The 121896-nt window shown below is 40.9% G+C and overlaps 1 protein-coding gene and 3 long non-coding RNA genes across 7 annotated transcripts; 1 reads left to right on the forward strand and 3 right to left on the reverse strand.

The window, feature by feature from the left end:
• Positions 1-8177: 8177 nt before the first annotated feature.
• Gm39748 lies at positions 8178-22969 on the reverse strand. Of its 2 annotated transcripts, XR_865915.1 has the most exons (4): positions 22938-22969; positions 13527-13646; positions 10769-10812; positions 8178-8550 (listed from the first exon to the last, which is right to left on the reverse strand). It is a non-coding gene; the product is annotated as a predicted gene, 39748 (long non-coding RNA). The 2 variants fall into 2 exon arrangements; XR_865916.1 differs by lacking the exon at positions 10769-10812.
• A 37583-nt stretch (positions 22970-60552) lies between these two features.
• Positions 60553-83024, forward strand: Cd34 (CD34 antigen). Of its 2 annotated transcripts, none has more exons than NM_001111059.1 (8): positions 60553-60776; positions 69571-69738; positions 71037-71296; positions 72671-72751; positions 80149-80305; positions 80542-80594; positions 80798-80962; positions 81512-83024. In NM_001111059.1, exons 1-8 carry the CDS (start codon positions 60698-60700, stop codon positions 81524-81526), a joined length of 978 nt encoding a protein of 325 aa, NP_001104529.1. In that variant the 5' UTR covers positions 60553-60697; the 3' UTR covers positions 81527-83024. The 2 variants fall into 2 exon arrangements, with proteins under 2 accessions (NP_001104529.1, NP_598415.1); NM_133654.3 differs by having other exon boundaries at positions 81668-83024.
• Positions 77491-98691, reverse strand: Gm16897 (predicted gene, 16897). The gene is made up of 5 exons (NR_033564.1): positions 97836-98691; positions 96586-96750; positions 81110-81230; positions 80617-80945; positions 77491-78510 (listed from the first exon to the last, which is right to left on the reverse strand). It is a non-coding gene; the product is annotated as a predicted gene, 16897 (long non-coding RNA).
• Positions 98692-110796: 12105 nt separating this feature from the next.
• Gm32250 lies at positions 110797-119647 on the reverse strand. Of its 2 annotated transcripts, none has more exons than XR_003948596.1 (2): positions 115120-119647; positions 110797-111053 (listed from the first exon to the last, which is right to left on the reverse strand). It is a non-coding gene; the product is annotated as a predicted gene, 32250 (long non-coding RNA). The 2 variants fall into 2 exon arrangements; XR_001779702.2 differs by having other exon boundaries at positions 117016-119643.
• Positions 119648-121896: the final 2249 nt, after the last annotated feature.

A 121896-nucleotide genomic window follows, 5' to 3' on the forward strand; every position in this document is an offset into this window, starting at 1 on the left:
ACATTTCAGCTCTGTCACAGTCCTCAGGACCACTGCTATCTGTGAGTTCATCAGTGGTTGAAGCTTCACTGTGGAATATGTAACTGTGCATGTGTTGCCTTAAGCCTAGTACATAGTGAGACTGCTATTAATGATCCCTAAGTAAACATATACAACAAGGAAACATCTTCCAAGTCTCAAAGTCTCCAAAACACAATAGAAGAACAAATGCAGTGGATATCAGGAAACCTGGGATCTAATTCCAACCTTATTATAAACTTGCTGAGTGATCAGTTAGTGCCTTCTATCTGGATCTCAATGTATCCCTTTGTGCAACAAGGGCACTGTGCCAACTTGCCAATGAGGTCATCTTCTTGGATATTTCCTGAAGAACACGAGACAGTGTGTCATCATAGTGAGGGCATGCCATGAGCCTTACTCACCCACAGTGCCTGTGATGCTGTTATATAGTAAAAACCCAGGCACCTGTGGTCACTGCCAGTATCGGAGAAAAGGGGGTATCTTTGAATAGAATGCATGATTTCTACAAAAGTGATAAAAACACTTTTGAAGTTGTTTTTTATTCTCCAATTTACTCAAACAGGTCCTCCTGGAGAACTGGATGATGACCATCAAAGGGATCCAGTCTGGGCTGGAGAAAGTGTGAAAAGGGGGAACGCTTTAGAGAGGCCATTTCTCAACTGAATGCACTCAAAATTTCAGATGGAAAAAAATTGGAATACTCAACATGTTCTTAAAAGGGACAGAAGGTGAGTGATAATGTTGATGACTAATTGTCAAGTCCTAGGCTGGAGGAAACACATTTCAAAGTGACTGCTCCAAACAGAATACAATGGGACTCAAGAAGATCAAGCAAGAATAACTTAGAGTCTGGAGACAGGAGCCCTCAAAAGTTAAGAAAAGTGAACATGTGTGTGTTCCTAATTAACAGGACTTGCAATTCTCATTTTGTGGGTTCACATTTCCTAACTGAGCCTTACACGTGGTTGGGGAGACCTTTCTGCTAAGCATAGGCAGGTCCTGGGTCATGCCTCAACTTCAACAAGTTTTGCAGAACTCTAGCCTCTCTGGGCAGTGTCTCTCCTCACATTATTTACGCCTTTACTGCGAGTGAGCAGAGGTAACATGTACTCTGTATACTGGCCAGGAAGAATGCGCGGGCCAGCTCTAGTCTTCATCTGGACATATTGTCTCTTGTAGCCTCCAAAATGAGCAGCTATTGGGCCCAGTGCCCTCTCAAGGCCAGAGATGGTCCAGGCCAGGAGGGGCGAGCAGCGTTTCCCGTCACTGCTCTCACCTGACTCCAAAACAATGCAGAAAAGGCGGGTTTGCGTGGCACTTCCGTCTAGTTTCCCTGCAACTCGCTCCTCCTGGCTTGCATGGACCTGGAAAATCACTGCGTTTGGCCGGGCGCCTGAAATAAATTTGTGCATTCCCAGCCACCAGCCATTGCTCCAAGCATCCACCAGAGGGTGCACGCGAGCTACAGTGCCCACCAGGCGGTCTAGGAGCTGCAATTTGCGCCTGCGCAAAAGGCCAATACAAGTCTGTGCTGCTAGCAGCTGCTCTAAATGACTCTGGGGTCCCTGGCTGGAACAGTAGGACGATTGTGGGGTTTCTAACCAAGAATCCCTTATCTTGGTTTCTTATTGAGAAACTGAGACGTGAGAATTTGAGAGTAAACCATAGAAGGGCTCTCCTAAACCAATTTGGCCCTCAAAGTTCGTTCTGGCTTTCACTTTCAGTTCCAGTCCAGGCCATCAGCAGTCTACACCTGCCCTGAACTGCCCCATCACCAGCTCTCAACAGCCATCTTGGCCCTCAGATCCCCCCTGGCCCTGGATCCCATCTCAATTCTCACCACTCCTCCCCTGAGGCCCTAAACCTCAGTCTGGAATTTCAGCTCATGGAAACCCAACCCCCATTTTTAGACCCACCTTGGTCTTCTAATCTGCATGAGCAAGTTGCCTCAGTCTTTTGCTCACAGAATCCCACCAACCTAAAGGTTGCAAATATTCCAGCTCATGATTACAGCAAAGAAATAACCTTGGTGATTCACAGTCAATCACTCAGAAGGAGGTAGAGCAAATCAAAGCCCCCTCACCCCCACTCTCACCACCCCACCCCCCACCCCAACCCCCCACCCCCTATTGAACCTTTAGGAACCTGGTTGGCTGTCTTGGCTCCTAGACAAAGTCCACAATTAAATAAGCCTCGAGGTCGGTTGCAACATCTGCCCGTATAACAGGCAATTAGAAGATGCATTTGCTAAAAGTACCTACCTCTTCAACAGGGCCCAGTAGGTGGCTGAAAGCATGATGAAAGCTCAGAATTTCTGTCTTCATTTCACTTTGTCTCCATCTCCTGCTCGATCCAGTTTAGGAGTCCATATACCTAATCTGTCTCACCCTCTTTTTAGGATAAAGATATAAAGGAACTTATTGTCCAAACTACAGTCACTTTGGATTTTTAAGATCAAATCCTTTTAGAATAGACTATTCTATCCCCACCCTAGGATGAGAATGCATCTTGGAGCAGAAATAATCATTTGCAAGACAAACATTGCTCCCCTCAAGTGATGTCAGCCCTAATAATTTCTTCACTTTTCAGAACAAGAACTAAGAAGAATTAAGTGTGGGACAAGCATATGTAATTCTAGCCCTTGGGAGGTGAGGCAGTAGACAATAATAATCAACCGGGTTACATCTTTATGACTGCTTAGTGGTATTTACTCCTGTCCTAATGTCTTCTATTTAACCCTAAAGATCCTGTCAATGTCCTGAAAATGGACTTGGGGTTCACTGGCCCCTTTATCTGTTCCTCTTCCTAATGCTTTAGATAAATCTGTCCTCCTCCTCCTCTTCCTCCTCCTCCTCCTCCTCCTCCTTCTTCTTTTCTTCCTTTTTACTAGTACTCTAATTAGTATATTAGAGTGTACCAGGCTTAACATTTTGCTACTACTGGAGCCAGGGCCTTTCCCCTAAATGCCAGTTATGCCCTGATTACTTTAAGAAAAAAACAAAACTATTTTAGCTCTTCTCCATTTCCTAGTTTTGATCATTCAACTCCAGGATCCTAGCCTACCAAATCTCCACAATGGGCTAACTCTTCTCTGTCTTTTTGATATTGGGCAAAGCACCATTTCTTCTGGGAAACTTTCTAGGTCTGTACCTCTCCTGGAAGCTCTTCCAACACTGTGTTCCAAGGACACTCAGCACTTACTTCTATTTATTTCTCTGGCCCTCTTCTTCCCCCCAAACAACTAATTTATTTGTCCTCAGAATCTAAGGAGTGCACAGCAAGAAACCCCCTCAATACATGAGTGGATGAGATTAACCTTGAGGTAGGGGTACACATTTCAGCTATAGCCTACCAGAGCCTTTTACTCTTGTAGCTAAAATAAACTGATTCATAGCACAGAAAAGCCTCTGCTTTGTGGCAGAGATGGGAAACCAAGTCTCAGAATGGAAGCCTGTTCTGTTCTAGTTCTTGGCAGAACATTATTGTTTATTGCTTTTGCAGCCTGAAGGATAATTTCCAACACATTCTTCTTATTTCTGTAGTGCAGAAAGTAATTTCTAACCTACATTATTCCCCATGTTCCACTCATGGAAGGAACACTAAAACAGACATTTCAAACCATACATAGGGTCTGACAGAGGTTGAGAGACTGCAAATGACACTTCAGCCAGAGCAGCTACATTTAAATTTTTTATCTTGGTATTACTTTTGGAAATGAAAAGAAGCCAAGGACTCTGCTTTCAAAAATGTTTTTGTGGAGGAGGGTGTGGGTGTGGGGCCTGTGTATATGGAAACTCTCTGTACTTTCAGCTCAGTTTTGTTATGAACCTGAAACTGGCCTACAAAATGCAGTTTAATGATTTTTGTAAGTGTTTTGGAGTCTATGGAACCAGAGAAGTGTAGATTAGAGTAGCTGAAGGACTGTGATCAATTGTTAACTACTGGTGTCTCAAGGCTGTAGCCAGACCTCAGTGAGACACACATAGGATTATAACTTCTCAACCTAGAAAGTTCTTTCTTCTTCTGTGGGACCTACATGTGATGTTGCCAATAGCTTCTTCCCCATAGCAGTTAAGTCTGTTTCTATTGGTTATATAAAGGCAGTGAAAATCTTTATAAAGTTACTCTGTGACTTATTTGAAGAAGGAGAGCTCACTATTGTATGTAGATGTTTTCCTTCTTGTTTTGGTTTTAGTTATTATTTGGGCAGGGTCCTCCCTCTTCCTTTTTTTGCCCAGTCTGATCTCAAACAATCTTCTGTCTCTGTGCGCCAATTGCTGGGATTATAAATCTGTGCTTCTTCGTCCAGGAATATTTATTTTTAAATATTTATCTGAAAATCTAGATTTTATTGATGTTGCAAATGTTCTGCCATCTCCATCCCCTAATCCTTTGGCTCAAAGAAGTCCTAGTCCTAGTCTCTGATGTCTGTGATTACATTGTATTATCAGGCTGAAGGACTTTTATACCTGTGATTGCAGTAAAACTCTTAAGATGCACCAAGTCCCTGCTCCTAGCTTAAAACCAACAACTGATAGTTGTTGAGGGAACCAACTGAGAGTCAGTTTTCTTCAGAGAATCAACGTCTAGTACATTGCCTGTCTTTGTGGATGGCCCCACACTCATATACTTATAGGAAGCTGTAATTGGACTCAATCGATTATCAAGAAAAAAGAAAAACTGGGGTTATTAAGTTAAGAGAGTCTGGGAGATTGGAGATGGAGAAACAGGGTGGGCATAATCAAATACATTACACATGTAAAAATCTCAAAGAATATAGAAAATGTAAAAGACTCTTGAGATGGAGGGATTACTGTATGTGGGCCTGATGTAATTAGAAGGTCCCTTAAAAGAAAGGGGTTGCAACTTTAAAGTATGGATAGGAATTTGCTGATGAAAGCAGAGTACAGTAATTCTCTGTGAACAAGACATAGATTCTCTAAAACCCAAGACAGGCCAAGAAGAATTCCCTGGAGCCTCCAGAAGAAACAGTCTTGCAAACACTTTTAGACAAGTGAAACTCATGTTGGACTGTAACACCCAGAACTGTGAAGCACTAAATGTATGCTGTTTTATAGTCCAAAGTTTGGGTATTTTTTTAATAGAAATAAGAGGGAAATGATGCATACCCATGCTTGGGTACCTTAACCCTAAACCCCTCAAAGAAAAAAGTACCTACCACAGACCATCAGGAAAACATGGGGCTAACTGAAGAGACAGATTGACAGTAACTATTGAACAGAGGAGTTCTTCTAGTAATAAAATTTATGCAAAAAACAGATATGTATATTCTTTATTATTTCAAAAGCAGGAAGGTTCACAAAAGGGGTATGTACTGTATAGTACTTGGATGTTTTGTATCTTATACTTTAACTACTCATATACTTATTTTAAAACATATTTTACATTGGCATGATTGCACATTATGAGCATATTGTGATATTTCGTGTTATATATGTAAATAATGTGTGTAATTGATAGCTATGTTTTAGATAGGATCTCATGTATCTAAGGCTGGCCTCCAACTCACTTACTATGTAGTTTGAACTACAAGTTCTAAAGGACTAACTTGAGCTCTTGATCCTCCTGCCTCCTTGTACCTACTGCTGGAATTACCGACACGCACGAGCAGTCTGAGCTCATACTGATGCTTTGAGATGCACAACAAATTACTGTAAATTCACATGACTCTGTGTTACTAGCGTTCCTTCTCATCCACCCTAACAGTGTCTGTTCCCTCCATGCCACCCCTAGCTTTGGATGACACTATGAAACCAGCTTCTTTAAATTCTGCATAATAGTGAAATGGCTTGGCTCTTGTTTTTCTATGCCTGACTTATTTAATAAAATTTTCTCCATTTCCATCCATGTTACTGTAACATTATAGGTTGACATTCTTTTGTGGCTGAATAATAATAATAATAATAATTTCACTGTATATATACACCTTACATTCTTAATTTATTAATTTGTTTATATATCTAGGTTGTCTCCATATCTTAGTTATTATTAATAATAATGTAGTAAATATTGTGTGCAGATGCCTGTCTAATTCACAAAATGTATCTCCTTTGGGCAATAACCCAATAGTACGGTAACTATCCAATGGTAGCTCTATTTCTGACTTTTGAAAGGAAATTCCATGTGTTCTCCATGGTAGGTACACTAATTTATATTCCCACTAGTGGTACCTGAGTGTTCTCCTTTCTCCTGGGTAGCCATGCTTGCTTTGTCTTCCAGTCTGAAAGGTTCCAAAACGGCATTCATTTTTATATTCCCATTTCTTCCAGAACCCTGTACTAATAATATCATCATCTATATTTCCAAAGCACTTTGCATTTCCCAAAGCACATATTTGTCCATCATCTACTTTGAGTATTACCGCTTGTGGTCCAGGCAAGATTAGTTATACTATTAACAGATTTGATTTTATAAGACTAGCACTCAGATTTCACTGACACCCTCTTCTCCACAGTATTTCACATTTTATTTAGGAAGTGAATAAAAACACAAAAGAAAAATTGAGGCACTCTTGGCCTCCTAGGAATGGTCATAAGATTGAGGCCTAGGACCTCAGAATCATCTATGTTCCAGTCCTAAACAAAGGAGAACCTTTTCTGCCTATCTGGTGGGGGCCAGGAACCTACGACAGTGACCTGCATCATTCGAAGACTTATTCCGTGTGTCGTAGAACTGACAGGGAAGAAGTGATCCCGTCACTTCAGCGGCAAAAGGTGAATGAGACTAACTGCTTAGCTGTTTGAACCCTTTCCTCTTGCTCTCTGACCTCCACAAAGAATAGCTATGCTATCTACCCTGCCTTCAGGACCTAGCCAGAAAAAGACAGGACAGAAAAGAATGACACTGTCAGTGTTTCACCTCTTAAACACTGCATAGTATCAGTGTTCTCCCAAAGACAGTACAGTGTCTGCAGGCAGAAACATATTCAAGTCATGTGTCCCCACTTAACAGTGGTATAATCTTGGCAAATCAGATTCCTTGGGTACAATCCTACTTTTCCATCTGCAGAATGTGGGCAATAACACCAAGCCTGCAAAATCGTTGTGGAGATAAAAATAATATATGTGAAGTACATAGAAAATAATTAAGAGTTCGAATGGTAGCTATAGTTAGTTATATTCAAGAAAACACAGAGAGGGGGAGTGGATTTCTAAAGGCTGGACAGCTGGTACACAGCCGGCAGGCGGAACTAAGATTAAAGACTCATCCACAGGCTCCCTGGAGAATCAAGTCTCCTGCCAGAAGAGGGCCTCCAGGCAAGGCCCCTCCATCACTTAAACAGAGAAGAGACCTCTGCACTGCCTCTGTGCTCCTGCCCGAAGCACCAAGTTTATTCTAATGTTTTGGAGTCCATGTGCAACTGCAGGGGTCTAGAGGAAAATTAGGGTCTCCCCTTGTCCATTGCTTTGGCGATTTCTGCTTGGGTGCCGAGGGCAATATTGTGATGGGGAGCTCCGGCTTTGTGGAGGAGCTCTTTGTGTGATTCTTCCAGTGTGGGCGCTGCAAGATAGAGCTTCAAACCTACTGAGTCACCAGTGCAGAGCTGGGCACAAACCCAGAGGCACAGCCCTTGCTTTGCAAGTGGGGAGATAGGGAAGAGGTCTCAAAGCTGCTCTGGCCTGCAGCCCAGAGTTCACTCAGGGCCAAAGCGGCCAGTGCCTGGCCAAGGCTGACACTGGCTATGAACAATGTTTGGAGCTGCCTTGCTTGTAGACCTTGTGTCTTCTGCAGACATCCTGGAGGGACAAGGAACAGTCAGGGCTTCCCAGGACACTGCCCAGGAGCCTGATGCATCTTCTAGTACCTGGAGACACCAACTTCCTTTCATCATTTGTCATCTCTAGGTTTCTCAACCCTTGAAGGGATCTGGTGTTGACTGTGAGAGGAATTAGGAAATCTAATTTGTTCTTTGCAAAAGAAAACCATAGGCACACCTGCATGCTTGGTAGGAGTATATTTCTAATGTTTGCACCTGCTTTCAGAGCATGTGTACTAACAGGGAACACAGGACAGACTCTGGGTCAGTCCCTCCTCCACAAGGCACCTTTACACAGCTCTGTCCACTCCACCCCCACCCACCTCCTCTGTGACTAGGACGCCAGATCTGTGGAGCTTTGCCTTTATTGGTGCTCTCTGCCTGTTTTCCCCCTGTGTAGCCTTCAGAACTGATAACTAGGCTACTTACTTCTGGGTGGAAGAAACAAAGGGAGAGAAAAGGCATGGAGTTCAGTGGCAGTTCATCTAGTTAGACTCTGAGACCACAAACTTGCTCTTTTCTTTCTTCCTAGGAATTTTTGACCCCTACGGTTCTTGGGGAAGAGAGCATCTGTGTCTTTGACCAGCCAGCCCGCTGTGTGGTGGAATGGTTGACAGTGAAGTAGGTTTTATTGAGGGTAAAAGTTGTGCAGCAGCCATCTTAGATGTCTCTCTCCAAATTGGAAGGAATGTTAGATCCTCATATGGGAAAATGATGATCAGTAGTCCTGGACAACAGCAAACTTCTCAAACCTGGAAGAAAGCATCTTTTTAGAGATAGAGACCCATAGTTCCTGTTCAAAGGAGATTCTAGGTGATTTTGTGAGGAACAAGGAAGTTTTGAGAACCTCTATTCTGTAAAGTTCCCTGTGTAGACTGTAGTTAAGTCCTGCATCCACCAGGCTACTGGCATACTGCTTCACAGGCCCAGAAAGGCAAGAAATGGACTAAGAAGCTGGAAGATTCGGAGCCATGTGGTAGAGTCTGTGACAAGTTGAATAAGAATGGTCCCATAGGCTCACATATTTGACTGCTTAGTCACCAGATAGTGGCAATATTTAAGAAGGATTAGAAGGATTAGGAGATGTGGTCTTATTGGAGAAGATGTGGCCTTTCTGGAGTAGATATGGCCGTATTGGAGGAAGTGTATCACTGGAAGTGGGCTTTGAGGTTTCAAAAGCCCATGCCAGGTTCAGGGTTCTCTCTCTCTCTCTCTCTCTCTCTCTCTCTCTCTCTCTCTCTCTCTCTCTCTTCCCTCTCTCTCTCTATCTCTCTCTCTGTCTCTCTCTCAGTCTCTCTCTCTTTCTCTCTCTCTCCTCTATCTCTCTCCTCTCTCCTCCCTTTCTCTTTCTCTCTTTCTCTCTCTCCTCTCTCTCTCCTCTCTCTTTCTCTCTCTCTCCTCTATCTCTCTCCTCTCTCTCCTCTCTTTCTCTTTCTTTTTCTCTCTCTCCTCTCTTTCTCTTTCTCTCTCTCTCCTCTATCTTTCTCTCTCTCTCTCCCCTCTCTCTCCCCTCTCTCTTTCTCTCCTCTCCTCTATCTCTCTCCTCTCTCTCTTTCTCTCTCTCTCCTCTCTCTCTCCTCTCTCTCTTTCTCTCTCTCTCTTTCTCTCTCCTTTCTCTCCTCTCTTTCTCTCTCTCTCCTCTCTCTCTTTCTCTCTCTCTTTCTCTCTCCTTTCTCTCCTCTCTTTCTCTCTCTCCTCTCTCTCTTTCTCTCTCTCTCCTCTCTCTCTTTCTCTCTCTCCTCTATCTCTCTCCTCTCTCTCTTTCTCTCTCTCTCCTCTCTCTCTCTTTCTCTCTCTCCTCTATCTCTCTCCTCTCTCTCTCTTTCTCTCTCTCTTCTCTCTCTCTCCTCTCTTTCTCTTCCTCTCTCTCTCCCCCCCCCTCTCTCTCTTGCCTATGGACCAGGATATAGCTCTCAACTACTGCCCCAATGCTGTGTCCTGCCATGCTCCCTGCCATGATGATAATAGACTCAACTTCTGAAACTGTAAGCAACTCCCCAGTTAAAACCTTTTCTTTATGAGAGTTGCCTTGGTCATAGTGTCTTCACAGCGGTGAAATTGACTAGGGAAGCTCCTTTCTTCAGTTTCTCTTAACTATGAACATAAGTAATGATTTAAGAATCTAGAAAAATATCAGGAAGCAATGAGGACTTTTAGGTTTCCAGGAAATACTGCATTTGCATAACCTCTGATATCACAACCTTATCTGCTTAAAACCTCAGCTTGCTAATGATGACCAGCATGTTATTTGATTCTTTCAAATTGAAAAAGAAACATCTTGAAAGAGAACATTATGTCCAGTGCCATCTCAGTCACTAATCTATTGCTATGAAGAGACATCATGTCCAAGGCAACTCTTAGACAAGAAAGCATTTAATTGGGGCTTGCTTACACTTCAGAGGTTTAGTCAATGGATGCTTGCATGATACTGGAGCAATATTTGAGAGTTAGATCCTGAGAGAGAGAGAGAGAGAGAGAGAGAGAGAGAGAGAGAGAGAGAGAGAGAGAGAGAGAGAGACTGGGACAGGCATGGGCTTTTGAAACACCAAAGCCCACCTTCCACTCGTGACAGACTTCCTCCAGCAAAGCCACACCTGCTCCAACAAATTCATTCCTCCCAATCCTTGTACTCCTTTAAAATAGTTCCACTCCTTAGTGAACAAGCACTCAAATATATGTGTCTATGGGGGCCATTCTCATTCAAACCACCATAAGTATTTAAGGTGGTAATTGGTACAGATATTGCTGCTTGCATTATCTCAGTTAATAGAAGACTTGTGCTTTGTGGGCAGAGTACCTAAGCTTCAGGGAGAGTTAATTTTTCCTCACTGGCTTCATCAAGTGATTGGGAATTAATATAGTGTACTGTGAACATATGCTGTCCAGGAAGCCATGGGAGAAGCATGTTGAGGGATTAGTTGATAGAGAAATTTTCTTCCTGTTTAATAGGGCACAGAAAAGATAAAGTACCTTTGCTGTTTCTCAATGTCTTTGCCTGGAGTTCCTGCCGTCTTCTACAATCATAAAAGATATAGGTCAGAATAACAAACATAATACTGAGGTACTCAGAGAGAAAGTTAGGAAATTCATGGAGACTCTTGACATTATTGCACCACAAGATTCAATGAATGCCTGGGATCTGTCTTGCTATTAAAAAATTAAACATTTTCCATATTTAGATCACTTGTAGTTGGGTTTTCTGCTACCCAAAGCTCATAATATCCTACTAGATACAATTAATGAGACTGGATTCTCAGTGGAATATGCAAGCAGAAAGAGAAGTCTGGTTAAGCAAAGAGGGATCAGGAGATTTGATGTTCCTGCCAACTCTTAACAAACACTGAGTTGTCTTGTCTCCTATAAGGAACTTCCACAACTCAGAAGTCCCTTATTTTGAGCCTTGATGTATGTGTTAATTACTTAGCACTACTCTTATGAAAATAACCTGAGAGAACAAGTTGAAGGAGGTGAAACTTATTTTGCTCATAGTTTCTTATGAGTTAGTCCATCGTTGTCCAGCCCTGTGTGTTTGGTAGGGAAATCATGGCGGTGAAAGCATGCAGTAGAGGAAGCTGTTTTCCTCATGGCATGCAGGAAACAGGGAAGAAGACAATATCTGAGCCAGATATGACCTTTAAATGCACACCTCGAGCTATTCTCCACTTCCTGAAATTTCTGGTACCTTTTCAAATAGCATCATCAGCTTCAGACCAACCATTTAACATAAGAGCCTATGAGGAACATTTTAGATTTAAACCTTAATAGTGCTTCATCACTAAGATTGTCTTACTCTCCTATCAGATGCCCCCTTTGAAGACATGAAGGGGTCATGGAGAGCAGTGGAGACTTGGCACTATGAGAGACTAGGAAAGGCCATTGGTGAAAATGCAGCCTCAGTGTCAGTTGAAGATCCAGGACTGAAGAATCTTCAGAGAAGTTCAGGTTTGGCACTATGAAGAGACTATGAGAGGCTACTAGAGGAAGTACAGCCCAGCAGAAAAACACCATTGTTTTTGAGATGCCAGTATCAAGGGATGAAGATCAAGAACACCAGTCCCAGAATCTGTAAAAATAAAGCCTAGATTGCCTTGAAGTCCCAAGAGATAAAAAGTGATAAAGTCATGGGATATTTCCCCAGGAAAGCCACTAACAGGGAGTAGAACTAGCCCAAGAGAAAGAAGTCTGTTGCAGTCAACAGAGCTGAAAGAAGTTGGAGATCTGAAGAGCATTTTAACATCAGGTATGGACACACAGTTTGGCGTTTGCTCAGCTAATCTTTTGTTCTTGCTTTGGCCTAGTATTTCCTCACTATAGTCCCTTCCCTACATTTTGGAATGGGAATGTATACCCTATGCTATATGTTGGATATATGTGGTTTGCTCTTTGCTTTTGCTTTTATAGGAATTACAGTTAAGAGATTGCATGAATCTCAGAAGAGACTTTGATCTTTGGACTTTTAAACATTGTTGAGACTGATACTCTATGAGAACTTTTGAAGTTAGATTAAATGCATTTTGCATAACTATAAGGCTATGGGGGTCAGGGAGAGGAATGTGGTGATTTGAATAGGTTTGTTTGTTTGAATGCTTGGCCCACAGGGAGTGGCACTATTAGGAGGTATGGCCTTGTTGGAGGGAGTGGGTCACTGGGAATGGGCCCAGAAGTTTCCTATGCCCAAGCTCTGCCAAATGAATAAGCATCAGAGTCTCCTGGGTGCCTACAGAAGACAGTCTCCTTCTGGCTGCCTTCAGATCAAGATGTATAACTCTCAGTTCCCTTTCCAGCACCTTGTCTACCTGTAGGCTGTCATGCTTCCTGCCTTGATGAAATGGACTGAACCTCTGAAACTGTAAGCCAGCCCTCAATTAAATGTTTTCTTTTATAAAAGTTGCCATGATCACAGTGTCTCTCCACAGAGGTAGTTGTCATCATAAATCTCCCTTCTCCTTTCTTCTGAAAGGGGCAGTGTTAGCATTCTCACATGCCAGTTATTTTCTACCTTTGACTCAACCTTAAGACAACTGACCATCTGTAAAAGACAAGAAACAAAATGTTGATATGGTTCATCTGGCCTCTGTCTAATTTGAGAAAGTTCTTCTGTCTTTTTATTCTAAAATCTGTACCCTCACTTCCAGAACACAGAAGTGCTCCTTTCAGAAATGTCAATACACCATCTCCTTCCTTCCCCTATTTGTTCCAATCATTTCAGTCCTCAGGTAGAGAAGGATGTACTACTTCAGGTGAGGGAGCAGATGGCCAGGAGTGTTCATCTTCAAGCAGAACCAACATTTTTACTTTCTGTTTTGCTCCATCTGATTCCTTCTGACCTTTCACTAGAAAAATCTCCTTTTTAGCCTGTAAGATGTTCTCTTGTGTATCATTATCCATCTTATACTTTTTTTTTTTAAAGAAATCTGTCTTAGCCTTTTCTAAATCTTTTAGCTTGCCCCATATCACAATATGGGCCAATGCCCAAGTGATTCGGAATGGCACTGAAATATTTTCTCCTCGCCTATAGGCTTTCACTATATTTTCTTTAATTTGACACCATAGTCCAGGATCTAGAGTGTCATTTCCAGGAAACCAAGGATTTAATATACTCTGTTATTAAATCTCACCCCACTTGTAGCTGAGCTTTAGACATTGCAGCATCTCCCTTTTTAAAGAAATGATATATTAACTGGTGTTGGTTTTTCCTACTTTTAGCCCCATATTAACCCTTGCTTACCTCTCCTGCAGGGAGTCTCGCTTGCTCTCCTAACTTTTCACTCAGGTCCCTGTTCAGGTATCATTAGTTGACTTTTTGATTGACTTGTGAAGATGTCTGCTGGACCTGGGATCTGAGAACCTGAAAGAATAAGGTGGACTACAGTCTAATGCTGTAGACAAACTTAGTTAAATTTTAATGTACTTTTACACATGAATATAACAGAGAAAGCAACAATCCAAGGAAGGTTGTTTGGGTTCAGGGAAACTGATCAGAAAAATATGTAAATAAACACGAATAAGCACATACTAAATATTAACAGAGCAACTCTTTCCCAGAACTTTTCTCAGGTTGGATCAATTTAAACACAATTGTCTGGCATGTGCTATAGATATATTTGGGAAAGCACAAAAGCAAAGCAGAAGGCCATATCCAGATTCAGTGTTTTACCAAATTGGATTCTATAGCTATCTTCTAACATCCAACAAGAAAAAAACATATCTTATAAATTGAGCATAAATGTTTTTCATAGGAGTTATAAAATCACATTCAAGAACAATTCAAAGTAACAAGATGCACTTGAGGTAAAACGCCCTCTGCCTTTTTCCCTGGAGCGTGTCTCACAGTTACCCAAGATATTGTTCAGCAGGAGTTATTCCTTGGACCATGTTATGACAGTGCATATAGTAAATGCTCTAAGAATTGCTTTATTTAGTGTGAAACCCTTTGCATTGTGTCAGATTGTGTAAGTAGAAGCCTCAGAGCTGGAATTGGAGGCAGAATATTGCCAACATCTGCAGCAGAATGTTTCCTAAAACAAAATCTAAGAAAACATGGGAAATCTAGGCATAGTGGCTCAAATCACACATTTGGGAGGTTGGGAAAGGAGGATTAATGGGAGTGCTGTGAAAGATGGATTTAGTCAGGAATCTATTAAACAACTAAGAGCCTCAGTTAGTCTAATGTACACTTGCAGTGATGTTCAGAGAGCAAGTCATAAATTAGTGTTAGAGAGATATGGGTATATTGTAGGTCTTACAATAATGGTACCCAGCCCATAGTGTGATCTAAGACAATAGAGTGTAGTGGAACCTGTGTGTTCACCATTTTCTGGAAAATAGAGTGCTGAGAATTTTCACCTGAATATCATTTGTATGATACATAATTCTCAGAACTCAGTAGGAGTCCTATTATTATCATTATAATATTTAAATGGCATTGTTGGCCATAGGATATGCAAATTAGGGGCTGGGGATATATCTAGCTCAGTCAGTAAAGTACTTACTCCACAAACATGAGGACCTGGGTTTGATCCCCAGTACCCATGTTAAAGCCAGACACAATGGTACCCTGGTAATCCCAGTGCAGAGACATGCTGATCCCTGGGATTTGCTGGCCAGCCAGCCTGACTGTGTCTCAAAATTTAAGGTAAAGAAAAATTAAGGAAGAAACCCAACATTGGCTTCTGCTCTTCTTATATTCTTATATACCTGCGCACACACACACACACACACACACACACACACACACACACACCTTTTTAAAAAGTTAGGAAGATTATTTGCATGACCCTACCCTAATAATTCTCCCTTTAAAAGCAAAGGATTCAATATGTAGCAGAGGATGGCCTAGTTGACCATCAGTGGGAGGAGAGGCCCTTGGTCTTGCGAAGATTCTATGCCCCAGTATAGGGCAATGCCAGGGCCAGGAAGTGGGAGTGGGTGGGTTTGGGAGCAGGGGGAGGGGGGAGAGTATATGAGATTTTCGGAGAGGAAACTAAGAAAGGGGATAGCATTTGAAATGTAAATGAAGAAAACATCTAATTAAAATAAAAAAGCAAATAATTCATTCTGGTCACAGAAAGGGATCTAAGGGGTTTGAACCATGAGGATTTGAGGTCCTATCCCTAAAGATGGAGGAGCACATAGCAAGAGTATAGGATAGTTTAAAGGGCCTGACAGCAGACTTCCAATTATACAAGCAAGAAAATGAAGACTTCAGTCCTCCAAACACAAGAAACTGAACTATACTAACAAGTGTGAGTTAGAAGAAGAATTATCCTACACTTTGAAAGAGGAGTCAAACTGGTCAATATGTAATCTTCAGCTTTAATAAATGCTCTGAGTGAGGAACAAAGGCACACTTTGGCCTGTCTGGGCTACAGAGCTTTGAACAAGAAATAAAATAAAACGATTTTTCTGTTTAGGCTGCCATATCTGTGGTGATTTCTTATACAGCACCAGGAGACAAATGGCACAGTTCAGACATGGGACTGGAAATCCATATATTTTCATCTTATATACACTTTGTTCGCCCCACATATTTGTTTCTTTTTCTTCCCCACTAGTTTATTTACAATTATTTTAAGTCAAAATATGATTACAGAAGCCATAAATAATTTAGCTACACCTTAATATTGATAAAATATTAGAAAAATGGCTGGACATGATGTTGTATATTATAATGTCTGACCTCAGGAGTCTGAGGCAGAAGGGTCATGAAATTCAAAGCAAGCCTGGGCTGCATAAGTTCTTATCTCAACAAGAACAATACAATATACACTCATGTATACATAAGTCTATTCCCTGTGGTTTAGTGTGTTTAACTAGGGAAATCACTTTTTTCCTTTTAGATTTTTATTTTATTTTATTTTTGTATAAATAGATTTATTTTCTTTCTTTTTTTTCACATCCCTTTCTCAGCTTCCCCTCCCTACTCTTATCCCAACCTCTCCCTTCTTTCTCCCCTATAGTTTAGTCTTGTTGTGGAACTCCTAACAGTGGGAGCAGGGCCTGTCTCTGACTCTTTTGATTATTTTAGGACCCTTTCCTTCTACTGGGTTGCCTCATCCAGCCTTAATACAAGAGGAGGTGCCTAGTCTTATTGCAACTTTATAATCCGTGGTTGATATCTATGGGAGGCTTACCCTTATCTGAAGAGAAACAGAGGTAAATAAAATCACTTTTTTATACCTTAGTTCCTCATATACAAATAGAAATGATAATGCCTAGTCACTGCACTTTAAGAAAAACTCATGTCAGACAACAAACTCAGTGTTCTTTCTGACATTCATGCTGGACAAAAATGTAGCTACCCACCACACACATACACACACACACACCCCAAATAACTAGCAGGTCACTTAGGGAAACCAGATAAATCCACAGCAGCGAAATCTAGACTAGGGCATGTAGACTCCTGCAGAGAGGTAATATGCCTCTCTCGTGAAAGCATCTGAGATGAGCTGCTCCGTGCACTTTCAGTCCTTAAGGGAAAAAGGCCGATGAAAAATTATGATAGACCAGTTCTCAATATTGCCAATAACAAAACATAAAAGCCTAAAAAAAAGAACACTAGGTCATTTCAAATGATCAAGTAAATTGCTTAGAACATTGAAGGAAAAAAGAAAGCTACAACACAATGCATGCATAAAAGGAGCATTAAAGGGAATGAATGAATGAATGAATGAATGAATGAAACCAAATACCCATAAAGCAAAGGAGAAGCAGAAGTCCTGGAAATGTTATCCTTGGCTGTAGATAGACTATGCCTGTGCTTAAACAATGGTGTGTGACAGGTCTTAAACAGGAAAGCATATTGGAAAAACAGGCTGCAGGCATGGTGGAGCCCGCATTACGAAATTCAATCTATGAAAAGAAAACAGACAAGAGATGAGTGATAAGCATACCCATGAAGGACAAAAGGAAAGTAGATGAGTTCCTCCAAGTACTAAGAGCCTCCAGGTTAAAGAATGTTCATTATAAAACTCATTATAGTTGCAACACGGAAAGATTTTGGATGACAGTTGGGAAAGGAAAGTCAGCATGATGCTTTATCTGGCCAACAAAAACAAAGCACTTTTTCCTACTTGTTCCACTCTTCACAATGAACATGCATGTTAGAATGTAAACCCAGGTAATGAATATGTGCACATGGTAAAATAGAAAATAAATTTAAAGAATTAATGATGAGCTTTCACAAATCAGTCTTTACTCAATCTATACAAAACTAAGAACTAACTTTAGCAAGTAAAACTACATGGCCACACACCCCTATTAGAGTCTTAAGTAAGAGTCTGCCATTTGTCACTGGTGAGGGCCAGGCATGTTCTCAGTTTCTTCCTCTGTAAAACTAAGATAGTAAACATTTCACATGGTTCTGGAAGAGTTAAATGAAATGTCACATTTAAAAAATGGCTGACATATATGGTCAGTGCTCAAATTGGTAGCTATTTTTTACTTGCTATTGCCTCCTAAGCTAATAAAGAGAGCTAATCTTCCAAGAACCTTTCAGTCTTAAAACATCGTGTTTCCATTCTTCTATAATCTGAGGCTCCCAAAAAACTAAACATAGCTGAGTATGGTAATACATATCAACTGCTTGAGTGACTAGGAAACAGAACTGCTTGAACCTAGGCATTCCAAACCATCCTGAACATAAGAAGACTCATCTGAAACACACACACACACACACACACACACACACACACACACTACACAATCCAGCAATTCCAGCAATTCTGTTAGGTACATACATAAAAGCATTGTACTCAGGACCAGTATTAGATTAATGTTCATTACAGCATTTATAACAGCAAAAAGGTTGAGAGAAAACCCATGTCTATTACTGATGAATGGATAAACAAAATCTATTATATATATGTGTATATATACATATATATATATATGAATCAGTCATATAAAAAGCAAAATTCAGATATATGCTATAAGTGAATCCTGACATTATATTAGGTAGAGTAAATCATATTTTTAAAAAGGAAAAATGATATATTATTTCATTATATAAAATATCTAGATTAGGCAAATTCATAAAGAGAGAAAATAGAGGCAGCCATTGGCTTCAGAAAGAAGTGGAAAATGAGGAGTCATTGCCCAAAGGAATAATGATATTCTGTTTAGGATAATGCAAGAGTTTTGAAAATAGATGATAGTGACAGTTGCATAACAATTAAAATGTTTTAAATGGCATGCTTTAAACTGTTAAGATCATTTCCCCTACAAAACCACCATCTTTCAAACACTAGAGAGGCAACATCCATATAAGAGAGATAAATTCATGTGTGAGACTTTCCAGTCACTTTTCCTGGGTCAAACCTTCACTCTGCCATTCATGTGCTGTCTGGAAGGGATCAGGTTTCTGAGCCTTATTTTCTCTCTCTGTGGAATGGAGATAATCTCAGGGGCAAAGGAATATCATAGGAACCATAAAATACTAAGATAGATCTGCTAGTATTCCTCAGGGAGCAGTGCTAATATAATAGCGGGACAGGGACACTAATAGAACCAGGGACAGAGGTCTGGCTGATTTGTTCTGGAGTAAAGTCTGAACTCCCAAGATTCTCTCAGTTGAAGCATACACCAGATTGTTTACAGACTGAAGACAACAAAGCAGTCATTGAAACTGGGATTCAAGCCCAGTTTATTCTCCTGACCTCAGGGAAAGATCTTTCTAGTCCTTCATGAGACAGAACCACATGGCTCTTAGAGTCAAGTAGAAACTCTTGAATAAAACTCACACAGCACGTCATGATCTAGCCTGCCTGTCTATACTCCTGACTGTCACTGTATCTCCTTACTTACCTCCATGCTAAGATACTCCCAGATCCTCCTGAAAACTTTCCATCATGCTGCTTTTCTGTTTTCTTCCCCAATGTTTCCAGTCAACCCTTGATCATCACATCTTCTAGGAAAGTTTCTTGATCCACCTTGACTGAATTAGCTTTTTCTATGACCTTGTATAATGTTTTTCCCTTTAATTCCTGTTCTTGTGTCTCTCTAATAATGCTGTACCTAACTTGAATTATTCACCACCTTACTCCAAGTTGCCATAGTGCCCGCAGTGCTTGGCTTAGAAACACAGGTTGATTACATAGATGAATGAGCTTGACTAGAGAGAAGAATAGAGAGAAAAGTGGTCTACCACTGGTTACGTATAGAAGTTACTTTTCAAAGGTGGTATCAGATCCTATCATGCTTTTGAAATCTCTCTCAAATCTTTATCATATGGTTAAAGACCCCTTGACATTTGTCAGTATTAATGAGAAATAGTAAGTGGTAGCACAGGTCCCAAACAAACCAGCATGGTGGTGGGGGTGGTTGTGGTGGTGTTGGTGGATGTTGTTGTTGTTGTTGTTGTTGTTGTTGTTGTTGTTGTTCTTCTTCTTCTTCTTCTTCTTCTTCTTCTTCTTCTTCTTCTTCTTCTTCTTCTTCTCCTTCTCCTTCTCCTTCTCCTTCTCCTTCTCCTTCTCCTTCTCCTTCTCCTTCTCCTTCTCCTTCTCCTTCTCCTTCTCCTTCTCCTCCTCCTCCTCCTCTTCCTCTTCCTCCCCTCCCCTCCTCCTCATCTTCTTCCTCCTCCTCCTTTTTTTTCTTTCATCTTTTGTTTTTTTGAGACCAAGTTTCTCTGAATTCTGTGTGTTCTGGAATTCACTCTATAGACCAGGCTGGCTTCGGACTCAGAGATCTGCCTAGCTCTGCCTTCTGAATGCTGAGATTAAAGGTATGTCTCACCACCACTCAGCTACAAGCATGGTTCTTAACTTTCCTGCTGTTGTTGATAATGCCATCGCCCAAATGACTTAAAATTCCTGCATCACTGGCCTCACCAGTACTCCCAAACCACAACAGCTCCTCTGTCTAGGACTTTCCTAGTCCTGTTGTTAGTATTAAGTAGTACTTTGTGGGCTAGGAAGTTGGATTAGTCAATAAAGTGATGGCAAGAAGGAATAAAGACTTAAGTTCAATCCTTAGAACCTTTATACAAAAGCTGGGTGGTAGCACACACCTGTAATCTTAGCACTGGAGATGTGGAGACAGGAGAATCTCTGGTGCTCAAAAAATCCCAAAGTCCTATGTCTCAGTGAAAAACTCTGAATCAGAAAGCAAAGTGTACGACTCTTTAGGAATGCACCCAAAATTCACCTCTAGCTTCTAACTCACATGCACATACACCTACAAAAATATACACATGCAAACACATCCACAAAAGTGCTTTGTATGGAACGCAGCTCTAATAAAGAATCTAAAAAGAATTTTTAAGAAGTTGAACATCAGGAGCAACTCATCAAGTTAGGAAGTGAACAATGAACTGAAAAACACAAATCCAAACAACACTGAAATTTCTTCTCACCTGTCAAAATGACTGTCTCTTAGAAAATGAAAAATATAACAAATACTGATGAGGACATAGGGGAAATAGGAACTGCAGGTGTAATTGTAAATAAGTTACACTAGTCAAGATATGAAGTTGCCCATCAATAAATGACTAGATAAAACGTGGTGTGTGTGTGTGTGTGTGTGTGTGTGTGTGTGTGTGTGTGTATGTATGTGTGTGTGTGTTTGTTTCAGAATATGATTTAGCAGTAAATCTTATAAAAGTTGTGTCTTTTGCAGGAAAATGAATAGAACTAGAAATCATCATCCAAATTACTTTTTCCCCTCATTTTTAGACTCCTTGAAGGTAGGAATGATATCAAAGTAGACTAATAGAAAAGATCAGGAGAGAAGTCAAGGTAAGAGCTAAGTGGTGGTGTGTATGTGAAAATGATCAAATATGATATATGCATGAATAAAATGTCACAATGAATCTTGCCATCTGATATAATTAATATGCACTAATAACAAAATATTTGGTTACCATAAGAATTTATTTTTAGTTGAGTCTTAGCGTGTGAATGTATCTGTTCTTTATAGCATTCAGATTATAAGGCAGTAAAAATTATGTTATATGCTATAAAATTAATTTTTAAACTCATTTTTAAGCCAGGTGGTGGTGGTACATGCCTTTAATCTCAGTACTTAGGAGACAGAGGTAGATGGGTCTCTGTAAGTTTAAGACTAGTCTGATCTACATAGTGAGTACTAGGACAGCCAGGACTTCACAGAAAAAAAAAAAACAGTCTTGAAAAACCAAAAATAAATAAATAATCTAAAATAAAAATTTTAAAGCTTCATGTTTAAAACTAAATACTGTGACAACCTATTAGTGTGTGTGTGTGTGTGTGTGTGTGTGTGTGTGTGTGTGTGTGTTTTAATATGTATAAACTAAAGTCCATACACTTGACTGGAAAAATAAAAGAGAAAATAGGTTTTCCTCCACTATGTAAAATCAACATGAATACCTGCTTAAGTCAACATCATTTAACTCATCAGAGAACTGCCTCTGTTCCCTTAGCAACTAAGAGAGAATAGCCCTGTGATAGCAGCTCCACTCTCCAGGTGTCTAGCAGGACAAAAAGGGAATAAAACTTCTTTTTAACTTATTTGTTTGGTCTGTTTTTGTGACAGGATTTTACTATATTTTCCAGGCTTGCCTCCCACTCTCTAAACTCTTGGCTTTGCCTCCCAAGTGCTGGAGTTACAGATGTGAGCCACCACACCCAACTTCAGCTAGCTACATGGAATCGATCTGCTACTTAAGTTCCTTCTTTTAAATTACTTATTTTGGCATCCAACAAATTTTCTTTTTAAAAAATGACAGGCAATAGCAATTTAGAAGAACTCTTTGGAAGATATACCTAGATGGTCACATGCATTTGAGGAATAGTTTTTTCCAGTAGGTTGGAGCAATTTACAGATTTTTCAAGGATTGTCCTTGAATAATTTTTCAATTATTGTCCTTAGGGAAGAGAAGACTTGGTACTCAAAGCAGTTAGGATCTAATTTCCCTGTGCCCCAGTTTTCTAACCTGAAGAATGGAGATAACAGTGATATTGCCTTCATAGACTTTTAGGTACAGTCCGATTTATTATTCTTTGTTCCACTGGCTCTCCTGGACAGAGGCTCAAATCTCATTGGAAGTTGGAAGATGTCAGTCTGACTGGGCAAGATGACAAGTCCAGGTTTTAAAATTCCAATGACATGCGTATTTTTACCCACCATGCATTAAAAGTATGTAGCTCTCATTTGGACAAACAACAGTTCAGAAAAATTCTGTATTGTTTAGAGACTTTTCTCATTATTTATTGATATTAAACATGTGCCTGATGAATTTTTCAGCATCTGGCATTTGAGAGAATTGAAGCACATGAATTACGAGTTTTTATTCTCCGGGCTCTAATCATGTAATTTCAGGCCTTGGAGTAAGTGTGATGCTTGTCTCTTCAGCCTTATGGAGAGGATTTAACAACTATCAGGTCAAAATGTAAGGGCAGCTGCTCTTATTTAAGAATAATATGACAACCTAGTATCTAAATGACTCTTCTGTGTCTAATGAAGCCAGAGTGAGATATTTTCCATATTATTGTTCAATTTCCATTTTATAACTCTTGTAATAAGTTCCTGTTTGAGCTATCAACAGAGGAATTTTATCCTCTGATTGTCAGGAAATGAAACCTACACAATCCAACATCTTAAACTTTTGTCTGAACTTCCAAAAAGTATGAATTCAGTTTGTCACTATGTATCTGTTCCATACCATTAAGTCTTCATTGCCTTCTCTTGCTGCAGCCTCCCATGTAGATTGAGGAAGTTCACAGTTAATTATCTTATCTCTTATTGTAATTTTTATATAAGCCCTTCTAGAGCAGGAAGCAGGACAACTTTCAAACTGTAAATGAAAAAAAAAACATTATAAACATTATTTGATTTAATTCAACAAAACTAATAAAAAGTATAAGTGTGTCAGTCTTGTGCAATGTATATGAGTAAGATCTCTTTTCCAAGGAGGTACATGAAAGAAAAAAACAAGACATGTTTCGTGTAGACACTTATCACACACATCTATGTGGGGTGAAGTTGGAGGAAAGATGCCTAACCTCATAGCCTAAAAGTTGGCTTGAATACCAATGTCCTTTGACCAATTTTATATCCTGAGCGAGTTTTTTGTCTTCTTTTTGCTTCAGATTCATCATCTCAAAATTATGATTAAAAAAAGGCTTAATTAATACTTTCAAGATTCTTGACATTCTCAGGGGTAGTAAGCTCCCAGTAAATACTGGTTTTTATTCTTTTAGCTCCCCCTTTCTTACTTATCATAGAAAGATCTTGTCATGATTAATAGTCACATACTAGAGTTGAACAGTACACTTATATACAATAAGGCAAGGATGGAAGCAAATTCTAAAAAGGAAAACCTATTTATCTTTCTTTCCATAGAGATTTCTTTACTCAATTTATAGTTATCTAGATCATGACAATCTTTTGTGGTTATTTTGCTAGGTTTTGAGACAAAGTCACTAGGTGGCCCCAGCTACCCTCTAGCTTGTGGTCTTTCTCCCTCTGTCTCTTAAGAACCTCTATACCTGGCTATGTGGTAATCTTTAACAGCTGCGTTTGTCTACAGTAGAGCAGCTGTGATTGTGAAAGTGGCTCAAAGCTTGGTAAACCATGGAGTCAAAGACATAAGGACACACAGCCCTTGTCTCTGATCAAGAAACACAAAGAACTGTCCAAGGAAAGGAAATTTCTCTATCTTCCAGATTAACTACTACATTAGAGTTCCTCTTCAGCCCACTGAGTGAGGCCCTCAATGATATCCAGCATTCCCTGAACATGTGGTTCCAGAGAAGGCAGCAATAACAAGACACCAATCTATAAAGATGACTTGATTTGTGAGCACTCTCCACCCAGATAGCCACAGGATAGAACCATGGCTTTGGAAAGAGACAGATGTAAGAGCCTCTGCCATCTTCAAAGTCTAGCCCCAACTCTCAGACATTGTTCACCCTTGGCACTGCAGCATCTTTAGCAGCAGCAGTTCAAAACAGCACCACCCTCATTTGGCTCAAAATTATTCATAATCCGATGACAAGAAAAAATCAAGCAGGCATGTGGCTTATCAGACTCCAGGCACTGTGCTTAATTAATGATTTATATGCAACTCTTATGTAATATACTATTCAATAAACAAAAACATGAAGTGTATGGAAGACAAATTTCTGAAAGTTAAGATATTTCAATGTTTAGTTTATATTTCACTTTATTGCATCCTTATTTAGAAGAGTCACCATCAATTATAGGTTAAACATATTTTCAAAACATCTATTCATGTGTGTTTAAAGTTATTCATTTAAAATTAGATGGAGAAAATTAGATGTGTAGGCCTCAACCCTACACAAACAAATATAGGCAACTTAGGAAAGCTGGGAATGGGAAAGGAGCTTTCCCTGGGGAAGAGAACACTAATTGGTTGTACAGTGCCAAACTGTCATCCCTGAAAACATACATAGAGTAACATTATATGGACCAAATAGATTATATTTAGGAATATATATATATATATATATATATATATCAATTACTTAAAAAGAAAAAAAGGAAGTCATGAATTTGAAGGAGAGCAAGCAGGGAGGGGTGTGGGGGAATGTTGTAAATTATATCAATAATGCTTTTAAAAGAAAAAGATTTATTTAAGGAACTAAATGCTTTTTAATCCAGGGTTTTGAATGGAACCAGGAGATTATTGGGTCTAACTAACGCACACACCATCAGAGGTTGCATATTATATGGTGCTACCAGCTACATCCTGCTTCAAGGCACTTGAAATGTGGCTAGAACTGTTGTGCCATGTTCCTGCTTTTAACTTTAAAAACTGAAGCAATAACTGAGAGTGATGGTATACAGTGCAATTCCAGCACCTGGAATGCTGAAGGGGGACATTGATGAGGTGAAGACCAGTTCAAGAATGTATAGTGAGCACTTGTCTCAGGGACAACAAGAAAGCTACTAAGCACTGCAGCAATGCAAAATGTTTTTGTAGGGCATGTATGATGCTTAACATTTGTCACATATAGTGGTTTTCCGTGTATTCAGGGTGTGTGTGTTCGGGGGGGGGGGGGACAAAAGGGTACGCTATTTTTAGTGTCACACATACTTCACTGATTTAGTTCGTATCTACATACTAACTGACTTAAATTATTTGATGATTTTCTTAATGTATATCATTATATTTTTAATTAGGTATTTTCTTCATTTACATTTCAAATGCTGTCGCAAAAGTCCCCCATACCCCCCACCCACTCCCCTACCCACACACTCCCACTTCTTGGCCCTGGCATTCCCCTGTACTGAGGCATATAAAGTTTGCAAGACAAAGGGGTCTCTCTTCCAAATGATGGCCGAATAGGCCATCTTCTGCTACATACGCAGCTAGAGACACAAGCTCAGGGGGTACTGGCTAGTTCATATTGTTGTTCCACCTATAGAGTTGCAGACCCATTTAGCTACTTGGGTACTTTCTCTAGCTCCTCCACTGGGGGTCCTGGGTCCATCCAATAGCTGATTGTGTTTGCCAGGCACCGGCATAGCCTCACAAGAGACAGCTATATCAGGGTCCTTTCAGCAAAATCTTGCTGGCATATGCAATGGTGTCAGCGTTTGGAGGCTGATTATGGGATGGATCCCCGGGTGTGGCAGTCTCTAGATGGTCCATCCTTTTGTCTCAGCTCCAAACTCTGTCTCTGTAACTCCTTCCATGGGCGTTTTGTTCCCAATTCTAAGAAGGGGCAAAGTGCCCACACTTTGGTCTTTGTTCTTCTTGAGTTTCATGTGTTTTGCAAATTGTATCTTGTATCTTGGGTATTCTAAGTTTCTGGGCTAATATCCACTTATCAGTGAGTACATATCATGTGAGTTCTTTTGTGATTGGGTTACCTCACTCTTTTATCCATCATATTTTTATCAACTATTACAAGCTACAGTGACATCTATAACTGGTAATCATAAGAATGGGAAAATATTATTCTAATCACAACATAATTATTTTCAAGCTTAAAAGTGAATGTGGACAGTTTTAAGTCTGACGCCAAAGTACATGACTGATGCAGAATTGTATAGCTACAGCTTATAATGTTGTAGAGCTTGATTGGTAACATGCTTGTCTTATGCTTACAGGCATGGAGATCTGAATTTAACCCCCCATCCCTTCTATATTAAAAACAAACAAAGAAAAAGCCAAACAATAGAATACTAAATACTTGTAATTTAAGTTCTGGGGTAGTAGAGACTGGTAGGTCTCTGGGTCCCTGATTAACTCTTACTGTTCCTGGAAAGACCCAGGGCAATGAGACCCTGTCTCACTAAACAAGAAGGGTGGCATCTGTGAAGTAGCAGCCAAGTTCCTTCTCTCCTCCACATTTAACCATTCCATGTTTACAGAAGTAATAATAAAAGAAAGAAAAATGGAAGAAAGAACAGCTTTATGCTGCGAATTCCACAATCGATGACTACTCTAATTTGTTGGAAGAAAAATAAAATAAGACAGATAATTGTTGTGTGTATTTCATTTAACAATAATAATAATGTATATTCTATTAAAAGGGACTTTCAGCAAAGGCACAGTAGATTTGATAAACTCCTCTCAGCATTCAAGGAAGAAATGATGAAATTATTTATGAAAATTGTATATTTAAGGAAAATGTAAAAACTTAATTTTAAAAATATTTTATATGTAGGTTTTGACTGATTAATGCATGTGTACCTTGTTCATGAAGTCAGAAGAAAACATCAGCACACCTGGAACTGTAGTTAAAGATGGTTGTATGCAACCATGTGGATTCTGGGAACGAAATTGGGTCCTCCACAAAAGCTACAAGTGCTGAACTGATAAACTGTCTCTCCATCCCCAAGAACTTTTTTTTGTTGTTAATTTAAAAAGTATGAAGATCTAATACCAATACTCCTCAAACTATTCCACAAAATAGAAACATAAGGTACTCTACCCAATCCATTCTATGGAGCCACAATTACTCTGATACCTAACACACACAAAGACCCAACAAAGAAAGAGATCTTCAGACCAATTTCCCTTATGAATATCGATGCAAAAATACTCAATACAATTCTTGAAAACCGAATCCAAGAACACATCAAAACAATCATCCATTATGATCAATTAGGCTTCATCCCAGGGATGCAGGGATGGTTCAACATATGGAAATCCATCAATGTAATTCATTATATAAACAAACTCAAAGAAAAAAAACATATGATCATCTAATTAGATGCTGAAAAAAACATTTGACAAAATCCAACACCCCTTCATGAAAAAGTCTTGGAAAGATCAGGAATTCAAGGCTCTTAAATAAACATAGTAAAAGCAATATACAACAAACCAGCAGCCAACATCAAACTAAATGGAGAGAAACTTGAAGCAATCTCACTAAAATCAGGGACTAGACAAGGCTGCCCACTCTCTCCCTACCTATACAATATAGTACTTGAAGTCCTAGCCAGAGCAATTAGACAACAAAAGGATATCAAAGGGATACAAATTGAAAAGGACGAAGTCAAAATATCACTATTTGCAGATGATGTGATAGTATATATAAGTGACCACAAAAATTCCACCAGAGTACTCCTAAACCTGATAAAAAAAAAAAAAAAACTTCCGGAAAGTAGTTGGTTATAAAATTAACTTAAACAAATCAGTGGCCTTTCTCTACACAAATGATAAACAGACTGAGAAAGAAATTAGGGAAACAACACCCTTCACAATAGTCACAAATAACATTAAATACCTTGGTGTGTCTCTAAGGAAGTGAAAAATCTGTATAAGAACTTCAAGTCTCTGAAGAAAGAAATTGAAGAAGACTTCAGAAGATAAAAAGATCTCCCATGCTCATGAATTGGCAGGATTAATATAATCAAAATGGCCATCTCACCAAGAGCAATCTACAGATTCAATGCAATTGCCATCAAAATTCCAACTCAATTCTTCACCGAGTTAGAAAGGGCAATTTGCAAGTTCATCTGGAATAACAAAAAAAATCAAGGATAGCAAAAAACTATTTTCAACATTAAAAAAACTTCTGTTGGAATCACTATCCCTAACCTCAAGCTATACTATAGAGCAATTATGCTAAAAAACTGCATGGCACTAGTACAGTGACAGACAGATAGATCAACGGAATAGAATTGAAGACCCAGAAATGAACCACAAACCTATGGTCACTTGATCTTTGACAACAGAGCTAAAACCATTCAGTGAAAAAAAGATAGCATTCTCAATAAATGGTGCTGGCTCAACTGGCAGTTAGCATGTAGAAGAATGCAAATAGATCCATTCTTATCTCCTTATACAAAGCTCAAGTCCAAGTGGATCAAGGACCTCCAAATAAAACCAGAGACACTGAAACTTATAGAGGAGAATGTGGGGAAGAGCATGGAACATATGGGCACAGGGGAAAAAAAAATCCTGAACAGAACAGCAATGGCTTGTGCTATAAGATCAAGAATTGACAACTGGGACCTCCTAAAATTACAAAGATTCTGTAAGGCAAAGGACAATGTCAATAAGACAAAAAGGCAACCAACAGATTGGGAAAAAATCTTTACCAATCCTAAATCTGATAGAGAGCTAATATCCAATATATACATAGTATTCAAGAAGTTGCACTCTAGAGAACCAAATAACCATATTAAAAAATGGGGTACAGAACTGAACAAAGAATTCTCAACTGAGGAATACTGAATGGCTGAGAAGCACCAAAAAAAAATGTTCATCATCCTTAGTCATCAGGGAAATCCACCTCACACCAGTCAGAATGGCTAAGATAAAAAACTCAGGTGACTTCAGATGCTGGCAAGGATGTGGAGAAAGAGGAACACTCCTCCATTGTTGGTGGGATTGTAAGCTGGTACAGCCACTCTGGAAATCAGTCTGAAGGTTCCTCAGAAAATTGGACATAGTACTACCGGAGGATCCCACAATATCTCTCCTGGGCATATATCCAGAAGATGTCCCAACCGGTAAGAAGGACACATGCTCCACTATGTCCATAGCAGCCTTATTTATAATACCTGGAAGCTGAAAAGAACCCAGATGTCCCTCAACAGAGGGATGGATACAGAAAATGTGGTACATTTACACAATGGAGTACTGTGCAACTATTAAAAACAATGAATTCATGAAATTCTTAGGCAAATGGATGGATCTGGAGGATATCATCCTGAGTGAGGTAACCCAATCACAAAAGAACACACATGATATGCACTCACTGAAAGTGGATATTATCCCAGAAGCTCAGAATACCCAAGAAACAATTTGTAAAACACATGAAACTCAAGAAGAAGGAAAACCAAAGTGTGGGTACTTCGATCCTTCTTAGAAGAGGGAACAAAATACCGATGGAAGGAGTTACAGAGACAAAGTTTTGAGCAGAGACTGAAGGAATGACTATCCAGAGACTGCCCCACTTGAGAATCCATCCCATATAAAACCACCAAAACCAGACACTATTGTGGATGCCAACAAGAGCTTGCTGACAGGAGCCTGATATACCTGTCTCCTGAGAGGCTCTGCCAGTGCCTCACAAATACAGAAGTGGATGCTCACATCAATCCATTGGACTGAACACAAGTTCCCCAATGAAGAAGCTAGAGAAAGTACCCAAGGAACTGAAGGGGTTTGCAGCCCCATAGGAGGAACAACAATATCAACTAACCAATATCCCTAGAGCTTCCTGGGACTAAACCACCAAAGAAAACACATGGTGGGACTCATGGCTCTAGCTGCATCTGTAGCAGAGAATGGCATAGTTGATCATCAATGGGAGGAGAGGGCCTTGGTCTTGTGAAGGTTCTATGCCCCAGCATAGGTGAATGCCAGGGCCAGGAAGCAGGAGAGGGTGGGTTGGTGAGCAGAGGGAAGGGGAGAGGATAGGAGGTTTTGGGGAGGGAAAACCAGGAAAGGGGATAACATTTGAAATGTAAATAAAGAAAATATCTAATAAAAAGTTTTTAAAAAAGAAGAGTTTTAACAAGAACCAAGCTTGTATAATTGGCCAGATGTTAAAGTGCTTTGCTTCACACATAGGTATAAGATTCATACACATTCTTAGATAGAAAGATGCTAAAGGAAATTTAAAAATGTAGATATCAGGAATGACTTTCAAGGTCCTCTAGCTTCTACATGTGTGTGCACATATGTGCAGACACATGCATGCAGCCCACACACATCTGTACATCCCTACTCAAGAAAAAGGATGTAAGATCTGTTGGTTCAAATTTTGAAAAACTCTACCTTTCTTTTCCTTTTCCCCCATATGGGCTTTAGTTTTCTGTTTTGTGTTTTTGTTTTAAATTTAGGTAAGTTAGAAGATATAAAATACACTGTCCTGTAAGTATTCTAGATATGTTTCAATCAGAAGAATGTTTAATTTAAAAAAAATGTTCCTTATTCACTATTGAACTCATTCCACAATTATTTTAAGTATTCTACATCTGTCAAAGAAGTAGCTTAGAGAGTAGTACTAGACATTAAACAAGTACTTTTCCAGCTAAGGTAAGTCAGAATCAGATTTATTGCAGTTTTCAAAGGCAGGCTAGTGCTTCCTTTACTTCTTTGTTGCACTCTGTGATACATCTTAAAAATATTTATACTCTTGGTTGAAGCACTCCATGAGGTTTGCTCTGGATAGTGTTGTTAAATCATTCATTGTATATATGCAAAAGCAATGAGTCATTTGAAAGAAGTAGAAGACAATGAATTTAATAGCTTCTTGACTTCTTTGCCAACATTCTTGTATTGAGTCATGAGAGAGCTTTATAAAGATTTACTGACTGTTTACTTAAACACAAAATTTTCATATAAAGAAAAGTTTGTTGAATATTTCAAAATAAGATAAAAACCAAAAAGGCAGTATGATTTATGTTTTATTCGTAATTTCATTTGTAATATGCCTGAAAGAGCCAAATTTAAAACCTTAAGGAATTGAAAGCTTACCTTCAATCTAGCTAATTAAACTTGATATTTTTAGTTGATATGAAGATTTTTCATAGTATAATCGATTAAATCACCTTGCCATTTTTAGTTATTGTTTATATGTACAATTGTAATTGTAGTTGATACCATTATAAAACTTGCATTACAACATAACTGGAAAAAGGTGAAGAGATTGCCAACCAAGAACAAGTGAATTTCCTACAATCAATCAATCAATCAATCAATCAATCAATCAATCCAAGTTTTAAGTTCAATGCTAACTTCATATAAGAGTTAATTAATTTATTTAACTTGGTCAGACATAGTTTTGAAACTAGTAGCTTTTTCTTTCTCGAAGTGATTACTAGTAAAATGACAGAGCCAGGTGTGATGGCACACACTTTCAATCCCAGCTTTCAGGAGGTTGAGGGAGAAAGACTAGGGTTCAAAGCCAAACTCTGCTACATAATAAGCTTGAGTCAGTCTGGTCTACATGAGATCCAGTCTTTCAAAAAATCATGAATTGTAGAGGAAGACAGACCAGATCTGGGAGGAAACATTAAAGAATAATTTCAGTTAAAAGAGAGTTTATAAGTATGTTTGGGAGATTGTGTGTATGTGTGTGTGTGTGTGTGCGCCTGTGCGTGTGTGTGTGTTATTTTTTCACTATAAATTTATAAAATCAAATGATTTAATCCAACCATTTCACATTAGAATTGAGTGTCTGTGCTGGAGAAGTGACTTCAGGTTAAGAATGCTTGTTGCATAATCATGAGGACCCAAGTTCTGATCCCAGCACCTACAGAACAAATGCCTGAAACTCTATCTACACACAAGCTTGTACATAGGAACACACATATGTAATTTTAAAAAGAATATATCGTCATATCTGGTTAAAGTTATATAAAGTATACATAGCATGAAGGGGAAATCTAAAACACTTAAATATTTTTATATTCATCACACATTAGAAGAAATATTTAAGTACATTGGGTTATATAAAATATATGCTTAAACTAATTTGCCTGGTTCTCTTTGCCTTTTTAAAATATAACTAATAGAAATTTTTAAGTTAAGAGAAACATTTACTTCAGTTGTGTAGCCACTGGTAAATTGCTCATGTTCCTGTAAACAACCTCTTATTTATCCTATAAGGATCATAATGAAAGTCAATGGAAAAATAAATTAAGTTAAATTTAACAGTTATGAGGTAGAAGTAGTTTGGAAGAGGGAGGTCAGCGGAAGTAAAGTTGGGACAAAAAAGTTAAGGAGATGCATATGATCAAAATACATTGTATATATGTATGAACGTGTTATAATAAAATCATAACTAATGTTATAATAAAACCAAATAAATGCATAATTAATAATACCAATAAAGATAACATTAAAAAATCAATTACATATATGAATCTAAAATTAATTTCTATCCGGATACTTGTGTTGAAGAAACCGAGGGTTGCTAACTAGAGACACCACTAGATACCCAACTAGAGTGAGAGCTCTTTTTCCTCATAAGTATTTTTAAGTCCTTGTTTGTTGTTTGCCACTGTCTTCCTGGACCTTCCTCTTTTAACTCTAAAAGAAAATCAGAGGAAGGTCACTTCTGGAAGCTTACAGCCAGATTTCCTCTAGACATCTAGCTAGCCAGTTAAAATATTGTCAGAGTCTATTCAGAGAAACCAGATGTGAGATTGAATGGTCTTCCCTACTAAGTAAGAGAAGCCAGGTGTGACACTAAATGACCTTCTCTATTAAGTGTAAGAGAAGCCTGAAGGACTTTGTCCTTAGAGCTACCAGAGTCTCTTAGGAAAGAAGAGAAGAAACTGATTTTCTAGAACTATGAAAATCTAAGACTTTGTGGAATTGAAAATGTCATCTAAAAATGTAAACGATTGTTTTTGTAAAGGAAAAAGGTATAGTTAGATAAAGAAGTGATTAAGGATGAAGGCTCAAGTTACATAAGAGGAAGATTCTTAATTTGCCTTCCTGTGCCTGTATTTCTTCACATAGCAATGTGAGTCAATAAAGACCTAGTAATTTATGTTTATGTTTTTTTTTTAGAGTTACATGGAGGTATCAGCATAAATGATCAGAATGTAAGTTTGTATTGTTGACTATGAACAGTTTAGTTTGGAGAGGTAGAATACTGTGGAGAGCTAACCCATTTATGCAGTTGTAGAATGTGGCACCCAGACATAGAAACTGGGAGGGAGCAAACATTCATGCAGCAACCTTACCAACTAGACTCCATACAAGGACTTCCTCACACTGAGCTCCGTGTCCTGAGGCCAGGCACCATGTAGGCAGCTAGCATCATTTATTGGGAGAATTGTAAAATGAGATCATTTCCATAGACAGAGTTGTTGTCTAACTGGCAAACAGAATGCAAAAAATAAGAAATTAAATAGAAATAATTATTTGCCCTCTTTGAATTTTGTTTCTATACTTTTTTTTTCTTTCAAGTAATGGGTGTATTCACCTAAGTGTTTTATTATATTTCTACTTATTATATTTCTACTTATTTTCCATTATGTCTTTTAAAAATATATTTATTAGGTATTTTCCTCATTTCATTTCCAATGCTATCCCAAAAGTCCCCCATACCCTCCCCACCAATCCCCTACCCACCCACTCGCACTTTTTGGCCCTGGTGTTCCCCTGTACTGGAGCATATAAAGTTTGCAAGTCCAATGGGCCTCTCTTTCCAGTGATGGCCGACTAGGCCATCTTTTGATACACATGCAGCTAGGATCAAGAACTCCGGGGTACTGGTTAGTTCATAATGTTGTTCCACCTATTGGGTTGCAGATCTCTTTAGCTCCTTGGGTACTTTCTCTAGCTCCTCCACCGGGGGTCCTGTGTTCCTTCCAATAGCTGACTGTGAGCATCCACTTCTGTGTTTGCCAGGCACCAGCATAGCCTCACAAGAGACAGCTATATCAGGGTCCTTTCAGCAAAATCTTGCTAGTGTATGCAATGGTGTCAGCGTTTGGAAGCTGATTATGGGATGGATCCCTGGTTATGGCAGTCTCTAGATGGTCCATCCTTTCGTCACAGCTCCAAACTTTCTCTGTAACTCCTTCCATGGGTGTTTTGTTCCCAATTCTAAGAAGGGGCAAAGTGTCCACACTTTGGTCTTCGTTCTTCTTGAATTTCATGCGTTTAGCAAATTGTATCTTATATCTTGGGTATCCTAAGTTTCTGGGCTTATCACTTATATCCACTTATCAGTGAGTCCATATTGTGTGAGTTCCTTTGTGATTGGGTTTCCTCACTCAGGATGATGCCCTCCAGGTCCATCCATTTGCCTAGGAATTTCATAAATTCATTATATTTAATAGTTGAGTAGTACTCCATTGTGTAAATGTACCACATTTTCTATATCCATTCCTCTGTTGAGGGGCATCTGGGTTCTTTCCAGCTTCTGGCTATTATAAATGAGGCTGTTATGAACATAGTGGAGCATGTGTCCTTTTTACCTGTTGGAACATCTTCTGGATATATGCCCAGAAGAGGTATTACGGGATCCTCTGGTAGTATTATGTCCAATTTTCTGAGGAACCGCCAGACTGATTTCCAGAGTGGTTGTACAAGCTTTCAATCCCACCAACAATGGAGGAGTGTTCCCCTTTCTCCACATCCTCGCCAGCATCTGCTGTCACCTGAGTTTTTGATCTTAGCCATTCTGACTGGTGTGAGGTAGAATCTCAGGGTTGTTTTGATTTGCATTTCCCTGATGATTAAGGATGTTGAACATTTTTTCAGGTGCTTCTCTACCATTCGGTATTCCTCAGGTGAGAATTCTTTGTTCAGCTCTGAGCCCCATTTTTTAATGGGGTTATTTGATTTTCTGGAGTCCACATTCTTGAGTTCTTTATATATATTGGATATTAGTCCCCTATCTGATTTAGGATAGGTAAAGATCCTTTCCCAATCTGTTGGTGGTCTTTTTGTCTTATTGATGGTGTCTTTTGCCTTGCAGAAGCTTTGCAACTTTATGAGGTCCCATTTATCAATTCTCGATCTTACAGCACAAGCCATTGCTGTTCTATTCAGGAATTTTCCCCCTGTACACATATCTTTGAGGCTTTTCCCTACTTTCTCCGCTATAAGTTTCAGTGTCTCTGGTTTTATGTGGAGTTCCTTAATCCACTTAGATTTGACCTTAGTACAAGGAGATAGAAATGGATCAATTCGCATTCTTCTACATGATAACTGCCAGTTGTGCCAGCACCATTTGTTGAAAATGCTGTCTTTCTTCCACTGGATGGTTTTAGCTCCCTTGTCGAAGATCAAATGACCATAGGTGTGTGGGTTCATTTCTGGTTCTTCAATTCTATTCCATTGGTCTACTTGTCTGTCACTATACCAGTACCATGCAGTTTTGATCACAATTGCTCTGTAGTACAGCTTTAGGTCAGGCATGCTGATTCCACCAGAGGTTCTTTTATCCTTGAGAAGAGTTTTTGCTATCCTCGGTTTTTTGTTATTCCAGATGAATCTGCCGATTGCCCTTTCTAATTCGTTGAAGAATTGAGTTGGAATTTTGATGGGGATTGCATTGAATCTGTAGATTGCTTTTGGCAAGATAGCCATTTTTACTATATTGATCCTGCCAATCCATGAGCATGGGAGATCTTTCCATCTTCTGAGATCTTCTTTAAATTCTTTCTTCAGAGACTTGAATTTCTTATCATGCAGATCTTTCACTTCCTTAGTTAGAGTCACACCAAGATGTTTTATGTTATTTGTGACTATTGAGTAGGGTGTTATTTCCCTAATTTCTTTCTCAGCCTGTTTATCCTTTGTGTAGAGAAAGGCCATTGATTTGTTTGAGTTAATTTTATATCCAGCTACTTCACTGAAGCTGTTTATCAGGTTTAGGAGTTCTCTGGTGGAATTTTTAGGGTCACTTATGTATACTATCATATCGTCTGCAAAAAGTGATATTTTGACTTCTTCCTTTCCAATTTGTATCCCCTGATCTCCTTTTGTTGTCCAATTGCTCTGGCTAGGACTTCATGTACAATGTTGAATAGGTAGGGAGCAAGTGGGCAGCCTTGTCTAGTCCCTGATTTTAGTGGGATTGCTTCCAGCTTCTCACCATTTACTTTGATGTTGGCTACTGGTTTGCTATAGATTGCTTTTATCGTGGTTAGGTATATGGGCCTTGAATTCCTGATCTTTCCAAGACTTTTATCATGAATGGGTGTTGGGTTTTGTCAAATGCATTCTCTGCATCTAACAAGATGATCATGTGGTTTTTGTTTTTGAGTTTGTTTATGTACTGGATTACATTGATGGATTTCCATATATTGAACCATCCCTACATCCCTGGGATGAAACCTACTTGGTCAGGATGGATGATTGTTTTGATGTGTTCTTGGATTCGGTTAGCGAGAACTTTATTGAGGATTTTTGCATCAATATTCATAAGGGAATTTGGTCTGAAGTTCTCTATCTTTGTTGGGTCTTTTTGTGGTTTAGGTATCAGAGTAATTGTGGCTTCATAGAATGAGTTGGGTAGAGTACCTTCTGTTTCTATTTTGTGGAATAGTTTGTGAAGAACTGGGATTAGATCTTCTTTGAAGGTCTGATAGAACTCTGCACTAAACCCATCTGGTCCTGGGCTTTTTTTGGTTGGGAGACTATTAATGACTTCTTCTATTTCTTTAGGGGATATAGGACTGTTTAGATCATTAACCTGATCTTGATTTAACTTTGGTACCTGGAAACTTGTCCATAGAGAACTTCAGACCAATTTCCCTTATGAATATCGATGCAAAAATCCTCAATAAAGTTCTTGCTAACCGAATCCAATAACACATCAAAACAATCATCCATCCTGACCAAGTAGGTTTCATCCCAGGGATGCAGGGATGGTTTAATATACGGAAATCCATCAATGTAATCCAGTATATAAACAAACTCAAAGACAAAAACCACATGATCATCTCGTTAGATGCTGAGAAAGCATTTGACAAAATCCAACACCCATTCATGATAAAAGTCTTGGAAAGATCAGGAATTCAAGGCCCATACTTAAACATGATAAAAGCAATCTACAGCAAACCAATAGCCAACATCAAAGTAAATGGTGAGAAGCTGGAAGCAATCCCACTAAAATCAGGGACTAGACAAGGCTGTCCACTCTCGCCCTACCTATTCAACATTGTACTTGAAATTCTAGCCAGAGCAATTAGACAACAAAAGGAGATCAAGGGGATACAAACTGGAAAGGAAGAAGTCAAAATATCACTTTTTTGCAGATGATATGATAGTATATATAAGTGACCCTAAAAATTCCACCAGAGAACTCCTAAGCCTGATAAACAGCTTCGGTGAAGTAGCTGGATATAAAATTAACTCAAACAAGTCAATGGCCTTTCTGTACACAAAGGATAAACAGGCTGAGAAAGAAATTAGAGAAACAACACCCTTCTCAATAGTCACAAATAATATAAAATACCTTGGCGTGACTCTAACTAAGGAAGTGAAAGATCTGTATGATAAGAACTTCAAGTCTCTAAAGAAAGAAATTAAAGAAGATCTCAGAAGATGGAAAGATCTCCCATGCTCATGGATTGGCAGGATCAACATTGTAAAATTGGCTATCTTGCCAAAAGCAATCTACAGATTCAATGCAATCCCCATCAAAATTCCAACTCAATTCTTCAACAAATTAGAAAGGGCAATCGGCAGATTCATCTGGAATAACAGAAAACCGAGGATAGCAAAAACTCTTCTCAAGGATAAAAGAACCTCTGGTGGAATCACCATGCGGGACTTAAAACTGTACTACAGAGCAATTGTGATCAAAACTGCATGGTACTGGTATAGTGACAGACAAGTAGACCAATGGAACAGAATTGAAGACCCAGAAATGAACCCACACACCTATGGTCACTTGATCTTCGACAAGGGAGCTAAAACCATCCAGTGGAAGAAAGACAGCATTTTCAACAAATGGTGCTGGCGCAACTGGCGGTTATCATGTAGAAGAATGCGAATTGATCCATTTCTATCTCCTTGTACTAAGGTCAAATCTAAGTGGATTAAGGAACTCCACATAAAACCAGAGACACTGAAACTTATAGCGGAGAAAGTAGGGAAAAGCCTCAAAGATATGGGTACAGGAGAAAATTTCCTGAATAGAACAGCAATGGCTTGTGCTGTAAGATCAAGAATCGATAAATGGGACCTCATAAAATTGCAAAGCTTCTGCAAAGCAAAAGACACCATCAATAAGACAAAAAGACCACCAACAGATTGGAAAAGGATCTTTACCTATCCCAAATCGGATAGGGGACTAATATCCAATATATATAAAGAACTGAAAAAGGTAGACTCCAGAAAATCAAATAACCCCATTAAAAAATGGGGCTCAGAGCTGAACAAAGAATTCTCACCTGAGGAATACCGAATGGTAGAGAAGCACCTGAAAAAATGTTCAACATCCTTAATCATCAGGGAAATGCAAATCAAAACAACACTGAGATTCCACTTCACTCCAGTCAGAATGGCTAAGATCAAAAACTCAGGTGACAGCAGATGCTGGCGAGGATGTGGAGAAAGGGGAACACTCCTCCATTGTTGGTGGGATTGCAAGCTTTTACAACCACTCTGGAAATCAGTCTGGCGGTTCCTCAGAAAATTGGACATAGTACTACTGGAGGATCCCGCAATACCTCTTCTGGGCATATATCCAGAAGATGTCCCAACCGGTAAGAAGAACACATGCTCCACTATGTTCATAGCAGCCTTGTTTATTATAGCCAGAAGCTGGAAAGAACCCAGATGCCCCTCAACAGAGGAATGGATACAGAAAATGTGGTACATTTACACAATGGAATACTACTCAGCTATTTAAAAAATGAATTTATGAAATTCCTAGGCAAATGGATGGACCTGAAGGGTATCATCCTGAGTGAAGTAACCCAATCACAAAGGAACTCGCACAATATGTACTCACTGATAAGTGGATAATAGCCCAGAAACTTAGGATACCCAAGATATAAGATAGAACTTGCCAAACACATGAAATTCAAGAAGAACGAAGACCAAAGTGTGGACACTTTACCCTTTCTTAGAAATGGGAACAAAACACCCATAGAAGGAGTTACAGAGACAAAATTTGGAGCTGTGACGAAAGATGGACCATCTAGTGATTGCCATATGCAGGGATCCATCCCATAATCAGTTTCCAAATGCTGACACCATTGCATACACTAGCAAGATTTCACTGAAAGGACCCAGATATAGCTCTCTCTTGTGAGACTATGCCGGGGCCTAGCAAACACAGAAGTGGATGATCACAGTCATCTATTGGATGGGTCACACGGCCCCCAATGGAGGAGCTAGAGAAATTACCCAAGGGGCTAAAGGGAACTGCAACCCTATAGGTGGAACAACAATATGAACTAACCAGTACCCGGGAGCTCTTGTCTTTAGCTGCATATGTATCAAAAGATGGCCTAGTTGGCCATCACTGGAAAGAGAGGCCCATTGGACTTGCAATCTTTATATGCCCCAGTACAGGGGAACGCCAGGGCCAAAAAGTGGGAGTGGGTTCGTAGGGGATTGGGGGGTTGGTTATGGGGGTCCTTTGGGATAGCATTGAAAATGTAAATGAGGAAAATACCTAATTAAAAAAAACAAACAAACATTTTTAAAAGGGACAAATTATATGCTGGGAGAAAACCTGTCTTAGTTAGGGCTTTACTGCTGTAAACAGACACCACAATCAAGGCAATATTTAATTGGGGCTGGCTTACAGGTTCAGCGGTTCAGTTCATAATCATCAAGGCTGGAGCATGGCAGCATCCAGGCAGGCAGGTGCAGGAGGAGCTGAGAGTTCTATATCTTCATTTGAAGGCTGCTAGCAGAATACTGACTTCCAGACAACTAGGATGAGGATCTTAAAGCCTACACCCACAGTGACACACCTATTCCAACAAGGCCACACCTACTTCAACAGGACCATTCTTCTAATTGTGCCATTCCCTGGGCCAAGAATATAACAAACCATCACAAAATCTTATAATACTGATATATAATATTCTGAAAATAAAACATTTTAAAACCTTAAATTTATACACATAGGATCAATATCTTAAATAAACCAGTTAAGCTACATAGGTTTAAAATAACATGCAAAATAAGAACTAATAGAATCGGTACATAGTAAAACAGAAATGCAGAAATTTCTAAAATGCATTCAAATATTCAATAAAGTCAAAGAGAGAGAAAGAAAAAGTCAATAAACATGGAGCTAAGAAAATTAAAAGGATATACTGAGAAATTCAGAGATTCAAAAGGAAAGAATTGGGTCACAGGAAACATTTGAAGAGATAATAAATGAGCCTTTTCCAGACCTGATGAAGATAAGTGGAATGTTCACAAAGAACATTCATTGCATTAGTGCTTACAACTTTAAAATAGTGAAGATAACAATGGAAAAGAAAATCTATTTAAACTTATAGAACAAAATACCACACACTATTAAAGATTAATAAATAAGAGGTACATATATAAACAAATATCATAAAAACATTAACAAATCAAATCATAAAAAAGAAAAAACTTAGAGCTAGAGAGGCAGAGAAAGGAAGACCCTCCCAAGGCTTAATGAATAGCCAACTTTTACCAAGTTAGTGAACTCCAGTTTTAGTGAGAGACCCTGTCTTAAAAGCTAAGGTAGAGTTCTACTGAAGAAGATACCCAGCATTGACCTCCACATACACACACAGCATGTGCACTCACCTGCACACACCTACATGAACAAATACACAATAAAAATAAAGTTTAAAAAAGAAAGAGGAGAGAAGGAAAGAAACGCGCACACACACACACACACACACACAGAGTGGGTTGTTGGGAGGGCTTGACACAAATAAATAACAAATTCAGAGAGTAACTACATTTGAAAGTAGAGGGACAAGGAGAAGTCATGATCAGAAATGAGAGCAGAGGAATCTCCATTGTATTGATAATGCTGTATATTTGTTAACTTCTGAGTTGTATATTATTTTTTAATTATTTCTTTTATTTTTTATATAAGTACATCATTTTCTCCTTCCCTTTCCTCATTCCAAGCCTTTTCATAAACTCCTTCTTGCTCTTTGTGTCTTGCATTTCTTTTTTTATTATTTTATTTATTTACATCCAAAATATTGTCCCCGTCCTGGTCACCATCTCCCTGAGTTCTTCACCCCATCCCCTCTCCTCTCTGCCTCTGAAAGTGTGCTCACTCCTCCCCCACCCCTTGGATCCCTCTTCTCTGAGGCATCATGTCTAAAGAATTAGGCACATCCTCTCTCACTGAAACTGGACAAGGCAGTCTTCTGCTACATATGTGTCGGGAGCCTTGGACGAGTCATGTATGCTCTTTGGTTGGTGTCTTAGTCTCTGGGAACTCCCAGGGGTCCAGGTTAATTGACACTGTTGATCTTCCTGTGAGATTGCCATCCTCTTCAGCTCCTTCAATCCCTCCCCTAACTCTTCCATAGGGGTCTCAGACCTCAATCCAATGATTGACTGTAAGTATTTGCATCTGTCTCAGTCAGCTGCTGGTAGAGACTTCCAGAGGACAGCCATGTTAGGCTCATGTGTGCAAGCACAATGTCAGGAATAGGGTGAGAGTTTGGTGCCCATTCATGACATGGATCCCAAGTTGGGCCAGTCTCTGGTAGACCTTTCCTTTAGTCTGCTCAATTTTTGTCCCTGCATTTCTTTTAAACAGAAACAATTCTGGGTCAAAAATTTTGAAGGTGGGTTGGTACCCCCATCCCTTCACTGGAACCCTTGTCTAACTACTCGAGATGGTATCTTCAGGTTCTATCTTTACACTATTGGGCAATTTGGCTACAGTCATCTCCCACTGAGTCCTGGGAGTCTCTCTCATCTTAAGTCTCTGGGACTTTCTAGAGATTTCCCTCATACCCCAACCCTGGAAGCCATGTATTTCCATTCATTCTCCTGGTCTTCTGGGCTTCTCTCCTGTCTCCTTCTACCTGACCCTTCCCCCCTTCACCTCCTCTTCCTCCCCTCTCCCACCCAGGTCCCTCCTTCTCTCTGCCTCCTGTGATTATTTTGTTGCCCTTTCTAAGTGAGATTGAAGCATCCTCTTTTGGGCCTTTCTTCTTGTTTAACTTCTTAGGATCTGTGTGGTATATCATGGGTATTCAGTACTTTTTGGCTAATATCCATTTATCAGTGAGTAGATACTATGCATGTCCCTTTGGATCTGGGTTACTTCACTCAGGATGATATTTTTCAGTTCCATCCATCTGCCTGCAAAATTCATGATGTCGCCATTCTTAATAATTGAAGAGTATTCCGTTTTGTAAATGAATCACATTTTCTGTATCCATTCTTCAGTTGAAGGCCATCTGGGTTGTTTTCAGCTTGTGGCTATAATGAATAAGGCTGCTATGAACATAATGGAGCACATGTCCTTATGGTATGATAGAATATCTTTTGGATATATGCCCAGGAGTGATTTAGCTGGGTCTTCAGGTAGAACTATTTCCAATTTTTGGAGGAATGGCCAGATTGATTCTTAGAGTGGTTGTACCAGTTTGCAGTCTCACCAGCTATGGAGGATGTTCCCCTTTCTCCACAGTCTCACCAGCATTTGCTGACACTTGAGGTTTTTGTTCTTAGCCATTCTGAGGGAATAAGGTAAAATCTCAGGGTCATTTTGATTTACATTTTCCTGATGACTAAGGATGTTGAACATTTCTTTAAGTGCTTCTCAGCCATTCAAGATTCCTCTGTTGAGAATGCTCTGTTTAATTTTGTACCCCATTTAAAAAATTGAGTTATTTGGTTTTTTTGAAATCTAACTTCTTGAGTTCTTTAGGGTTAATTAATGAAGATCTTTTCCCAATCTGTAGGTTACCATTTTGTCCTATTGACAGTGTCCTTTGCCTTATAGAAGCTTTTCAGTTTTAAGAGGTTCCATTTCTCAATTGTTGATCTTAGGACCTGAGCCCTTAGTGGTCTGTTTAGGAAATTTTCCCCTGTGCCAATGTGTTCAAGGCTATTTCCCACTTTCTTTTCTATTAGATTCAGTGTATCTGGTTTTATGTTGAGGTCCTTGATCCACTTGGACTTGAGCTTTGTGCAGGGTGATAAATATGAATCTATTTTCATTTTTCTACATACAGACCACTAGCTAGAAAAGCACCATTTGTTGAAGATGCTTTCTTTTTTTCCACTGTATGGTTTTGGCTTTTTTCTCAAAGATCAAGTATCTGTAGGTGTATGGGTTTATTTCTGGGTCTTAAATTCTATTCTATTGATCAACCTGTCTTTCTCTGTTCCAATACCAAGCAGTTTTTATCACTATTGCTCTATAGTACAGATTGAGGTCAGGGATGGTGCTTCCCCCAGGAGTTCTTTTATTGTTCAGAATTGTTTTGACTATCCTGGACTTTTTTGTTTTTTCATATGAAATTGAGAATTGCTCCTTTTGTGTCTGTGAAGAATTGGGTTGGAATTTTGATGGGGATTGCATTGGATCTATAGATTGGTTTTTGTAAGATCGACATTTTCACTGTGTTAATTCTACTGATCCATGAGCATGAGAGATCTTTCCAACTTCTGAGGTCTTCTTTGATTACTTTCTTCAGGGACTTGAAGTTTTTGTCACACAGATCATCTTTTACTTGCTCTTTGTATGTTGCATTTCTTAATCTTAATAGTGTAATCTTGGGTGCCAGATGTGACAGACTGTTGCGGTGGGCAGGGAGCCATGTGAGGCCACCAGACCCCACTTTGGGGAGTGGGGAAAGCACAGTCTGGGGTCCCTCCAGAACTGCCAGAGTTGGGCTCCCACTCTCAGGCACCACAGACCACTGGATACTGCAGAAGAACCAGTTTGGGGTCCTTGGGCCCCTCAGAGGCCAGAGACCACAAGTTCTCTCTCTTGGACATCCCAGATGTTGCTGTATGTCTCAGAAGGGCTGAGAACAGACGCTCCGGTAGACTCTGGCCTGGGGGTTGAAGGGAGAAGGGTAGCTCTGGTAGGTTAACACAGGGATGAGAGAATCTGGCTAGTTCAGGTGACTGGCTCAGGAGGCTGCTTGGTTTGACAGGTGGCCATGGCTGGAGCACAGGGAGGCCTCCTGGCAGGAGGTTAGATGAGTGGCTTTTAGAGAGAAACCTGCTTCATTGCTCCAGCATGGTGGATCCTGATGAGCAGAGATGGTCCATGGTTTTAGAGCTTTATTTTAAAAAAGGAGAGAGAGAGAGAGAGAGAGAGAGAGAGAGAGAGAGAGAGAGAGGAGTAAAGAAGCAGAGAATGGCCTTGGCCATGTGGAGAGACAGGGGGGAAGGGAGGGGAGAGAGGGGGCAAGAGGTGAGAGTAAGAGGCAAGAGAGAGAGCAAAAATACAAAAGTTTAAGAGAGAGAGGAGGGGCCAGGCAGCCCCTTTTATAGTGGGCTGGGCTACCTTGCTGTTGCCAGGTAACAGTGGGGTGGGGCATACCTGGCTGAAGCAGGTAACTGTGGGGATGGAGTCAGAATACCAGGAGCTTGAGGCATTGCCTACGTGACTGATAGCCACAGGATTATGGAGTTGAGGGCTCTTGGTGTCAGGAGCCTAATGTCTGCAAGCGTAGCTCACGGTTCCGTCCATCCCTTGTATAATTTTCTACTGGGTCTCCAGAGTAAGCCTCACTCAACCAGAACACAGACTGCCTTTCACAGTTCAACAGAGTAATATAATAAATTTAAATAAAAATTTAAATATTAAGTATTAGTTTATTGTATTACTCTTTATAGACCCTTTTAAAAATGCCTGAAATACTTCAAAATACATCTTTGAGAAACAAAGGTTACCTTAAATATATAAATGAGAAAATCAGAGAGAGAGGGAGAGAGAAGAAAAAGAAAGAAAGCAGGAAGGAAAGAAAGCGATTTTAGTGAAAATGATATTTTTTTATAGTTTCTGGTATCTAGTGATGTAGATCTCTGGCAAGTGTCTTCTTTTTGCTTCCACCTTCTCTTGACTTATAAATATGCTAAAAGCTCTACTATTCTTAACAGAGAAAGAACTTGTGACCCTCATGAACCTATTGTCATCCTTGCCCAAGCTGAGTATACTCTTTCTAGCTCATCACTACAAACCACAACAGGCTTCTGGTCCACTTTACTAGGGGAAATCATCTAAAGCATCAAAACCCCACTGAAAGTTAATTCAAAGTACTTTAACAGATAAGAATACTTGCTATATTTGGTGCTACTGATTTGATTTCTCCCTTCTTGAAGCAGTGTTGTCCTGTGGTTTTGATAACTCTTCTTGTTCCCTTTACTTCTCTCTGATCCTTATACATTCTTCACAGCTGAGTTGTCCCTTTCATATAAACAAGATGGAATATACATGGCACATTTTAAAGTTCTATTCTATCCCATTCTTTAGTTTATCTCTGCTTGTTCCAAAATTCACTATCTTAATTAATTACTATACCTTAGAATAGATATTGATACTAATATTTTAGCCTTTGAAGTTAAACACAAATTTTAGAACATTGAGTTTTAAGCATTTCCCCATATATATCCAAAAGATTTGGAAAGATTTGAATTCTGAAGTATGAGAATATCTAACCTAGTTATTATTATGCATTTTAAGATTTAACTTAGGAGCATCTCTTTCAAGATCCTTCATGTATATGCACTATAGATTGCTATGGTTTCATTCTTTCATGGATTCATACTCCCAGTGCAATATTTTCCTCAGGAAATCATTCTAAAAATAATGATAACAGCTATTACTCATACACAATAATTAACTATTTAATATAGCTCACAGTCTTTCACTTAATACAACAAAATCTGGGCTGGAGAGATGGCTCAACTGTTAAAGGCTGGACTCACAACCAAGAAATACAACAAAAAATTAAGCTGTAGAAAAAGCAAACCCAATTGCCTGAGAAAACATAGGTAATCAATTTTAAAACTGCAATGGTAAAGATGTGATTGTAAATCTTGACTGTCAACTGGATCAGATTTGGAAACACATAGGGGACATGCTTCTGTGCTTGTTGGTAAGGGCATTTCCAGAGACCTTCAGCTAAAAAGGAAGGACACATACTGAACATGAGCAGCACCATGCCATAGGCTGAGGTCCAGGGTTGAATACAAAGAAGAAAGAAAGCAGATTGTCAGTCTCTCTCTCTCTCTCTCTCTCTCTCTCTCTCTCTCTCTCTCTCTCTCTCTCTCTCTCTCCTTCCCTGCTGTAAAAGCAATGTGATCAGCTCACAGTCTTGCTGCTTAGACTTCCCTGCTTGAAGTCTGGACTGGATCCTTCGACTACACTCGCAAATAAATATTCCCTTTACACCTTTCTTACCTTGCTTTTGCATTGGATTTTGTCAGCAACAGAGAATGAATGTACCAGGTCTGATCCGAAGCCTGAGTTTTTTACTATTCACTCCTCTTCTTCTAATGATACCATACTTAACCACATAGTTTAAATTTAAAGGAAAGATGATGATAAAAGACAAGATGCTTACCTTTAACAACCCAATGGAGGGGGGGGGGGATCCCATAATGAATAACTGACTCTATAGAAAGTAAATAAAGTTTCAAAGTTTAAACATGGTTTTAAAACATTGTGTTTGTATTTCACCAGCCAATAGTTGCTTCTGTTTGGATTATTAATTGCTGAGTAACAAACCACTGTACAGCAGTGGCACAGAGCAAACAGCACTGCAGCCATTCATGATGCAGGGGCCAGGGGTCAAGGCCCAACAGGAAATATGGTTTCTGTTGAAAGTGTCTGGGCTGCCATGGATAACTAGAAGGTGGAATAATGTTCAAGACATTTCATTCAAGGCCTGAGAAATGGGCTATGTGTGAGCTATGCATGTGGCATCTACATGGTACCCTTTCTGTGTGGCATATATATTCTGAAAAAACAAATTAACAATAAGAGCATTTCTGTGTTCTATGACCTTGATGTTCAAAGTGTGATCTCCAGGGCAGCAGCATCAACATTGTCTGAGAAGGCTTTACAAATGCAGAAGTCGAGCTACATACCACATCTATGGAATCAAAATCTGCATTCCTGCATGGTGTCAAATGAGTTGCTCATATATTACATTTATCAGGTCCTGCTTTATGAAGTGGATGCTATTAAGTTCATCTTTTATAGATTAGGAGATCTCAAAGGGTGAGGAAACTTGTTGGACAATAAGCAATTAGTGAGTGAAAAGAATTAAAATTCAAATGCAGGGAATGGATTCTCTGACCTATGATATTCATGAATGTTTGGTAGAGCCACTCAGAAAACTTCACAGTCTTAGGGATATGCTGTAATATAGACAACTACCTTGTCTTTAAAGGTAGGTCCTAAAAGCCTTCATTGCTCTAAAAAAGTGGTTCTGGAACAGTATTCTCCACAAAGCATCTTTTCTCCCTCTTGTCACACATCACTTGGTCCTGTGGCTTCCTGCAAGACTACATTCCTGGAGTGACAGGCCTTGCTTGTTTATATAGCTCCAGAAATAGACTTAACACAGCAGCTGCTCCTTCCTTGCTTCTTGATCCACAGCCACTGACCTGATGACTTAAATAAGTTCTGAAGATTGTGGGTGGGCAACTGAGGGGTGCTAAGATTGTTTTCCATGAAAGGTATATAAAGGGCATGTGTGTGTTTTACCAGCAGCTCAAAATTTCAACAAAAAAAATGAAGGATAGAGGCAGCAGCTATGACCCTGGGGATTAGCTTATCTCTCTATCCAGACTCTCCTACCCAGCAAACAAGGGAACTTCCGGAGAAACTTCCTTTCTTTCCCACTCCTGCAGCAGCTTAATTCCTCTAAATCTATAATTAACTTTCTTCCATTTGATTGATACAGGAGGGCTGTGACCAATGGGAATGCAAGGAAGCTTGACACTAATTTCCAGGATTCTATGGTACCTCAATTTCTGGTACTCTTTTTAATCTCTTCCCTCTTATGTCAGCTTTTTTGAGACATTCATGCAGATAGGAACATGGATGCCCAGCCATGGGGCAGTAACTAGAACAACTGAAAATCTTGTTTTCCCCAGATAGTCCTCATTTGTGTTTGCCATTCTGGCCTATTTATCAGCAAAGTCCTCTTTCACTGCCAACAAACAAACAAACAAACAAAAACGGGTGAGGATCAGATGTGGGGAGAGAGGGAAAGAGAGAGATGGAAGAGATGGGAAAAGAGAGAGAATGGAAATCAGCAGGTGGGGCATCTCTGGAATCAGCCAGAGACCTGGGACAGGGAGGCCCCTGGGAGTCTATGGGGTTACCTTAGCTGAGAGTCCTAGTAGTTGGAGATATGGAGGCTGAAGTGGCCTCCTCCTGTAGCCAGGCAGGACTTCCAGTGAAAAGAGGAAGACACCAACTTACCCAGATGGAGTAGAAAATATGGGAACAGCCAACCAGTAACTGTCCCAAATTGAGACCATGGGAAAGAGCCAACTCCTGATACTACTAATGATACTCTGCTATGCTTGCAAACTGGAGCCTAGCATAACTCTCTCTGAGAAGCTTCACCTAGCAGTTGATGGAAACAGATGCAGAGCTGCACAGAAAAACATCACACAGAGCTTGGAGAGTCTTGTGTAAAAGAGAGGTCCATAGGATTGAGTGAGCCAGAGAGGTCAAGGACACCATGTGAAGACCTACGGTTTCAGCTAACCTGGGCCCATAGGGGATCACAGAAACTAAACCACCAACCAAAGAGCATGCATGGGATGGACCTAGCTCCCCTGTCCCACATTTGTAGCAGATTTGCAGCTTGATCTTCATGTGGGTCCCCTAACAATTGAAGTCAAGGCTGTCTCTGACTCTGTTGCCTGCTATTGAATCCCCTTCTCCTGGCTAGGCTGCCTTGTCTGCCTTCAGTGGGAAAGGATGTGCTTTAATCTTGGTGCAACAATGCCAGAGTGGGTTGGTAACCATGAAGGGGCTTCCTCTTCTCTTAGGAGTAGGGGAGGGGTGATGGGTGTTTGTAAGGGTGGGACTGGGAGGAGAAGAGAGGCGGGACTGCAATTGGGATATAAAGTGAATAAATGAATAAATTAATGAATGAAAAGGAAAGCTCATTTGAGTGATAAGTTACAATAAGTATGGTAAACCATGGTTCTGGGGTCACCTCAGGAGCCAGAATAGTACAAAACCTCATCTAAGGACCAGAATCTATTGATCATTTAGTTGTTTCTCCAAAGGTTGCTTTTAGCTGCTGCTTTGATTAGAAGGGAAAATGGGTTTCTAGGCCTCGTCTTGGCTCCACTCAGGATATAACCTTCCCATGAAGAATCTGCTTTCTGTCCTAGTACATATCCTTCTGGTCCTCAGGTTCAAGGCCTGTAGCTCCCCATCCTTCAGAAGACAGCCCAGATTCTAGCTTGCACACTATAGCACTATTATTGGGAAGCAGCATCACAAAGTAGAACTGAACTCCCTAGCAGCTCTTTGATCCCCAGCGGGGGAGAGAATGACCGGAAGGGACAACCCAGCCTGGGGCTAGACAGTTAGCATGCTTTCCTCTGTGCTCCAGAGGGTTGCAGACCAGCAGGAAAGAGTGCAGCTATTCTTAGATAAGGTGTGGGAGCCTGGCAGGAGCTGCAGGCACTGCCCCAAGGGTCAGAGACCGGAATAGGCCACCCACTCTGGCTGCTTCCCCTCTCTGTTGGCTGCCCCTCACACAAGGAAATGGCTACCCCACTCCCCCAAGCAGAAGCAGTTTGTGGCTGGGGATTGCACCATCCCCCCTGGTCCCTAGTTCCCTCACTAACAGCAGAGCTCTGACTTCATCTTATGCATCAGGAGTGGGTACACTAAGAGCAAGGAGGAGCCTGAAACCATGGGGTTTCTCTGAAGAACCCTGTATGATGTCAATATCAACTCTGAGTCACAAGGAAGGGTCCTGATTTGTCCAGGTATCCAGGTAGTGTGGATGTCCAAAGTTGTACTTAGAGCTCAACCCAGTAGACATTAGGCTGATATTTTAAAATTCCATTCAGGACAAGGGCCACATATAAGCATGTTTCCATAGACCCTGTATTAAATGAAGAAAATTGGTATGATATTTCATTCTTCTTTGGAATGAGATTTTTGATGTTAAAAAAAAAGACTTTGCTTTTATGAAATGGATACAATAATATACCACTGTCTTTGATATTAAAGCTGTAGAGTGGAGAACACTGAAAAGATATGAAAACAGTTCATTCATTTTCTCGGGGGGGGGGCGTTCAGAGGTTTTATCTTTGGTCTACACTGTAACAAGGCACCAAGTATAACTGATGTCTTCTCCACATTCTTACAGTCAAACCGAGAAGACAGGGAATAAAAATGTCGCTGTGTAACTGTAAAAGTGACAAGGATCATGAACTATCTTCTACAAAGGATTAGTGAGGAAGTCAGATGAAGCCAGCAGATGACAATGTGCTAGCGTGCTGTGAAGGAGCAGGAAAGGGGAAACCTGGATAGAGACTTGAGGCTGGAAGAGAACTTACAAAGTGTTGGGAACTATAAGACACTAGCATAGTAAAGACAGGAATAACCAATGGAGAGAGGCAAGTGGGAGTCTAGCTCCTTCAAGTCTTGTAGGCTCTGTTGAAGAATATAGACTTCATATTAAAGGAAAGGAAAGTCAGTGAAGAGTTTTCAGCAAGAAAATGCAATGGTTAATCTTAATTTTAAACACACTGCTCTATTTGATGAGTGTATCAGGAATAGAGAGGATAGTCCTGGAGAAGCCAATGGAGATGGAGAAACGGTGACTCAAGATGACCCTTTCCTAATTCTGGAAGGCAATGCTTCTCTCATGTTTCAGAACACACTTGTGATTTAGAAAGAAAATTAGAACTTTTATGATCTTCCTAGTCCTAATCAATGGTTTGCCATTCAGGTCTTCTGGCAGTCAATCCCCACATCCATACATTTATCCTTAGAAAATGCCCCCTGGTTTGGCCCTGTTGTTCTATCAGTCCTGCCAGCTCTCTCTAGTTTGCATACTCCATCCCTGGAGAAAACACATCTGGGAAACAGCTGCCTGGCAATTATCACAGAATCATCTCCTGATCCACTTGAAGCTGGGGTGGAGAGGAGGCATTGAGGACTAAAGAAAACCATGGATTTTTTTTCCTGGTATAAGATAAGGGTAGAGTGTTGGAGCAGCACTTCATTGTTTTGGAGATAGGTCTCCAGGGTAGCTGATACATTTACAACTGGCCACTGTGTCTTCCTCTAATTCCTAAAAGGCCCGATGTGTCCCACAGCTGCACACCATCTGCCACCTTCTACCACTGGGGAAGCTACAGTTGGAGCTTAGAGACAGAAGGAAGAGGGGTAAGCTCTCTTTGGCTCTGGCAGGGTTACTGTGAGGATCAGCAATCAAGGCTTCCCATAAAGTGGGCATAGAGCCTGGCATTCTGTACAACCACTCCCTTTAAAGTACCCTGGAATTTCTAAACTGCTTCCCTACCAATAGTTCCAATGCTAGCTTCCAAACTTTATCTCTCTATTTGTTCTGCCCGTTGATCTTTTTCTTTACTCCCTACTCCAAATGTACCCTGAGTTCCCAACCTGGGTCATGGTGAGTCTAACTGCAACCAGTCAAGCTGACATCTAATCCTCCCAGAGAAAGAGAACACAGTCCTGTCCAGCAGATGATGTTATCGGCCCCACCCTGGGCTCCAGGCTTGGCTCAGCCCAGACATATGGATCTTTTTAAAGACTTATGCAATTTGGCATCCCCATTTCACACTCTGCAAGCCCTGCTGCTTTGACACTGTATGCTGGGAATGCACCCAGAGAGGGAGGGAATAGATCTGTGCAGTCTCTTTTATTCTCTTTTCCTTGTCATTTCTCCTGGCAACTTCCTGCTCAATTTGGAAAACAAAAAGTTTTCTTCTCCTGGCTCAGACTTTGCCTAAGAACAGGAAAGAACAAAAAAATGGAGAGAGAAAAGAGAAAATGGGGGGGAAAGAAAGAACATAGAACTGCCTTGTGAGTATTCTGGTCAGTTTTTCAAGAGAAAAACTGGGAGCCCCTCAGCCACCAACACAATCTGTTTCTCCTCCTCTTCTTCACCTTCCCTTTATGTGGACAGACATAGATGCAAGTCTCCTCGGATCTTCTGGTTAGTACAGTATATAACCTGAGCACCGTCTGTTACACAACAGCCTCCCCCATCACTGAATCCATTCTGATCTTTTGATGAGTGAATTGAGCCTTGCTCTGTGTTCTCAGAAAGATTCTTCTCCTTCTGTGGAGACAAAAATATGTCTCTGAATTGCAGCCCCTTTCCCCCTGCCCATGCCAGACCCCAATCTAGACACAGGAAGCTTATAAGTCTTGGGATAAGGGAAACTCTTCTGCTACCCCTGGAAGAAAGAATGCCTTTTCTGCTTAGACTACAGCAGCTGCACAGTTAAGGGAGGGGACCTGGCACTCAGCTCTTACTCTTCCAGCATGAATCCCTTGGTGGCCCTAGCTGAGAAGTCTGCAAAACTTGAACCCAAGGGTGGGGACATTTTGGTTGCAAATGCTAATTGGGAGTGTCCAGAACTTTATAGGAATTTGGCAATCTCTGAGCCATCCTCATACTCAGCCTCTAAGGTGACCTCTTTGCAGGCTATAGGCCCAAGTTAGAGAGGAAGAAAAGAAAGCTTCATTGCACCCTTTTCTTCCAAATCTGAGGATGGGCTGGGCACTGTGTTGAAATTTGATAGAGGAGTCCTGTGTGAAGTCAGGAGAACAGTTGGACAGATGTTTGCTTTGTAGCCAAGTTTAAAACAGCCAGCCTAGTGCTTGGGCATTCTTAATGCACTTTACATGAAAGCTCCTCCTTTGAGTTTGCAGACATTGGCTGATTGGTTCCTGCCCTTTTCAGCCTGTTGAGGTGGGGACCAGATGTAGTATAGGGTGTAAGAAGAGTCAGCTGGAGAGGATTCCACTTCTCTTCAATAAACTGAATTGTTGTCCTAATTTACCTTGTGGACATAAAAAAGAATAATGTTTCTATATTCTCTTTTTTCTGGCTAAATGTATGTTTATTAGGTATTTTCTTTATTTACATTTCAAATGTCATCCCCTTTCCTGGTTTCCCCTCCGAAATCATCCTATCCCCTGTCCCCTCCCCCTGCTCACCAACCTACCCACTCCTGCTTCCTGGCCCTGACATTCACCTACACTGGGGGCACTGGGCATCGAGCCTTCTCAGGACCAAGGGCCTCTCCTCCCACTGATGACAGACAAGGGCATCTTCTGCTACATACTCTGCTGGAGCCATGGGTCCCTCCATGTGAACTCTTTGGTTGGTGGTTTATTCCCTGGGAGCTCTGGGGTTACTGGTTGGTTCATATTCTTGCTCCTCCTAGAGGGCCACAAACCCCTTCAGTTCCTTGGGTACTTTCTCTAACTCCTCCATTGGGACCCTGTGCTCTGTTCAATGGTTGCCTGAGAGCATCCACCTCTGTATTTGTTAGGCACTGGCAAAGGCTCTCAGGAGACAGCTATATCAGGATCCTGTCAGCAAGCACTTTTTGTCATCCACAATAATGTCTGGGTTTGGTGACTGTATATGGGATGGATCCCCAGGTGGGGCAGTCTATGGATGGCCTTTCCTTTAGTCTCTGCACCACACTTTTTCTCTGTATCTCTTCCCATGGGTATTTTGTTCCCCCGTCTAAGAAGGATCAAAGTATCTATACTTTGATCTTCCTTCTTGAGCTTAATGTTGTCTGTGAATTAATTGTATCTTGGGTATTCGGAACTTCTGGGCTAATATCCACTCATAAGTGAGTGCATACCATGTGTGTTCTTTTGTGATTGGGTTACCTCACTCAGGATGATATTTTCTAGTTCCATCCATTTGCCTAAGAATTTCATAAATTCATTGTTTTTAATACCTGAGTAGTGCTTCATTGTGTAAATGTACCACATTTTCTGTGTCCATTCCTCTATTGATGGGCATCTGGGTTCTTTCCAGCTTCTGGCTATTATAAATAAGGCTGCTATGAACATAATGGCATATATGTTTTTACTACATGTTGGAGCATCTTCTAGGTATGTGCCCAGGAGTGCTATTGCTGGGTCCTCAGGTAGTAGTACTATGTTCAATTTTCTAAGGAACTGCCAAACTGATTTCCAGAGTGGTTGTGCCAGCTTGCAATCCCATCAGCAATGGAGGAGTGTTCCTCTTTCTCCACATTCTTGCCAGCATCTGCTGTCACCTGAGTTTTTGATCTTAGCCATTTTGAGTGGTGGGAGGTAGAATCTCAGGGCATTTCCCTGATGACTAAAGATGATGAACATTTCTTTAGGTGCTTTTCAGCCATTCAGTATTCCACAGTTGAGAATTCTTTGTTTCTAAACAGAAGGAACACTACCCAATTCCTTCTATGAAGCCACAATTACTCTGATACCTAAAGCACACAAAGACCCAACAAAGAAAGAGAACTTCAGACCAATTTTCCTTATGAATATCAATGCAAAAACACTCAATAAAATTCTCAAAAACCAAATCCAAGAGCACATCAAAATGATCATCCATCATGATCAAGTAGGCTTCATCCCAGGGATGCAGGAATGGTTCAACATACAGAAATCTATCAATGTAATCCACCATATAAACAAACTCAAAGAAAAAGACCACATGGTTATTTCATTAGATGCTGAGAAAACATTTGATAAAATCCAACATCCCTTCATGATAAAAGTCTTGGAAAGATCAGGAATTCAAGGCCCCTACCTAAATATAGTAGAAGCAATATACAGCAAACCAGTAGCCAACATCAAACTAAATGGAGAGAAACTTGAAGCAATCCCACTAAAATCAGAGACTAGTCAAGGCTGCTCACTCTCTCCCTACCTATTCCATATAGTTTCTATATTCTTGAATGAATTTTTTATCTTGCAGTTTTCCTGGCTTGATTATCCCCTAACCTTAGGTACCAGAAATCTCTTCAGAGCCCTTGGCTGTAACAGAGACACACATACTGATTTGTGGCACTTATATTAAGTTAGACCTGCACCATCCCAAAGATTTTCCAGTTTAGAAGAGATTTAGAAAAAGGAGCAGAGGCAATACTAGCACCCCAAAATGCTACATTCATACAAAGCAGAAAGTCTCAAAAGCTACTTCCCAGAACAGAAGAGAACTACCCAGTTTCCTTCATTACTAACATTTGGGCAAGCTATATCCACCCTTCATAAGACTGTTTCCACAATGACCTGACACACTCAAAGAAAACTAGTATAGTAGTATAGCTGCTATTCCTTTGTAAAAGAAAAATACATTCGTTTATTACAATTATTTGCAAAATAGTGAATGCTTATTGTGAAAAATAAATATATTATATGTAAGATGTAGGAATAAGAAAGTGAAAATTTCTTATAACTCCAGCATCTAGAATGTGGTGGTTTCAATGAGAATAGACACATGTGTTTGAATGCTTGATTCCTAGTTGATGGAACTGGAAAGGGTTAGGAGGTGTAGCCTGTTGGAGGAAATGTATCACTGGGGGTGAGCTTTAGTTTTCAAAGGCCCGCAGCATCACTAGTGTGTTCTGTCTCCTGCTTGTGTATCCAGTTGAAAACTCTCCACTCTTCTTTTGTTTAGCCTTCATGGACTGCAACCATCTGAAACTATAAGCCCAATTTTGGGCTTTCTTTTATAAGTTACCTTGGTCATGGTGTTTTGTCACAGCAACAGAAAAGTAAATAAGACACAAAATAATCATATATATCATGTATGGCACATTATCACCATCTACAGTGACTTTTTTTGCCTCCTTTTCAATAAAACATTTTACAATGATATACTTTTATTGCACTCGCACAAGCTCCTAGCAGCTATAGCAAATAGAAACACTGCATATTGTGGGTATGATTCCTGCTCAGAGGCCATCTCTTCTCTTTAATTATAAGTTGGTTGCTTTAGAGGCCAAACTGATAGATGGTCTTGGGCCTCTGATTAGATGAGAGAGGATACATGGGGCCTTGCTTTCATGGCCTTTTTTCTGAACATCAATTAAACATTAGTCCTGCCTTTAATGATATCTCTTCCAATGAACAGCCTCACCCATACAAGTGTAAGAGATGGTATTTTAACAGCATAAAAGACTTTCCAGCTCACTTAAAGTTACTTATATATAAGATATTTATATATAATATATTTATTAGACACATATATAAGATATGTTTGTATAAATTATATATTTATAAGAATTTGAAAACTTTTCTGTTAGACATCTAAAAGACTAAGAAATGATTCAAAAACAAGGAATTCTATTATCAAAATACTTATTATGATTGTGTTTACAATACCCTTGCAACATTCACAAGTTAGTAGTGCTAACTTAGCAGGACGATCTCTGCAAACATTAAGAGACCAAAGAAAGGAACTGAGTGAATGCCTTGCACCACAACCTGGTACATTCAAGGAATGGCCCTGAAGAAACATAAATTAGAATCCCTTAAGGGAAAACCACTAACTTTAGCAAAGACTCAAACAATGATTAGGCATATCTAGTTCATGGAAGTAGACAGATTCAGTTCTGCCTGAATTAATCTATATAATAATTTTAGTCATAATTCAAAGGAGTGGAGCAAACTGTGGTGGTGAAGCTCATGGTCCTGGCACTGAGAAGGCAGAGGCAGGAAAACCTCAAATTTGAAGGCTGCTTAGGCAACATTTTAAAACCCTGCCTCAAAGACAAACAAACAAAAATAACAAAGAGAGGGAAAAAGAGAGGGGAGGAAAATATAAAAATCTAAGAGGACAGTTTGGGAGAGGATCAGATAATCTATTATCAAATATTTATTATGCACTGAATAATAATTATCCAAAGATATTTAGGGAAATTCTGAAGAAAATAAAGGAGGTGACTTGTCTGAAAAAAAATAGGACTTACTGAAAATGAAATTAACTAAGAGGATAATTCAGACAGTGTGAGACATGTGTATTTTAAAGGGCAGATGAACCAGCATATGAATATAGAAGATAACTAAAAAGTCATGTCAGGCCAGGAAAGAGGAGATTACACAGAAAAACAAAAGATTGGGACAGGGTACTCTGTATGAATAATATTTGAGCACAGATAGAATGGGTTGCCTGTCATTGAGACAACCACAACATCAAGATAATTCCCCCCAGAAGACACTGAGCCTGAGAATGAGCAGGCCAAATGTTCCAGAATTTACTGTCAGTACGTGCTAGTCAGATTATAGCTAAAGGAGGCCCTGGAGGGCAGGAAGAGCAAAAAAGGAACTCACTTTTAGAGTGTAGATTCTCACAGCTCCCCTCCAGTACCTGGCATCACCACCATTAAAGATCTTTCTTTTCATACTCGGACAGTCCCTGAGTGCTTTCAACAAATTTAAAAGAATATTTTGCAACATGGGTAGTAGTGGGGGAGCTTTAGTTCCAAAGTATGAAACTGAAAAAATAGAAATGAAAAAATGCTTCATTAATGTCCATAAAAAGTAACAACGTATAAACTGGAATTCAACTCCTTAATAATTTTATATAAAGGCGTTAGGGCTTAGATTATAAAGACAAAATGACAAATACATTTTAAACAACAGATTTATTAAAATCTTCAATTTCTACTGTTCAAATATTTTTTCTAAATTTCATATATTAATCTGAAAATTTAGATCTTAATGGTATTTGAGGGCTCTGCCTTGCTGGGTAAATGAATCTATTTAAAGATTAATGGGCTATCCATGGGAGTGGTCTGGATCCAAACTGAGTGAGCTTTTGACTCATTTGTCTCACCATGTGATTCCCTCTGCTATGATGCAACCCAAAAGGTTCCCAACAGACATAGTTGATACAGGTACTTAAACTACCAACACTCTAGAACCATGAAGCAAAGTAAATTTCTGTTCTTGTTTTTAAGTTTTCTTTTTGTTTATGGGAGGGGGAAGTCCTTTGAAATAGGGTCTTGTATACCTCAGTCTTGACTCAAACTTGCTAATATGGCTGAAAATGACTTCTATTTCCTAGTCGTCCTGCTTCTGGCATTCTCTATTCTTTATAAAGTATCAAGCCTCGGATATTTTGTTAAAGGGAACTAAGATATTTACTGTTTTTCACATCAAAGGCATTGTATTTCACAGTCTATTTTTATCTGATAGGAAGTGTGTTTTGCAGAGGATGGGGAATGTACAGGACACTCAGTGATAAGTGTGGCCATGACCTTTAAGACCTCACAAAGGGTCCCACTGAGCAGCTCTTAATGTGTTTCTTTTACACTCTCTGCCTTGAGTGGTATAGCTATAATAGCTAGTGTCTTCTGGAATCAGCTTAGGAGATGGAGTGTGAAAGCAGGGATGTTGAGGGGCAGACTGGGAGGACTAAAAGAGAAATGATTGCTCAATTCTACCTGGTCTGCGAGTTGTCAGAAGGTTGAGGCAATAAGTGGATTTGTATATGTGCTGAGAGAAGGTGTGTGAGCTGTGAGTGATGTGTCTCAGTGACTGCGTGCTGAGGGCCAGTCTTCCATCATGCTTTATATTCTGGTTGCATTATAGCTCTGCAGAACAGAAAAGTACAGATTTGGTTTCTTCGGGGGATGGATTTCTAAACTCCCCGCCCCCCCCCCAACTAAGATGTCTACATTTACTTTCCTTCCCTGGTGCTGAACACTGCTTTGTCCTTACGCTTGTACTTAGGAGGTATTCTTTTTCTTTCATGACCTCTTGAAAGAAATGACAGACAGCACATATTACAAGTTAAGATTCTTGGCACTCAGCCTTGATTCTGGTTCTATATGGATTTTGCTTTCAGAAACTTTTCCATAGAGTCAATATCTTTCACTCTCCTCCCCCACTTCAAAGCTAGTTAAGAAGTTCAAGTACAAAATATTTCCTATAGTCCCATTTCCCATGGTCCAAAAGACAAAAGATATTTAAAGTAATCAGAAGAGAGCCTAAAACAATGGTACATACCTATGATCCCACCATTCAGGAAGCTAGGATAGGATTTTTTTTTTTTGAGTCCAAGACCAGATGGGACTATAGAGTGAGATCCTGTCTCAAAACACTTTAATTAATTAAACTAACAGAGAAAACATCTGGAAGTAAAGGTAGACTCAAATGAACCAACTCATTTTTACATATAACAATTTACCTACCATAAAAAGTATGAGCAAAATGTAGGTACCAGAAGAAAATCCACTTTTGAAACTGAAGAATTAGGTGTAATATTTCCTTCTTAGTTCATATTCCAAGGACCAGAATTTAATTTTAAAAGTACATTTTGCAATCCTTTCTGACCCTACCTCCAGGTTCTCCATCACAATATGCCAACTGTACTTTGACACAAACTCACTTAATGTCGTTGTATTCAATGAGCCTCTGCCTTTATTATGATGAAAACCTCCGCTTCTTGTTTTAATGGTGTGATATGAAACAGGGTAAGAGTATAGATTTGAGGACTGATACTCTTCTTCTCAACCCCAAGGTATATTAGGCCCAGGGTAGGCAACACAAACAAATGTACTTTCTTCGTGGAGGTAGATCTTCAGAGAAATAAATACAGAAATTTATCCAGGGCGTTTGTCTGATCTTTCTTTCTCCCTTTAGGTTATGTGACCAGACATTATGGGAAAACTAGGGCTAAGTATTTACAGTCATCATCACAGACCCTTCTGTGCCTTATCTCAATTTCTACCTGCTGCTATATGCCTTGTCTTGCTTCTCTCTCCTCCTGCCTTGATCTTCTGACCTGTGACGAGTCAGAATCCTGCAATCCAGCGCATCAACATGCAGCACCATTGCGTGGAGAAGCACAAGGAGTGCTAGAAGGTCTGTTAGGTAGGGCAGGGTAAGAATCTAAGAAATCTTTTGTCTGAAGGGAGGGCAAGAAAAGCTCCCATAGAATCAGGAAACTTAAATCTAGGATTGAAAAGGGAACATTGGAGAAAAACCATGTACTATGGAGTATCTATATTATCTCTATGGTATTGACAATTGCTATGACCCAACTAGCTAAGGAAATATGGATGATCACAGGAAAGTTAATACAAATTCTGTTGATTTTGCTGGAAAATGAGTATAAAAGAGAGATGGTAGGATAGCAGATGGTCTGGACTGTGAAAAGGCTATTAGTGTCCTGTTTGTGTCCTGCTCAATTTTAACATGCAGCACAGATTCCACCGTGACTATCTCTAAAGGTGTCTTGGAATTGTGTTGTTTCCTGCTTAGCTGAAAGATCATACTCCTGTAAACTCAGGCGTACACAGTGGCTTCCTGCCACACTTAAAACTTGAAAATAAAGAAATCAGAAAGGAGAAATTTGACCCTGCCGAGAGGCAGCCAAGATGACACACGGTTAAAAGTGAAGTAGGAACTACGAGAGGGGCTGGCCTCACCAAGACGCAACAGGGAGGGGATAAGCCAGCATCCCCCACCCACTCCGGACAGGGAGCAGGGGAGGAGAGCCAATATCCCCCACCCCTGCGCAGGGCGGAGGAGCGCGTCCCGCGCCGGGCCGCCTCCTGCACCGAGCGCATCTCCGGAGCGGTACAGGAGAATGCAGGTCCACAGGGACACGCGCGCGGGGCTCCTGCTGCCATGGCGCTGGGTAGCTCTCTGCCTGATGAGTCTGCTGCGTGAGTATTAACAGCTGAGGGCCAAGGGACCAGGCTATGGGCCGGGAGGAGGGAAGACGCCGGCCACTAACCTCACCTGGGAATCCTGCGCTCCAGCACGCAGAAGTGAGCTTACTCAGGTAGTGCTGGGGGACGCCAGCTCCTCTGCGTGGCTGGAGGTGCAAAGCTCAAAGTTGAGGCTAGAATGCAGACAGAAGGAAGGAAAAGTTCTGTAACTCTCCTTAATTGAGGAAGCAAGGACCCAGAGTGGTCCAGAGAAGGGTCCAGGCACCCATTGTTCCCAGGACTTGGACATAAAGAATTCATGAGGGTAGCCATTTCCAGTAAGGGCCAGGAGACCTTTAAGGAGGACTGAGGGACATTAGTGGAAGAGTCTGGAATAAAGAACAGGCAGAGAGGAAAAAAAGGACAATTTTAAATTTCAGATTAGAAAGCTAGAGTCGCCCCTGCAGAAACCATGCAGATGCTAGTAGGGAGGTGGTTTGGTGTACACACCAAGTCCTTCTGCTCACCAGTCTTCCCCGTGCACAAACATACATTCATTGCTAGTTGGAATTTTCTTGCTCTGCTTCCCTTCAGATTCTAAAGCTAGTGGACAGGCCAAGACACCTCCTGCTGCCCACGCATACTCTTACTTCTTAAGTTCTTCCCCTCTTAGGTTGGCAAAAAATAGTATTCACTCAGTCTATAGCAAACTTTATTGCACTGGAGGGTGTTGTTCTTCATCCCAACTCATGTCCTTTGAGGTTTTCAGGGTTGTGAATTACTCATTTTGCTTTTAACCCTTGGGGCTCCTAAATCTTCATTGTATATCTTAAAGGACACTCAACATGTAGAGTAGCCTGGATCTACCCACAAGACCTCTTTTCTCCCAGTCTTCTGCTCCATTGCCTTTGGGTCTATCCCAAAGAGAGCTGGCAGAGGAGAAGTTGAATTAGGTTCTGGGTTCTCCTGATTGGCAGCGCTAGACATGTCCATTTTGATGGAGTAAAACTTGCTTGGACAAAAATGCCCAGAATGATGCTACACTGTGCACGGGTAGGTGACCACGGGCTGGAGTCCTCATCAGATGCTCTGTACTTACTCTTTTGGTCACTCAGCTCAGCACTGACCCAAGTCTGGGTGTAGTGCTGTCTTTTCTTATTTCCTCAGCTGGCCAGTATCAGCCTTGTCTTGGGCTGAATGGGGCAGGGTGGAGAGAGCAAAAAAACCTCTGCAAACCTTGGGGAAATATGCTGAAGATATCAGTGTCTCAACTTTAGGGTAAAGGACAGGGCAGGGGCCACCATTCCCAACCCAGCTAGACTTCATAAGCCGGCCAAGGCTCTGTACTTTCTCCAAGAACTTCCTAGGGTTTGTGTTGAGATTCTTCTGTTTGTTAATACTATTATTTTCTGTCCTGGAATAAATTGTAAAATAAATTAAACTGATGAATTATGTAATTTAAAATGTCCCACAGTAGACAACCGTGATGTTATTACTGGGAAAGTTGGTGTAGAATGGAAAGTCACTCTGAAGAGATAGTTCTCTTCTGTCCCATGAGAAGCTAGTGTGAACATCTTCTAGACAGCCACAAGTGTCACTTTTTCAGGGGCAAGAGAGATCAGTGGCCAGAATCTGGGTTGTGACTGGGGACACACGCTCCAGCTGACCTAAAAGTCTTTCAGGAAACTAGGAACCCCTTTGCCTGGGTTTCCTTCCACAAGACCTCTTTTTCCCTTATTCCAACACTACCTCCAGCTTCTACTCACATTCCCTTTCTTCCTTTGGGCTCTTTGAATCTGATGATCTACAACTATATCCTGCCTGGGACTGCATGTAAAAAGGGAAAAAGAAAATAGAAAATACTTTTTATCAGATAGTTTCCCTGCTACATGGTAAGGAGGGAGGTGTAAGAGTTTGGGGACTGCCAAGTAATTCAGTGATTTGAAGGCTCCCCAGTGAAGGACTAGACCAGGCTTCACAACCTTTGTAAATGTACTTCTTCATCTTGGCCAGCACTCCTGCCTGTCTGATGAGCAGGCAAGAGCCTAGGCCTCTCTTGTATCCCTTTGGCTTCATCACCTTGGTCCTGTTTGTTTGAGTTGCCTTTACTGCTTTCCTTTCCTGAGTGATCTTTGTCTCCAAAATCTCAGAGCAAGGAGTGCCAAAATTGTAGCAGATAAAGTTGGGGACAAAATTCTGGAAAAAAAAAAAAAAGCAAAAAGGGAGCAGATTCCACTGTTTCTGATCTTGCCTGGTTTCCTTTGTGTTTTGGACCTGAAGACCTAAGCTTCCTTTCAGAGTTTCCCAGCTCCAGGCTCCAGTACTTGGGTTTCCTTCTCTCATTGACTTTGGTTCATCTGACGAAATGTCCTATAATGTGGCAAATTAAAAATATGAAGGCATGGAAAAAGAACACAAATTCATCTCTAAAAGAAATGTTCATAGTGGCCAGGGCAGAATTTACATATGATGGGTAGGGAGAGACTTTGACATTTCTAATGATAATATTTTCTTCTTATGTTGGTTAAAAAATAAAAACATAGTATCTTTAAATTTGCTATCAAGTTTCCTGGCTGTGCTACAGGGAGAATGATGCATGCATCTTGGGGTGGGGTAGGTAGGGTAGGGATCCAAACAAATTGGAAGGCCTGGCAAGGTACTTTCCTGGACCTACACTTGGGATGGGCAGGGAATGAATCATTTCCCTAATGATGCAAAGGAAAAGGCCTCCTGGCTTAACTGGGAAGTCTGCTGCTTCCTGGAGTGGAAAATAAAAGCAAGCCTCTTAGAAAAGTGGTTATCTCTAGGTAGTTTGCTCCATTGCTTAAGAAAATGTGTAAATGGTTCTTTGGGTAAGAAATCTCAAAATGTTAGACAAGTTCTCAATATTCAAGGGCAGGCAGGAAGCAGGCTGGCTAAATGGGAAGTAGAGTCTTATATTGGAGTGGGTCAAGAGATGAAGGCATAAGGACTGCAGAATCTAAGGTAAAGACAAAAGGGTGACGCTCTTGCAGAGTTGGAAGCTTTAAAGGAGATTTCTTATAGAATAGCTTCATTAGCACAGTATTAACTAACATTTCAAGGTGTGCTACTGTCTCTTCTGGCTACCCTGAAATTTCACTCCATGCTTTCAAATCTCTGGTAAAAATTGCCCACGCATGGGAGGTTTGCCAGAGAAGGACTCAGGGAGACTGAAGAAAATGGTATTTGGGTGGCTGCCCTACGGAAATGATTGTAGTGACCATGGTACTAAGCTGCAAGCCAGGAATGAGTGGCACCAGAAAAATGAAAGAAATGCAAGTAGAAGAAATATAAACCTCCTGAGGATCCACAGAAATGAAGGGATGAAGACAAGCTATTTGAATATAATGGATAATCTCAATGTAGTGTGGGTGTTCAGGCTGGTTTATACTGACAACTCTGCCTTACCTCTGAAATGAAGGAAGTTTCTGTCAAGCCCTTTGTTCTAGTTCAGCAATGGCTCGGGCTTGTGGAGCATAATTTGTGGTACATAGCAGGTGTCAAGTGACTCTAATAGGAGTTTTTTGAATGCTCACTCACCTACTAATGAGCTCATCCCACTAAAAAAAGATCAAACTGCGTTTAGTTCTCTTCCTGTATCACTGCGAAATTAGCCTTTTTCTAACTTCTTATCATTGTCCTATTTTTATTATTTGATTTGCCCCAAGTTTCATGAAAATCCCTAAAGACCTGTCTAGTCATCCCCAGTCCTAAAGAGATTTGTGCAAATCACAGTGATGCTAAAGCCTAAAGAAGTCAAATGATCCCTTATTTTGTGTTTTCTTCAGAATTTTGTAAGATCCTTTGCATGTTTGTGGTGCTTAAGGAAAAAAAATGCACAAATTATGAAAGTGAAATTAGTCTCCAAAAGGGTTGTTTACAAACTTTTCTTATGAAAGGCAAGACAGAAAGCATCCCAGGCTTGGGATCTGGATGTGGCTTCTGGTGCATATGACTTTGTATGACTTTAATGGCACTTGAAAATATAGATGACATGCTTGACAGACTGACCACACACTGTCAACCCCAGCACAGAACTTGTCTTAAGAGTTATAGTTTGCTAACTACTGATATGGATGAGATAAAATCAGGTCTTTTGCAATATGACTTGGATTCTAGACTTTCCCTCATTATATGGAGATAATTGGTTTATCTTTATACTAATGTAAATTAGGACAAGCAAGATGGCTCAGTGGGTAAAAGTGTTTGCCATGCAAATTTGAGGACCTGAGTTTGATCCCCAGAACACAAATGGTAGGAGAAAAATGACTGTGAATTGTCCTATGACCTCTGTGTGTACTGTGGTAGATCCTTGTCTGCACTCATCTCATTTCCTTTCTCCCTCTCTCCCTCCACTCTCTCTTTGTCACACACATTGATAATAATGAATATTTTTAAATAATAATAAAACATAGAGTATCAGAATGAGACTAGAATGCTGTCGATGGTGAGTGTGAGTAGTATTGTTCATCCCTGTTGTCTGTCCTAGCGCTGCAGGGTCTGCCAAGCATTCTGAATAAAACACGTGTATGTTAAAAAAAAATCTTGACATTCAAGAAAATTTATAACTTAAGTGAGGAGAAAGACAGTTAAACCTCTCCTGAGGAAGCGACTTGTGGGACTTTGTGCCAGATGAGTGATAGAGATAAGTTCTGCTCTGCAAAAGCAGAAGGAAGGGCCCTTTCATAACGATGGTCAGAGACCAGACAGTCTGACTACTTTGTATTTCCTTACCTTCTTTGTTCCTCAGAACAACCAGGAGGCAGGGCCTACTTTGATTTCATTTTACTGGAGAAGTTTAAAAGTTGTCAGTTGCCTTGGAGCCTCCAAGCTAGAACTCAGAAAAGAAGCACCTGGAACATCTACCTACAAGACTTGGCCTCTTTGTCTCTGGGAAGGTCTGCCTTCAAATTGGGTAGTGCAGTGGCTCACCTCTCAGGGATGTGACTTCAGCACAGATATAGTCAGAAATGTTGTACTAGTGAGGGGCTGGCTGAGGAGGGGATCAGAAAATAAGAACTAAAACTAGCCTGGTGTGGTGGTGTACCCCAGGAATCTCAGCACTCAGGAGTCCTAGGCAGGGCAAACAGGAGTGCAACACCACCCTTAGCTAAAGTGGCTTGCATAAAATGTCATTTAGCCTGGGCTACATGGCACCTCTCTGAAAGAAAAACAAAACAAAACAACTACAAAAAAAAAACCCAAGCTCTATAAAGATATATGAAAAAATTAGACCAAGAATGTATGGTAAATTGGTAATTTAAATAATAACTTACTGAATCTTTTAGAATATGTAACCTTTTTATCAAAACTGGACAAAACTGGAATATATATTTCATATGTAAATATATATAATAAAAACTGGAATAAAAAATATAAATCTCCAGTTTACTAATATTAAGTAAATTTTTTCAAAATGTATTACACATGCCTTTGTTTCTTCAGAGTACCTACCCAAAGGACTTTAACTTTCATGAAGTGTCTGTTTTTCATTTTGAAATTTCAGTTTCTTAGTTTTCAGCTGTTGCTTCTCCCTATATGTTTCTAATTTTCAACTTTGACTAGAATATCAATATAACCAGGCTTATATTAATGCTGTATTACAATGTGAACACAGTATTAATATTGTATTACCAAAGTAAGTACCTGTAAGGTCAGTGTCTGAATTTCACTACAAAAATTCTTGGTGTTACATCTGTTGGTGTCCTAAAATCCTCATTTAATAACTTGCCCATAGCTTGTTTCCTGTCTTGTTCCAAGTTTGTTAAGTGAAGATTGACAGGAAGAAGTTAGAAAGATGATTTAATTCTGAGTTAATCTATCTTTCCTGAGGCATGAGAGAGGGGCTTTTCCTCATGTCCATGTGGAATAGAGGAAAGGTTTCCTTCTTTGATTTTCAGCATCTGAAAGGCATTCAGAGAGTTTAGGCTTCTCTTCTTCCCCAGAGATTTGGAGAAAGAAGGCCAGTGTTGGATGGTTTAAGGTAGTGGATATAGGCAGAAAGAGAGAACAAAAAGACATTGGTAGCCTTAGTAGAACCTTTTTAAAAATCTATTAGATTTATAATCTTTATAATCTATTAGCTCTGCAAAAGAGCCATAGAGGCTAAGTAAGGCCCAGGGATGCACCATAGAAGACCTATGCTGCAGTTTGTAAGTCAGGTGTGACTCCTGACCTAAGGCGATGGTAGTCCCTCATGGTAAGCTAGTTCTTATATAGCTCTTCATGTAACCTTGCTTTTCTGACCCTCTTCTTTGTTCTGTTCTGGTAGCCTCACAAGTGTTGCTGCTTACTCTAGGCTTGGAGCTATACATCTGTCTTGGGTCCTCTTTTCATTTGCAATCTGGCCAAAGAGTGGGAGAGATGAGGCTGCTACAGCTGGGAGCCCATCCCCAATGGGTCCATAGCTAGCTTGGATCTGGAGTTGATTCACTGTTCTGGAACAGGCACCTCTGTCTTTAGAACTAGCAGCGGGTCTCTCTTCACATCTGGAAAAGTTCAAAATTGTTTGTCTGGGTGAAGGAGGCCCCTTGGGGGAGGGGTTCAAAAGCATGACATCATCTCAGCCAGGCCTGGTTTCCTTTGGGGTTGGGCCAACCTAGACCAGATGGGATTCCCAGGAATTGACGTGTTTGAGTAGAGCAAGGAGGGTGTGGGCAGAAAGAAGGATTTCAAAGGGAAATTCAAGGGATATCTTAGAATGGTAAATTGAAAATATGATTCCTTTAATTCAGTGTCTAAATGCTACCACCACTTTCCCTTATAATAAATTAATGTCTAGGGTCAGATTGGCTTCTGTATCTAGACTAAATAGGAATAGACATATATCCTACTGTCCACAAAGGCTTTGAGATCCTTAACAACTACCTAGTCAGCAAGACCTACACTCTTTGCTGCTTGCCCAAATGATCTATATTCTTCCCCTGACCAAAAACTTGGTGACATAGATTTTTCATTTTTAGAATGAAGATAGTAATATTACTTTTTTCCCTATTTACCTGACATATAATAAAACATGATTTCTGTGGTCAATATTAATACAGCCTGCTTGCTACTTGTTGGGAAGATGGCAAAGATGGGAGAGGGAACCCTGGCTAGCACCTATGGAAAACATTCTTGGCCTTGGGTTGACTAGAAGTTAAAATTCTAACTTCCCTCTAGATGTTGATGGCAATAGCAATCAGTCTACATTGTTGACCTTGGGAAATGGAAAAAATACAGAGTTAGATTTCAATCAGGAAACTTTAGAGATGCACTTCAGGTATCCTTACAAATATTATTACAGTTGTCAGCTATGGAGTCTGAGTTGGTTTCTGAACAATTCACAAAGAGGCCCACATCCTCTTGTATGCTTGAACTCCACATTTGTAGTTGAGGCCAACTTGTAAACTAAGCAGCTCATCCCCATACCGTAACCATACACCTTCTCAGTCATTGAGAAAACTAACTTTGAATCTGGAACTTTAACACTTTTGGATGTCAGTCTTCTGTGATTTGTCAGGACAAGATAGACCTTGGCCCCAGCTTGCGGTCCTTCCCTTCTTCCTGCCCACAACTCTGGCCCCAGTCTACTTCTTTCCTCTTCTTTCTACTAATGAGTCTGGCCCCAGCCCACTTCCCTTACCTTCTTCCTTCACATGACTCAGGCCCTCAGTGTGGAGGATCTTGCATGTACATATAGGACACTAGTATACCCATATGCTAACCCTTCTCCCTTCAAACAGTTACTCCTGGACCTTGGAAGTACACATTTTGGTACTGAAGTTCATTCCTAGAAGGATGAGCCATCACAGGTTAATGCAGGTCTGAATGTGAGCAAAGGGCCATTGGAGCAAAGTGTATGAAGACTTGTAGTCTCCAAAGCGTGATCTAGAAGGGAGGGTCATCTTGGTTTGACCATACAGGAAGTAAAACAGGCTTTGGGACACATAAGATATAAAGTCAAGGTTCTCCTTCCAAGTCTAAAGATATATAGAAGAATGTGCAAGGGCAATCATAAGGCTATTCAGAGAATGCATAGATCAAAAATCATTCTAATTTAGTAGTTTGATTTCCTGACAATTCATGTAAAAATAGACAAACAACCTACATTTAAGGATTAAACTGAGGTGTGCATGCTTGAAAATGTGTGGTTTCTGGCAAAGCTCTCTGTCCTCCCTCTATGAGACAGAATGAGAAACCAGTCCCATCAAGTTAAATTCTAGCTTAGAACCTCCTGAAAGAAATCTCCAGGTTGCTCACTGCAGTTGAGTTCTTCATTTAAAGAAAAGGATAATGGGTTTGAAGGTCCTGAAGTTTCTAAATGAGCAAGACTGAGAATGAAAAATTATGCAAGGGGATTTTCATAGAGAAATTATGAATCTAGATTATTTCTAAAAATTAATTGAACTTGAGCAAAAAAGAAAAGTGTGTAAAATGGAGCTAGGAACTTAGCCTCTCACATTTTCAATCCTTGTTATGTTTACATAGGTAATATTTTGTATCTTGGTATTTTGCTAAACACATTACAAGCAATGACTTATATTTCTGTGTTGCTACAGTTTTTAATTATTTGTGACATTCCTGTGTTTATAAATGCTCAGTATATTTCATTAGGGAAAGCCTAGTAATAGGAAACTAGTTTGATGTCTAGGAATACATTATTAATGTTTCTCCATTATCATGGGCAACAAGGATGTTCCAGTCAGATTCACCTAAAGCCATGAAGTTGAATCAGGTGTTGTTATAAGGTTCCAGGAAGGTTGAGTTCTAACTTGTCCTTATTTCCCTGTAACCTCTTGGTTTACAGATCTAAATAACTTGACTTCTGCTACCACGGAGACTTCTACACAAGGAATATCCCCATCAGTTCCTACCAATGAGTCTGTTGAGGAAAATATCACATCTAGCATCCCTGGAAGTACCAGCCACTACTTGATCTATCAGGACAGCAGTAAGACCACACCAGCCATCTCAGGTAACTAGAAGTAGTCAACTAGTACAGCCTGTTCCCCCACCACAGATGAGGTCATATAAACCAATGATTCAAGAAATGGTATTCTTTTTTTTATTATTAGATGTTTTCTTCATTTACATTTCAAATGCTATCCCCTTTCCTAGTTTCCCCTCCGAATATCCCCTATACCCTGTCCCCTCCCCCTGCTGCCCAACCCACCCACTCCTACTTCCTGGCCCTGGCATTCCCCTATACTGGGGCATAGAATCTTCACAAGACCAAGGGCCTCTCATCCCATTGATGGCCGACTAGGCCATCTTCTGCTACATATGCAGCTAGAGACACATGCTCTGGGGGTACTGGTTAGTTCATATTGTTGTTCCTCCTATAATGCTGCAGACCCCTTCAGTTCCTTGGGTACTTTCTCTAGCTCCTTCACTGGGGACCCTGTGTTCCATCCAATAGATGACTGTGAGCATCCACTTCTGTATTTGCCAGGCACTGGCATAGCCTCACAGGAGACAGCTATATCAGGGTCCTGTCAGCAAAATCTTGTTGGTATATGCAATAGTGTCTGGGTTTGGTGGTTGTTTATGGGATGGATCCCTGGGTGGAGCAGTCCCTGGATGGTCCTTTCTTCCGTCTCAGCTCCAAACTTTGCCTCTGTAACTCCTTCCATGGATATTTTGTTCCCCTATCTGAGAAGGAACGAATTATCCACACTTTGGTCTTCCTTCTTCTTGAGTAAGAAATGGTATTCTAAATAAGTTCTAAATAGCTTTCTCTGTGTTGGAAACATTTGTAGGCCATACATGACAAGTGGGTCCAGAATAGGACTGATTCTCATAGTCATGCTAAGTTCAGCTGGTATAAGTAAGGATCAGTTTGGATTCAATTGATGGATGTCTCTGTTCTCTTCTAAGTGGTGGAAGATGGGTCTGGGTTCAAACCAACTAAAAGTCTTCTGTAGGATAAAATTTTCAGTTTCATAATTAGAGTGCACCTTGGCTACATTCTAGATCTTGCATGGACAATCTGATACCTGCAGGTCTCATACATCTCAGGTTAGCTACAAATAAGGTCCAACATATTTGTAATGATAACATCATGATACAATGTTAATAAAAGGGTGGACACCCCTGCTATATATTATAGCTATGGTTCTAACAGCTGGCTTGAATTGAGTTGGGCCAGGATTAAGATATAAAGTAACTGTAACCTCACCAAATTCCTGTTTCTGTGCAGAAATCTACAAAGTGAGATTGTGTGTTTCTGAGTGCATTGTGAAGATGCATATATACTGTTTTGGTGTATTCCAGAGACTATGGTCAACTTTACAGTTACCTCTGGGATCCCTTCAGGCTCTGGAACTCCACACACTTTTTCACAACCACAGACTTCCCCAACTGGCATACTGCCTACTACTTCAGACAGTATTTCCACTTCAGAGATGACCTGGAAGTCCAGCCTGCCATCTATAAATGTTTCTGATTATTCGCCTAATAATAGCAGCTTTGAGATGACATCACCCACCGAGCCATATGCTTACACATCATCTTCTGCTCCGAGTGCCATTAAGGTGGGTGAGTTGGGCCCCAAACAGCAGATTATGCCTCACTGCTCATAAAAGCATGAGATTTAGGTATCTTGGAGTCAACATGGAATATGTATTTTATATTGCTAGAAAGGCTAGTCAGGAGGAAGATGGGGAGGAGAGGGTGAAGTCCAGTGAGAAGTCTGATCTGTGCTTTAGGTTTTGCACTTTGGGGAGATTCTTAGAGATCCTTCTAGCTCTCTAATTCTTCAGAAACACCATTTCCCTTTGGGAATATTTGTATCTGTCCCCTGTCTACTGGGGTTGCCTTTCTTAAAATATTTAGGGCAAAGTATTTCTCATATATGTAAGGGCTTAGTAGCTGTCCCAGGCCAGAATGGCAGTGAGGATGTCATCTAATGAATTCAGAACTGGACACATAAGGGTGGTGAGTTCAGTCTGACCTTCTTGGCATTTTAGCCTGTGGCAATCACCAGCTTTCAATCTGACAGACAGAAATTAGAGCATGTAGCCTACAGACAGCCATGAGGGACCTAGCTTTTGTTTTTAAAGAGATAGCAGATAAATGGAAAGACTCTTACGGGCCAAGAGAAAAACGGGTGTCAACAACAGCTGCCTGGCTACTCCGTTGTCAGTGTGTAATTGACTGAAGAGAAAAACAAAACAATTTCTTCTTTTGCCCTTTAAGCATCACTAGGGGTTCCCAAGATAAGCAAATGGCCTCTTGCTTATGGTCTAGATTTGTTAACAAAAGGCTTGATTCTCTCATAGGAGTAGTTTATAAGATGGGAACAATGTAACTACACTCCTCCTACCCTTATCTGAAAATCTTTAGTCCAGCCTTTTTATTTTGGAATACATAATTTGATTTTTGAATAAATAATGAGATATCTTGAGGATAAGACCCAAAATCAAAACTTGTCTGTGCTTCTTATATACCATAAGCACATAATTTAAGGGTCATCTTATATCATACTTTTCAATAATTTTATACATTCAAAAATCTGTAGTATATATGCCCCACTTACGTCACCACATTAGGGATCACAAAGATTTAGATTTTCAAACACTTTATATTCTGAATTTTTTGATTAAGGGTGCTCAATTTTTATTTCAAATCTCACTGGGCATGTCAACAACAACTAAAGGCAGGACAATTATGAGTTGAGGCCAGCAGGGGTTACATTGCTACATTGTGAATTCTGGTCTACCCTGATCTATAGAAAAAAAAAAAAAAAAGAAGTAACTAAATAAATCACAGAAATCTCTAGGCCTCTGACAAGCTTTAAATTTCCTTTTTCCTAATCTTTTCAAGAGAATACCATGACAGAAATGAGGTGAGGAAGAAGTGACCAGCAAGGATACTTGCATGTTAACTTTGTTTTTCTTTTACTATAGGGAGAAATCAAATGCTCTGGAATCCGAGAAGTGAGGTTGGCCCAGGGTATCTGCCTGGAACTAAGTGAAGCATCTAGTTGTGTAAGTTGGCCTTGGTCTTCCTCCCACACACCCCAACCCCTCTGAAACCCTGAAGCTACCCTGAATTGGCCTCCTCTGAAAAAGGAATCTGGGACTTAACAGAGTCAGGCTATTTCTGATATTGGGTTTCGGCAGTCAGAGGCCCCATCTAGTGAGCAAGAAGGGCAAAAACAATTTAAATTGTGTTGTTATTTGAAGTCAGATTTAACCTTGCTTTTATGTTGAGAAATTCCTTGTCATTGCCCAGATATGAACCATTCAACTAAACTGTAACTCAAAAGACTTACATGTAACTCTTTAGTGCACACTGAATTTATTTTTGTGTTTATATTAAGTTTGTATATGATCTGGTACTTCAGAGGTATTTTATTTGTCCATTTTAATCTGCTGTGTTTTCATATTACAGTGCTTTTAATATCCAACAAGCCAGATCTTTCCTAATTAGACCACAGAAGGATGATTCACAACTCTTTTTTTAAAAAAATCTTAAAAAGTCACACAAATTTGAATAAGAACTTGTCTGAAATCCTTGAGTTTTTTCTAGTCTTATTTTGTATCTTTTATCATTTTTTTAATTTAAAATGTTTCCCTATTTATTCCCACTCTTCTTCAACATATTTTTTTTCTTTTGGGTAGGAATGGAACCCAAGACCTTGTACATACTAGGCAAATGTTTTGCTGCTGAGGTATATCCCCAACATTGTTTACTATAAGTTTGATGGATTTTAAACAAGGATATCCTAACATATATTTGCTATCATGTAGATATTAGAAAATTATTGGAGTCTAATATTTATCTTTAGTTTCTGTCTTTCTTGAATCTGTTAATTCTAGGAGCTTCTTGGTTGGTTCTTTTTCATTTTTAAAGTGAACTACCAAGGTATCTACTATGATGTGTTATTTTTCTCATTTTTTTTAAAACAATAGTGATTCTTATTTTATTTCCTTGTCAGACTGCATTGGTTAGAATGTACATGGCATGGTGTGAATTTTGTGTGTTACAGTAAATCCTGTTTCCTGACAGTAACTAGGCCCTGGAGAAAGAATGGATGTGAAAGAAAAAGTGCTGTTTTCTTTTACAGTAAAATATTTTCTTACAAATTGGGAATGCAGTGAAGGGAAACTTGTAGCTAACAGCTGGCTGCATGGTTTAGACAGACTTTAGGCTGTAGGGAACATGCCTTATTTATTTTGGCTACTCAAATAACTGGTTTCTTACCTACAGCTATCAGGTGGGTACCTCTGACTTACAAATCTTTTTAAACTACATATTAAAAGGATCCTTTAACTTAAGAGCATTTAAAAGTGACAGAAATCATAGATACAAGTTTTTAGAATAACTCAGTGCAGTTTTCAAAAACATTTAGGGTAAACATAAATAGGCAAAGTACAAGCAACAGTTAATGTGTGCCTGATGCCAATTTTTAACCTTACTGATTAAAGCTAAAGACAAAATAATCCCATCAGTTTTTATTTTGCCTATCTTAATGGAGTATTCTTTCATGTGTGTGTGTGTGTGTGTGTGTGTGTGTGTGTGTGTGTGTGTATGTATGTGTGTGTGTGTTTGTGTGTGTGTGTGTGTGTGTGTGTGTTATTACATAGATCTGTGCCAGAATGCTAGTTCTTTGTGCTCAGTATTTCCTATCCTTCTGCTGTTCTCAGGATCACATATTGTCATCATCTAAGATAAGTGCTTCTCTGGAAAGAACTGTTCTTTCTACCTGTGGTCTATGCAGTCAGTCTGCTCCATTCCTGACCAGAGAAAACTCTGTGTGTTCCTTTGAGATTGGTGGAGGATCTAGGATTAGGGTCTGGATGGAGCAGCCCCATCCAACCTCCACCTGAGCCAATAACAGGACTTCCACACTTCACAAGGTCTACCACTACCGAGCACATGTGAAGCATTGTCATTCTCTGGAGTTCCCATCACTCCAGAGGGATGTTCTCATCCCATTTCTTCCCCAGAGCTCTTCATCCCAAGGCCCAAGCAGACCTCCTGGGGGAATTTTTCTCTGGATCCAGAATTTCTAGCCATGGATCCCAATGTTTCAAGATTCCCTTCTTAGTCCTGCTAGTCTAATAGTCTATTGCAAAGGGTACAGTGCCTCCTAGCTGCCATAGGTAGTGTGTCTGCTTGCTGTCAGGGGGCTTTTAAGTACTGGCTTTCCTAGTGCAGAGGTTCTCAACATGTGGGTCATGACCCCTTTGGGGGTCAAAGGATGCTTTCATGGGGGTTGCCTGAGACCATTGGAAAACACAGATATTTACATTAGGGTTCAGAACAGTAGCAAAATTACAGTTATGAAGTAGTAACAAAATAATTTTATGATTGGGGGTTACCAAAACATGAGGGACTGTGCTAAAGGACCACAGCATTGAGAAGATTAAGAACCACTATACTAGTTGGAGACTCAGGCCCTACCCACACCCCAAATTAGGAACATAAAGGATTTGGTTTTTCCCTATGAACACATCCTGCAGAACTCATTTGATACTGATACCTAACTAGTACAAGTTTCAACATAACTGTGTATGTGGTCCTCAGCCTTCCCAGCCCCCATTTTGCAAGATGCATGATGAGCAACAAGGTGCTAGCTCTCCCTGTGTAGACCATTTAGATCTTTTAGTATAAACATTCAGTTACAGTGACTCCCCACTAACTCTCCTGTTCTGCATCCTTTGCTTCTGAGCATCTTATACATGCTAAGGAATAGAATGTTTTCAAGCATGTTGCCTAATCTCAAAGTCCTTGTTAGTAGAGCATCATGTCTCCCCAGGTCTTATTTCCATTCTTTCCACTTCACTATCTGCTTAATTTAGTGTTTGTGATCAAGATTCTCAAGATCCTTTCTAAAATATAAGATTACTTTATTTTCTTATATCGTAGTCATAGGTACAGGGGAATTCACCAACATTTTTAATTGTAGTAAAATACCCACAACATGAAAAGTACTACCATTACAATTTCTCATTAAAACTGAGTAATTTGAACATCAACACTACATATACCTTGAAGCCAGTCTCTCTGGAACTCTGTGTATCTTCCTATGACATGGTTCCCTACTCCCCAGGCAACTACTGCTCTCCTGTCTATCTCCATGAACTTGGTTATTCTAGGTACTGATATGAGATCATAACACAGATTACTTCTGGATTAAGTCTGAATAATATTCAGTTATGTATGTGTACTTCATTCTGTCCATCTACTCATTCATTAGTAGACACTTGTTTTTTTCCATTTGTTGGCTATTGTGAATAAAGTGGCTATGAATACATATGGACATGTTTTATGGCACCCTAATATAAACTTTGAGGTAAATACCAAGCTGTATAATTTCTAAACGATATGGTAAATCTATTTTAGAGGAACTACTATATTTTTGGTTTTTTTTTTGAATTCTTGGAGATTGAATCCAGGTCTTTGTATATACTAAGCAAGTTCTCTGTACTGTGTACTCTAGTCCATCTTACTGTTTTTTTTAATAGTGGCTGTACTATTTGATATTTCTCCCAACCTTACAGAAGGGCTCTGACTCCTCTGGATCCTTGTTAGCACCTGCTCTCCTCTACTCTCTGTTTTAAACACACAGTCAACCTAATGGATGTGAATAGTTATCTCGTTATGGTTGAGTTTACATTTCCTGGTGCTTAGTGACATTGAAAATCTTTTCCTGTGCTCCTTGGCATTTGTATCTCTGGAGAAATATCAAATCAAGTTCTTTGTTACAAGAATAATTTTTGGAACTACTGTATCTATTTAGTGCCCTGTCTATTATATTTACTATTTGTATCCATACAACTCACAAAGATGAAACTGTTTGGGTAGTTTGATTACTTTTTCAAAGTTCATATCTAGTCAGAACACATTGGCTCACTTATACAGTATACCAACTTCCTCTGAGGTAGGCTATTTCCAACCTCTGATCACACATAGCTTCTGCTTTCCTTGCCCTCTACCAAACACTAAAGGTCAGTTTCTGTACAAAATTCATCTGTTATAGATGGAGGAAGACCATCTGTTGGAAAGAAATATTTGGAGACAATTTAATGTCTCCTGCTTAGTCATTACCCACTTGTTGTCTAACTTATAACAACAACCTCTTAATTATTTCAGTCTCCTCAATGAAGATATGGGTTTTGCCTGCGCTGCCAAATTTAATACAGCAAAATATATAAAATTACTTTGAAATAGGTGGCTGCAGGGTGTCTTAGGTAGGGTTTCTTATTGTCATGATAAACACCATGACCAAAAGCAACTTGAGGAGAAAAGGGTTGAAATTCAAGGCATATGATGCAGAATCCATGGAGGAGTGCTGCTTACTGGTTTGCTTGCTCCTGGCTTGCTTAGCCTGCTTTCTTACACAATCCAGGACCACCACATCCCCCGAAGTGGTACTATCCACAATTGGTTGGGGTATCCATATCAATCACTAGTTAAGAAAATGCACTACAAACTTGGATACAGAAAAATCCTATAGGGTCATCTTTTCAATTGAGGGTCCCTCTTTCCAAATAATTTTTAACTTGTGTCAAGTTGATAACAAACAAACCTAATCAGAACACAATAGGGGACAATTGATCCTAGAAATTTAGCATTGTTAAATATCTCAAAGATCCTTTATAAATATTTATCTCCTCCTCCTCAGTATTTGATGTGCTTCTTTACTGTGGTAAGAGACATTGCAGAATTTGAGAATGCCCCTCTAGAAAGATTAGTAATATTCTTTTTTTTTTTTTTTAGAAAGTAACATGTGTACACAGATGTAGTTAGATACTTTTAACTGTGATTCTCACAAACAAAATGGTGATTCTGTGGCTTCTTCCTGCCCACTCTCTCATGTGTTCGCCCTCAGTGTCTCTTGGGGGAGGATGTTTATCCTAAGCAACCGGAGAAGCATTGTGTTTTGTTCAGGATCCACCTGCTCCTCTCCAGAGCAAACACAATTCATCAGGGCTGGCAGATCCCAGAGTGGGAGGCTGGTCACTGTTATTGCCTTGAATTTAATCCAACAAACTAACCTTACAGTGGAAGGACTCCAGGGAGAGGCCAACCAGTTGGGGTGTTAGGCTCAACAACAAGTTTTTGAGTTCTTCTGTTTATTTTATACAATAAGAAGTATGGTATTGCTTCAAAATGACATAACTTGCACCATCACCCTCAATATATAGGCACTCAGGAGCCTTACAGTTTAGTCAGAGAGAAATGGCAACAGTGAGGCAGAAGATGGTCACAGTTTGCACCCCTAAGCATTACATTGAGAACTATGATTATTAGTAATAATAGTACTTGTTATTGTTTAGTACCAATCAGAATCCTTGTATATTAAATGTTTTATACATTACTGTAGTAGTCACACACAGTTTAGAGATGAGTATCCAGGACAGACTAGTTGCTGATGACTTGAAAAGATTCTAGAAAATGAGAGGGCAGGCATTAATATCTAATTTGCCAAAGAGAGGACTGGCTTCTTGGAGGACAAGGGACTTGAGTTGAGTCTTGCAGGACATGGAGCAAAACAGAGATGGTAGGGTCTTTTCATCTTATTTTAGCTGTAGTGGGGCTAGGCAGACTGTCACACACCAGACTTGCTTCCATGCCCTCCCATATACCCCCCCGGGGGGGGGGGGACAGCTTTACCTAAGCACACTGAATTATTTCTGCTAACACAATTTGGTATGTTTTTGCCCTCTTTTGCAAAGTTCAGTTCTTTCTTATATTTTTCTTAAGGTAACTAGTCTTTATGCCTCAGTTTCTTCATCTGTAAAATAAAAAGAATAAAAGAATTATAGTTCTCACTTTCTTGACTAGTGAGGACTTATAAATAAATAAAGATGTGAAAGGTACCTGAGATTAAGCATTAGACATAGTAACTGACATTTATTTTAACTGCCATATATCTATATATATAGACAAGATCATGTAAAATTCATAGCTTCTCTTACCATCCACCTTATCCTCACATAAAGACAGACAAATACACAACAAACACACAACACACACATATACATTTTCTGACAGTGCATGATAGCAAGCCATTATCGGGGTTTGAGAAATGTTAAAATGGATTTATATTGTCAAAGTACAGCTTCTTAGCACTGGAGAATGGCAGAAGGTTCCATTTTATTTAGATTTTGTTTAGATTCTGTGGGAGACCTGCCCCTTGTCTTATCAGAAAGCAAACATTTAAACCGAAGACTCATAAAGAACCCTGAGTCACTGCCTGAAGTCTTCCTCCTAACCTGAAGAGCATGGTGTTAGGGAAGGTGCTTTGCCCAAGTGGAGAGCTTATAAGGCCAGTCACATCCTCACTCACACCCAGTTATTTTCCTACTGCTCTCTGTGATCCCTGAGGGCCTAAGGCCAATCTTGACTTTGTCAGGTACAGACACAAAGAAGGTTTTCCTTCCTCAGACCTCAACAAAAGGAAAATACCCAGGCTCCCTTCCAACTGTAAAGACCTTTGGACTCTACTATGGACAGCAGACCTGCCTCCAGACAGGAAGCCTTCTCCAGAAGGCTCAGGTCTGATGATGGTTATAACCTCCAGCAGTTTTCCCCTAACAGGAATGCTGTCAGATCTATGAAGCATTTTCTCCTTTGACATCTGCCATCAAAACTGGAGAATGTCTTGGTTTGGGTTGTGTGAGGGAAGCCATTTTGATGACAGGCTCTACAGTAAGTTCTGGGCAATGGGAGAGCCCATTCTGAAGGATATAGTCAGGGTCTCCAACTTTTGAGACTTAGTTGCTAAAAATGCTGGGGGCTTATCTCCTGAGCTCTTGAGTCCTGTAGAACAATCAGCAACCTGAAGGAAGACCTGGAAATTTCATTAAATTGGTTTCTATGCTTTCCTTTTTTAAAATTTTTTTATTAGGTATTTTCTTCATTTACATCAATGGAAACACTATGTCATTGTGATAGTCTTGGAACAGTAAAAAGGAAGAAGCTTCCCCGAGATTGTGTATTGTATCGGCTCATTGGCTTTCTCCACTACTCACCTTTGTTGGCTTTTTACTATCATTTAGCGCTGGTGTAACAATGAAGCAAATTTTGTTATTAATTAGCATTAAATAGTCATTATTGCATTAATTTGGTGTTAGTGGTGATTCTGAATTCAGTTTGAGCAGCATGCATACACAGGAAATTATTGAATAAGGAAATATTTCCTGATTGTATGTTCACATCTTATTTTTTTCTTACTGTGTTATTGCACATAAGTCAGCATTGATGTTTTACATTGGAATTCTAGCAAGAAGGATTTCTTGTGGAGGGCATAATAATGTGTCCTGAATCGGAATTATTACCAGAGACTCTAGATGAGATTCAGGGTTACTAGTAATTTCACCTCTTGGTTTCTTTTCTTTTCTTTTTTCTTTTTTCTTTTCTGTCTTCCCAGGAGGAGTTTAAGAAGGAAAAGGGAGAAGATCTAATTCAAATACTGTGTGAAAAGGAGGAGGCTGAGGCTGATGCTGGTGCTAGTGTCTGCTCCCTGCTTCTAGCCCAGTCTGAGGTTAGGCCTGAGTGTTTGCTGATGGTCTTGGCCAATAGCACAGGTAAGGTCCACTAGGGGGCTTTGGGTTGAATAGGACTAAAATTAAATGGGGCTCATGTTAGAAGATCCTGGTTGGAGCTCCTATAGCCTCAGCTTAAGAAACCACAGGTGCTGGGAAGAAAGGACTTGCTGAAAAGAACCACTCTGAATAAAAGAGTTTCTAGGACAACATGGAAGGATAGCTCAAGATGAGCTGGACTGGCTTCTAGATTTAACAACCCCTGTTTCTAATTCTAGAACTTCCCAGCAAACTCCAGCTTATGGAAAAGCACCAATCTGACTTGAGAAAGGTATGTTCACAAGATCATGTACCTTATGGAGAGCACTGGATTAGCAGAGGAAATGGTGGCCTTCAGGCATCCCCTTCCTTCTTTCCATCCTCTGATAGTCTTCAACAGGGAGTTCCATCAAGGGATACGGAGTGGTCTGGACTTCTCACTAGAAGTCCTTTTCCACAAGTGACATGCTACTGTGTATTTGTCTTTTCCTTAAGCTGGGGATCCAAAGCTTCAATAAACAAGATATCGGGAGCCACCAGAGCTATTCCCGAAAGACTCTTATTGCATTGGTCACCTCTGGAGTTCTGCTGGCCATCTTGGGCACCACTGGTTATTTCCTGATGAACCGTCGCAGTTGGAGCCCTACAGGAGAAAGGCTGGTCAGTTTTGGGGTACAGGGGCAAGCAAATGGGAAAAATAATGAACTTCTGGGGGAGGCCCATAGATGTTATGAAAGGGAGAAGGAGAAATATCATAAAAGATACTTTTGACATAGGGATATGCATGCAGGAAGATATTGTACTTACAAAAGAGTAGGGACATCATGCAGCAAATCTGTAGAAGGGTAAACTGGGGCAAGCTCATCTGCTAGTCAATGTCACAGTTGATGATTTATGACATCTACTCACTTTATCCCAGATAGTTCAGCTGAATAAGAGAGAATAGGCTGTTAGATTGGACATGCTTACTTGTAAACATATTGAATGCCCCATGGGTGCCATTTTGCTCACAAACATGGGACATATGGAAGGGAAATCTACTCTTAAAGTGTTCTGGATAGAGGGAGGGGAAAAGCTGAAGGTTGACTCTTGCCAATGGCTGGTATCTACTGGGGGGGCTCTTCTGCCCCGAGACTGGTTTCTTATGGGGTTGGTTACTGAGCCACATTGACATGGTGTGGTGCCTCTCCTCTGTCCTTTCTCCTCTAGGAGCTGGAACCTTGATGGCTGTTGGGAAGAAAAGAGGCTGCACATGTAGCTGTACCTGCTCTGCCCCCCCCCCACTCCTACTTCCTTTGTGCTCTCCTCACAGTACCTCACAACCCTGCTTACCAGATAATGCTACTTTATTTCTATACTGTCCAGGGTGAAGACCCTTATTACACGGAGAATGGTGGAGGCCAGGGCTATAGCTCAGGACCTGGGGCCTCCCCTGAGACTCAGGGAAAGGCCAATGTGACCCGAGGGGCTCAGGAGAACGGGACCGGCCAGGCCACTTCCAGAAACGGCCATTCAGCAAGACAACATGTGGTGGCTGACACAGAACTGTGATTTGGTTGGGTGGGCAACTGGGTGGTATGCAGGAAAGTGGCATCTCTTGTCTCTGACTTCATGCTGCCTTCAGCTCATGTCCGGCCTTCTCCTATTACATACACTTCTGAAACTGTTCCTGGGACTCTTCACCTTGGGGAAGGCAGATAAACTGCCTTCTGCACATTCAACTTCCTGAATCCAATCTCTGACCTTTGGGTCAAGTTGTGGTGGGAAGAAGCCTAGGTCTAGAGGAGCTGCCAAAAAAGTTGGTGGCTATGTAGCACTTGCCCTGGACCCATTTCTCCTCTCTCGCCTCTTCACGGGAACTCTCCGGAAGACTAGCTTTTCTAAGCTACCACTTCTTCCCAGGAAACTTTGCTATTTTTACTGCTTCTTCCCCTACTTTATGGAAACCAAGGTATTCACTGACATGTGCTCCCTTGCAAGGGTACAGCCAGAAAAGTGCTATTTTAAAATACATCCTTAAAAAATGCATCCCTTATAACTTCAAGACACTGTGGATTTAGTCACCAACTTCTATCTTGTTCACCTGTTCCTGAATGTCTGTCTACAGAGGCCAGGACAACTTTCTGTCTGGAGTCTGCTCAATGTTTTAGAGCAACAGCTCAATCTGATCCCTTGGGCCCACACAGAAATCTCATTGGTTCAACCTAGACAGGACAGTGGAATTAGACTTTGAACTGAGCCTCTGTTTTTTGTTTTATTTTATTGCTGGGGTTTGAACCCAGAGCTTCACACAGCTTCTTTAGGCTTCCAAGTAGCTTGAGCTACCAGGCCCAGCTGAGCTAAACCTCCTGACCTGAGCTCTTCAAAGGAATACTCTTGCTCTGAGGCCCTTGGCCTTCTCTAAATTACGTGACTTCCCCCTTCCTCTGACTCCTGGGGGAGCTGTGGCCTCAGTCCCCTGGCAGATTCCTTTCAGTCTGTGCCTTTCCTAGTCCAAACCCCTTCACTATTTTATAACCCTTTGTGATCAGAGGTTCAGAATATCTACAAAGACTATAAGCTTCCTCTCCTGGGGTTAAGGGGAGAACAGGGGTCCTGATTTTAATGATGGCTAGGAACAAAACTTTCCAGAGATGAGAGGATTGGGTGTATTCTCTTCTGAATAAACGTGATGAGTGAAAATGATGTAATTAAATTGATGATGAAATATTTGATGTGGCCCTATAATGCTGACTGTGCTAACTGACCGACTGGTTTCCATATCAGGCTTGGGAAGATTGTATGGCAGTATGGGGGAAGTCAACCAAGGAGAAGACTGCCATAGGAGAGGGACACAGGTACCAGCCAGGGCACCCAGAACTTGTAACTTTATGAAAAGTTCCTTTCCATGTTGAGAGGCAGAGAGGTTGAAAGCTTTCCATAGTAGGGAGAAGGGCAGGCTGAAATGTTCTTTCAAAGGGGTGAGGCATGTTAGGTATTCAGAAACATCTTTCTGAGAAGATAGGCATATAAGCAGCTGCATGCAAAATATACAAATGAGGGGGTAAAGGATTCATATTATCTGAGCATCCTCTAACCCAGCTCATAGCACAACCAGGCAGGACTATGTGAGCTCTATTCTGTATCTGGCTACCAATCCCAGATTACAGCAGCCACATATAAGCACTTGCTCACACCAGATTCTAGGTGATCTGCCCTCATGCCACAAGAAGTGGAAAGGGGCGATGCTGGACTTTCAGAGGCCTCTAGAAACACCCCTAAGTGCATAGGGAGTCAGAGGTTAAACAAAAATGTATTCCTTAAGTCTTATCTTGTCAAAATCAGACACATCTTCAACCTATTTATTTCTAGTTTTTGTCTAACTTTGCTAATGGAAACTTCTCCCTAGGATTAGGGAAACTAAGGGACAAGGCTCGACCTTGCCCAAAATGTGGTGACTGTTTGGGGGATCAGAGAAAGGCAAGATGGTGACTGAACATAAAAGTCTAGTTAGCTTCCATTTGGTAACATGTTTTACAATGAATGACCAGTTAAGGGTCTGGCCCTGGTTAGTGGTGTCTGGAAGTAATAGGTTCAGGGAATAGAGTCTTTGGAAACATTAGAGGGAGGAGAAACAGCACCTGGGCCTCAGGATCATTTTACTCTGAGCTTTTGAGGGTAAAGGCTTAGGGGAAAGGTACGTGTATGTTCTGGGGATAGATGAGTAGTGTCCATGATAGCTTAGAAGCTTACTCTAAAGGCCTCATTTGCTTCCTTAAAACATCCTTTCCCATCCGGCCTAAAAATCATGATGCAGCAATGGCACCACCTGCTGGCCCTGCTGGGCTCCCACTGTTCAGCCTCAGTACTGGTATCTTGTGTTTGCTGGGTTTCTTTCTTGTGTCAGCCTACCCTTAACAATCTAGTCCTGTTTACCACATTATTAACACACACACGCACATGCTCACACGCATAGCAGGGTAACAATGGAAAGGACTTTAACGATACATTTAGTTCCACTCCTTGTGTACAGCAAACCCACACCAAAGATTTAGGAAGGATGCCCTGAGCATGAGGCTTCTTCTCATCTTTGCTTCCCGTGCTTCTGCAGAGGCTTCTGGGTTCTTTTAATTGGGTATCTTGATGCCAGTGGCATGTTTCAGAGTGAGTTTAGAACTACATTTTTGCATCATTTCACCACTGTATACTGTGCAGGACTCAAAAGCCTAGCAGGTCCTGAGCCTAGAACAAAAATCCTGGGAAGATCTGAGGCTCTACATTCATTATGACTGTGCAAATGGACTCTTGCCAGATTTACATATAAACAGATATATGACAGTGTCCTTCAAGTCTGGACAAGTATACTACCCTCTTTTTATCTCTTCTAAACAAATCAAACTTATGTCCCTTTGCCAAGGCATAAGTTCAGGGATAGGCTAACAACATTTTTGCAATAGGATGTTACTCATTTCCTTATAAACCTACTCATAGCCCAAGGGTTTTCTATTGCAATTTAGCCATTCAACAAGTCTTTATCAAGGGCATTGTGTGGCTGCTGCTCTAAAGGCAGGATAAAGCAGGCTTTCAAAGAGCTCTAGAAGAGGAGAAAGACAGCAAAATATTTTAGCTTAGTAAAAATACACAAACATCTTCAGGTAATATTCAGAACTATGATAAGCTTCCTCTTCAATATGTTCCAAGACCCCTTGGTAGAGATGGAAACCTTAGTACTGAGGCCTGCAGACAATCACTGTGATATTTTAAGAGTTGACCTGATAACCATGATGGCTACCAAGGAACAGAACACTATTTGAGGGATTTTATTTACAAGATTGGCATGTAGGCATGTCTATATGGTTTTTCTGAATTGTTGATCATTGTAGGCAGTTCTGTGAAGTATAAGAAAGATAGCAGGATATGAACCTGAGAACAGGGGAGTGGGGAACATTCTCCCACAATCTCTACTCCAGTTTTTGCCTCCAGGTTCCTGTCTTGAGTCCTTGCCCTAATTAGCCTTGATAAGTCAGGTAACCTCTTTTCTCTCCAAGTTGAGTTTGGTCAGTGTTTGATCGTATCAACAGAGACAAAACTAGGACAGCAATGAACATTTCTTTTCATAGCTCGTTGTAGAACTTTTTGTAGGAGCTTCCATAATTTGGCTAGCCATTTTAGACACCACTGGCAAACAAATTGATGAAATTGATTTACATATGACGTTAGTATTCAATAAGCAAAAGACTGTCTGCTTTGTCTTCCCTGAGCATGGCTTACCAAAGATGAACACCACACAATGTAATTCAGGGATAGCAGCACCAGCAGATGAAGTAATCAGGGCAGTCATTCAGCAGAGATGGACTATGGCATTGTAAGGGTCTCAGACACAAAACTATAGACCAACAGTTATTCTAAACTTTAACTCATTGGAATGTCATTGGCCTTGGTGAATCAATTCACTGTCCTCTGAGCTCACACAGAAGGATTTCCTAAGTTACACTTAGTCCATGAATAGAACTGCTTGGACCTGCTTGAGCTGCTTTGTGGTCAACCTATGAGTCTTTGGAGTCAGACAAGCTACAGTTGGATAATCTGATATTAGCTATGTGACCTTGTATTACATTTCAAATCCTCTTCACTCTGTTTCCCCATTTGTGAAAAAAAGGGGAAAATAATATATAAAAAGTTGTTATGCCACAAATGACAGCCCCATGTTTTCAATAGGGTGGGACAGAATCTCAGAAGTAATTAGCTCATTGGTCAAAGAAACCTCTTTAGTAACATTTGTTTAAAGAAAGCAGAAGAGAGACTGGAGAGATGGTTCAGTGGCTAAGAAAGCTCATTGTTCTTGTAGAGAATGGAGGCTCTGCTCCTAATATCCACAACAGATGGCTTACAATGACTTGTAACTCCAGTTCTAGGGGATCTGCTGTCTGCTGCTTTCTGGACTCTGCAGGCATCAGCATAAGACATGGTATATATGAATTCATATAGGTGCACACAAACACATTAAATCTTTAAGAGGATGAGCAGTGAAGATTTTTTTCTGACCTCAGACTGAAAATAGCCTAGAGTGGAGACTTTGTTCAAAAGCTAAATTTCTTTGCATAATAATCTACTGTTTTCAGGAAGATATGGGAGGCACTAGAGACATGGCTGAGAATATTAGAGAGATGGAAACATGGTTGCAGCAGGGCACTTGGTGCAGAACAACTGGGAAGGACATGGGAGCATAAATAGAGGACTTTAAGTGTGGCTGCATTGGTGAACCTGTAAGTATTCTGCTGCATTGTGCCTACTGTCAGTAAAAGTCTTTGTGCCAAATGCCTGTGTTCTGGGGAAGAAGAAGAAAGAAGAAGAGGAGGAGGAGGAAGAGGAGGAGGAGGAGGAGGAAGGGGAAGGGGAGGGAGGGGGAGGGGGAGGGGGAGGCAGCCAGTATCTTCCAGAAGCAATTTGAGGAGCATGAGTTCAGCTGGCCCAGGCATTCCTAAGGGTACATGAATATGTGAGCCCTTGGAGGTCTTGGGAGAACACACAGTTCTCAGATAATTTTGTATGAGGGGCTCAGGCTTTTGAAACAAACAAGCCATGATTTAAGGAGGCTGATAAAAATCAGGTTACATAGGATTAAATGAAAGAATGTACAAGAAGCAATTAGCTCAGAACCTAGACCTTGATTGATAAGCACTCAAGCAAAGGCCCTTATTATTTTGATTTATTATTCATTTCCTCTTATTTTCACCCCTTTGAGCTTCAAGGCTTCATAATCTACTCATAAATTATGTTACTCATTTATTCTACTAGCATCCATCAAATTATCTTCCCATGAAGTGGGTATATTTAATAGCTACTGAGGGCTTAGTATGTACTAAGTACTTGACACAACTTACTTCATTGGATCCTCAGATCAACCTTAGAGAATAACAAATGGATTCCCACTTGTTACATGATTCTTTCTTGAAAAGACTTGAATAAACCTCACTAGATATGAGAGTAAAAAGGAGAGGGGAAAAAAAAAAAGAAAACCCTGCATCTTTATTTCTCGGGGGTCAGAAATGGGATGATGTTATCTTTATCCCGCTGATTAGAGTTGCCGAGCTTCTTGGAACAAATTTTATCTTCAAAATTAGGCTATCTAATTTCTTCTTGTTTCATCTTTGTATATGACTACTTAACAATCCAAGACCAACAGCAACCAACAACCAACCAACAACCCACAACTCCCACCCCTTAGGGCGCTAGCATTTATATACCCTCTGAAAAGTTCCCAGAATTCCAAATGTCACACAATTGCAGAAACTATCTGCAGCTGGCAAAATCACACACACATGAGAGCACAAGGCAAATCAAAGTCAGCTGCACACGGGATTAAATGAAGAACATAATATTTCTGTGTTTTTCAAAGAAACCAAAATTCCAAAATTCTCACTACATAAGGGTAGCTGAATTTTCAGTTCCTACAAATAGTGTGAAAACCTGTGACATCAGGGTCCTAGCACATCTGTCAAAGCTGCCTGTCAGCTGATTTCATTCTTTCATATTGCCTGAGCACACTACAGCAAGGAGAAAGAGAAAGAAAGAAGATGTGATAGCTTTAAGTTGCCAATAGTTAGAAGTTGACTACTTTACCCTAATGCAGCACGACAGCAATGAATAAATTAATCACTGAAGGGTGGGGAATGACTTTCCTATAATCAGTTATTAAAGGCTTGTATCCCTAATTACTCTATTAGTTAGAACTTTTCTCTCCCTTCCACATATTATCAGCTTGACAGAGCAGAGAAAACCTAGCCTTCAGGGCAGAAAATAGGAGAAAAAAGATGCAGCAGATACAAACACCTGTGCTTCTGTATGTTTTAAAGCACAGTTCTTAGTGCCTGGGGCAAATCCACCTGCTACAAGGAAAGGAAGATTTATCAAAAACCAAAGGGCTGTTGTCTTTGTTGAACAGAAAAGGGGAAAAATGTTTTAATCTTTAAAGAAAAAAATCTACTATAATGATATAATACTATAATCACAAGAAGACCTGTGAAGGGCAGTTCCACTGGAAAAAATATATATACACACACACAATTACGTATGCAAATTGATCCCTGTGGTGGCAGTGAGGGCTCCTCACTACCCACCCCACTGTTTTGAGTTCCCAAATGAAATACACACACACACACACATACACACACACACACACTCAGCCTTTATATTTTGACGTGCCTGAAATAGCTCAATGGCTGGTTTACCTCCTAACCTCTACGTGGCTAATCCACCTCCCTCCAATATTCCCAAGATTACTAAAATCTGTATTTCATCTTTGCTGCCCCAGAACCAGTCTGGCAGCCCTCTTGGGGCCACACTGGCTCCTAATGGTGGCTAAGCTCTCTGCCCTGCACCTTCTCAGGCCAGCTTCTCCTCTCCTCCACCTTCTCCCAGCTTCGGGGGAACTTTCCTTCTCTCTCCTTTGATCCATTGCCCTGGAATCCTAAATGTTCCATGTCTCTCTTCCCTGCCCAGCCATTGGCTGCCGGCAACTTTATTTACCAATCAAAACCAACTAAGGGCATGGTCCCTCAGTGTCATAATACAAGCAGCATTAGACCAAACCTCACTACAGATGTGTGTGTGTGTGTGTGTGAGAGAGAGAGAGAGAGAGAGAGAGAGATCTTACTAACACAATTTCTGTCCTGCATATTTATAGTAACTTTGATGATTTCATTGATGTTTTCAAAGTTGTTTCTATCATTCTTTCCCAGTTGTCTCTGGGAATTCCCAAAAAGAAGCTTCAAATGAGCCCTGATACCAACTATAGTCAATCATGAAAACTACTTTGCTCTTCTTTTCTTCTTCTTCTGTTGCGTCCAACTCAACCAGCAAGGAAAATGCAACCACCGGTTCTTCTTAATGCACTTTACTCAGGCAGCTTCTCTCTTCAAATCCCCCGCACCTCGGGGTACAAGCGATTTTTATCCACTCAAGCCACAACCATGCCTCAACCAATCACCACAAGTCACATCACCTCACCAGGCAGGCTTGCTCAGCCAATCAGGGATTAAGGGTGAGCCATCCACCAAATATGGGCTTGTTTACTGCCTGGCACAGATTTCTGTCTGGGCTGGCCAGGGAGTCAGGAATGGCTTCCCACAATTCCCCCTTTTATATTCTTTTGAAGCAAGCTCCTTGGGTGAAGATAGAGGTCTGATCCCCAGTGTGCAGAAATAGGGGCCATGTACAGGATTGACTCTTAGGCTCAGGTTGTTACCCAGAGCAATCCTGACTTGCTCCCGTGCCGTTTTTTCTTGGGGGAAGGACACTAGGACACTCAACCTTCATGCAATCAGACATACCTCCCAGAGATTGTCAAACAGCTTCCAGACTAACCTCTGTGCAGTGCTTAGCCTTACAACCCTGCAGAGTGATGGCTTCATTGTTCATTCTTCATGGCAACAAGCCAAATCTGAGGTGACTGCCCTGCTTCCACTGTGACAAAAGCTTGCACCACCATGGCGGCAGTGCGGACCTGGGCATTCTGCAACCGACACATACACCATACACACAACATGCATGCCAAAACAAGGGCCACAGCGAGGGCACCTATCCCAGCCCATTCTTTCCCGATGCCAAGCCAGGATCCACTCAGGTAGAATTCACAGTGACAATCGCCGAGTGAAGCTCATTCATCTTGACATCAAAATTTGCAGTCCAATTTAAACACCGACAGTATCCCCCATCTGGGTTCCGCACCCATCAGGGGCAGACACATGCTCATCACCAGCAAGATCAGCTTCTTCATTTTGACAGCGTCGCACTAGCTGCTCCGGAACCCACACTGGCTCTGCGCGATTCTGTGGAAACATGCAAACAGACCCTCTCGCCCAGGCCAATACGGGATCCAGACCATTCCATGATCCTGTAACCACATCCTTCCATTTAGCATACCCCAGTTTACTGGGGCTGGTATTAGCATGTAATTCAGCAGCAGAGCGACCTTCCTTATCCAATTGCAAAAAATTTAAGGTAAAAGAGCTAAGGAGAGTCTTATCTTTGGGGTATGGCCATAGCCTATTCCCCCTTTTTGTTTTATTAATAATTCTTTTAAAGTTCTTTGTGCTCGTTCAATGATTCCTTGGCCTTGAGGATTATATGGCAGGTCATGTTTAACTTGTACTTTCATCTGTTGACAAAAAGACACCAGGGTTTTGGCAGTATATGCAGGACCATTGTCTGTTTTAAGTTGTTGGGGCTTACCCCAAGCTGCCCAGGCCTCCAAACAATGCTGTATAACATTGGAGGCCTTTTCCCCTGCCATGGGAGATGCATAAACTATTCCTGAACATGTATCAATGGATACATGAACGTATTTCAATTTGCCAAATTCTGAAAAATGTGTCACATCCATCTGCCATACCTGTAGAGGGAGCAATCCTCTAGGATTCACTCCATAAGAAGGTGGGTGTTGAAACTCAAGGTGACGTCCACAGGTAGTGACTTCATCCCGAGCTTGTGCTCTAGAGATTCCAAATTTTCTCTGCAGAGTTTTAGCATTAACATGAAATTTAGAATGAAATTGTGAGGCTAACTCCATAGGGGATGCTAAAAATATGAACTCCATACGAGTACAATTATCCACAATATCATTTCCCCTACTTAAGGGTACTGGAAGCCCACTATGGGCACGGACATGTCCAATATATAATGGTTGGTGTCTTTCCCACAGCAACTTCTGTAATTGTAAGGCCAAGGCTTAGATGGTACTACGAGCTTTTATTTGGCCAGCCACTTTTAGGGATAAAACTAAATTAACTACATATTGTGAATCTGAAATTAGATTAAAAGGAAAATCACAGTCCTTAATGATCTCAATAACTATTTGTAATTCCACCATCTGTGGAGTACAGGGATAATACTGCCTGACCACAGGATCTTTCCCCCCTACCATATATACTCCACATCCGGTTTTTGATCCATCAGTAAACACGTTAACTGCATCCTTAATGGGTGTTTTCCTCACCACTTGAGGGAAAATGACTGAATGATCCTTAAAAAAGGTCATTAACGGATGTTTGGGATAATGATTATCAAATGGGCCCTCATTAATACAGGCTAAAATAGCCCACTCATCAATATTGGCTGTTAGGACCTTTTGCTGATACCCATCATAAGGGATTACAATGGAGCTGGGTTTTATACCAAAAAATTGTAAACAATGCTGAATTCCCAACAAGGCTAAAGAAGCCACTGTTGTAGGGTAATGATCTAATGTCCTCTCAGCGGATATTTTGGAATGGATCCATAACAATGGGCCTTCTTGTCACAATAATCCTGTGGGTTGCATCTCAGTAGGTAATATTATCAAAATGATGGGTAACCCTTCTCTACAATGCTGAAGCTGGGCTTTAATCAATTCTTCTTCCACTAGGGCAAGGGCCTTTCTAGCCTCAGGTGTTAATTCCCTTTTGGAACTTAACTCTGAGTCTCCTTCTAAAATTTGAAACAGAGGTTTTAATTTAACATTTGGGATCTTCAAATAGGGCCGAATCCAATTGATATCGCCTAATAATTTCTGAAAATCATTTAAAGTATGCAAGGAATCAACCCTCAATTGTATCTTTTGAGGCCAAACGGCCGTAGGAGCGAACCTTGCTCCTAAATAGGACACTATTTTTAACAAATCCCTACCCCATAAGGTAATGGGTAGCTCAAACACATATGGTTGAAACATTCCCATCATGCCCTTCCTTATCTTTCCAAGGGAGCATCCTGGCACTTATGTCTGGGCTCTTTGCATAGCCCAGGTCTTGTAATATTTGTTCTGACTCCTGAATCGACCATCCTTTTGGCCAGTCCTTAAACCAAAAGGCAGTAAGAAAAATTACCCAAATGGCTAGAAAAAGAAAGTAATCCATAGACTGTCCCTATTACCCTCTTACTTTCATTACCCTCTTACTTCCACTTTCTCGTCTCCAGACCCGGAGAGCTTTATTGTCTCTTACCGAGAGCCTTATTGTCTCTTTACCGAGAGCCTTATTATCTCTTTACCATATGGTGAGTTACTTACCGTACTTATCCTGTTGACAGACCCTGACTGCAGAAAGTTCTGAACCTCTTCGGTGGGGGAGTCGGGTCCCGGGTTTCAGCACCACTTGTTGCGTCCAACTCAACCAGCAAGGAAAATGCAACTTCTTAATGCAGTTAAAACTGTTCTTCTTAATGTAGTTTACTCAGGCAGCTTCTCTCTTCAAATCCCCCGCGCCTCGGGGTACAAGCGTTTTTATCCACTCAAGCCACAACCATGCCTCAACCAATCACCACAAGTCACATCACCTCACCAGGCAGGCTTGCTCAGCCAATCAGGGATTAAGGGCGAGCCATCCACCAAATATGGGCTTGTTTACTGCCTGGCACAGATTTCTATCTGGGCTGGCCAGGGAGTCAGGAATGGCTTCCCACATTCTTTTTCTTTCTTTTTCTTTTTCTTTTTCTTTTTCTTTTTCTTTTTCTTTTTCTTTTTCTTTTTCTTTTTCTTTTCCTCTTTCTTTTTCTTCTTCTTCTTCTTCTTCTTCTTCTTCTTCTTCTTCTTCTTCTTCTTCTTCTTCTTCTTCTCCTCCTCCTCCTCCTCCTCCTCCTCCTCCTCCTCCTCCTCCTCCTCCTCGTCCCCCTTCTTCTTCTTCTCCTTCTTCTTCTGTCTTGGTACTCACTGGTTGTGGCTTCCTACCCACTAAGGTCTTGAAAAAGCATCTTATCAAATTTCTTCTATGGGAGAGTATGGTAATACATGCCCCAAAGCCTAATAGTTTGGAGGCTGAGGCAGGAGGACTACAAGTTTGGGGCCAAACTGGGATACATAGAGATAACCTGAGTTTATATGAAAAAAAATGCTTTTGGCATAACATATTTTTGTGGCTTCAGGCAACAGCCATCAATGTAGCTGACATTACCTGATATAACTCATAAGTCACTGTTAGACAGTCCCAAAACCCCTGAGCCTTAAAGCTGTTTCCATCTCTACGAAAGAGATAGTAGGAGAGAACCACTGCCTTCGTACTCCTTCTGTGCTTTTCAAGTTCCTAAGCACCATCTATCCTTTGCTGAGTTACTAAACAGACATCTGATGAACATGAAAATCATCTGACACAGGGTGGGATGTTGGAGCAGGTGTTTCCAACATCTGTTTTATCATCTTGCTTAACTCTCATAACAGCTATGTGCTGGAATATTATCAATCCCATTTTGCAGAATGGAAAAATTGAGGCTTGGAGAGGTAAATTTGGCCAGACATCTACAATTCAAAACAAAACATTTAGTAAGAGTTTGATAACTGTTTGGTAATGAGCAGAATTGTAAATATGGAGTAAATAGACTCCAGCTTCTGGTAATCTTGGAGCCTGAATGGGTCCAGTGACATACAAAGATGAAGTTATCCTTTAGAGTACAAAAAGGGACGAAGATTTGAATATATAGAATTAGCCTCAAGGTCACTGAGTCTTTAGTCCATTTCTTCCTATTCTGATTAACTTTTCCCAAACTGCCTTTTACACCAGTTCTGTGTTTCCCTGTCTGTGACATGTGTGTCTTAACATTGCTCTCTCCTCTGGAGCTGGAATGAAGGAGCAGATGGGGTGGTTGGCGGTGGTAGAGAATACCTAGACTTGGAACCCATCCTCAAGTTTCTGTTGCCTGGTGACTAGCTAGGTAACCTACGACAAATCGTGTTCCATTGCTCTACTTCAGTTTCCTAAAATGCAAATTGAAAAATGTCAGCTGACAAGTGAAAATGTTACCGTGAGGATCAAGTGAAGTGATATTACATAACTAATACATAGATGGAGAGTATTTTCAAATTATAAAGTACCACCACATACATCTAAAAGCAATACTGAGTGCTATCATCCCTTTTTCAGTTAAGAAAATTGAAGAGTCAGATTAAAAATCATTTGAAAACAGTAAGCAATTCTAGTATTTAAAATGTATCCTTCTGCCAGGTGTCAAACACTTGTATTCTTAGCACTCTGAAGACTGAGACAGGAGGATTATGAGTTTGAAGTCTGCTTTGCCTATATAACAAGACATTATATCAAAAGACAAAAACAAGTAAACAGAATTAATCAGAACAACAACAACAACAACAACAACAAAAGCCTGGTCTTGAAGATGGCCTAGTCGGCCATCACTGGAAAGAGAGGCCCCTTGGTATTGCAAACTTTATACGCCCCGATACAGGGGAATGCCAGGGCCAAGAAGCAGGAGTGGGTGGGTAGGGGAACAGGGCGGAGGGAAGGTATAGGGAACTTTCAGGATAGCATTTGAAATGTATATAAAGAAAATATCTAATAAATAATAATAATAAAGCCTGCTCTTACCACATTTCAGAGTACTACTATATTTGCCCCAGAGTCTCTTAAAGGGTATGTGTGTTATAGTCTACCTTTTACTTAATAGTAATGTGCATTCTTCTATCCAATATCAGGTATTGTTCTTGTCCTAGAGAATCTTAGTGCAGAGGTCTCACTATGGCAGGGAAAGCAGATGCCACAGAAGCAAACAGCAGTATTGATTAGCAGCAGCTAATGTCATAAAAGAGAATGGACTCAGAACAGAGAAGCAAGAGAACACAAAAGGGATAGCTGAAGTTGAGTAGGATGTAGCAGGGAGAGTGTTCACTACTGAATGGAAAGGCTACTGTTTTAAAGCATGCAATGAAAGAAAAGTGTACTCGTGCATGAGTGTGCATGTGTACATGTGAAGATACAATTAAGGACAGATCGTTGAGGACTAATGAGCCTGGTGAAGGGGTTTAGCACTGTTTTAGGGTTTCAGTTGCTGTGAAGAGACACCATGACCACAGCAACTCTTACAAAAGAAAACAGTTAATTGGGGGTGGCTTACAGTTCAGAGGTTTAGTCCATTATTATCATGGTGGGAAGCAAGGCATCTTGCAAGCAGACATGGTGCTGAAGTAGTTGAGAGTTGTACATCTAAATCTGTAGGCAGCAGGGAAAAGACTGTGAGCCACTAGGCCTAGTTTTGAGCTTCTGAGACCTTGAAGCTCATCCACTAGTAACACACTTCCTCCACCAAAGTCATACCTACTTCAACAAGGCCAGACCTTTTAGTAGTGTTATTCCCTGTGAGGCTATGGAGGGCATTTTCTTTCAAACCACTACAGGATCTCACATAGTTTTAAGTACAAGAGTGATTGATATTTTTTGAAATTGTTCAGCCTGGAATGTTTGTTGTCTTTTGTCTGAACTATAATAGAAAACCATTGGCTGGATAGATTACACAACGGGTGCCTGTTTCTTATATTCCCAGAAGCTGAGGAGCCCAAGATCAAGGTGGCTGGGAAGTTTGCCTCTGGTGAAGGTCAACCTCTATTTTTACAGTTGTTTATCTTGTCTTCTTGGTGCTTTTTTTCAAGTGGCAGAATGCAGTAAGAATGAGGAAGTTCCCAGGTGCATTCTTTTATTTATTTATTTATTTTTAGATATGTAACCTAGGTTGTTCAGAAACTCATGATGTTCCTGCTGTGACTCTAAAGTACTGAGATTGCATTTGTGTGCAGCTTGTACCCTGCAAATGCCCCTTCTTTAAAGACATCGATTCCATTCACAGGAGCTTCACTTTTATGGCCTAACTACATCCCAAAGGTTTTAACTCCAAATACTGTTACATTGGCCCTCTAGATTTGAAAATAATTTTTAAGAGGACACACATACAAGCCACAGCAGATGTGGGTTTGGGTCTGAGCCTGGTGAGGCTGAAAGCAGGAAGTGTAGGTGGGCTGGAGACAAATATGGAAATTCAGAAAAGAAATAATGGTCCTGATGAGGAGAATAGAGAGGAAGAGGACCTCTGAGATTTGATTTTAAAAGAAGAGTATAGATATGATGTACTGTAGAGTTGCTTCCTTACTGAAACATGTTCTCCTGGAGGCAATCTTCTTAAGATTCAGGAAGCAAACTAAATTTACAAGGGTTCAAAGTCTCAAGAAGCTCCTGAAATTTACAAGCTACAGGTCCCTCCCTAAGGTTATATAAGCAGTAATAACAATAGCTGGGGAGAGAAGATGTCTGTAAATAGGGCAGGAAGTTCCACAGTTGCAGATTTGATGAGTTGTCACTCATGGTGAGAGTGGGCTTTTCAGGTGATGCAGCTACCTTCAGTCATCCATGTTCCTAGAAGGCACCCCAATACATTCACTGGTTCACTGAGCTAAACTTGAGTAGAACTGTTTTGTTGGCTGTCATAGGTTGGTTTGTATATATCTCCCAGGGAAAATCATAGAACATGATGATCAACTTGTAGGAAGTGAAAAATACCTGATGGCATTGTGGTTTCTTCTATCAAGTGCAATGATGGGTAGGGGATGGCGCTCCTTATTGGACTCATGGACACTAGTGGTAGAACATTTGATGCTTTACAGATGCATTCTGCATGAACTCGTATCCTAGCTCCCTCTAACAAACAATGAATCGAGGCTGCTTCTGTCCAGAAGAGAAGGAAATGAGATTAACTTCACCACCTTGAGGACTTTGTTTTCCAGCCACGGGAGAATATATATTGGTGTTGGAGCAACCAGAGTATAGTTTCCTCTGGGTATCTCCCTGGGCTTTTTATTCCCCTGAACTCCTTCACTTGGAATATTTAAAACTGTGGAAAAATAAAGTAACCATGTAAATTACCTTAGTTGCAGAAGGAAAACACTGATTTTTGTTTGTTTGTTTGGTTGGTTTGGTTTTTTGAGACAGGGTTTCTCTGTATAGCCCTGGCTGTCCTGGAACTCACTCTGTAGACCAGGCTGGCCTCGAACTCGGAAATCCACCAGCCTCTGCCTCCCGAGTGCTGGGATTAAAGGCGTTCGACACCCGGCTCCAAAACACTGATCTTAAAAGACTTTACAATCAACTGCAGAAATAGCAACAGGTGCATGTATATCTAACAGTGGTTAAATAGCAGAATGAATGCGATGCTGGAAAATCATAAAGGAGCAAGAGGCTCATGTGTTAGCCTTTAAAGAGGGGGTGGAGACCCTTTATCTTCCTCTAGTCCTTTCCATCTTATTTTTCAAGACAGAATCTTTCACTAAATCTTGAGTTCAGGTTTCTGCTAAACTGGCCAGCAACCAGCCCGCTCCACTCCCCATCATTGGGATTACAAAAAGGTTTGGTTGGTTGGTTGGTTGGTTGGTTGGTTGGTTGGTTTTGTTTTTAGTCAGAAACATAGGCCCGGAGACTGTTGAAGATGTCCCAAAAGGACAGCAAGGTGGCAGATTCAGAAACTGCCAACTGGTTTGCCTGACATGGACACCTACAGAGGTCTGAAGTTGGTGGTTATGGTAATCTGAGAAGTTTCAAAATGCCCCGAATACAAATCTCTGCTTCTGTGTGGGTGTGCATTTTTCTGGAAAGAGAGAGGGTTGACAGCTCTTCTCCAATTATCTAAAGGGTCTAAGTCAGAGAACTCTCAAGAAAACATCTCCTGAGCAAGAACTTACAGGTTGACAGAAGCATAATCTGGGAATCTCACCACACAGGCCCTTGGTTCCCTGAGCTCGACCCACATCTCTTACCCTTTACTTTATAAGAGGCGTGGCGAGAGAGAAACTTTGGAAGAACAGGGCAGAGGAACCAGGACCAGTGAGGATCTGGACAGCTCTGAAGAAGCACTCAGGCTAAGGCGGGCCTGTTTGCGGTGAAACTGAAGTTGGCTAGGTCCTCTGCCGCAGTTCAGACAGAAGGGCGGCGGCGACCGCGTTCCCAGAAGTCTCAACGCCGAACTTGGCCGCAGGGTGGCGCGGCGCGGACGCGGAGCGTGGGAAGAGCGGGCGGAGCTCTCGAAGCGGAGTCCGCAGTGTTGCGCCTCCGCGGGTCGCCGCGCATTGGGGCCGCGATTGCTGTGCAGCGTCGGAAGCCGGCGGCCTCAGGTAGGAGCTGCGGCACGGGATAAGCCCGGTCGGCCGCGCATGACCTCTCCTTGCCGGATCCGGCCGCGCCTACCCCTCCACTGCTGCCTCACAGGCGGGCGGGCGCGGATCGCGGCCTGGGCGGCGCAGGCCTGAGGGGCCGCAGACCGGGGCGCAAGAACCTGAACGGTGCCCCGTGACTCGGCTTCCCAGTAGGCGGCGAGCGTGGTACTGCAACAGGGGTGCGGCGACTTGGAGAAGCTTCGTGGAAGGGAAGCAGAGACAGGTGGTTGAGGGGCAAGGACCGGCGCAGTGCATTCGAGACGTAGAAGCTTGCTCCTTCTAGCTCTTCAGAGGATCGGAGGTGCGTGAGGAAAGGCGTAGCTTGGGACACGCAGGTGCAGCCAGAGGGGATGCCACCGGGCAGGTTCTCTGCGGTCCCACACCCTCCCATTAATAACGTGGGTGTGGTAGTGGTGATGGGAGACTTGAATGGAGCTCTGAACTGGCCATCAGGGCCCCTGACCCGCCTGCGTAGCCACTAGCCACAAACGCCTGCGCCGCCAAGTTGGGGGAGGAGCAAGCCCTCGGGGTAGCTGCTCTGGCAACCTAGGCAGCAGCAGAGATGGAGCAGCATAGGTCGGAGTTGTTGACAGCTCTACGTGCTACAGTTAAAGTTCCTAGGTGGTGGGTTAGCTTTCCTTTAGGAAAAATGGGGCTATGGGGAAACAGGGTGAATTTACTCTGGACCCTTTCCTAGTTAGCATTTGCCAAATATGGTCCACTTCCCCCGCCCTGCTCCCCTCCCCCTTTTAGCGTAATTTGTTTTTTAGAGACAGCAAATGGCAGAGCAGAGGACAGCTGTCACAGCCAAACCTGTTGCTGCTGCATCATTTGTTGTGTCAGGATAGAGGGGTCTCTAGACCTTACCCCTCCCTTTCCCAGACTCCTGGATGCCCTCCTGCCAGGTCGTATAGAGTCTGCTGTTAGCCAGGTGGTGTTGGTGTTGTGGCCTCCATCTGCCACCCAAAAGGGGAAGAAGAATGCAAGAGCCAGGGAAGTCTTTCTGTCTTCTGGGGTGGAAGGAGCAGGTATAGACAGGGCTGAGGCAGTAAGAGCCTGGGTTTCTTTGGCACTGGTGGCAAGAGGATTGTATGCCAGCCCCTTGGGCTGGTTTCCACTCCTGGCCTGTCAGTGGCATTGGATAACTGCATTGGTGCTAATGGTGCCACCATGTTATGCAACACTTATATAATCTCCCATGGTGATAGCTCTGTCTCTGTTCTGAGGTCACACTGATAGGGTGCCCATCTCCATGTAGGAGAAAGGATCTGTGGAAGTTTTTGGATAGAGCTATTCTCCCAGCTCATCCCCAGACAGGCTCCTTCTGATCCTGGAACAGGAGGGTTTGACCAAGCAGGTTCTCAGTGTACCCCAGGAGTCTAGTAGTAAGAAAGGTGCTGACTGGGCAGTCTTCTCCATTTCATCCTGCCTAGTGAGTTGTTTGGTTAAGTGGATGCCATTCTCCCCGGCATGGCAGGTGGATATGGTGGAATGACTCCAAGATGTGGAACATATCCATACATTGTGCTTGATAATAAGGATTAGTTCTGACCTTGAGGTTTTGAGCAGCAGACTAGAACAGTGATGCTGGCATTACAAGGCATTTGAAGCAGGCCTAGGGGACAAGAGGTAGCCAGGGAAGGGTGTACAGGGAAGTGGATCAGACAGCAAAGATAAACATGGTGTTCTTTTACTGTACTCTCCACTGGGCTGTCCCTGGTTACCAGGGCAACAGAAGCAGTGGTGAAAATCATGCTTTCCTTTCAGTGGAAAAATCTGGCTCCTCCTCCTCCTGCTCTTTCAAGTGCTGCCAACCTTACCCATTGGGAGGATGGTGTCCCTAGGGATCAAAGACTCCAGCGTCCCCCCTTTATGCCCTTCATTGTCCATTTTTTATAATATCCCCCTTTCCTGTGTCCTCTTGCTTCCCTAAAGCTCTACAGTTGGCAGCTGTGTGGGAGTTGAATACACGGGGGGGGGGGGGGGGGGTAGGATGGGGGAGGGGAGGGCATGGACGTCATCACAGGGCAGGGCTAGCCAGGCGTGGGCAGAGATATGATGCAGCAATGACAGGAACATGGAGAGGGTCAGGAATTGATCAGCTCCTTGAGAGGTTGTTTTCAGGATGGTAGACAGGTGGAAAGGGGAAAGTGAGATGGCAGAGGGCCTCTGGGTTCAGGTTTGTGAGAAGTAGCAACTTGCCTCATAATTAAAGCCAGGGTTCATTCATTGAGCAATTATTTTGCACCCCTAAATTAGGTGAGGTTCTGGAATCTTGGAAGCCACAGAGGTAGCAGTGAGCCTTGACCTTGAAGAGGTTTGTATGCACGGGCGGAGGACGACTTTATGGATTAAGATTCTGCATTATTATATGCCTGGGAAAGGCTGGGAAAGGTGGTACAGACAGAAGACAGGCAAGATACAAAACTGTGGGAGTTAGAGTGAAGCCTGTGGAAATGGAAGGGAGAGGCAAGTCAGACGGCCATTTTGGTTTGGGCACAGAACATGGGGAAGGAAGGTGCTAAAATTTTGAGCCATAATGGTTAGTAGAAATAAGAAAGTTAGTATTCAAACTTGTTCAAGGGAGACTCATTTGATTTCTTTTTCGGCATCTTTAGAATGAAGTTGGAATATCAAGTGTAGAAACATTTATAATCTATACAGAGTTTGACATGGAAGTTAGTTCTGGGAAGAGGTTCTAGGACGAGCTTTAAGGTACATGTGTATGCCTTGTTCTTGTTTATTATCCCAAGACCCCTTTAGACTCTGTCAAACATCTACATTTTCTACCAGACCTATCTATTTTTAAAATGAAGGTATTTGTTTACATGTTTTTTCTTTTTAGTAGCCATGTTGGAGTACCTGAAAAATTGACACATGCATATGCATGCCTTCCCATATTGCATTACTTGGTCATACTGTTTACTTAGAGCAGTAGTTCTCAACCTGTGGGTCACAACCCCTTTGGGGATAGAACAACCTTTTAACTGGGGTCACCTGAGACTATGGTAAAACACAGATAGATATTTGCATTATGATGCATAACAGTAGCAAAATTACAATTAAGAAATAGCAATGAAGTAATATTATGATTGCAGGTCATCACAACTTGAGGAACTGGATTAAAGGATCAAAGCATTAGGAAAGTAGAGGCCCAAAAAGTGTTATGGGTTCTTGCCTCTGCCAGTGTGCTGTTGACATGCTTGTCTTCTATCTATCACTTGCAGAGTAGAAGCACAGAGTCAGTGAACCTTGCCAGCTACACCATTCTAGATGCACTGCTTTCCTTTCCAGGTCTTAGCATCTAATATAAGGAATCTAGTTTTTCTGTCTTTGAAGCCCTCCAAAATGATGTGTACAGCCATTTACATTTTTGCTCAAGTTTCTGATTCAAGCTAGGTTTTTAGAGTAAACAGTCTGGGTCTTTTTCAGTGCTTTGTACAGCAAGTAGCAGAAATGGAGGCCGGGATCTCACAGTAGTGGTATATAGGTACATGGTGGCCTCTGTTCCTCTTTGAAACATAAAATGCTAAAAAAGCAGGCCCCCGTGAACAAAACTATGACCTATAGAACAGGTGCCCATTCTTGTACTTTATTGGGTATTAGAAACGTCTGTTGCTTATGTATTACCACAGTGACATGGTTAAGTAGTTGCAACAGCCATAGACCTGCAAGCTTGAAATATTTAAGCTGTCTCACCTTTTAAGACATTTAAGATAAAAATTTGCCAGCTGGGCTTTGGTGACCCAGGGTTTGAATCCCAGCACTTGGAAGTCAGAGCCAGGTGGATACCTGTGAGTTCAAGGCTAGCCTGATCTACAGAGCAAATTCCAAGACAGAGAGGGATAGGGAGAGGGACAGGGAGAAGGGTATTGCTGGGACTGGTTCAGACATCAAAGGTCTTGAAGATTGTGTGTATTTACAGCAACTTCATGAGAGAAAAAATAGATAGAATTATTCGGTACTGGGAAACTTCTTTTTTTCTAATACCTTTTTCTGGATACTGGAAGGTGTCTTGCCCTATCTTAGGGCCTAGAGTCTATCTATATAGTTCCTAAGCAGAGCTGGGTTGTGGCCCTGATTTTAAGTTGTTGTTCCTGCTTCTCAGGTTTGTGCAGAGAAGCAAGAATGACCCAAACCCAATCTTAGGACCGAAGAAGGGAGACTAATTGGTTCTTTAGTATCCTCCAGAATATATTCTGGTAGTTTTGTTTTGCCCTTTGTCCCCAAGTATGCCAGTCTAGATATTATCTACAAGTTGCCTCTGTATCTTGTCTGATCATGGTGTCCATCCACACTTTTAAGACAAGTCCTAGGTTTGGAATTGTAGGAGGAGTTGTCTGGGACTGGAATCAACCACTAGGCTGATTCTTGTACTTCATCTTCCTAGAGCCCTGATTTCTAACCCTTGTTGACATAGTCCTCAGCCTGGTGTCTTAAATCACTCCCATCCTCTGACTGGGGATGGGAGTGACTTAAGATTTGTTGCAGTGAGCTAGCAGCAGCACCACAGCTGGAGAAGTTTGGTGTAGGGCTGGGTAGGAATTGAAAGATGTCAGTGGCAAGAGGAAACCACATGCTCAGATGAGTAGGGATGAGAAGGGTAGGTTTTTCCCCATTACAGTGGAGTGGGCGGGTTGGGGGGGGAGTGAGAAAGGAGAAGGTGTCAGTAGAAAGAGGGTACAAAGAGTCCAGAAGAACAAAGATAGTAGCTAACAACTCCCAGAGCTGCTTTTGGCTGATTATGATAAGACTGGCTCCAGGAACTTCATCTTCCCCTCCTTTAAAAGACCTTATCAAACACCTCTACTCTCTTTCATTTGTAGAGTTAGGATAACCCTATACTATAGAGGTTTAAATACTGTTGAGACAAACACACTGAGTTGAGTTATTTCTTTTATCATCTGGATATTCATTAAGGATCTTTGTTGGGCAGTGTATGAAGTTCTGAGGAAACAAGAAAATAAAGCACTTATGGTCTGGTCTAGAGGTTCATCGACAGTTGAACCAATTTTTATACCATTTGTGGTATATTTTATGGCTTAAAGGATGCCCTCATCTGTCATGTTTGTTTCTGTCACCTTTGTCCTGGATTCAGAATTTGGCACACAATAGGCATCCAGATAATTAATTGGCTGACCCATCCTTATTTGGTTTTCCTTGGAGATATGAAGAAAATAGCTGAATAGGTAAACAGAGAGGAACTCAGCAGCAAGAGTGGCATGTTTGGGAAAAGTTAATATTCTAGTATACTCTGGTGATGTGATGGTATTTAAGGAAAAGGATAGAGAATGGGCATGAGAGAATCCAGGGTCAGTGGACCTATGAGGATGGTGGGTCAGAGGCTTAGCATCATCAGTTACTGCAGAGGACTGGAGTAAGAAGGCAAAACTAGTGTGGCAAGGAAAGGGCCTGGAGAGGAGAGGAGAAGCTAATGTGAGGTATCAGAGGACCGGGATGAAAGTAGATATGAAGCCTGTGATTCCTTCATTCCAGGCTTTGGTGGCACAGGTAAAGTAAACACAGGAAGGCAAAGCACTTCCAGGCTGGTCACCTTGTGAATGAGCTGGCAGGGACGGAGGAAAGACAGCTCTGTTCTGCAGGCCTCCATTGATAAACTGCCAGTGTATGTCCCAAGATACTACTCAATGATTTTTCTCTAGTGGGGCAAATGCATAGCAGCATATGGCTGCTCTCTGTAAGTATTTACAGTATTTGTTTTACCATATACAAAGGTAGAGTTAATGTCATAAATCTGTGTGTTTCTGTTGCCCAGTGTTTCCACAGGCAGTCAGAATATGGTCTAGAAATTCTCATTTAAATCTCCACGTTTTCCTTTCCTCCTTTCCTGGAGTTAAAGCACATCTTAAGGATGGTAGCATTTGTATACAAACTCTAGTATATATCTTCACCTTTTTTTAAAAGAATATAACATGTTTGTTGCACCTTAAATAAACAAAGATATCCCTAAAAAAAATGACCTGTTTTATAGTAGGTATTTAAATTTTCCTGATGGTTTCATTTAAAAACAAATAAAATCCTGTTGTTTTAGGTCATACTATGAACAGGACCCATGTTTCATTTAGTTAATAACTGTGAATATCTTGTTAATAAAGAATCTGCTTTGTAGTTCTGCATTTTAGCTTTGCTTAGTTGCTTACCTTTACACCCACCCAACTGTCAGAGTAGCTTTCCTGAGCTTCGTTCACACACTGCAATTCTTACTGTGCTTATGGTTTCTTGGCTATTCATTATTTCCTTCAGTAACCCTTTCTCCCTCCCTTCTGTTTCCCTTCTCTCTTCTTTCTCTTTCCCTTCTTTTCTTTCAGGAGAAGATCTTGCTTTGTAGCCCTGGCTTGCTTGGAACCTACTACATAGACTAGATTGGCTATCTAGTGCTGAAATCATAGGTATGTGACAGCAAGCCCAGCTAGTAACTACTCGAGGCCTTCTCTATGCCAGACATTGTGCCAGACTTTGGACAGACACCTGTGTAGAGATGGTCAGAGCCTGACCATCATGGATGCTACATTTTAAACTGAGAACTACTGTCAGCTTTCTTTGTGTACCACATGCCTATGACTGGCACTTTGGTGCTGCCAAATCTGCCATGTTTTCGGGCCTGGTATGCTTGGACTCATGCCATCATTTCCTGTGACTGATGAAGCCTGGTACAGTTTCCATCGCTTGCAAACTTTGCATAGCCCTGTAACTTGCCTTTTAGAGTGGCACTGGTTTGCTATTGTGTTTAACATTCTGGCCTAAGTGTATGTAGCCCTGATCGTTAAAGTGGTGAGGTTATTTGACTAATGGATTGACAGAGAGACTAAATGAAAACATTTAAAAGCTCTTCCCATTGGTAAAGGTCTTGGCAAGTGCCCAGTGGTACAGGTATATTTATTAGAGCAACTTGGATAGCTCCATGACTTTGCTGGCTGTGGGTTGGGATAGGCTCTTGCTTCTTCTACCAGCTGGTCAGGTGACAGTCCATGTTCTCTGTGAACTGCTCTGTGTGGAAGCTGTACATTGATAAGCATCTACGCTGCTGTGGGAACCTAATCTGCCAATACAGTTCAGGCTCATATAATTTATATTTCCCTATATAAATAGTTTCTTGTGATTCTTAGATATTATTAGTTTTTGTTTGTTTGTTTTTGCAATTTCAGGTTAAGTCCAGCTATATTGTAGGATTGGAATATCTATACAGTTTTAGTACTTTTTAGTAAAACTATGTTCTCAGATGTAAAAAAAAACAATATACTTTTAGCATTTATATGTTCTCTATTATATACTTAGGATATAATATTTTAAATTTAGCATGATTCATAACTCTAGTCATGGTTAAGAATTTGATTTTTTTTTTTTTTTTTTTTTTTTGGTTTTTCGAGACAGGATTTCTCTGTGTAGCCCTGGCTGTCCTGGAACTCACTTTGTAGACCAGACTGGCCTCGAACTCAGAAATCCGCCTGCCTCTGCCTCCCAAGTGCTGGGATTAAAGGCGTGCACCACCACTGCCCAGCTAGAATTTGATTTTTTAATTAAACAATATTTTGTATATCAGTTAAACTCTTGAGTATCTTCCTGTGTTGTATACAGCATTTTGGTATTATTAATACATAGTAAATACAACATTGAAAGTTGTCAGTGGCTACGATGTGTGATACTTTTTCTCTTCCTCTGTTTGCTATTCACAGTTCTGTCATAGACAGTCCCTGCCTGCTGAGCACCCTTCCCTCTCACACATGGGTTCATGATGATACCCAGCCCTGATCTGTTCACGTCACTGGTGTTTCTCCTTTTGAAACATTTACATTGGCTGCTGTTTTGTTATTTTAAAGAAGCCCCAGATTTTGCCTTTCAGGCTTCCTCATTCATGCTCATGTTTTCATGTCCACCTGGAATCCCACCACTCCTGACACTTCTCCCAGTGGTCACTCTGGCTTTGATCACACCTCATTGGGTGGCTCCTTAGCAGTGTTGGACATAGTTGGTCCTGTCCTTTACCTGGAGGCTATTTTCATCTTATTTCTAGGGCATCTGTTTCTGGTCTCTTATTGCCTTCACTGGCAACACATTTTCAGTTTTCTCTCCCTGGGATTCTTCCTCTTTATCTTTTCCATCCTCACTTTTCCACATCATATCTTTAAATGCCTTACTTACAAATTAAATCTCCAGTTCATTTCAGAGTAGTCACAGATGGGAAATAGCAATGACCATGCATTTTTTTTTCCTGAATTTGCTTGATGAGTTTTATTTTATTACTTTCACTGTAATTTTATTTATGTTATAACTTTTCCCTAGTAAGAAGTAAAACCTTGGGTAGTGATACTTCCCAATTTTTGTCTCTAATACAGGCTTCCTCGTGAGTTGTAGACCCATATATGAGTCTGCTGGTTTAACATCTCAGTATTGATATTAATACGTTTACCATTGAACATATCCCAGTCTAAACTGACTTTTTTACTCAGTTTTCCCATCACAATAATGGGAATGCTAACCTTTTCGGTGTTTATTAGAATACTAGATGTTGTATATCACTTTCCTCATTCTTGTGGTCTTTATCCCACTCGTGTGCTAATCCTGATTCCATCTGTAAAGTACCTCCCAAATCTGACCTGTCAGAACTGCTTTTCCTGCCAGCACCCTGGCCAAATTGCTGTCATCTCTGCTTCTCTGTCCCTCATAGGCTAGAGTCCTCACAGCAGCCAGAATCTTCCAATGAAAAAGAAGTCTTACTATATCCTGATGTACTCAACCCCAAGTGGTAGCTTTTCATCTCATTCAATAAATACTGTGGTCCTCAATGAGACCCCCAGGATGGTGTAGCTTATATCATTACTGTAGAATAAATAGAGTTACAATGTGAGAAACACTAGAGAATAACACAGGTAATTTTAAAACCTCTGGCAAAGGAAAAAGAGCTGTTGAAAATTAATTGTGGTCATGTATTTTATTTAAGCTAGTATGCCAAAAGTGTTTTTATTTTTTAAGTGGGTTTCATTGTTCTTGTTTAATTTACTATTTGTGCTGAGTCATAGCATATCTCCAGTGGAGGCTAGTGGCTCCCGTGTGTTCATCAGGACTGTAGGACCCATTTCCTGTGCTGCTGCATCTCTGTCCTCTTTGCTCTTGTTTCACTACACTTTATGCCATCATCATTGGCCGCCTTCGTGTTAGGGCCTTTTCATTTCTAGTTCTCTTGTCTGGAATCTTCTTCCCACATAGCTTGTGTGTTTTTTTTTTTTTTTTCCTTTTTTCCTATGGGTCTTATCTTCTCTGGGGCCTTCTCATAGCTCAGCATTCTCTAGCATTCTCTGTACCCCTTTCCACGGGATTTTTCTCTATCATCATTAATATAATAAATATTTCTGGGGTGGTTTGAATAAGAATGGCCCCCACAGGCTCATGTATTTGAATGCTTAGTAGTCATCAGGAAATTGTAGTACTTGGGAGGGATTAGGAAATGTCCCAGTGTTGAATTAGGTGTGACCTTGTTTGAGGAAGTGTATCACTGAGCAGGGGCTCTGGGGTTTCAAAGCCCAAGACAGGCCCAGTGTCTCTTCCTGTTGTCTGTAGATCTAGATGTAGAACTTTTAGCACCATGAGAGAACTTCTAACCCTATGTCTCCCTACATGCTGCCATGCTTCCTGACATAATGAGAGTGGGCTGAATCTCTGAAACTATAAGCAAGCCCCAATTAGATCCTTTCCTTTATACCATGGTCATGGTGTCTCTGTACAACAGTAAAACACCGACTAAGACAGTTTACATCAGTGTCTTTTCTCTCTCTGTTTACTGGAACAGGAGTTACAGGAGCAGTGATCTTTGTCAGTTTTGTCCCTTGCTCTGTTTCAGAGCAGAGACAGCAACTACCATGTAAAAGCTGTTTGTTGAATAATTAAATTGAATAAATGATTAAGAATGTTTATTAATAAGAATAGTTCAAATGAGTATACTCTTGCACATTATGTGACAGTTGCCACATAAATTTAAGCATTGTATCCATGCCCATAAACATATTAGGTAATAGTTTGGTTTGACTTATTATTTTCAGCAAAAACATTAAAAAGACATTCTAGTATTTTTGTCTTCATATTAAGGTATCTCTTAACACAGGCTCTCCAAGAAGTTCTTGCCCATATTACTTCTGCTAATTTAAATGCTTCCGACACTTAATGTAATATCTCTTAGGTTATATAGCTTCAAATAACAGGATTTCAGTCTTTTATTGTGAAATAATCTTCCAATGCACACACACACATATACACACACACACACATGCACACACCACACCACATACACACACACAGAGACACACACCACACACACACACACACACACAGACACACATACAGACACACACACACCACACACATACACACCACACAAACTGACACACATACCACATTTTCTTTTTCCATTCCCCTATTGATGGACACTGAAGTTTATTCTCACTCTTGGCTATTATGACTAGTGCTACAGTAAATATGGCATTAAAATGTCTCTTTGACATGCCAACTTTAATTTCTTTAAATATATTTCTCATATTAAGATTGTTGGATTATGTGGTAGTTGTGTTTCCAGGGTATTTCTTGTTCTGCTTTGTTGTTTTGTGATGGAGTGTCCCTATGGAGCCAAGACTAGCCTAGAACTCGTGATCCTCCTGTCTTAGCCTCCTGAGTGCTATGCATAACAGGTCTGCACATTGCCATGTTTCTAGTTTTTGGGTTTTTTTTTTACTTTTAAGGACCCTAAATACGATTTTTTTTTTAAACCGCAGCTGTACTAATTTACATTTCCACTAACGATGTGACAAGGTATTTTCTCTACATCTATCCTGGAATTTGTTACTACTACTACTACTACTACTACTACTACTACTACTGCTACTAATTATTATTATTATTACTATTATTAATGATATGCTTTTGAAAATATCCATTCTCATTAGGGTGAGGTGGCATTTTATTATAGTTTTGAATTTATATTTTTCTGATGATCATTGAACATTTTCTTGAATACTTGCTGCCTGTTTGTCTTTTTTAAACAAATGTTTGTTTAGGTAATTTGCCCATTTTAAAATCGGATTATTTGTTTTGAGTTCCTCATATGTTCTGGATGTTGATCCTGGCAAGTAAATAGTTTGCCAACATTTTCTCAAGTTCTACATGTTGTCTTTTCATGCTTGCTTTCTTTTCTGTGCAGAAGTGTCTATACTACATATCCTTTCCAGCCACCTCCCTTAAAGAAAGAATTGATACCTCTTTGTGTGTGTGTGTGTGTGTGTGTGCGTGTGTGTGTGTGTGTGCATCCTGCCAGGGCCCTTCTCCATTTTGTTTGTTCAAGAGGCTATGGATATGTACATTTGGAGTGTGCCCAATGATTATGAGCACACTTTTACAAGGTGAGCAGCTGGAAGGAGACTTACTGGCTTTGGCCTGTTTACAGGCCCTCTCTACTGTAATAGGGACTTTGCCCAACTTATGTAGATCCTTCATTGTTGAACAAAGCTTGTTCCCCTTGCTCTATTTTTTGCCACTTGATTATGATCTACCCATCAGCTGCTGTCCACTGAAGCACATCCATAAAGGTTGTTCTCTGTCCATTTCTCATTTTGGACCAAGTAGAGTAGGGATGGAAGCATGGAGTAAGATAGCTAATTTTAGTTACAGAGTTAAAGCATAAAAGGGAGACAGAAGAAAGTAAGAATGTATCATAGTAACCAGAATGGGATACAGAAAATGTCTTTTGGAAAACAGTAAACATATCTTCCATTGCATTCATGGCTATATCCTCAGAGCCCAGCTGTACTATTTTCACTGGGTTATTGGTAAGTACGTTGTTAAGTGGGTGCTCAAGAATAGGCAGGGCTTTGCCTATAGCACAGAGCTAGGGTTCAGAGCCAAATGGGGACTGTTGGAGCTGGGTGGCTAGCCAAATCAGAAGAGGTATATATAGTAAAAGAGGGCTGTGTATTGGAAGAGGTGGTAGGAAGTCCTGGACCTCTCTTATTGGAGCTGAGACGAAAGGATGGACCATCTAGAGACTGCCATATCCAGGGATCCACCCCATAATCAGCTTCTAAACGCTGACACCATTGCATACACTAGCAAGATTTTATCGAAAGGACCCAGATGTAGCTGTCTCTTGTGAGACTATTCCAGGGCCTAGCAAACACAGAAGTGGAGGCTCACAGTCAGCTATTGGATGGATCACAGGGCTCCCAATGGAGGAGCTAGAGAAAGTACCCAAGGAGCTAAAGGGATCTGCAACCCTATAGGTGGAACAACATTATGAACTAACCAGTACCCCGGAGCTCTTGACTCTAGCTGCATATGTATCAAAAGATGGCCTAGTTGGCCATCACTGGAAAGAGAGGCCCATTGGACACGCAAACTGTATATGCCCCAGTACAGGGGAACACCAGGGCCAAAAAAAATGGAAATGGGTGGGTAGGGAAGTGGGGGGGGGTATGGGGGACTTTTGGGATAGCATTGGAAATGTAATTGAGGAAAATATGTAATAAACAATATTAAAAAAAAAAGAATTGAATGGAAGCTATAGTGGGGAGAAAAAAATCTTACAGCACATAGTTTGAGATATACCAGCAGTGAATTTGCACAATCCACTTTGCAAAACACTTCCTCAGGCTGGCCCAGCTATGCAATGCTTGCCAAGGTTATCAGTCAGCCATAAGAGCCTTTCCTCTTCTGTAGTCTTGTGTAGACTTTCTGGGTTTGGAAGTGCTGATCAGCAGCAAGCTCAAAGATGACCATGAGGAGGCAGTGGAGAGTGCAGAGTTTGCCACTGAATATGTGTTCCTTTAGCAGGGCAGAAACAAACAAATAATTAAGAAAAAAAGATTAACCCGTCATATTCACAACATAAGACTATTGATTTTTCTTTTCATTTTATGTTTTGTTTTGTTCTGTTTGGTTTGGTTTCGAGAGAAAGCTTTTCTGTATAGTACTAGCTGTCTTGGAACTCTCTTTGTAGACCAGGCTAGCCTTGAACTCAGAGATCTACCTGCCTCTGTCTCCCATGTACTGAGACTAAAGTTGTGTGCCACCTTGTTAGAATATTGATTTTCTAAGATGTGTATTTTGACTCTGATACCAAACCAGCAGTAGCTATAGAGTAAAAACCAATGTGTCATATTTCTGGGAAGAGAGGCTATAGAAAGAAGTTATTAGGGTTTCGTATTACTGCAGTCTAGGCTTTGGAGAATTCCTTTTACCGTTGGATTCATTAGGGTAGGCTGTCTAGAGGAGGAGGTAGCAAAATTTCATAGGCTACTTGGAAGAAAGACTAAGCAAAGGATAATTTTTAAATAAGTTATTTTATCCTATTGTTAAAAAAACTATAAAATTGTTTCTAACATTATCAAACAGACATCAGGTTTTAGGATTTTGTAGCATATCTGATTTATGGTTAGGCTGTTGGAAGATTTGAACACCGGGACAGCACAGATGGCCTTTCTGCCTTAGTGCCTTAGGTCTGTTCAGTTCCAGGGCTACAATGTAAGATAAGAAGTACTGCAACTGGTAAAGCATGTTGGCCAGGAATCAGCCCAGTGTGTTTAATAGTTGGACCACCACCAGAAGAATCACTGGGGCAAGGGGTGGGGGGGAATCATAGGCCCCTGGGAAGGCTCGAGGACTGGCGTGGTCCTAGCTGAGACTGTTTCAGAAAGGACTTGACAGTGGGGTGGTATGAAATCAGTGTAATGTAAAAAAAAAAAAATGCATTTGTATGGTAAAGTCTTAGCAAAACTTATTTTATATAGTTAAAAATATGTTAGAAAAAATTTAAAAGTATGTATATATGTAATAGGAAATATTGAACTGTATAATATGTGATAAATGCATTGTTTTTAATGTGTACATATAGAGAGAGATGCATAGAACGCATACACAGAGGGATAGGAGTTCCATGTAACTTGGGCCTTACTGAGGGTTAAGATCTAGAATATATAAGAGTACTGTCCTGAAAGGGTTCCTGTGTTCTTAGCATAGACTTCAGGTTGCAGTTACTTCCCCGGGAACTACCTCCCTGAAAGCAGCTATAGTGAAGGCTTTAAGAACAATTAGGTAGGTCTGAGGCTGTTTACCCAAGTGGGGGGTGCTTCTTTCTGCAGAGGAACTGGGGAGAGGGCCCAAACAGAGGCAGGGGTTATAAGCCAAGGTCTACCTCTCCCCTGTCATTTAAATGTTTTCCTAGAATACAGAGGTTTAGACCCAGCCTTTGTCCTTTGCTTCCTGCTTTAATAGCAATTTCCTTGCTTTCTAAGATTTATTCTATTTGTTTGATTTTTGTTTTGTTGTTTTGTTTTGTTTTTGTTTGTTTCCTTTCAATAGAAATCTTCCCCACATCCCAAAGTCTGGGCTAGAAAGAAGCTATCCCAATGTACTTTGCCCTATTAGTGTTGTGTTTTGGGATTCACTGAGTAAGATAGTGGAATTCACCTACTTAGGTTCCTGGTAGATGGTAGTGAGCTGACTCTTCCTCGTAGTGTCACTAAGGTCTCAGATACTTGGGCTCAAAATCGCTCAGGCTAAATGTGTTCATTTGTGCTCCCCTACCCCCACTCCCAAAGAAGCATTTCTCATATTGTGCCTGCTTCTCTATGCCAATTGGACTGTAGAGTACTGACCCACATGCTGTACCTCACACAGAGGTTTAAATTAGGACCTTTAATCTGTAAGAGGCTTACAGCTTGTGGATAGCCAGCTGCTCTGGACTTGATGTGGGCAGAAGTGAGCTTTGCCTGGCTGTTGTGGGGTTCAGTAAATCATGAAGGTTGATGGTTTGGTGGCAGGAGCAGGCCCTAGGAGTGGGTGAGTAGGGCCTTGTATGATAGAATAGGACAATGACATGTCCTCGTTGTGATGGAATGGAAGCACATAGTACTATGGTTGGCTGCTGGTTCCTCCTGAGCATTAAACCTGAGTACAGTTTTCTCTGCAAAACGTGTGCTTTCATCTCACAAATGTGAAGTTGGTATGCCTAGCACAATGCCATTCTGTGGTGGAGGAAAACTCAGCAAAGTGAGAATTGGCCCCTTCCTCATGTTACTTATAATTTATTTGAGGTGCATCCACAGGCCAAATATTTTATTTGGCTGGTAGCTGTTCACTCAGGGTAGCAAATTATAAAACTCCAAAATCATAAGCATGTGGTATTGTTAGAAACACTGAGAAAGGAGATAGCCCTGGGCTCTGAATGTCAGGATTTAGAAGTTGAGATGAAGGCAAGTCATAGAAGGTGGGAGGAAGGTTGTGAACCAGGACAAAGAAGATGGATAGGCAGGCCATCCATCAGACACTAGGAATCTTATCTCTTGTTCATGGCCTCTCCCTGAAATGCCTTGTCAGTCTCACGTACTTTATCATTTCATGACTTAGACCTAGCTCTTGGGTTCCTCCTTTCCCCCTACATATTGTTATGATTCCTAATTTTTATTGAGCACTTGCTACGTACCAGTGTTCTGTATATGTTACATGGAGTGTCCTATTACATATTCATATCAATCTTGCTACAGGTGCCTAGTATGTAGTAGGCACTTTATAGCCAGCAAAAGGAGGTGTGTAAAGATTAACTAGCTTGTGTCTGGAGTCCATGTTACATCTTGACGACTATATTCCCTGAAAGTGGAAAGCCAATTCCCAAACCTGTGGTTGACAAACCTGTGCACACATTCAAGTTTCCAGAGGTTTCCTAAAGTGTTAAAGCCAGACTAGGTACCCAGTGGTCTTGTGCTTGGGAAGAGGTTTCAGGGGCATCAGGAATTTCAGGGCTTGATTCCACTGTGGAGTCTGATTTAGGAACTGAAGCTTAATCTCTGTATTTCAAGGTCTCTAGTATTTGACTGAGTATCTTGTTTTTAAATTTTCCATAGTACTATCTAACAGGCCCCTCCTTCATTCCTCTATAGAGGGTGACTATTTATTCACTCATTTGGAGACAGGGTATCTATCCTACCATACTCTAAGAGACACATAGTATCCTAGAAAGTAACATATAGAGAGAGGAGTGGACCTGGAAGGATGGTTTTCCTGGAGCCAGCAGCCCTGTTTTCTCTGACTGAAACCTTGAGTACAGAGCCCACTGACAAAGCTCAGGTTATCTCTGACTGGTTTCTCACATCTTCTACTTTCCTGGGTCCCTGCCTTCAATGGGGAAGAGAGAGGGTCACATGAGGGCATATCTTAACAAGTTCTGTTCCTCCCTGTCCTCAGCTGAACCTGAAATGGACACGAAGTGCAGAGTCGCTGGGGTGGCTGGGAGCAACCCTAAATTTAGCAAAACTGTAGCTGTTGGGGGGCCGGCCTGCAGGAGGCCAGACCCAGTGGAGTGGACTAGATTTATAGTCAGCAAAGGGGTTAGCATTGTCTCTGCTTAGTGTCATAGGTATGCTGGGTAAGCATGAGGTTATGTAGCATAAGCCAGAACTTTGTTGGCCTGTTCTACAGGGCTCCCTAGCTCTGCCCTTGGAGACTAAACTTCACTCACACTAAGAAAACTGTGTCCCTTGGGTTTTGGTCTTCCATTTATCCACTCATCTGTCCCTCACTCGTGATCTGGAATTTTTACTGCATAACCTCACCTTGGACTGTAGATTTTTCTCATGCCTGTCGGCAGGCTTTGCTAACCTTTACCCCCAAAGCCCCAGAGAGAAGATCTGCACTTCAGTAGATTCATTTCAGAGCAGGGGTTGGGAGAGGAAAAGCTGAGATGGCTAAGCAGGGTGTTAAGGCCCAAGATTCCTTTTTTTTTCTTTCTTTCTTTCTTTTCTTTTTTTCTTTTTTCTTTTTTCTTTTTTTTTCTCTCTTTTTTTTTTTTTTTGACTCCTAGAAAGTGAGCCAGCTGATAGTGGTTGTCACTTACCACCCAGAGTCAGTTGTGATGGTTTGGTGTCCAAGTCTTGGACAGTCAAGGACTTCTCTGTGGCCAGTTATGGCCTGTGTTCTGATATGGAGTCTGATTTAAGAACTGAAACATAATCTCTGTATTTCAAGGTCTCTAGTATTTGACTGTGTATATTCTGTCTTTAAGTTTTTCATAGTACTATACAGCAGGCCCCTCCTCCATGCCTGTACTGAGGATGGTTCTTTATTCAGTCATTTGGTGACACGGTTTCTATCCTACCACACCCTAACAGACACACAGTATCAGAGATTGTAATGCAGGAGTGGACCTGGAAGCATGATTTTCCTGAAACCAGCAGCCTGTTTTCTCTGAGTGAAACCATGAGTACAGAGCCCTGATCAGGATATCTCTGACTGGTTTGGAGGAAGTTCCTTATGAGATTAGATAGAGTAGGTAGCAGACTTGGGACTCTGTCCTCCTACTCCTCAGATCTAATAGTGATTTCTTGGCCAAAGGAGTCTCTGTCTTCTTAGCATCCCAGAAGATAACCTGGCTGAGTTTTCTCAGATCTTTCAGAGTGGATGATTACATTGTTTGTCAGGGCTAGGATCATGTCTCTGTGCTAAGATTTGCTCGTATAAATCACTCTGTCTCAACCGGGAGCTGTTGAACCACTACCATAATCTTTGTTTTCTTTCCCTACTCCCATGTGTACAGGAGTCTTGATGGAGAAATACTTCAGTGTTTTACCATAATTGTATCCAGAAAGTTGTTTCCAGGTACTCATCACAGCTCCAGCCCCATTAGCATACTTACTCTCCAGGCTGGTCACATGGACTACACAAGGGTTTGTTCCTGGTGGACCAAGCATGCTAATGATGCTGATCGGCATGCGTAGGTGCTGATACCTTTAAGGGTAGCAAGGCAACCATTCCAAACAGGCCTCGTGTGGGAATGATTCTAGTCTAGCCTAGAGCTGTTTTCTTTTATTTCTGTAGCTGAAGTGTTCGTTCTGCCTTGCAGAACTTCTGCTTGCTGTCGTTCTCCTGAATACAGGAAACACACACCCTGGAGAACATGATACCTGCTTCCTAGATAAAAGACCCAACCTTTCGATACATGTGCCAGTGGCTCTCTACAACACTCAGCAGCCATCATGGCTTTTAGTTATACACCTGCTGTTAGCAAGTTGCTTCATGTGGAAAGTGGGAATGAGTCTCCTAAGCAGGGCCTCTGTTAGTTCTGGGTTGCAAAGGAAGGGGACACCTTGTATGTATTCTAGGACATGCTAATTTTTTTTAGGTATCAAGTTTTTTTCTATGTAATCTCATTTTCTATACTATACAAATTGTATGCCTGAGTGAAGATGTGAGTGATTCCTTGTGACTTTGAAAGAAAGAGGGGAGACATGGAGGTCAGCAAGGCAGAAGCTCAGGGACCTGGGACCCGGAGGACATGCGCGTGCTCTTCCTGGGTGCTTCAGGTATCCATGCCAACACTTTGCTGCTTGGTATTCCCTGTATCCCTTACTCTCACCACGTTTCTCTGTCTTTGTGGGCAACACAGGCTTCTCTTGTGGAAAAGCTCACAGTTAGTAAGGTACTTTTGCTCCAAAGAGAAGATATAACATTCACAAAGTATGTTTAGGTGCCTGTCTTTTAAATATTCTTCCCTTTGTAGTAGAAATCACTGGGGATTATTGCGTGGCAGAAATCCTTGGTGTTCTTCAAGTTCAGGTTCATTGCCTGCTGTCTATTATAGGCAACTGAGGTAAGGTTTGTGGGTTCTGCAGGTAGGTTCTGCTGTCTCAGCGGTCAAGTAGGCTGGCAGAACCAAAAGTTGCAAGAGACCCAATCAGCAAAGGCAAGTATTTGACTGGATCAAGCAAATGAGAATGTATATTTAGAAACTCACCCCAGAGGAAGAACTGTGGGTAAGCCTGCCTGCTCATCTTTGCTGTAGGTCAGAGGGCACCCAGGCCACATCCTCTTGTCCTAGGCCAGATGAGGTCATTTCCTTATGTACCCAAGGCTGCCTACACCCAGCCACTGTTTCCTGTTTTGGGTCAGGAAGTACAGGTCACTCACTCCTCTTGTGACCTCAGGGTGGCTTTTCTCATAAACCAGAGTTTTGTTTCCGTCACAGTTTAGATCTAGAACATGTCTTGGACTTGCCTGTGCCTTCTTCTCTGACCGAAATCTTTGACAGCCACTGGGAATTACAGCCCAGGAATACTGATTCCAAATTATGGATTTACTGAGTTCCTTGGTCTTGTTTTCAATGAACCCGTAGCCCCTTGCTTCCACCACTTCTGTCTCATTAATAAGTGTTATTTCTATAAAAGTGATTCCACTTCACTATATTCATAAAACACAAATCCATCTTTAGACTTAGTCTCAAAAAGTATAAATTTTGACAAAGAGTTTTGAAAGCATTTTTTTTTCCTGTAGGAGTAGTGTAATGTCAGCTCTCTGCCATATCTTAAGATGTGGTAGGAATGTGTGTACAGGTCTATTTGTGACTTTTGGGTTTTGATTTTTTTTGGTTGGTTGGTTTGTTTGGGGTGTTTTGTTTTGTTTTGTTTGTAGCAGGGACAGAAGGCACTGAAATTTGTTGTTGGTAAAAACAAAAAAAACAGACTATTTGTGTAAAATTCCATTTTCTTCCAGTTTAAAAAAAAACACATTTAAAAGCTTTGTCATTAGGGTTTTTTTTCCATAGTGTTTTTTACTGACCTATAATATACATGTAAAAACAAACAAACAAACAAACAAAACACATAATATCCTCAGTACAAGGTGTACATAGCCTGTAAACAACTCCAACATAAAGAAAAAAAATGGGACTATTATAATCTCCCAAAGATGCTTCACCCATCCAAGGGTGAATGCTATTTTGACGACTACTGGATCATTTTTACCTATTTTAAACTTTGTACAAATGGAATCATGAAGAATCTCTCCTTTGTAGTCTGGTTTCTTTTAATCCTTTATTTTTGTTATATTCATCATGTTATGTGCATTTTCCTGGGAAGTATAGTATTCATATTATTTACAGACCACAGTAGGTACCTCTGATGCTGTTGTGGAAGAATGTATTTGTTCATGGCTTTTGGTGAAAGAATATCAACACAGACTCATATGTTCTGAGCAATTATGAGACCATCCCTGAGTAGGCTTAATTTAGTTCTATTTGCTCTACTGCTCACCTAAATATTGTTATGTACAGCTCTCTAAACATGCATGCATATGTGTGTAAATATGCCCTATGTGTGTACATTTCTGTTATATATGCTTAGAAGTGGAATTACTAGGTTGTATTTCTAAGATACTACCAGAGCAAATATACCAATCATACTTCCAGCAGCAAAGTAGGAAAGTTCCAATTGTCCCAAGTCCTTACCGGTATTTGATGTTATTTTCTTTCTCATGCTAATTATGATAGATATACATAAAATATATGTAGTCTAAACATATATTTTAATACTTAGCCTCTTGCTCATTTTTATACTAGACTTGCCCATATTTTTATTACTGTTTCGTATGAAATTCAATACTGATTAGATAGATAGATAGATAGATAGATAGATAGATAGATAGATAGATATAGATATATAATAAACACTTTTTCCTTCCCATACCTTCTAGTCTACATATTTCTGGGTTAACCCCTTGAAAGTACTAGCATTGTATACAGTACTGTAGAGGATATCATATTTTTAGCCATGTTGAAGTTGGGCCACAGTGATCAAAATCATCTACAAAAAATTCCTGAGGTATTGGTTATGTAGGGTGGAAAAGGATTCCTTCAAGTTATTGGCATATGAAAACGGATATGCAAAATGAATTAGTTGTTCTAGCTAACCCATATAAAAGACACATAATTGTGGTATTTTATTTACAAGCTGTAAGACTAGATTTGGCAGTGTTTAAGCTATTCTAACTTACATTCCAGCCATATGTCCCTTGTTACTATCTGTTTCTCCTAGCCACATGCTCAAGGTCCATTTCCCCTCGTGGTGGCCTCCTCCTCTTTTTGTCTCCTTTCTCCTCCTCAGGCTCCTCTTCTTCTCTTGTCTTTCCTCAAACCCCTCACTCAGTCTTCAAAGCCCCGCCTTCTGTCCCAATCACAGAGTTAGCCTTTTATTAACCAATTAACTTTTAACTAGGGTGCAGGATTTACATAGCATCACTTAATGTATGTGAGGATCTCAGGGGCAACCAGATATTAGAGGCCAGTATTTAGCATGTGAATACATAGCAGTACCAGGCCAAACCCCCAACACTGCTACCTTTGGGACACATCAAAATGAAAACGTTGTTTGCTGTTTACCATGTGGTATTCTAGGAACTTCACATAGGCTGCCCCATTTATTCCTAAATATATCTGGTTTGTTAAGTGCTATTATTAATGTTAGAAACTGCCCATATTCTAGAACCAGGTGTTCCCCCAGTCCACCTTCAGTAATTCAGTGCTAGAAGCTATGTTATCACCAGCCACCAAATGCAACATATTTCCACTGTCCATATGAGTCTTACCCTTATAAAGTTCCCACCATCATACCCCTCCCTCGTCCTCACTTAGAGGCACCTCCTCCCAGTAAATCTCTTGCATGAGATCTCTTGCATGGTGTGACTTTGTGGTATTCCTTTGTCCTGACCCACCAAGGTACTCTTCCACTTCAAAATCCAAACAGTTACTCCATATTCAATTAATCAATCAATCAATAAAATAACTCACTCAGAGAAGCTTATAAATGCCCAGAGTCACAAACCTGGGACTCTGGCTTACAGAGTTATACTCTTCATGCTATTCTGTGCTATTCATGCTACAGAGCCACATTTCCCAGCTATTGTTCTACTATGGTACTAATCTATAAGTGCTCAGTAAATACCTCTTGAAGGAAGGAATTCAACAATGTGTGTTGGACACTCTTTACTGAGTAGAGAAGTTTGTCCTGGGAATGGGCTGCTAGTATGAGAAGTAGTAGTATTCCATACTACTGTGTCTTTGCTTATAATATCTGTCACTGGGGAGACAGAGAGTATTTGTGGAGTGGAAGAATCAGTGTGCAGGTAATGGGCCCTGCTTAGCAGATGTGAGAACTCAGCAGGCAGTGTAGGGACCAAGGCTGAGGCAAGCATGTCAGTTGGGGCTATAGAGATGGCCTAGGAACATTCAGTCTAGCTAAAGTATTCTGGTTGTATAATAACAGGACAGCTAAGCTTGTGGTCAAGGAGCAAGGTGCTTTGTCAGCTGGCGAGGCCATCCCAGTTATTGACAGTCAGATTAGTAGAGGTCTCAGCAGGTAGGCAGGGCTAGCAGGAATCAAGACCAAGTAAGTAAAGATTTTGAGGTTTGAGCAGTAAAATTTAGGGTGGTTGGAGAGAGCCAGGAGTACTGTTGCCAGTCTGGACTCCCCTCCTAAATTGGGCCTTTCTTCTTGATAGTGTGCAATACTTAGAGGAACATACTAAACTCAGGAGGAGCCTTACTTAAGTCAGGTTGAATCAGATGAAGTCCCTGTGCATGTCTTTTCTGACACTTCATTTGATAGGTAAGGAAATTAAAACCCCAATAAGAGCTTATTCAGTAATTAGCAGAGCTAGCACTAGAAACAGGCCCTGTAGAGTTTTTCCTACTTTCTTATGTTTTATGTCAAAAATGAAAAGTTGATGTGAGTTGCGGTACTGACAAGGAGGGAAGACTGAGGAAAAGGCTTTAATAGGTAAGATGGGATTTAATATGGGAGAGAAGGAGGTTTACAGTACACCTTGCAGGCTAGAGAAGAGCAGGCTAGGCTGGGATTTGGATAAGGAAGCTACTTAGAAAATAACTATTGTCTACATTCTAGAACATAAGTTCCACAAGGACAGTATTCTTTTTACTTTTATTGAAATAAGACTTATGGAGAAGTACAACATGCTAAAAATAAATAAGCAATAGTACTGAGTAAGAAGTAAAGGTTATACTTAGACTTACCTGGGGCTTTCAGGCTTCTCTTTCTGCAGAACCTGAGAAGATGTAGGACTGGAGACTCAAAGAAAGAACTCCTAAGATGCTCCTGTGCCAGAATCCACAGCTTCCTATACCAGTGCTGACCTAGGGACCAACTTTCAGGGATTCTCACATAAACAGTGACATCACAGTGCACCTGGTCTCCACATGATATTCTAAGAGATTCTGTGAATTTGCTCATTGAAACTTAACAGTAACTGCAGGCTAACTGTTATATTTGACAGATAAGGAAGCAGAGTCTCGGGTGTAATGTCTTTCCCTTAGAGGTATATATACAGAAGCAGAATATGTTTGCCAATTTGAGGATTTGATACCAGTAGCACGTGTAGGGGCTTCTGGAGCTCAGCTTCTGACCCTTTGTTTACTGGATTACTGGTTAAAGTAGCTGCCCTGGTACTTCAGGGAGGAGCCTGCTGCCCTATGTGTTGCCTATAGATGACTTGTCAAGTAGGAAAAAGAAACCAACACTTAGTGACCTCCAGCAGAAAAAAAAGCACAAAGCTTCTCAAGCAGGGGTAAGGCCACCCCGAATCCCTGAACATCTACTGCTAAGGAGCACAAGGAACTTAGCCTTACCTGTGGGGACACTGATACCTGGCCCTCATGCTTCTGCTTCTCCAGTGGCTACTTTCTTTGACCCTCTTACACCTGTGAAGTTTAATACAGTGGGTGGACAATACCTGGAGATCTAGGGTCTGTCCCTATTTTCTTTGAACTAATTCAGAGACTTTGGGCATTTCCAGGTTCCCATCTGCAGGAGGATGTTTGAACAGTGGT

This window comes from Mus musculus, chromosome 1 (assembly GCF_000001635.26).
Source record: "Mus musculus strain C57BL/6J chromosome 1, GRCm38.p6 C57BL/6J".
Lineage (NCBI taxonomy): Eukaryota > Metazoa > Chordata > Mammalia > Rodentia > Muridae > Mus > Mus musculus.

Excerpts from the sequence above, each read along its gene's own strand:
- Cd34 (NM_133654.3), top strand. The coding sequence starts at position 60,698 with ATGCAGGTCCACAGGGACACGCGCGCGGGGCTCCTGCTGCCATGGCGC. Across the intron at positions 71,297-72,670 it reads CTGCTCCGAGTGCCATTAAG|GGAGAAATCAAATGCTCTGG; the intron begins GTGGGTGAGTTG and ends CTTTTACTATAG. Across the intron at positions 80,306-80,541 it reads GGTCTTGGCCAATAGCACAG|AACTTCCCAGCAAACTCCAG; the intron begins GTAAGGTCCACT and ends TTCTAATTCTAG.